The sequence below is a fragment of the Ovis aries genome, chromosome 14, assembly GCF_016772045.2.
Source record: "Ovis aries strain OAR_USU_Benz2616 breed Rambouillet chromosome 14, ARS-UI_Ramb_v3.0, whole genome shotgun sequence".
NCBI classification, from domain to species: Eukaryota; Metazoa; Chordata; class Mammalia; order Artiodactyla; family Bovidae; genus Ovis; species Ovis aries.
In genome coordinates, this window is record NC_056067.1 from 49,593,934 (window position 1) to 49,730,006 (window position 136,073).

Below are 136,073 nucleotides of genomic sequence, written 5' to 3' on the forward strand. Positions count from 1 at the left end.
CTAGCATATAGGAAAAATAAGTATTAACCTTTAAGATTAATCATGTTAAACCTTAGGCTAAGTAATTCCTTTCCTAGTTGTAACTCACTACACCCTCACCCTATAGGCATGCAACTTTATTTGGAGGGTGGTGCCTGATTTAAGAAAAAATCACCCCTGGAAAAATAAGTTTTCTGGTTAAATGACCGGTATCAGAAAGGGCCGTAAAATGTCAGCAGGTCTCATGGCCAGAAGATGATGTCAAACCCATAAGACCTTTGTATAATTTTATATGAAGCACCTGATTGGGACTGTTAGGTTATCGGAAGACTTAGTGAGGTGTGTAACTACATCAGGGACCTGGGACAGTAGCTCCTGCGCTAAACATTCCATAACCAAATAAGGAGGTCAGTAGCTCCTGCGCTAAACATTCCATACCAAATAAGAAAAATCTATAGGGAAGCAGCATCAGGGGAATGTATGAGCTCAGCTTTGCATGTAACCAATCAGGTAGTGCCAACTATGCCTGTTGCTGGACTAAGGGACAAACTGTATATAAACCGCCATACCTCTTTGTTCAGGGTCCAGCCGCATTCTGCTGTGTCAGAGAGGCTAGGACCCTGGCGCGCCAGAAATAAACTCCCTTTATGCCTTTTGCATTACTTTGGTGGACTTGTTCATTCGGTCGGGTAGGGGACACGGACACGGAGCATAACATTTGGGGGCTCGTCCGGGATCTCCGCCCCACCGGAGGAATAATTCCCCTGGTAAGAGGGAGAAGCCCCGCTGAGAGGCAAAGAGCTCTGAACTCCGAAGCACCGGTGCTAATAGTACAGGCCTAGATTAAGTCCAGGGCCCAGTATCGTACTGGGGAGGCATCTAGGTGTGAGAGACAAGGCAAGCCCAGCGTAAGGCCGAGTCCCCGGTAGCGTACCGGGAAGGCGGCTGGCACTGAGGACGTCCTGACGGTAAGACATTTGCAAATAGAAAAGGGGTCTCTAGTGCTAAAAGAGACTGAATTGGAATCTGTTTGTTGTGTCATTTTTGTGACTCTGTGTGCCGGCACTGTCTGTGTGAGTGTCTTGTCGTCATTGTCTGTGTTCTCTGTACCCATGGGGCAATCTACTTCTACTCCGCTGTCCCTGATGACTGACCATTTTTCTGATTTTAAGTCTAGAGCTCGGAATCTTTCGTTACTAGTAAAGAAGAGCAAACTGGTGACGTTCTGTTCCGCCGAATGGCCCACCTTTGATGTCGGATGGCCACAAGAGGGAACCTTCAATCCCCAGATCATCCAGGCAGTTAAAGAGAGGGTGCTTACTCCTGGTCCTGCTGGGCACCCAGACCAGACTCCCTACATTCTGGTCTGGCAGGATCTAGTGAAGAACCCACCGGAATGGCTTAAACCCTTCGTTCTTGCTTCTCCTAAACCTCCCCGTCCCTCTTCCCCGGCTCCAACCTTACTAAACCCACAGGTGCTAGTCATGAAAGCGTCTGAGAAAACGAAAGAAAACCAGGACGAAAAACGACCCAAGCCGGTGTTCCAGGAATCTTCCTCTCTGTACCCTAATTTGATTGACTTGGAAACCGAACTGTCCCCACCCCCGTACGCGGATCCAAATCCACCTTTGCTTCCACAGGCTCCTCAAGTCTCGTCGGGAGAAGCCCAGAGGAGGGCCGAGCCCTCAGCTCCCCCTAGGGGAGGAGGCCCCGCCCAGGGAACTCGGGGAAGGGCAAGGGAGATGGCTAGCGCAGTGGAGGAGGAAGGCCCGGAATTGCCCTCCTCCACTGTTCATGCGTTTCCGGTCCGGGCGGGGCCAGCCAGAGAGGGTGGGGAACGCACATATCAGTACTGGCCTTTTGCTACTAGTGATTTGTACAATTGGAAAACCCAAACCCCCTCTTTCTCTGAGAAACCTCAAGGTCTTATTGATCTTTTAGAATCTATCCTCTTTACTCACAACCCCACTTGGGATGATTGCCAACAACTGCTACAAGTATTTTTCACTACAGAAGAGCGTGAATGGATCCTGTCAGAAGCCCGGAAAAATGTGCCGGGGGTAGATGGGAGGCCCACAGTACAGCCTCACCTCATTGAGGAGGGGTTCCCCTTGGTGCGACCCAACTGGGACTTCGAACGCGTTGAAGGTAGGGAGCGTCTCCGAGTATACCGTCAGATCCTCATGGCTGGCCTTAGAGCGGCCGCCAGAAAACCAACTAATTTGGCCAAGGTAAATTCGGTGAGGCAAGAGCCAAATGAGAGCCCGGCAGCCTTCCTTGAAAGGATAATGGAAGCTTTTAGACAGTATACCCCCATGGACCCCCAGGCAGATGAGTCTAGGGCAGCAGTCATGCTAGCATTTGTAAATCAGGCAGCCCCCGATATTAGGAGAAAGTTAGGTGAACAGTCCCTACAAGATTTAGTGAGGGCAGCAGAGAGGGTTTTCAATCATAGAGAGACCCCGGAAGAAAGAGAGGACCACATTAGAAGGGAAGACAGAGAATTTAGGGCTGAAGAAAACCGTAAAAATCAAAAGGAGCTGGCTCAGATATTTTTCGCTGGGATTGAAAACAAAAATAGATCCCAAAAAGGGAAAAAGCCAGATTCAAAAACTGAGGAGAAACCTGCAAGGCGCAAGCTTGAAAAGAACCAATGTGCATTTTGTAAAGAGTTTGGACATTGGAAAGATAAATGCCCCAAGAAAAACCTAAAAGAGGGGCCAAAAAATTCCAAGAACGAGACCCCCCTCCTGACAGTCATATCCTCTACGCAGGAGAGGATAGTGACTAGGGGGGTCAAGGCTCGACGCCCCTCCCCGAGTCCTGGATAACTATAAATGTGGAGGGGAAACCGGTTGGCTTTATGGTAGACACGGGAGCTCAATACTCAGTCTTAAACCAAAGAGATGGGCCTATGTCTAAGAAAAGTAGCTGGGTACAGGGAGCAACCGGGACTAAGCGATATGGATGGACTACAAAACGGCATGTGAATTTGGGGACCCACCAAGTAACTCATTCCTTTCTGGTGATACCCGAATGCCCAGTGCCCTTGCTGGGAAGAGATTTACTGTCTAAAGTGAATGCCCAAATTCATTTTGGCCATGGACAAGTGTCAGTTTTAGATGGAACCGGGCACCCTCTACAGGTTCTGTCTCTGGCATTGAAGGATGAATACAGACTGTACTTGCCAGAGGCCCCAGTGACAGTAAGTCCTGAAGTACAGCCATGGGTTCAAAGATACCCTCAGGCCTGGGCTGAAACAGCAGGAATGGGATTGGCCAGACAGAGACCCCCTATTGTTGTGGAGTTAAAAGCGGGTGCCACACCAGTGAGGGTACGGCAATATCCCATGAGTCAAGAAGCCTGGCGAGGAATCACTCCTCACATACAACGCCTCACAGACGCTGGGGTCTTAAAGAGATGCCGGTCCCCATGGAACACCCCCCTGCTTCCCATAAAGAAGCCTGGGGGAACTGATTTTAGACCAGTTCAAGACCTGCGAGAGGTCAACAAGCGGGTGAGTGACATCCATCCTACGGTTCCTAACCCTTATACATTGCTAAGCAGTTTGCCACCAAGCTACGTATGGTATACTGTTTTAGATTTAAAAGATGCCTTTTTCAGTCTGCCTCTCGCCCTGGCGTGCCAAGAAATCTTCGCCTTCGAATGGCTAGAAGACGGTGGACAGACTCCTGTGCAGCTGACGTGGACTCGCCTACCACAGGGGTTTAAGAACTCACCCACGTTGTTTAACGAGGCCTTAGATGAAGACCTCCGTGAGTACCGGGTTGAACACCCTACCATTGTTTTATTACAATATGTTGATGACCTTATGCTGGCGGCGACTACAGAAAAAGAGTGCCAGGAGGCAACAGGTGACCTTCTCCAAACCCTTGGGACTTTAGGTTACAGGGCTAGCGCCAAAAAGGCCCAGATCATCAAGCAAGAGGTTACATACCTTGGTTACAAGATAAAACAGGGCCAGAGGTGGCTAACACAGGCTATGAAAGACACCATCCTTCAGATCCCTGAACCTACCACTCCTAGGCAAGTGAGAGAGTTTCTGGGAACTGTAGGATATTGCCGATTGTGGATCTTGGGGTTTGCAGAAAAAGCCAGGCCCTTATATGAAGGGACCAAAGAAAACAAAGACTGGAAATGGACTGAATCAATGAAAACGGCTTTTCAGGAGCTCAGGCGTGCCTTGCTGGAAGCTCCTGCCCTGGCCCTTCCTGACCCATCTAAGCCGTTCCAATTATTTGTGGATGAAAAGCGAGGGATAGGAAAAGGGTACTAACACAGAAATGGGGACCTTGGAAGCGTCCCATAGCCTACCTTTCAAAGAAATTAGACCCAGTGGCAGCCGGGTGGCCACCTTGCCTCCGAATTATTGCAGCCACCGCGCTTCTAGTCCATGATGCTGATAAGCTGACTTATGGCCAGAAACTCTTGGTTTACACTCCTCATGCTATAGAGAGAGTCCTGAAACAACCTCCGGGCAAATGGATTTCCAATGCCCGCTTAACACACTACCAGGCCTTGCTGCTCGACACCTCCCGGATTCATTTTCAAACACCCTGCACTCTAAACCCAGCTACTCTTTTGCCCAATCCAGAAATAGATAGCCCCCTCCACGATTGTGACGAGATACTAGCCGGAGTAACAGCAGTACGAAAGGACTTAACAGACACGCCACTGGATAACAGTGACCTAATATGGTTCACAGATGGAAGCAGTTATGTTAGAGATGGACAGAGACGGGCGGGAGCCGCAATAGTAGATGACTCTGGACAGACGATATGGGCAGAGACTCTTTCCCCAGACACCTCAGCCCAAAGAGCAGAGTTAATTGCCCTGATTCAGGCATTAGAGAGAGCTAAAGGTAAAAGAATAACTATTTTCACTGACAGTCGCTATGCTTTTGGCACGGTGCACATTCAGGGCCCGATTTATCGGGAACGCGGGTTTTTAACAGCTGAAGGAAAAGAGATCAAAAACTTACCAGAAATCCGTCGACTTCTGGAAGCTGTGCAGTTGCCTCGAGCTGTATCAATAGTACATGTACCTGGACATCAAAAGGGGGACAGCCTCACAGCCCGAGGAAATCGTGCCGCTGATTTGGCGGCTCGGAAGGCGGCTGACAAAGAGTACACCGCTCCAGTGCTGGCAATCGGACTTCCGCCCCCAGGTATGGGAACTTTGCCCCCAACCCCTGAGTATTCGTCCACAGACCTGGCCTGGATCCAGGAATATCCCAACCTCCAACAAGGAGAGGATAAATGGTACCGGGACTCCGATGGCTACTTGATACTTCCTGCTCAGTTGGGACGACAACTGTGTGAACATCTGCACTCATCTACTCATCTGGGAGAGAAAAAGACTCTGCTGCTTTTTCAAACCGCGTGCCTACGATTTCCCCGGCACCAAACAACCGAAAAAAACATAGTACAAGCTTGTAAGGCATGCCAACAGATGAAGCCAGGAAAGAGGCAACACGCAGGACTGAGGTATCGAGGGGAAGGCCCAGGACAGCACTGGGAGATAGATTTTACTGAGGTAAGGCCAGGCAAGTATGGTTACCGCTACTTGCTAGTGTTGGTAGATACCTTCTCAGGGTGGGTAGAGGCTTTTCCTACTAAGGGAGAAACTGCAATGGTAGTGGCTAAAAAGATTTTAGAAGAGATAGTACCCAGATTTGGCCTGCCGGTGACCGTTGGCTCTGATAATGGCCCTGCTTTTGTGAGCCAAATAATACAGAACCTTGCCCGGGCTCTAGGAACTAAGTGGAAATTACATTGTGAATACAGCCCACAGAGCTCGGGGCAAGTTGAAAGAATGAATCGGACCCTAAAAGAAACTTTAACTAAATTGGTTATGGAGACTGGCGGGGACTGGGTGACTCTCCTTCCCTTCGCCCTTTTCGCGTGCGTAATACTCCTTATCAGCTCAATTTGACCCCATTTGAAATTCTGTATGGGCGCCACCCTCCCGTATGTCCAAAATTTGAAGGGAAAAGTTTCCACTTCCCACCTTGGGACAATTCCAGGAGGCTTTGATGGCTTTGGGCAAAGTACATTCTGCGTCTGGAAACTACTCCGAGAGGTACATGAGGGTCAAGGTGAGGGAATTAGCCCTCACATAACATTGGCCCCGGGGACTGGGTGTGGGTCAAAGGCACCACGCCAGGGCACTAGAACCCAGATGGAAAGGTCCTTATGTTGTTCTTCTTACCACCCCAACTGCCTTGAAGGTCGACGGTATCGGGCCCTGGGTGCATTGCAATCACGTACGCCCAGCTACTTCAGCCGAACAAGAAGACGCGAAAAGACAATGGGAAGCGTCTCTACACCCGTCCAACCCTTTAAAATTGAAGATCCAGCGCCGGCCGCAGGACCGACGAGACTCATCTGGACCGTCATCTGGATGACTGTGTTGCTTTGTCCTGTGACTGCCAGTGTGAACCCCCACCAACCTGTTAAGATCACCTGGACGCTCTGGAACGGACTGACTCGAGAGGTACTCAATTTGACCACCGGAATTCACCCCCCTAATACGTGGTGGCCGGATCTGTATTTCAACCTCAAAGACCTTATAAAGACTACTTGGACAGCGGCCCAGACCAGAAACTTTGGATTCTGGGCATGTCCCGGACACCTGAAGAGACATAATTGGGAGACTTGTGGGGGGCTGCAACATTATTTCTGTTGGTCCTGGAGCTGTGTGACCTCCAATGATGGGAGATGGAAATGGGAGGTCGGGAACCGGGACTTAGTCAATTTCTCGTTTGTCCAGCCCTATCACGGGCCCTGGAACCAAGATTACCAAAACCTGTTCAGAGATTATGTCGGGCGGCAATGGGAACAGCACTGGAGCCCAATTGCTCAGGTGAAAGTAATGTTCAACCAGGAAGCGGCTAAACTGGAGAGGTCTTGGGTCTCCGGGCTATCATGGGGCCTCCAACTCTACGCTGAGTGGTTTGAAGCAAAGCCTGGGGGAATTCTGGTTATTAGTCAGACAATAGAACCGATATTAGTACACAGTATCGGACCTAATAAGGTAGAGAAATTAGGTGCTGTGACCCTATCAACCACACCCCACCCAACTTCGTTGACTTTAACTAAACCTAACAAGGATGAAGCTCTTGCTGAGACAGACCCGTTGTGGAAATTAGTCAAGGCTGCATACACCACCTTAAACCAGACTCATCCTGAGGCAGCTAGATCCTGTTGGTTATGTTACAACGTAGCTCCCCCATACTATGAAGCCATAGGCCTCAATGCTTCTTACAGCTTGGTCAACGCCTCAGATCCCTCCCAGTGTCAATGGGGAGACCGCAAGGTAGGACTCACGATGAGGCAGGTATGGGGAAAGGGGCTATGTATAGGCACAGTGCCGTCAGATAAAACCTCCCTATGTGTCAATGTCACAAGATCTGTAAACGGGCCTCTGGCTAGCTGGATGATTCCCCAGATGGGAGGATGGTGGGTATGTTCCAGAACCGGGTTGACCCCTTGTGTACATGAGTCAATTTTTGATCCCAAAGAAGAATTTTGTGTCATGGTAGCAGTAGTACCTAAAATAATATACAGGTCGGAAGAAACTGTGTACGACTATTGGGCCCATAGGTCAACCCTCAATCAGCAAGAAAGAGCATATAGAATTAAAAGAGAACCCCTTACTGCAATTACTATAGCCACTATGTTTGGCTTAGGGATAGCCGGAGCTGGAACTGGAATTACAGCTTTGTCTATGCAAAGTCAAGGATTTAACTCTTTAAGGGCAGCGATAGATGAAGATATCACCCGACTAGAACAGTCTATAAGTCATTTAGAGTCTTCTTTAACTTCCTTGTCTGAAGTAGTTTTGCAAAATAGAAGAGGGCTAGATTTGCTATTTCTACAACAGGGGGGACTTTGTGCCGCCCTGGGAGAGGAATGTTGTTTTTATGCAGACCATACGGGTATAGTTAGAGAATCTATGGCCAAAGTGAGAGAGGGGCTAGCCCAGCGTAAACGAGAGCGGGAGGCCCAACAAGGATGGTTTGAGTCTTGGTTTCAACAATCCCCTTGGCTGACTACTTTAATCTCAACCTTACTAGGACCCTTGATAATCCTTCTAATAATGCTCACGTTCGGTCCCTGCATCATCAACAGACTTGTAGCCTTTGTAAAAGAACGTATTAACACAGTGCAGTTGTTTGTGCTACGGCAACAATATCAAACTATATCACCGGGAACAGAGGAAGATTCCTCTGTATGATCAAAGAACAGGGGGGAATGTTAGGTTATCGGAAGACTTAGTGAGGTGTGTAACTACATCAGGGACCTGGGACAGTAGCTCCTGCGCTAAACATTCCATAACCAAATAAGGAGGTCAGTAGCTCCTGCGCTAAACATTCCATACCAAATAAGAAAAATCTATAGGGAAGCAGCATCAGGGGAATGTATGAGCTCAGCTTTGCATGTAACCAATCAGGTAGTGCCAACTATGCCTGTTGCTGGACTAAGGGACAAACTGTATATAAACCGCCATACCTCTTTGTTCAGGGTCCAGCCGCATTCTGCTGTGTCAGAGAGGCTAGGACCCTGGCGCGCCAGAAATAAACTCCCTTTATGCCTTTTGCATTACTTTGGTGGACTTGTTCATTCGGTCGGGTAGGGGACACGGACACGGAGCATAACAGGACAAGGGTCAGGTCTGCTGACCGCCGCGTGACTCTGTATTCATCCCTATGTATAACAAAAAGGTATATAAACAAACCTGAAAAATAAAGAAATTGGATCAGTTTCTAGAAAGACTGATTCCCCCATGTCGTTTCTTTCTTGCTCCCCATTTTTCTGGCTGAATTCCCATCTGGAGCATGGATGCTATTCCATGTAAACCAAGTTATTCAGCCTCTTATTCTCCGCTAATTTTCCTACTACACTATCCGTTTCTAATCTCTCTCTATATCTGTAATTAAGATTTTTCCAAGGATGCCGATTCCGTCCCCACCTTCGAATCACCCTGGATCCACCGGGGCTGGACCCCAGCATCGTGGTCACGTCCCATTGTAGTGTCAGTGACCTTCCATGTCACTTGTGTAACATAGTCACACACCGTGCTGTTAACATCTTCTGAGCAGTTGCTGCTAAGTCACTTCAGTCGTGTCCGACTCTGTGTGACCCCATAGACGGCAGCCCACCAGCCTCCCCTGTCCCTGGGATTCTCCAGGCAAGAACACTGGAGTGGGTTGCCACCTCCTTCTCCAATGCATGAAAGTGAAAAGTGAAAGGGAAGTCACTTGGTCGTGTCCAACTGTTAGCGACCCCATGGACTGCAGCCTACGAGGTTCCTCCATCCATGGGATTTGCCAGGCAAGAGTACTGGAGTGGGGTGCCATTGCCTTCTCCAGGCACATGGCTAATTCAAATCTGGCTTTTTAGAACGTTCTCGAAGTCTTTTGGAGGGGGGAGTGTATTTTCTGTGGTTGGTTGAATTACTAAGTGTGGTAACCTCAGATATAGGTGGATGACTGTAGAGTAAAACAAATCCAGTGAACTCCCTATCCAATTTAACCACAGCTTTACCAATATTGTCGCATCTATCGCCACACCCCTCCCCTAGCTTGTCCCCCACCTTGTACCCTAGAAGTTACCATGAATATGTATTTGGTGCTTAATATTTTCTTGACATTTTTTGTTTTATCACTATTACATATATTCCTACCAATAGATAACCACATACCATGGGGTCCCCAATCAACAATTATGTGATTAGCCACAAACATTAATTTTCCTGACTTGGCTTGACATTTGTCCCAACGGACAGGAGTATACGTAAACTTCTTATAAGTGAATGCTTTGCATAACGATCTCTGTTCTTTCCCTAACTCTTTCCCTAAAGTCTTAGTAGTATAAACATGGTTCACAGACAAAGAAAGGGCAGTAAATAGGGTGAAAGCCCAAATCTGTTGGCTAACGTTTATGCATAATTTCCCCGGGCCCAGGCACAATGGAAGGACTTTAAAGCTAAAGTGAAGAGAAGAAGTGAAGTGAAGTCGCTTAGTCGTGTCTGACTCTTTGCAACCTCGTGCACTATAGCCTGCCAGGCTCCTCTGTCCATGGGATTTTCCAGGCAAGAATACTGGAGTGGGTTGCCATTTCCTTCTCCAGTGCATCTTCCCAACCCAGGGACCAAACCCAGGTCTCCCACACTGTAAACAGATGCTTTTACCATCTGAGCCACCAGGGAAGTCTACTTCTTTATAGCCTAAAGAAATGTTCATTAGTTTCCCCTCCTCCCCAGGGTGTGATGGCTCCTTCACATTCCAGGGAGGGGGCATATGGGTGGAGTCATTGGTTGACAGGATCAGCCCTTTCTCCATGCATTTTATGACCTGCAATAAAGGGGGGTTGGGTAAGTAAGCCCCGTCAAGTTTGATTAGTTGATCCGGCTCAAGCGGGGGAGGTACAGGTCAGGAGACTGAGCATTGCCAGGAGAATGTATTCAGGACTCCAAGGCATTCCCTGTTGAGAGACCAAATTTTCAGCTCGATTAGTAAGGGTTTTTATTTGTCCCCAAGTGGGGAGATCATAAGGTTGATGCCACCGAGGGCTGTGCTTCCTGGAGATCTTTAGAGCCGACATGGCCCATATTGGAATTTCTTCCTCCTGGGGTCCTTGTTGTCCCGTCTCCATTTTGAAGGCTGGGGGCCCCCTTGGGTCAAATCTTCCGAGGAAGCCATATGAGTTTGTTGGATCCACCTGGGGAAATACAAGCATACCCCTTTCCCTGTAAGATTAGTTTCCCCAATTTCCAATGTTTTGTTAACCCATCTTGGTACCAAATGGGCAGAGGAAGAGCAGTGTTGTGGTAAGTTTAAAAAATTTAAAACAAATAAAGCTGTATTAACAATAGTTATAGGTTTAGAAATGACCTTATGTTGGAATCTAGTAAAGTCTACTTTAGATAAGGAAGACAGTAGTGTCCCTGTGTATCCCCCCTTTATTATTATCATTAGCAACTTTAGTGTGTGATGTGTTCGTTCGACTATGCCTTGTGCCTGTGGATTATAAGGAATACCAGTAATATGTTTAATAGAAAAAGATAGTAAAAATCGTTTAAAGTGTCTAGAAATATAAAGTAAAGTAAAGTCACTCAGTCGTGTCCGACTCTTTGTGACCCCGTGGACTGCAGCCCACCAGGCTCCTCAGTCCATGGGATTCTCCAGGCAAGAATACTGGAGTGGGTTGCCATTTCCTTCTCCAGGGGATCTTCCCGACCCAGGGATCGAACCCAGGTCTCCCGCATTGGAGGCAGACGCTTTAACCTCTGAGCCACCAGGGAAGTCTAGAAATATAGGCAGGGCCATTGTCTGTTTTTATAGAACTAAGAGTTCCCATTACAGCAAAACAAGCTAATGAGTTATAACGTGTTGTGTAGCCTCACCATGAAAAGGTGTGGCCCAAATAAAGAAAGAATTAGTGTCGATACAGACATGCAAGAAAGAAGATGGAGAAAGTTCAGGGCAATGAGTTACATCCATTTGCCATAGATCATTAGGTTGCAAACCTCGAGGATTAATACGAGATTAATTCGAGATTGGTCGAAGATGTAGGGGTCTACAAGTAAAGCAATCGCTAATAATTTCTTTAGCCTGGCGGTATGGGATTTTCCATAGCTGGTGTAGGGAGCCAGCATTGTTATGCAACAGAGCATGCTGTTCCTCTGGAGTCGCAAAGGAAACCAGTTTATCAGCTTGCTCATTACCTTAAGTCATGGGGCCAGGAAGACATACATGGGAGAATTGCAGTTTCTAACAACAGATTGTAGTTCGAAAAAGTTGTTGAATAATGGTGGAGGTTTCTGTATATTTTTAACACAAAAGTGGTTAAGGCTCTGACCTTCCACTGCACAGGTTTGATCCCTCCAGGTTTGATCCCTCCTCTGCCTACCCCAGGGCATGGCCTAAGTAAATATAGAGTCAGGGACAATATTAATGGGGTAAGGATGTAGGCAAATGACTTGAATAAGAGCATATAATTCATTTTGTTGAGCAGAATGAAATTTAGTATAAATGACTTTATAGTCCTTAAGAGACCAGAATGAAGCTTTGGCTTTTTTAGTCCCATCTATATAAAAACCTCAGCCTGTGGAATAGGCTGGGAGCTGATAATGTGAGAAATAATAAATTCAGTATTTTTAAAGAAATTCTATAGCTTAGCAGAAGGATAATGAAATGAAATGTCTCCAAAATATTTCAGAAAAGCTATTTGGAAATTGATAGAAGTTTGTAATGTGTTCTCAAATTGAGATTTATTGATAGGTATTACAATTTTATGAGGATCAGAGGCAATTAGAGTTTTAGTCCTATTTCTTCCGATGATAATGATTAGAGCAATTAAGGTAAGATATAAGTGACTTTATTTCTTTAAAACGGGTATAGATCCATTATACTGGGTGTTCTTGTTGGGCAAGAAGTCCTGTGGGAGAATGAAGAGAGGGGAGTGTAAATAATTCTAGAGGTAAATCCAGTTTGATGCGAGTAAGAAATTGTTTTTGTAGTTTATTTTGCACCAAATGAGTTCTTCTCGTGCCTCTTGAGAAAGTGAACGAGGGCTATTAAAATCAGAATCGCCTTTTAAAGTATTAAATAGGTCATTCAGTTGATAATTGGCAATGTCTAAAGGTCTAATCCAATTTATATTACCTAAGAGCTTTAAAAAATCATTTAAGGTTGATAATTTGTCAGTACAGATCTGAGTTAGTTGAGGAGTAATATGTTGTCTATTAATAACAAACCCCAAGTAATGGTAAGGTGTACAGGTTTGAAATTTTTAGGGGCAATGATCAATCCAGATTTTTTAAAGCATAGTTGAGCTATATCAACATGTGTTGAGTTTCTAAGATAGATGGAGCCAAAAACAATATATCATCCATAAAGTGAATAACAAGAAAGTTAGGAAACTGCTTTCTCACAGGCTCACGGGCTTTGGCTACGTAGTACTGACACATGGTGGGAGAATTCATCATCCCCTGTGGCAGTACAGTCCATTGGTACCGTTTATGAGGTCCGATATGATTAGGGTAAGGGAGAGAGAAAGTGAATCTCTCTTGGTCTAAAGGGTGTAAAGGTATATTTAAAAAGCTATCTTGTCAATCAATAATAATAATATGCCAACTTTGAGGAATAGTGGTAGGTGATGGGATCCCTGGTTGTAATGCACCCATAGGTTTCATAGATGCATTAGCTTTTCTAAGGTCTGTTGCTGCTGCCGCTGCTGCTAAGTGGCTTCAGTTGTGTCCGACTCTGTGCAACCCCATAGACGGCAGCCCACTAGGCTCCTCTGTCCCCGGAATTCTCCAGGCAAGAACACTGGAGTGGGTTGCCATTTCCTTCTCCAGTGCATGAAAGTGAAAAGCGAAAGTGAAGTCCCTCAGTCATGCCTGACTCTTAGTGACCCCATGGACTGCAGCCTACCAGGCTCCTCTGTCCATGGGATTTTCCAGGCAAGAGTACTGGAGTGGGGTTGCCATTGCCTTTTCCAAGGTATGTTAGGAGACGTCATTTGTTAGATTTTTTTTAATAACAAAAATAGGAGAGTTCCAAGGGGAACAAGATTCCTCAATATGCTTTAATTCTAGCTGTGTATCTATAAGTTCCTTAGCTGCCTATTATTTCTCTTTCGTGAGGGGCCACTGCTCTGTCCAAATAGGCTCGTCATTCTTCCAAGTTATTTTAATCATTGTATTGTTTGTTAAATGAGCAGTGGCCCCTGGGAAAAATGTGGAATGTATATCTGAGTTTGCCATTGCATAAGTAAATCCCTTCTTATTAGATTAAGGGGTGCATCTATCACATAAGGTTTTAATTTTACAGGTTGGCCTTCTGGTCCCTCACGTGGATAAATTTGAGTACTCTGATAAACCTCTTGTACTTTGGTTTGAGAAATCCCTGCAATTCGGCAAGAAACTTTTTGTACAGGCCAGGATTTGGGCCATAAATGTTTGGAAATAATAGTAATATCAGATCCAGTGTCGAGGAGACCAGAAAATCTTTTACCATTAATTTTGATATTTATAGTTGGTCGGGCAAATTTGGATACTAATGATGTCCAAAAGGACTGTTTTTGATCTGTACTGCTGAATCCGCCCATCCGTACATCATTAGAGGAGTTAACAGAAATGTAAGGTAAAAGAAGTAATTGAGCAATTTTATCCCCCCCTTTTGATTTGTCATAAAATCTGAGATGACATCATAATTTAATTTCTCCTTTATAATCTGAATCAATTACTCCAGGGTGAACAGTAATTCCTTTGGAAGTCCAACTAGATCGGCCAAGTAAAAGACCGAAGGTTTGTGGGGGCAGGGATCCAAAAAGTTCAGTAAGTATTCTAGAGGGGACTGCCTGGGGGTAAAGGAGAAAGGCATTTAGGGCTGGTATATCGACTGCAGTGCGGCCAGCTGTTGAGGGTTTGAGGTAAAAGATGGAATTTGCCCCTGGATTTTGTTGAAGGGGACCTGGGGGGGTCCCCTGCTTGGAGTTTCCCGGAATAGGTTTCCCTTCAATGTCAAATGTAGATTTACAATCTTTGGCCCAATGCATTCCTCTATGGCAGTGAGGGCAGATTTTTGGAGGTTTTTTATTAGCTTTCAAAGCATCCTTCATTTCCCTTTCTTAAGGCAGCAACCATTGTTTCAGCTAGCATTTGCATCTTTTGAGTTTCTGATCCTAGATTGCGACAAGCCTTCAAATAATCAATGATAGTCCCTGTGTCACGAAATGAGCTATAGCCTTTTGACATTCCTGATTTGCATTTTCATAAGCAAGTAATTTCTCTAGTTGCCTTTTGGCTTCTTCTCCAATTACAGTATGGGAAATAGCAGTTTCTAATCTAGCTAAAAAATCAGCATATGTTTCATTAGGTCCCTGAACTTTAAATAAGTGATGAAGTAAAGTAGAAAAGTGACGGGGCTTTCCAGCCGTGTGACCCGTGTCTTAGTACTTACCGGCCTCAATAGGCCCTGGGGTCACTCTGCCCGAATCTGCCACGTGTACCAAGCCCCTGTTCTGGGTGCCACTTGTTGAGATCCTTTAATGGACCGGAACCTGGTGGTCTGGAGTCGACAATAAGAAAGTAAAAGAGAGAGAGAGAGAGAGAGAGGGAGAGAGAGAGAGGCTGATATTCCTTGGTTTACGCAGAAACCCAAAAAAGTCCTTGATACAGGGCTTGTGTCGCTCACAAAGGCACCTGGCGCCCTCTCGAGTGGGTGAAGGCACAGGGCGCCTTCTTGAGAGGGTCTTAGAAGCCCGGGAAGGACAGTGAGCACGAAGGGTTTCTGCGCTCCAGAGAATTAGCCTGAGAGACAGAGAGACAGAGAGAAAGAGAGAGAGAGAGAGAGAGAGACAAGGAAAGAAAGACACGAGGACCCGAGCTCTGATGGAGCAAAGGTGTTTTATTTAACATCGTGTGAGTATGTATACTGTCTAACAAGGTAGCTATTTTCAGCAAAGGTAAAAATCAAAAGTCCAGACTTACAAATTATCAAGGAAAACATAAGGCGATCCATATCAAAGAGAGGGTTGTAAATAATCACTTTTACCATATGGTTCATAAAAAGGAAGAGTGTCATAAATAGTTACTTATCACCATATGGGAAAACTAACCAAGGAAATGCATGCATTCCTCAGCCCCTGGGAGTAGTTTGCTACTCCATTAGTTTGCTAATGGACAGCCTTGATGTACTCCTTTTCCTATTTGGAGCCAGTCTGTTGTTCCATGTCCAGTTCTAACTGTTGCTTCCTGACCTGCATATAGGTTTCTCAAGAGGCAGGTCAGGTGGTCTGTATTCCCATCTCTTTCAGAATTTTCCACAGTTTATTGTGATCCACACAGTCAAAGGCTTTGGCATAGTCAATAAAGCAGAAATAGATGTTTCTCTGGAACTCTCTTGCTTTTTCCATGATCCAGTGGATGTTGGCAATTTGATCTCTGGTTCCTCTGCCTTTTCTAGAACCAGCTTGAACATCTGGAAGTTCACAGTTCACGTATTGCTGAAGCCTGGCTTGGAGAATTTTGAGCATTACTTTACTAGCATGTGAGATGAGTGCAATTGTGCGGTAGTTTGAACATTCTTTGGCATTGCCTTTCTTTGGGATTGGAATGAAAACTGACCTTTTCCAGTCCTGTGGCCACTGCTGAGTTTTCCAAATTTGCTGGCATATTCAGTGCATCATCTTTCACAGCATCATCTTCCAGGATTTGAAATAGCTCCACTGGAATGCCATCACCTCCACTAGCTTTGTTCATAGTGATGCTTCCTAAGGCCCACTTGATTTCACATTCCAGGATGTCTGGCTCTAGGTGAGTGATCATACCATCGTGATTATCTTGGTCGTGAAGATCTTTTTTGTACAGTTCTTCTGTGTATTCTTGCCACCTCTTCTTAATATCTTCTGCTTTTGTTAGGTCCAGACCATTTCTGTCCTTTATCGAGCCCATCTTTGCATGAAATGTTCCCTTGGTATCTCTAACTTTCTTCAAGAGATCTCTAGTCTTTCCCATTCTATTGTTTTCCTGTATTTAACTTATATGCAGAGTACATCATGAGAAACACTGGGCTGGAAGAAGCACAAGCTGGAATCAAGATTGCCGGGAGAAATATCAATAACCTCAGATATGCAGATGACACCACCCTTATGGCAGAAAGTGAAGAGGAACTAAAAAGTCTGTTGATGAAAGTGAAAGAGGAGAGTGAAAAAGTTGGCTTAAAGTTCAACATTCAGAAAACGAAGATCATGGTATCTGGTCCCATCACTTCATGGGAAATAGATGGGAAACAGTGGAAACAGTGTCAGACTTTATTTTTTGGGGCTCCAAAATCACTGCAGATGGTGACTGCAGCCATGAAATTAAAAGACGCCTATTCCTTGAAAGGAAAGTTATGACTAACCTAGATAGCATATTAAAAAGCAGAGACATTGCCAACAAAGGTCTGTCTAGTCAAGGCTATGGTTTTTCCAGTGGTCATGTATGGATGTGAGAGTTGGACTGTGAATAAAGCTGAGTGCCGAAGAATTGATGCTTTTGAACTGTGGTGTTGGAGAAGACTCTTGAGAGTCCCTTGGACTGCAAGGAGACCCAACCAGTCCATTCTAAAAGAGATCAGTCCTGGGTGTTCTTTGGAAGGAATGATGCTAAAGCTGAAACTCCAGTACTTTGGCCACCTCATGCGAAGTGTTGACTCATTGGAAAAGACTCTGATGCTGGGAGAGATTGGGGGCAGGAGGAGAAGGGGATGACAGAGGATGAGATGGCTGGATGGCATCCCCGACTTGATGGACATGAGTTTGAGTAAACTCCGGGAGTTGCTGATGGACAGGGAGGCCTGGCATGCTGCGATTCATGGGGTCACAGAGAGTCAGACACAACTGAACAACTGAACTGAACTGATGCTGTTTGAGGACTCTTGAGAGTCCCTTGGACAGCAAAGAGATGAAACCAGTCAATCCTAGGAAATTCTGGTAGACCACTTTAAGTTAATGATAGCCTCAAGAAAGCTTCCCAAGTGGCACAGGGTAAAGAATCTGCCTGCTAGTGCAGACACAAAAATGCAGACCCAAAAGATGCAGTTTCAATCCTTGGGTTGGGAAGATCCCCTGGAGTAGGAAATGGCAACCTGCTCCAGTATTCTTGCCAGGAAAATTCCATGGACAGAGGAGCTTGGAGGGATACAGTCCATGGGGTTGCAAAGAGTTGGACACGACTAAGCGACAAAGCACACACACACACACTAGAAAGCTATCAGAATGTCGTGGCACGAAGCAGGCTTGCTTAACTATAAAGCCATAAATAAAAGCATGAGCTATGTCCCAGGCCATTAGGTGAAAGAAAAATATCACCAGCCTTCTACTGATTTGAATAAGTGCTATGTTAATCCTAGTTTGACCTTGGAGGGTCAGATACTCTCCTGCCAAACATGAAGAAGGAGCTAGTGGTGTAAGCCTGATGTCAATTCAAAGAAGGCAGTCCTTTCCCCTCCCCACTTTCCTTTGACTTTAAATTGTAGCCGACTTAATCTTTGGGGTAGAGCCCCCTCACCTGCCTGCTTGCATCTCTTACAGGTGTCCTGTATTAATAAATCTACTTCTTGCCCATCACCTTGCTTCTAGCTGAATTCCTTCTGTGCTGAGGTACAAAGAACCTGAGTTTCATTAAGTCCTGAAATCAAATGCATGGAAGACCAGGTTTTGGCCAGGTTTGAGTCCCTGCCGTGGGGGTTCAAGTCCCAAACTGGATTTTGCCCGAGTTCAAGTCCCAGTCTGAGGTGACTGGTTTCACTTCTTTGGATGAGGTAAGTCTCAGAAAACCTCAGTGACAAGGAGCAGCCTTCTAAGAAGCCCTTAGAAAAGCTAGTGAGTTGGAACGTTTGTAGTAAAGAGTCATTCTGGTTCTTCCCTAGTGGTCCACTTGTTAAGACTCCACACTTCCACTTGATTCCTAGCTAGGGAACTAAGATCCTGCATGCCAGGTGGCACAGCCAAAAAAAAAGTTGACTCATTTCTATGCCACAGGCTAATTAAATGGACCAAAAGTCAATTCCCAGATACCCACTACTTAGTGAGCACATTAAGTGTCATGGAAATAAAAGTCTTACATGGACATTCCTTGGATGTTTAATTCTAGCTCATTTTGGTAAGGAACCTGAGTCCAAAGCTCCAAATTGGTCTTCTTTAAGACATTAGATGTCCACCTTATGTCTTAGTTCTCAGTCTTCTAATGTCTGAAATGGGCTGGATAACATCTCCCCGAGTCAAGACTAGTTTATGATACCTGTTCACCTCCCAAAGTTATTTTAAGAGCCAAGCATGATGACTGTGTCAGCAGAAAGGTTATATGTGGCCAGTTGCTTGGGAAAGGAGTTTTTCAGCTCTCGGTTACTGAAAAGCTTTGCTCCAAATGAGCTTCCCCCACCTATTTACTTCCTGTCCTAGCCATTTGGGCTTCTTGTCATAGCTCTCATCACTGGCTGCCAGGATCTTGTTTATTTCTTTTCTCCTCAAGTTGGTGTCAGTTCCAATGGGGCAGGGACATCTCCCTGGTTGCTTGCCTAATCCCAGCCTCAGCATCATGCCTGTTTAAGTGTTTTGGAAATTTTTGCTGTCATCAGGTTGTGTGTGTGAGTCGCTCAGTCATATCCATCTCTTTGCGATGGCACAGACTGTAGCTTGCCAGGCTTCTTTTATCTATGGGATTCTCCAGGCAAGAATACTGGAGTGGATTGCCATTCCCTTCTCCAGAGGATCTTCCTGACCCAGGTCTCCTGCATTGTAGGCAGATTCTTTACCATTTGAGCAAAAGGGAAGTCCTATTTATCATCAAGTTACTGTTCTGTTTTCACGTGTCTGTCAGTAGAAATGTGACTGAAAATGGGGTCTGGCTGCATGCTGCTCAAAAGCCAATAAAGAAGTAAATTTGGTTGGAAGGAAAGTTAGCTTTATTTTGCATGCTGGCAACTGGGAGTAGGGGGAGGCTAAACTTCTGTCCCCCTCCCCCTCAACAATCTGCAGGCAAGAGCTTATATAGATTGAGAGAGGGGGCTGCATGCAGACAAACACAGTCAGCTCTGACCATCTTTTTTTTTTTTTAGGTTTTTTTTTTTTTAACACTACATTTATTTATTTATTTTTGGTTGTGTGGGTTTCCGTTGCTTTGCACGGGCTTTCTCTAGTTGCGGCGAGTGGGTGCTACTCTTCCTTGTGGTGGGCAGGCCCCTCACTAGTGGCTTCTCTTAATCTGGAACATAGGATCTAGGTGCACAGGCTCAGTAGTTGTGGCGCACAGGCTTGCTTGCTCCACAGCATGTGGAATCTTCAGCACTGGCAGGTGGATTCTTACCTACTGTGCCACCAGAGAAGTCTTCTGATAGTCATCTTGAAATTGGTCATCAGTGATCGGACCAGCATCATCTCGACTCTTTCAAGTACAATTAATCTTCAGTTCCAGCGTCAGTTTGTTCTCATTTTCTTGAGGTCTGTACTTGGAGTCATGGCAGCTGAAGTCACGGCCAAAGTCTGGTCATCAGGTAGTTAACTTCGTCCACGAGGTGGGGGGTTTAGTATCTGTAAGACAGTTCACAGAATATGGCTTAGAATGTTATCTATAGCTCTTGAGTAGGAACTAAAAGTCCTTGACTTTGCTTAATGACTAAACTATTATTGTTTTGTCCTGTTTGACTGCTTTTATTCGCTTCTACATTTTCTCACTTTCTGATTAAATTTATTCTTTGGTGAAGGTTTTTCCCAGAGACAAAAGGCAGTCGGAGGACATAGTGGGGAATGACCATAGAGTCCCACTCCGTTTCAGAAATGAAGCCCTTTGTGAATGGCAACTTCTTTGTGAGCAATACAAAAGAATTATTGACATATGTACTTTGTAAAATGAAAAATCACTTTGCAGTAATGTACTCTACCTTACTCAGTAGAGTACCTTACTCAGTAAGGTATTTTGTAGACAGAAATATTGTTATCTGTTATGAAATACTTTATAAACCACCCAGTGTTTATCTATGCTATATCCTATGTACACAGTAGAATCTTTGTAAATGTTAAAGTGCTTTGTAAGTTTAGAAGTACTTTAAAAAGTACAAAATGTTCTGTAAACAGCAAGAAGTTCTGTGTACTGCAGTATTCTCTGTAAACATTACAGAGGTTTTCTAAAGGCAATTTTTTTTTAATGTGAAGTGATCCATACACGTTGAATTGTTTTGTAATCATCAAGTGCTCTTAAAACTGTAAAATGCTTTATAATTGGAAAGATGTAAATTGCTATATGCTTTTGAATAATCAAATTATTTACAAGAGGCAAAGTCTCTTGCATATTGTAAAGCACTGAGCTCACTAAATAACAAAGTAATGTGTAGACAGCAGTGTGTTTGTCAGTGATAACTGGTTTATTAATATAGGATTTGTTCTTTATAAAATAATTTGTGACTTCCCTGGCAGTCCAGTTGATAAAACTCTACGCTTCCACTGCAAGGGGGCATGGGTTCAATTCTTGGTCAGGGAACAAATATCCCACTTGCCTCGCAGGGTGGCTAAAACTTTTAAAAATTAAACAAATACTTTAAAAAATGAAATAATTCAAAATGGGATAGCTTTTGAAGGACATGACCACCACAGAAATGGTCTTAACTATTTTGAAGAATTTGACCCCAGGTGTCTAAAACATGCTTGGCACACACCAGAGGCTCAATAAGTGTTTCTGGGATGAGTGAATATTTTGTAAACTTTTAAGTATTTTACAAACACTAGAATGATTTTAAATATTACACCATAAATTACATAGATTATATAGTATGATGTTTTGATAATCAGCAAACTGATTGTAGATTGTAAAGCATTTGGTCATTTTTTAATGCAGTTGGATATCTACAAGGCAGTGCTTGTTGTTCGTTGTTCATTTTTCAGTTGGTCAGTCGGGTCTGACTCTCTGTGACCCATGGACTGTAGCAGGCCAGGCTTCCCTGTCCTTCACCATCTCCCAGAGTTTGCTCAAACTCATGTCCATCGAGTTAGTGATGCCATCCAACTATCTCATCCTCTGTCATCCCCATCTCCTTCTGCCTTCAATTTTTCCCAGCATCAGGGTCTTTTCCAATGAGTTGGCTGCTTTTTGCATCAGGTGGCCCAAGTATTGGAGCTTCAGCTTCAGCATCAGTCCTTCCAATGAATATTCAGGACTGATTTCCTTTAAGATTGACTGGTTGGATCTCCTTGCTGTCCAAGGGACTCTCAAGAGTCTTCAACACCACAGTTCAAAAGCACCAGTTCTCAAGTGTTCAGCCTTCTTTATGGTCCAACTCTCACATCCATACATGACAACTGGAAAAACCATAGCTTTGACTGGATGGACCTTTGCAATAATGCTTGACATTTTAAGATACATGATATGCTGACATGTATTTGGAAAAGATAAACTTATTTTAATAATGCCTTCAAAATGATGAAGTATTTTGTACATGAAAAACTGTGATTTGAACTGCAAATTACTGCATCCCTTATAAGGTGTTTTTTATAACTTAATTAATTATTTGGGGCTTCGATGGGTCTTTGTTGCTGCACGTGAGCTTTCTCTAGTTGCGGAGAGCTGGAGCTACTCTCTAGTTGTAGTTTCCGGGCTTCTCACTGTGGTGGCTTCTCTTGTTGTGGACAGGCTTTGGGCGCTTGAGCTTCAGCAGTTGTAGCACACAGGCTCAGTAGCTGTGATGCACGGGCTTAGTTGCACCGAGGCATGTAGAAGTTTCCCAGACCAGGCATCAAACCCGTGTCCCCTCTGTCGGCAGGCAGATTCTCATCCACTGTGCCATCAGAGAAGTCCTCTTACAAAGTATTTTATAACTGAATGTTTTGTACTACACCTGCAGTAGGATTCCATTTATATGAAACTTCCAGAATAGACAAAGAAAGATACCAGTGGCTAGAGGGAAGGAAGAGTGATGAGTTACTTGATAAGGGGATGAAGTTTCCTTTTGGGGTGATTAAAATGTTTTAAAAGAAAAAGATGATGGTGCAGAACATAGTGATTGTACTCAAGGCCATGAAACTGTTTAATGTGGTTAAACATTAATTTTACAATACATGAATTTTACCTAAGAGAGAGAGAGCAAGGGAGCACAGATAGCCATTGGCCAGAAAGAACAGAACTTTATTTTGGTCTCGCTGGTTTTGGAGGATAAAATCAGAGAGAGGAGGAAGATACACAGCATAGAAGTTGAGGGCTGAACTAGCCATGTCAATTCAAGGTAGGAGGAGGAGGGCAGGGGTGTGCAGAGCAGATGGAGACAAGGGTGGGAGGCAGGAGATCTGGTACTGATGCTGCTGTTCTGGGTGAGCTTGGCTCTAAATCTTGTTGTCCTCCTTTTGGGACTGTTGGCCTCAGTTTTCCTAACTGCTGGGGGGTTTGGTGGTGACACTAAGATATTGCAGATATTTCTTGACCCTGAAATATCCTCAGTTAACAGTGCAGGCCATCTGGGGATGAGGTGACTACAGCAAGTTGGAGATGATGGGGAGCCCACAGAAGGGACTTTCCACAGGAGAGAGTGAGCAGGGAGGAGTCAGGAGCCTGCACACGTTAATTCTGGACAGAGGGAGGGGCTGGAGGCAAAGACTCCAAGGGGATCTGGACCTCTTCTTGCCTTCCCCCTCCCCTGCAGAGCAGGAAGCTGAGCTGGAACACAGAGGGTGGTCGCACTGCCCCTATCTCCCTCGGCATGAGGTCGATGTCTTCCAGGCCTTGGGAGACCCCAAGGAGAAGTTCTGCAGCAGAGAGGTCAAGAAGAGGAAGAGCTCTGAGCAGACCAAGCTCTCACCCAGACAGAGGCATTTTCCTGCAGGTGTAAGGGAGAGGGTGTCAATGGAAGGGGATCCCTGGAAAACGTGTGGCTGCCCCACCTCCACAGTCCTGAAATATGTGCATGCTCATTTACATAGATTTGCAGGCAAAGTACTTGTGATCCTATCCTTGTCCTCAGTACCAACACCAGTGTGTGTTGGGCCGGGGGGAGTGGGGCTGTGTATGTCAGTGCCTGCAGGGGTGTGTGTCTGTAAGATCCACTTCAGTTCTGCCTCTTCTCAGCCTATCCCATACAGATGCCCTCCTATGTCCCTCCTGGTCCCTAGTCTCCTCCTATCTAGGAAGTTGTGTGCCTCTATATGTTAATTATAATCTCAACTAAGCCAGTTTATGAGAAAATGGGGAAACACTGGAGAAATCTCTGGCAGCGTGCCCTGGCTGTGAGGTACAGGGGAACTGAAACCTCTGGCTTGTCCTGAAGGGGGTGGGCACTTGGCTGTACAAATGGTGACCTACTTCTAATCAGTGGATAAACTGCCTTTGCTCTAAGCTTCTGAGTGTCCACACTCTTGTTCACTTTGACCCTCCTCCCAGCCCCCTGGTCCTGCCCCTCATCAGCAGGCAACAGAGTCAGCCTCCCAGACCCAATCCCCATACCCCAACCTGTGGCGCTTCTGACTGCTCATGCCCACATCATGATTGATAAGTACCCTTGAATAGTGCCCTGCTCACCCTGGAGCCTCATTTTCTATCATAACACCCACTCATGTGGTGTTCATCACAAAAGTGTCCATGTAGGTGGAGCCCTGAATATCCACAACTGACTTCAGCACAGACTGTGCCCACTGGAATAACCAAGAGAGGGACCAGTGTGTGCTTGGGCTGGGCCACAATTTCACTTGCATCCTGTTGACCCACAGTCTCAGTGGGAAGGAAAGGAGCCCAGAGAGCTGCCTTGTATGTGTGGTAAAGTTCATTACAGCTCATAAGTAGTCACAGCACATCTCTGGGTGCATAAACATCTCTGGCACATTGAACTTGGATGGGACTTGTTTGTCCAATGACCTGAGGGCTAAACAGGTGCCTGTTATTCTGTTTTCCTTGTTTCTATGTGTGTCTGGATGGAGCTCCCACTAGCTCCATTTCTACACAATTGTCATGACCTGTGGCAGGGGGCATATTGCCTGAGCAGAAAAATAAACTTTTGACTTTTAGTTCTTGAGATATGAAGCATATTTATCATAGCTTAGCTGTGCCCTGACCTACATAGACCATGACTTCCTACTGGGTCTTCAGCAAGCCCTCTGCCCTCCTGGGCCTCTCTGTTCCAATTCTACAAGAGAGAAAGTTTCAATACTCAGACATTGACTGTTTCTTTAAGAGGTCAAAGGAGAAAACCACTTTGATCACTTGACAGGAGCTGAAAAAATTATTGAGAATACTCAATGTGAGTATTAAAATTTTAAGAAGAACTTGTTGTAAAATAGGGAGAAGAGAGATATTTCCTTTGGTAAGAGTAGTCATAAAATATCTGGAATAGGCAATAGCCAGCATTCAGCTTCATAGAGAAAATAAAAATACTCTCATAGTTAGGACTTGGACAAGATTGCTCACTATCAGTGCTATTACATTACATGATTTCAGAAGCGCTAGCCCCTGATATTAGGGAAAACATGACATGACATATGACTTTAGCATAAGAAATCATTAAGTCATGATATTATCATTTACAGATGCTAACACTCGTTATTAGGAAAACCTAAGAGAATAAAGGAAACACTGTTCATTATGAAAGTAATACAGAGAGTTTGTTCAGTTATGACAGACATATACACCCCAAAAGCTCAGTGGATTTCTGATATACTTATTAAAACAATTAAAATGTTCTTCGAAGAGTGTTTCTGGACTGAAGTGTGTCCTCCCAAAATTTATTTGTTACAGTCCTAACACCCACGGTGATATTTTCTGAAGGGACCTTGGAAGATAATTAAGTTTAAGTGAGCTCGTTAGGGTGGGGCCTTCTTGAGGGGAGCTGCTGCTGCTTCTAAGTCACTTCAGTCGTGTCCGACTCTGTGCGACCCCAGAGATGGCAGCCCACCAGGCTCCCCCGTCCCTGGGATTCTCCAGGCAAGAACACTGGAGTGGGTTGCCATTTCCTTCTCCAATGCATGAAAGTGAAAAGTGAAAGCGAAGTCGCTCAGTCGTGTCCGACTCCTAGCGACCTCATGAACTGCAGCCTACCAGGCTCCTCTGTCCATGGGATTTTCCAGGCAAGAGTACTGGAGTGGGGTGCCATTGCCTTCTCCAGCCCTTGAGGGGAGAGGATTCTTATAAGAAGAGAAAGTGATACCAGAGCCCTCACTCTGCCATGTGAGGCCACAGCAAGATGGCGGCTGTGTGCAACCCAGGAAGACCAGAACCTGACCATGCTGGCACTCTGATCGCAGACTTGTGGCTTCCAGAACCAGGAGAAAATAATATCTTTGTTAAACCATCCAGTCTATGGCATTTTGTTATAGCAGCCCATAGCCCAACCTGACAAAGAGGCTCCACAAACAATAGCCACAATCTCCTCCCACGTTTCTTAGCAATAAATTTAGTAAGAAATATACGAAACCTAGCTAAAAAGTTCAAGATGCCTCCAATGATATGAGAAGGACTAAATGGACACCCTATCTTTTTTCTAGGATGTATTCGACATGTAGACTTGTCAAAGCTATGTGAATCAAATTATAAATTTAGGTTAACCCTCATAACATCCCAGTGGAATTTTTTTTGAGACTTTGACAAAATGATTCTAAAGTATGCTTGGAAGAAAAATAAAACATGTTACATGAACAAAGAAGAGCAATGGCACCTGTAAAATATTAAAACACATTGTACAGATATAATAATTCAAATAATATTGTATAGCTGGAAAAGACAGATTAGACAGTCAATGTGAATATGCATCATTATAAAAAACAAACAGAAATAGACCTAAGGAGATTAAACATTTTAAATATAAATTTCAAATAGTGGCTAAAAATTGAATCATTTGGTAGGTGATGGATTATGGGTAACTGCAAAATTCTGGGAGTAAATATTCCTTAATTTCTTCTGGATCTCATTCTAAACTGGCTTGTATTTTAAATATGAAACTAGCTAGCAAGAAGTAAATCAATGAGTTTTTCTTCTTTCTTTTCCTTTCTGTCCCTTTCTTTCTTTTTACTGTTCTTTCAGCTACTTAGCCATTATCTATCTATCGATCTATATTACATACCTTGAGAGTGAAAGTGAAAGTCACTCAGTGGTGTCCCACTCTTTGCAAACTCATGGACTATACAGCCCATGTAATTCTCCAGGCCAGAATACTGGAGTGGGTCGCTGTTCCCTTCTCCAGGGGATCTTCCCAATCCAGGGATCGAACCCAGATCACCTACCTTGCATATGTGTAAATATTAAAAATATTTTAAAGGACATCCTCTGTAGTATTAACAGGTCTAATTTAGTAGTGACTTAAAGGTTATTTTTAATGCCAACTTTTTACTTTACGTCCTTATTTGTGTAAGTTAGAAGAAAAATGGCTATTTTAATTTTGAAAGAAAAACTGTAAACACTTTTTTTTCTTCATTGTTGGGACATAGCAGGTGCTTGATAATGGATCATTTATTTGTCTGTTCTCTGTGTTCAAGTGTGTGTCTGTGTCTCTCAATTTATCTCTATCACTGAGTCTTCATCTTTCTTCCTCATCATACCTCATCCCTTCCTTCCCCCACCCCATCACCGCCCCCCACTATCCTTGTCTCTGTAGATGTCTTGCTTTCTCTGTCCTTCAAAATCTCATCTTTTGCTGAAATGTGTTTGGGCCTGAACTGAGTCAGAAAGTCACACACAGAGCGGGAGTGAGCAGGCATTCCCTTGGGGAAGAAAGAGCATGGCTTACCCATGGAGAATGGAATGAAGACTTCTGACTTCCTGAAGTTTCCCTGCGCATCAAGGAAGTGGCCAGGGTAGAAGGCATCTGGCTTCTCAAAGTGGTGTGGGTCATGGAGGGCAGAACTCAGGATGGGATACATGGTAATGCTGTAAGAGGATGTTAAAGACAAGTAGACCCAAATGACCACCAACAAAGACTGACTGAATCTACTATGGTGTCTTGACAGCTGATAATGAGCTTCACCCACTGTGTGGCTCTATAGTTGCTGGCAAGAATGTTGAAATGACTTTCCCCCATTTGGTTGCTAGTGTCCCATCCCTCTAGGTATCTTCACCAACAACCCTGATCCCTCATCCCCAAGACCCTTTGGTCTTCTTTATGATCCATCAACTAAAAGGCTCACATCTGACTCAAAGGAGCCCTATAAGAAGCTGACTCCAGGACTAGGGCCAGAATATAATCTGATGGGTGCTGGTATCAATCAACCATTGGGTAATCGACATCGTAAATATCACCCCTAGGTGCACCTATACTCAGCAACATAAGCTACCATGAAAAAAAATGTTAGAACCATAGGCATCGACCTGAATAATATATCTATACATTATGCTGCTATCTGTGCTCAGTCATGACTGACTCTTTGTGACCCCATGAACTGTAGTCTGGCAGGCTCCTCTGTCCATAGGGATTCTTCAGGCAAGAATACTGGAGTGGGTTGCCATTTCTTTCTCCAGGGGATCTTCCTGACCCAGGGATTGAACCTGCAGCCCCGGCACCTCCTGCACTGGCAGGTGGATTCTTTACTACTGGGCCACCTGGCAAGTCACCAGGGAAGCCCCTATCTATACAGTGTACTGTTATATTAAAAAGGAAAGCCATACTCATACACACACAGCAGAAACACACCAACAAGTTGCAAATTGTACTGATATGGACTTAAAGGCCAGGGGGGAAGGTGACATGCACACTGGACACAAGTTGCAAAGTGACAGACACGGTATCAGTCAGTTGTTGTGTATGTGGAAAATCGCTGCAGACAGTAACTTCAGCCATGAAACTAAAAGATGCTCCTGGAAGGAAAGCTACGACAAACCTAGACAGGTAGGTTTTAAAAAGCAGAGACACCACTTTGCCGACAAAGGTCCATATATTCAAAGCGATGTTTTCTTCTAGTCAGTCAGTCAGTTCAGTCACTCAGTTGTGTCTGACTCTTTGCAACCCCATGAATTGCAGCATGCCAGGCCTCCCTCTCCATCACCAACTCCTGGAGTTTACTCAAACTCATGTCCATCGAGTTGGTGATACCATCTAGCCATCTCATCCTCTGTCATCCCCTTCTCCTCCTGCCCCCAATCCCTTCCAGCATTGGGGTCTTTTCCAATGAGTCAACTGTTCGCATGAGGTGGCCAAAGTATTGGAGTTTCACCTTCAGCATCAGTCCTTCCAAAGAACACCCAGGGCTGATCTCCTTTAGAATGCCCTGGTTGGATCTCCTTGCAGTCCAAGGGACTCTCAAAGAGTCTTCTCCAACACCACAGTTCAAAAGCATCAGTTCTTCAGCGCTCAGCCTTCTTCATAGTCCAACTCTCACATCCATACATGACCACTGGAAAAACCATAGCCTTGACTAGACAGACCTTTGTTGGCAAAGTAATGTCTCTGCTTTTTAATATGCTGTCTAGGTTGGTCATAACTTTCCTTCCAAGGAGTAAACTTCTTTTAGTTTCATGGCTGCAATCACCATCCACAGTGATTTTGGAGCCCCCCAAAATAAAGTCTGACACTGTTTCCACTGTTTCCCTATCTATTTTCCATGAAGTGATGGGGCCAGACTCCATAATCTTAGTTTTCTGAATGTTGAGCTTTAAGCCAACTTTTTCACTCTCCTCTTTCACTTTCATCAAGAGGCTTTTAGCTCCTCTTCACTTTCTGCCATAAGGGTGGTGTCATCTGCATATCTGAGGTTATTGATATTTCTCCCGGCAATCTTGATTCCAGCTTGTGCTTCTTCCAGCCCAGCATTTCTCATGATGTACTCTGCGTATAAGATAAATAAGCAGGGTAACAATATACAGTCTTGACGTACTCCTTTTCCTATTTGGAACCAGTCTATTGTTCCATGTCCAGTTCTAACTGTTGCTTCCTGACCTGCATATAGGTTTCTCAAGAGGCAGGTCAGGTGGTCTGGAATTCCCATCTGTTTCAGAATTTTCCACAGTTTATTGTGATCCACACAGTCAAAGGCTTTGGCATAGTCAATAAAGCAGAAATAGATGTTTTCTGGAACTCTCTTGCTTTTCCATGATCCAGCAGATGTTGGCAATTTGATCTCTGGTTCGTCTGCCTTTTCTAAAACCAGCTTGAACATCTGAAAGTTAGTAGTCACGTACAGATGTGAGTGTTGGACCAAGAAGAAGGCTGAGTGTGAAAGAATTGATGCTTTCAAGTTGTAGGGCTGGAGAAGACTCTTCAGAGTCCCTTGGACTGCAAGGAACTCAAACCAGTCAATCCTAAAGGAAATCAACCCTGAATATTTATTGGAAGGACTGATGCTGAAGCTCCAAAACATTGGCTACCTGATGCGAAGAGCTGACTCATTGGAAAAGACCCTGATGCTGGGAAAGATTGAAGGCAAAGGAGAAGGGTGCAGCAGAGGGTGAGATGGTTAGATAGCATCACTGACTCAGTGGATATGAATTTGAGCAAACTCTGGGAGATAGTGGAGGACAGAGGAGCCTGGCATGCTGCAGTCCATGGGGTCCTGAAGAGTCAGACTTAGTGACTGAACAATAATAGTAACAAATGGGTATATATAAGCCTGAGTTCATATAAACATAAAGATGAGATGATAAAATAGCTTTAAAAAAACTAACTCTATTGTATAACAGATTTCAATACAGATATGTTACTTTTCAGCAAATCTAACATCTTATAAAGGTAAAAAGATAAGATAGAATAAACAGGAGAGGACTTTTATCTTTTTCTAAAATCTCCCTTTCTCCCATAAAAATCTAGAAATAAAAATTCTTCTTATAGTCCTACATCAGACAACAACCATAGGACTGGATGCAGACAGCACCTTCCAACTGATTCTGTAGCCCTGCTGGTCTCACCTTAGGGAGGTAATGTCCCCAGAAGTGAGTGTCTTTGATGACTGAGTGGGGCACACCAAAGGGGAGGAGATCACTGAATCTCTGAATCCTGTGGATGATGGCCTCTGTATAAGGCATTTTTGCCTGATCTTCCAGGGCTGGGAGATGGTGTGCACCAATCACTCTGTCGATTTCTGCCTGGACTTTCTCTGAGAATAATAAGGATGGGAGGAAGGTACACAATAAATGCTCATAACAGTGGACCTAAAATGACCTGCAGACTGCTGAGAGGGTTTTATAAATTCTTAAGTAAGATATTGGGTTATCATTCCTTCTCAATGAAAGCATCAAAAAAGAGAGTCAGAAGCTTCTTTGTAGGGAAGTCTTGTGTGATGTTTCCACTCACGTTATAACAGAGGGTAACTTGGGTAAGGCTGTGTGGGTAGAAATTCATTCAACATTTAAGGATGCCTTTTCCCCCCCACTCTTCTAAAAATGAGTTGTAGCTAAAAATGATGTCATATACTTTTGTGCCACTGACAGCTAAGTGATATTAGATAAATTACTCCCTTCTCTAGCCTTAAATTCATTCCTGTGAAATAATGGAGTTTGATCAGTTTCTCCAAGAAATTTTGAGAGCTTCTCCAAGTCTGATGTGCAGACCATCAACAAGAAAACCACAGCAGGGGCTTTATAATTAGTTGTAAATCAGCAATATGCTTTATTTTTCTTTTTTTTTTTTTTTAGCAATATACTTTAAAAAGTCAAGTTCTTAGTCAACATCAAACAGTAGTTGGCAAAAATGATGTACTTTGGTAGACGATGAAATGCATTGCAAATGGTAACGCTTTGTATTGAGCCTGGCTTATAAACTAGAAAGTTTATAGAGTCACCCAAGAATTTTTCAAATTACAAAAAACTTCATAAATACAAACACCTTCTACACCAGAAGGTGCTTTGCTGATGGAAAAATATTTTGTAAACCCTAAAGTGCTTTGTCAAATCCAAAGAGATTTGCCTGCAGCAAATCTTTATGACAAGTTACAAATCCTGATAAGGGTGATTTTTTATTTTTCAGACTGCTCAGGACAGAACTTGTCTGTCTTACCCCATGAGCCAACCACCTTCCTTAGAAATGGAAGGCATGGCCTTAGAGACCCTCAATTGTCCCCTATCCCCACCTCCCATAAGCCCAGCTCACCTAAGACATCAGAGTTCTTGACAAGAAGTAGAAACTCATAGCAAATAATGGAGCTAGAGGTCTCTGTGCCAGCGAAGAACAGTGAGAGCACCGTGTGAATGAGACTCTTCTGGTGAAACCCATTCTCAGGATCTGAGCGCTCCTAGAGATGGGGATGGTTGATTTTTAATGTCTCCTCTTGCAAAGATTCCCAATGTCTGGGTCTTCCTATCTCCCTGTCAACATGTTACTCTATGCCAGTTATTCTTTTTCCTGATCCTTTTTTCTTTAAGCAAGGCCAACAAGGTACCAAAGGGGTGAGATCTGGAGCTAAAGTGCTTGGATTTCAAACTCAACCCTACCATTTACTAGCTGTGTGTCTTTGGACAAAGAATATAACCTCTCTGTCCCTTAGCTCATCATGTGGGGTTGTTTTGAAATAATATATGACACACACCATACCCTTGGGGTTAATTTCTTGTTAATATTGTTGATGTTGTTGTGTCCTTGGGTGTCATTGCACTCCGGATTGGCCCTTGTGGCTAACGTTCCATGGATGATACCAAAAATATTTAAAAATCAGTAGGCACTCGCCTACTAACAGTGAACTAAAATGGACTGGAATGGGTGAATTTCAGTAGATGACCGTTATATCTACTACTGTGGGCAAGAATCCCTTAGAAGAAATGGAGTAGCCATCATAGTCAACAAGAGTCCTAAATGCAGTACTTGGATGCAATCTCAAAAACGACAGAATGGTCTCTGTTCGTTTCCAAGGCAAACCATTCAATATCATGGTAATACAAGTCTATGCCCTGACTAGTAATGCTGAAGAAGCTGAAGTTGAATGGTTCTATGAAGACCTACAAGAATTTATAGAACTAACACCCCAAAAAGATGTCCTTTTCATTATAGGGGACTGGAATGTAAAAGTAGGAAATCAAGAAACATTTGGAGTAATAGGAAAATTTGGCCTTGGAGTACAGAATGAAGCAGGGTAAAGGCTAACAGAGCTCTGCCAAGAGAATGCACTGGTCATAGCAAACACCCTCTTCTAACAACACAAGAGAAGATTCTACACATGGACATCACCAGATGGTCAACACCAAAATCAGATTGATTATATTCTTTGAAGCCAAAGATGGAGAAGCTCTAACAGTCAGCAAAAAAAAAAAAAAAAAAAAAAGACCAGGAGCCGACTGTGGCTCAGATCATGAACTCCTTATTGCCAAATTCAGACTGAAATTGAAGAAAGTAGGGAAAACCACTAGACCATTCAGGTATGACCTAAATCAAATCCCTTATGATTATACAGTGGAAGTGAGAAATAGACTTAAGGGACTAGATCTTATAGACAGAGTGCTGATGAACTACGGAATGAGGTTCGTGACATTGTATAGGAGACAGGGATCAAGACCATCCTGATGGAAAAGAAATGCAAAAAAGCAAAATGGCTGTCTGGGGAGGCCTTACAAATAGCTGTGAAAAGAAGAGAAGCAAAAAGCAAAGGAGAAAAAGAAAGATATTCCTATTTGAATGCAGAGTTCCAAACAATAGCAAGGACAGAAAAGAAAGCCTTCCTCAGTGATCAATGCAAAGAAATAGAGGAAAACAACAGAATGGGAAAGACTAGAGATCTCTTCAAGAAAATCAGAGGTACCAAGGGAACATTTCATGCAAAGATGGGCTCGATAAAGGACAGAAATGGTCCGGACCTAACAAAAGCAGAAGATATTAAGAAGAGGTGGCAAGAATACACAGAAGACCCGTACAAAAAAGAGCTTCACGACCCAGATAATCATGATGGTGTGATCACTCACCTAGAGCCAGACATCCTGGAATGTGAAATCAAGTGGGCCTTAGAAAGCATCACTACGAACAAAGCTAGTGGAAGTGATGGAATTCCAGTTGAGCTCTTTCAAATCCTGAAAGATGATGCTGTGAAAGTGCTGCACTGAATATGCCAGCAAGTTTGGAAAACTCAGCAGTGGCCACAGGACTGGAAAAGGTCAGTTTTCATTCTAATCCCAAAGAAAGGCAATGCCAAAGAATGCTCAAACTACTGCACAATTACACTCATCTCACACACTAGTAAAGTAATGCTCAAAATTCTCCAAGCCAAGCTTCAGCAATACGTGAACTGTGAACTTCCAGATGTCCAAGCTGGTTTTAGAAAAGGTAGAGGAACCAGAGATCAAATTGCCAACATCTGCTGGATCATGGAAAAAGCAAGAGAGTTCCAGAAAAACATCTATTTCTGCTTTATTGACTATGCCAAAGCCTTATTGTGGATAAGCCTTATTGTGTGGATCACAATAAACTGTGGAAAATTCTGAAACAGATGGGAATACCAGACCACCTGACCTGCCTCTTGAGAAACCTATATGCAGGTCAGGAAGCAACAGTTAGAACTGGACATGGAACAACAGACTGGTTCCAAATAGGAAAAGGAGTATGTCAAGGCTGTATATTGTCATGCTGCTTATTTAACTTATATGCAGAGTAAGGTAAGGTAAGGTAAGGTAAGGTAAGTTAAAGTCACTCAGTCGTGTCCGACTCTTTGCAACCCCATGGGCTGTAGCCTTCCAGGCTCTTCTATCCATGGGATTTTCCAGGCAATAGTACTGGAGTGGATTGACATTTCCTTCTCCAGGGGATCTTCCTGACCCAGGGATCGAACCCAGATCTCCCACATTGTAGACAGGTGCTTAACCATCTGAGCCACCAGGGAAGTGCTGAGTACATCATGAGAAACACTGGGCTGGAAGAAGCACAAGCTGGAATCAAGATTGCCGGGAGAAATCTCAATAACCTCAGATATGCAGATGACACCACCCTTATGGCAGAAAGTGAAGAGGAACTAAAAAGCCTCTTGATGAAAGTGAAAGAGGAGAGTGAAAAAGTTGACTTAAAGCTCAACATTCAGAAAAATAAGATCATGGCATCTGGTCCCATCACTTCATGGGAAATAGATGGAGAAAAGGTGTCAAACTTTATCTTTTGGGGCTCCAAAATCACTGTGGATGGTGATTGCAGCCATGAAATTAAAAGATGTTTACTCCTTGGAAGGAAAGTTATGACCAACCTAGATAGCATATTAAAAAGCAGAGACATTACTTTGCCAACAAAGGTCTGTCTAGTCAAGGCTATGGTTTTTCCAGTGGTCATGTATGGATGTGAGAGTTGGACTGTGAAGAAAGCTGAGCTTTGAAGAATTGATGCTTTTGAACTGTGTTGTTGAAGAAGACTCTTTGAGAGTCCCTTGGACTGCAAGGAGATCCAACCAGTCCATCCTAAAGGAGATCAGTCCTGGGTGTTCATTGGAAGGACTAATGCTAAAGCTGAAACTCCAATACTTTGGCCGCCTTGGCGAAGAGTTGACTCATTTGAAAAGACCCTGATGCTAGGAGGGATTGAGGGCAGGAGGAGAAGGGGACGACAGAGGATGAGATGGCTGGATGGTATCACTGACTCTATGGGCATGAGTTTGAGTAGACTCCGGGAGTTGGTGATGGACAGGGAGGCCTGGTGTGCTGCGATTCATGGGGTGGCAAAGAGTCGGACACGACTGAGTGACTGACTGACTGACTGACTGACTGAACAAACAATCCCAGAATCTCAATTGCCTACAAGAGCTAAGCATATTTCTTGGTCGCATTTATTTTTATGGGAAGTCAACAAGAGATTCTACTGCACGTCTTCTTCATTTGGGGACTCAGCGGAAGAGACAGGCTCTATTGGGGATTTTGCTTGTCTAGCAACAGAGTTAAAAGAGGGATGATGGCAGACTATGCAATGGCTCTTACAGCTTTCACTGTGATAACACTCAACACTTCTGCTTGTATTCCATTGGCCAAAGTAAGTCATATGTCCAAGCTGGACATCTGTAGCATGGGAAATATATTCTATCTGTAGGGGAAGTAAGGGCACCCCAGCCCTGGGGTCCAACACAGGGAAGACAAGTCCCCTTAGCTGGTTTGAAAACCGGCAGGGCTCACCAGAGGGCTATAAGACTTTGCTCTTAAAGAGCATGCATGGTTGGGTTGCTTACTCCCAATCACAGCACTAGGTTATATGGAAGAATGCAGAAGCTATCTGGAAGATAGAATAATGGAAAGCATCCAATCAGGACAGCAATAAGAAAAACAAAATTTTTAAAAAGAGGATAGTTTAAGATAGCTCTGGGACATCAAGCATACTAACATTCACATAATAGAGGTCCCATAAGGAGAAGAGAGAGAGAAAGGGGTAGAATGTCTTTGATAGCATTGTAGTGGAAAACTTCCAGAAGCTGAGGAAGGAAACAGATTTCCAAGTACAGGAAGCATGGAGAGTCCCAAAGAAGATGAACCCAAAGAAATCCACACCAAGATGTATCATAGTTAAAATGGCAAAATTAAAGAATTTTCAAGGCAGAAAGAGAAGAACAAAAAGTCACAAGAGACTTTAAGACTATCAGTTGATTTTTCTGCAGATTTTTTGCAGGCCAGAAGGAAATGATGTGCTATGGTCAAAGTGCTGAAGGGAAAACACTGCAGCCTAGGATACTCTGCCCAGTAAGGTATCACTCAGAGTTGAAGGAGAGATAAAGAGTGTTGCAGACAAGCAAAAAAGGAAGAGTTCATCAATACTAAACTGAACTTACAAGAAGCATTAAAGGGTCTTAAGTGAAAAAGAAAAGGTTACAACAGAGTAACTTTTTATAGGAAGTAAGAATTTAAAAGGAAGGAAAAAAATCTGACTAGTAAAAGCTGTGGATCAACCACTTAAGTAAGCTAGTATTATAAAAAGGTTAGAAGACAAAACCTGTAAAACTAACTCTAACTACAATAAAGAGTTAAGAGATAGATATCAAGATGTAAAAATATGGCATGAAAAATGTAAAATGTGAAGAAAGGGAGTAAAAAAGGTAGACTTTTTAGACTGCAAAAGGACGTAAATGACTTAAATATAAACATTTAAGTCATTTTTTAAATGTAAATATAAATAAACTTAATTATCAGTTTGAAATAAGTATATATAGATATGTCAACATATAGGAACTCCATGATAACAATAAATTAAAAGTCTATATTAGATACAAAAAAAAAAAAACCTAGAAAGAAAGGAATATAAGCACAACCCAAAAGAAAATCATCAAACCAAAAGGGAAGAGATTGAAAGGTGAAGAACACCTTCCTTCCATTACCCTGATAGAGAGTAAAACAAAAATAGGGCATCCCTGTTCTCGAATGTTCCTAGCAGCTCCATTTACAACACCCAAAAGGTGGACGCAACCCACATGTCAATAAACTGATGAATGAATACAGAAAATACACATTGTATGGTGTTTCCACACAATGGAATACTATTTGGCCATAAAATGAATGATGTACTGATACCTGCTACAATATGGTTCAATCCTGATAACATTAAGCTAAATGAAAGACCCAGAGACAATCACTTACTGTATGATGCTATTTATTTGAAATTTCCAGAATAGGTAAATTCATGTGAAAAAAAAGCACACTAACGGTTGTTGGGGGTCAGTGGGAGGAGCGAACTGGAGACTGACGTATTTTAGCAGGATGGAGTTTTGTTATGGGATGATGAAAATGTTTTGAAATAGATGGAATTGATCCTTACACAACATTATGATTGGACTAAGTGCCATTGAAATGTACACCTTAAAATAGCTGTGGTTAATGTTACAATATGCAAATTTTACCTAAAAAGAGAGAGAGAGAGAGGCAGCACAGATAGCCTTTGTCCAGAAAGAACAGAACTTTATTTTGGTTTCACTGATTTTGGAGGATAAGATCAGAGAGGTAAAAGAGCTATTTTGGAGTTATGCAGTGCAGAAGTTGAGGGCGGAATTAGTCATTTTAATTCAACGGAGGAGGAGGGCAGGGGTATGCAGAGTAGATGGAGACAAGGGAAGGGAGGCAGGAGATCTGGTGCTGATGCTGCTGTTCTGGGTAAGCTTGGCTCTAAATCTTGCCCTTCTCTGGGGCCTTAGTTACCCTAACTGTTCTAGGGATGGTGGTAACACTAAGTTATTGAAGGTAATTCTTTTTTAGAAAATTTTATATTTGTTTGTTTTTGGCTGCACTTGGATCTTTGTTGCAGCATGTGGGCTTTCTCTTTAGTTGTGGCAATTGGAGACTACTCTCTAATTGCATTGCTCGAGTTTCTCATTGAGGTGGCCTCTCTTGTTGCGGAGCACAGGCTCTAGAGCAAGGGCTTCAGCACTTGTGACACACAGGCCCAGTTGCCTCGTGGCATGTGGAATCTTTCCAAATCAGGAACTGAATCTATGTCCTCTGCACTGGTAGGTGGATTTTTTACCACTGGACCACCAGGGAAGTCCAGCCCATATTTCTTGACCCTGAAATATCCTCAGTCAACAGTGCAGGCCATCTAGCGATAAGTGGCGACTACAGCAGGATGGATAGAGAGACCACAAAAGGGACTTTCCACAGGAGAAAGTGAGCAGGGTGGAGCCTGCACATGTTAATTCTGGACAGAGGCAGGGGCTGGATGCAAGGACTCAGAGGACATCTGTGCTTCTTCTTGCCCTCCCCCTCCTCTGCGGGGTAGGAAGCGGACCTGGAACAAAGGGGGTGGTCTCCCCAGCCCGTTCTCCCTGGGCATGAGGTCGATGTCTTCAGGGGCCTTGGGAGACCCCAAAGAGAAGTTCTGCAGCAGAGTGGTCAAGAAGAGGAAGAGCTCTGAGGGGGCCAAGCTCTCACCCAGACAGAGGCGTTTTCCTGAGGGTGTAAGGGAGGGAGTATCATTGGAGGATAAGATCAGAGAGGTTAAGGGAGCTATTTTGGAGTCACACAGCACAGAAGTTGAGGGCTGAATAAGCTATTTCAACTTAAAGAAGGAGGAGGGCAGGAGTGTGCAAAGTAGATGGTGATAAGCAAAAAGTAAAAGTTTATCAACATGAAGCTGAACTTGAGAACACTTGGTTGCCCCACTCCCCGAAACCCCAGGATATTTGCATGTTCATTTACATAGATTTACATGCGAGGTGTTCTGATCCTATTCTTGTCCTCAGTACCAACAACACCAACAACATTAGTAGGGGCTGAGAGTGGGGGCGGACATAGAGTGAGCTGTGTTCGCACATTTCTATCTCAGTTATATTTCAGTTCTGCCTCCTCTGGGATTATCCAGTACAGTGCCCTCCTCTGTCCCTCCTGGTGTGTCTCTGGTTAAGTATACTGTCAACTAAGCCAATTTATGAGAAAAAAAATGTGAAAACGCTGGAGAAATCTGTGGCAGTATGCTCTAGGGATGAGGACCATGAGAGAGGGATTCAGGGGAGCTGAAACTTCTGGCCTGTCCTGGAGCAGGCGGGCACCTGGCTGATCAAATATTGACCTACATCTGATCATTTGCTCTAAACCTCTCAGTGTCTGCGCTGTTCTGGCCACCTTGACCCTCCTCCCAGCCCCCTGGTCCTGCCCACGATCAGCAGCCAACAAAGCCAGCCTCCCAGACCCAATCCCCACGCCCCAACCTGTGGAGGTTCTGACTGGCCATGCCCACTTAATGCTTATAAAGACTTGAATAGCACTCTGTCCACCTTCGCCCCCATTTTTCTGACTCTTATAACACCTACTCATATCTTCCTGCACGATGAAGTTGACCACCACAAACTGTCCCATCGAGGTGGAGCCCTGAGTATCCACTGACTTCAGCACAGGCTGTGTCCACTGGAATAACCAAGGGTGAGGCCAGCGTGTCCCTGGGCTGGGCTAGAGTTTCCACTATATCCTATTGACCTGCAGTCTCATGGGAAGGAAAGGAGCCCAGAGAGCTGCCTTGTGTGTGTGGCTAAGTTCACTATGCTTCATAAGTATTCATAGATCATCTCTGGGTGTATAATATCTCAGAAACATTGAACTTGGATGGGGTTTTCTTAGTCCCGTGAAGTGAGGGCTAAACTTATGCGTGTCACGCTGTTTTCCCTGTGTCTTCATGTTTCAGGATAGAATCCCCGTTAACTCCCTTTTCTACATGACTGTGATGGTCTGGGATGGGCATGTTGCATGATCAGGAAAACAATCTTTTGGCTCTAAGTTGCTGAAATGTTCAGAGAGTTTATCACACCTTAGCCCTGCCCTGACCTCCGTAGATCATGACTCTATACAGGGGCTTGGGCAAGTCCCCTGAACCCTGAGCCTCTCTTTTTCCAATTCTACAAGACAGAGAATGAGTCAACACTCAGACATCAAAGGAGAAAAGCAATTTGATCATCTTGACAGGAGCTGAAAAGATTATTAATACTCAATATAACATCCTGATCAAATTTTTCAAAAAATAAAAGCTTGTTGTAAAATAGAGATTAAAAAGATCTTTCCTTAATTTCATTTAGAGTTGAGAAATATTGGGACCTTCTCTGGCAGTCCAGTCAAAAAATAAAAGCTTGTTGTAAAATAGAGATTAAAAAGATCTTTCCTTAATTTCATTTAGAGTTGAGAAATATTGGGACCTTCTCTGGCAGTCCAGTGGTTAGTACTCTGCATTTTCACTGCAGAGGACCCATGTTCAATTCCCAGTCAGAGATCTAAGAGCCCACAAAATGTGCGTTGTGGCCAAAAAAAGAGAATAGAATTGAGAAAATATATGGTAGGATCACTGACTCAATGGACATGAGTTTGAGCAAACTCTGGGAGATAGTGAAGGACAGGGAAGCCTGGCATGATGCAGTTCATGGGGTCACAAAAAGTCAGACATGACTTATTGACTGAATAACAAAATATGTTAGAATAGCCATAAAATATCTGGAATAGATCATAGCCATCATTAAGCTTAAGAGAGAAAATAAAAATATTCTCCTTAAAGTTAGAAGTCACTACTTTTGCTGTCACTACTATTACTTCACATGATTCCAGAGGTGCTAGCTCATGATATTCGGGAAAACATGTGACTTTAACACAAGAAACAAAAAGTCAAAATATCATCATTTGCAGATGCTAACACCAATTATTTGGAAAACCCAAGAGAATGAAAAATGGTTAGTTGTAAAAGTAATATAAGGAAATTGTCTGGTTTTGACAGAAATATACATTTCAAAATACCAGTGGATTTTTGATATACCTATTCTAATATACCTACTCTAAAAATTTAAAATACTACATCAAAAAATTGCTGTGAACTTAATCATGTCCTTTCAGAATTTACATGTTGCAGCCCCTAACTCCCAATGCAATGGTATTTAGAGAAAGGATCTTAGAAAGTAATTGGGTTGATCTTTCCTTTTTGGCCACCCCTCACGGCACGTGACATCTTAGCTCCCGGACCAGGGATGGAATCCATGCCCGCTGCAGTGGTAGTCCGGGGTCTTAACCACTTGACCACCAGTAAAGTCTGGTTATTAGCTTTGCATACATGTTTGCTAAGTCACTTCTGTTGTGTTGGACTGTTTGCGACCTATGGGCTGTAGCCTGCCAGGCTCCTCTGTCCATGGGATTCTCCAGGCAAGAATACTGGAGTGGGTTGCCATGCCCTCCTCCTAGGGATCTTCCCAACCCAAGGATCGAATCTATTTGTGTCTTTTACCTCTCCTGCATTGGCAGGCAAGTTCTTTACCACTAGCACCACCTGAGAAGCCCATAAGGTTTAGATAAGTTCATTAGAAAAGCTCCTTAGGCCTCCATGAGGGAATAGTGTTCTTTTTTGTTTGTTTAAAAATTATACCGTTTTGTATTCTCTAAACTTTCAACAATACATTAGCTTTATAATCAGAAGAAAAAGGTACTAAAGAGGAAGAAAGGAAGGAAGGAATGGAGGGAGGCAAGGAGAAAGAATGCTCTCATGTGGTAAAAACAATTCCAAGGGATTGAGTTCTTATAAGAAGAGGAAGTGATACCAGAGCCCTCACTCTACCGCGTGAGGTCACAGCAAGACGGTGGCTGTGTGTGAGCCGGAAGACAGACCCCACGAGAACTTGACCATGCTGGCTCTCTGAGAGCAGACCTCCAGCCTCCAGAAATATGAGGAGATGAGTTTCTGTTGTGTAAGCCACCCAGTCTACAGCCTTTTATTATGGCAGCCTGAGCTGACAAAGAGGTTCTATCAGCAATAGCAACAATCTCTTCTTGTGTTTCTTAGGAATAAATCTAGCTAGAAGTATTCAAAACCTAGTTTAAAAAAAAATTCAACTGATATAGAGGTGATTCAAAGAAATGCTGTCTTCTTGACTGTGTGTGTGCTCAGTCCTGTCCAACTTTTTGTGAGTCCACGGACTGTAGCTTGCCAGGCTCTTCTGTCCATGGAGTTTCCCAGGCAAGAATACTGGAGTGGGTTACCATCTCTTCCTCCAGGGGATCTTCCCAACCAAGGAATTGAACCCATGTCTCCTGCATTGGCAGGCATATTATTTACCACTGAGCCACCTGGGAAGCCCTTCTTCTTGACTGGGCTGTCAAAGTTTTTTGAATTTGTAAAGCTGTCAAAGTTATTCAATGTAAACTACAAATTCAGGTTAATCTTAATAAAATTCCAGGGGGAGTTTTTGAGACTTTGACATAATAATTCCAAAGCATACTTGGAAGAAAAACAAAATATATTAAAAAATAACCATAAAACTATCTATAGAAGAAGAGTAATACAGAGAGACTAGCAATTGTAAAATATTAAAACATATTTCTTGGGTAGAAATGGTCAAGCAGTATTATATAGCTAGAAAGACAGATCAGTAAATGAATCAGATTTATATCTACTCAGATTGAAATTTTTTAGGTATGATAAACTTCAAGTCAGTAACTAAAAGTTGAATTATTTTATAGATGGTTGAATTAGGTTGTTGTATTGTTGCTCAGTCGTGTCTGACTCTTTGTGACCCCATAGCCTGTAGCCCACCAGGCTCCTCTGTCCTTGGGATTTCCCAGGCAAGAATACTGGAGTGAGTTGCCCTTTCCTTCTCCAGGGGATATTCCTGACCCAGGGATTGAACCTGTGTCTCCTCCATTGGCAGGTGGATTTCTTATCACCGAACCACATGGGAAATCTGATTGGATCAGGACACACATGCAAATCCAAGAACGAATATTCCTTAAATCTCTGTTCTTTAAGTGCTTTCTGAACCTCACGCTAGTCCATGGCTTGGATTAACAACTGACAAACAAGGAATAAATCACTGAATCTTCCTTCTTTTATCTTCCTTTCTTTTTGCTATTCTTTCATTTTCTTACCTATTGTCTATGTATCTATCTGTGTATCCATGTATGTACCTATTTATCTACCTATCTATCCATCTAAACCTTTGTGTTTGTATACATGCTACAAAAAGGACATCCTCTGTTATTAATAAGTGTGGTTGAGTGGTAAGTTACAGGTGATTTTCAAATTGAATTTTATTCTTTCTTGCTTTGTATAAAGTAGAAAAATGATGGTTATTTTCATTTTCAGAGAACATGTGAAAAATGCCCTTCCCTGATTTCAGCACATAACAGGTGCTTGGTAATGGATCACTTATTTGTCTGTTATTTTGAGTGTGCAAGTGCGTGTCTGTGCTGTCACTTTATCTCTATCACTGAGTCTCCATCTTCCTCTTCCATCGTACCTCATCTCTTCTTTTCCCCTTCACACTATCTTTGTTTCTGTAGATGTCTTTCTCTATCCTTCAGAATTGTCATTTTTTCCCAGAAACGTTCACCTGGTGTTTGGAGTTGGATCAAGAAAGAGAGTCACACACAGAGCGTGAGTGAGCAGGCATTTTCATGGGGAAGAAAGAGCATGATTTACCCATGGAGAATGGGATGAAGACTTCTGGCTTCTTGAAGTTGCCCTGTGCATCCAGGAAGTGGCCAGGATAGAAGGCATTTGGCTTCTCAAAGTGGCGTGGGTCATGGAGGGCAGAGCTCAGGTTGGGGTACACGGTAAAGCCCTAAGAGGATGTTAAAAACAAGTGGAATCGTCAGTTCATCAGTTCAATCGCTCAGTGGTGTCTGACTCTCTGTGACCCCATGGACATTAGGGCCTCCTTGTCCATAACCAACCCCCAGAGTTTAATCAAACTCACCTCTATTGAGTTGGTGATGCTTTTCAACCATCTCATCTTCTGTCGTCCCCTTCTCCTTCCGCCCTCAATCTTTGCCAGCATCAGGGTCTTTTCCAACGAGTCACCTCTTAGCATCAGATGGCCAAAGTATTAGAGTTTCAGCTTCAACATCAGTCTTCCAATGAACACTCAGGACTGATTTCCCTTAGGATGGACTGGTTGAATCGCCTTTGCAGTCCAAGGGACTCTCAAGACTCTTCTTCAACACCACGGTTCAAAAGCATCAATTCTTTGGTGCTCAGCTTTCTTTATAGTCCTACTCTCACATGCATACATAACTACTGGAAAAACTGTAGCTTTGACCAGATGGACCTTTGTTGACAAAGTAATGTCTCTGCTTTTTAATATGCTGCCTAGGTTGGTCATGACCTAAATCAAATCCCTTATGATTATGCAGTGGAAGTGAGAAATAGATTTAAGGGCCTATATCTGATAAATGGAGTGCCTGATGAACTATGGCATGAGGTTTATGACACTGTACAGGAGACAGGGATCAAGACCATCTCCATGGAAAAGAAATGCAAAAAAGCAAAATGGCTGTCTGTGGAAGCCTTACAAATAGCTGTGAAAAGAAGAGAAGCGAAAAGGCAAGGAGAAAAGGAAAGATGTAAGCATCTGAATGCAGAGTTCCAAAGAATAGCAAGGAGAGATAAGAAAGCCTTCTTCAGCAATCAATGCAAAGAAATAGCGGAAAACAATAGAATGGGAAAGACTAGAGATCTCTTCAAGAAAATTAGAGATACCAAGGGAACATTTCATGCAAAGATGGGCTCAATAAAGGACAGAAATGGTATCGACCTAACAGAAGCAGAAGATATTAAGAAGATGTGGCAAGAATACACGGAAGAACTGTACAAAAAGGATCTTCACGATCTGGATAATCACGATGGTGTGATCACTCATCTAGAAACAGACATCTTGGAATGTGAAGTCAAGTGGGCCTTAGAAAGCATCACTATGAACAAAGCTAGTGGAGGTGATGGAATTCCAGTGGAGCTATTTCAAATCCTGAAAGATGATGCTGTGAAATTGTTGCACTCAATATGCCAGCAAATTTGGAAAACTCAGCAGTGGCCTCAGGACTGGAAAAGGTCAGTTTTCATTCCAATCCCAAAGAAAGGCAATGCCAAAGAATGCTCAAACTACCGCACAATTGCACTCATCTCACACACTAGCAAAGTAATGCTCAAAATTCTCCCAGCCAGGCTTTAGCAATACGTGAACTGTAAACTTCCAGATGCTCAAGCTGGTTTTAGAAAAGGCAGAGGAACCAGAGATCAAATTGCCAACATCCGCTGGATCATGGAAAAAGCAAGAGAGTTCCAGAAAAACATCTATTTCTGCTTTATTGATTATGCCAAAGCCTTTGACTGTGTGGATCACAATAAACTGTGGAAAATTCTTCAAGAGATGGGAATTCCAGACCACCTGACCTGCCTCTTGAGAAATCTGTATGCAGGCCAGGAAGCAACAGTTAGAACTGGACATGGAACAACAGACTGGTTCCAAATAGGAAAAAGAGTATGTCAAGGCTGTATATTGTTACCCTGCTTATTTAACTTCTATGCAGAGTACATCATGAGAAACGCTGGACTGGAAGAAACACAAGCTGGAGTCAAGATTGCTGGGAGAAATATCAATAACCTCAGATATGCAGATGACACCACCCTTATGGCAGAAAGTGAAGAGGAGCTAAAAAGCCTCTTGATGAAAGTGAAAGAGGAGAGTGAAAAAGTTGGCTTAAAGCTCAACATTCAGAAAACGAAGATCATGGCACCTGGTCTCATCACTCCATGGGAAATAGATGGGGAAACAGTGGAAACAGTGTCAGACTTTATTTTGGGGGGCCCCAAAATCACTGCGGATGGTGATTGCAGCCATGAAATTAAAAGACGCTTACTCCTTGGAAGAAAAGTTATGACCAACCTAGATAGCATATTCAAAAGCAGAGACATTACTTTGCTGACTAAGGTCCATCTAGTCAAGGCTATGGTTTTTCCAGTAGTCATGTATGGATGTGAGAGTTGGACTGTGAAGAATGCTGAGCACTGAAGAATTGATGCTTTTGAACTGTGGTGTTGGAGAAGACTCTTGAGAGTCCCTTGGACTGCAAGGAGATCCAACGAGTCCATTCTGAAGGAGATCAACCCTGGGATTTCTTTGGAAGGAATGATGCTAAAGCTGAAACTCCAGTACTTTGGTCACCTCATGTGAAGAGTTGACTCATTGGAAAAGACTTTGATGCTGGGAGGGATTGGAGTCAGGAGAAGAAGGGGACGACCAAGTATAGGATGGCTGGATGGCATCACTGACTCGATGGACACGAGTCTGAGTGAACTCCAGGACTTGGTGATGGACAGGGAGGCCTGGCATGCTGCGATTCATGGGGTTGCAAAGAGTCGGACACGACTGAGCGACTGAACTGAACTGAACTGAAGGTTGGTCATAGCTTTTCTTCCAAGGACCAAGCGTCTTTTAATTTCATCTCTGCAGTCAACGTCCACAGTGATTTTGGAGCCCAGAAAAATAAAGTCAGCCACTGTTTCCACTGTTTCCCCATCTATTCGCCATGAAGTGATGGGACCTGATGCTATGATCTTCGTTTTCTGAATGTTGAGGTTTAAGCCAATTTTTCACTCTCCTCTTTCACTTTCATCAAGAGGCTTTTAGTTCTTCTTCACTTTCTGCCATAAGGGTGGTGTCATATGCATAACTGAAGTTATTGATATTTCTCCCAGCAATCTTGACTCCAGCTTGTGCTTCCTCCACCCCAGCGTTTCTCATGATGTATTCTGCATAGAAGTTAAATAAGCAGGGTGACAATATACAGCCTTGATGTACTCCATTTCCTATTTGGAACTAGTCTGTTGTTCCATGTCCAGTTCTAACTGTTGCTTCCTAATCTGCATACAGATTACTCAAGAGGCAGGTCAGGTGGTCTGGAATTCCCATCTCTTGAAGAATTTTCAACAGTTTATTGTGATCCACATAGTCAAAGGCTTTGGCATAGTCAATAAAGCAGAAATAGATGTTTTTCTGGAACTCTCTTGCTTTTTCCATGATCCAGAGGATGTTGGCAATTTGATCTCTGGTTCCTCTGCCTTTTCTAAAAACAGCTTGAACATCTGGAAGTTCACGGTTCACATATTGTTGAAGTCTGGCTTGGAGAATGTTGAGAATTGCTTTACTAGCCTGTGAGATGAGTGCAATTGTGCAGTAGTGTGAGCATTCCTTGGCATTGCCTTTCTTTGGGATTAGAATGAAAACTGACCTTTTCCAGTCCTATGGCCACTGCTGAATTTTCCAAATTTGCTGGCATATTGAGTGCAGCACTTTCACAGCATCATCTTTTACGATTTGAAATAGCTCAACTGGAATTCCATCACCTCCTCTAGCTTTGTTCATAGTGATGCTTTCTAAGGCCCACTTGACTTCACATTCCAGGCTATCTGGCTTTAGGGAGTGATCACACCATCATGATTATCTGGGTTGTGAAGCTCTTTTTTGTAGGGTTCCTCTGTGTATTCTTGCCACCTCTTTTTAATATCTTCTGCTTCCGTTAGGTCCATACCATTTCCGTCCTTTATATAGCCCATCTTTGCATGAAATGTTCCCTTGATATCTCTAATTTTCTTGAAGAGATCTCTAGTCTTTCCCATTCTATTGTTTTCCTCTATTTCTTTGCACTGATCACTGAGGGAGGCTTTCTTATCTCTCCTTGTTACTCTTTCGAACTCTGCATTCAAATAGGTATGTCTTTCCTTTTCTCCTTTGCTTTTGGCTTCTCTCCTTTTCACAACTCTTTGTAAGGCCTCTTCAATACCCATTTTGCCTTTTTGCGTTTCTTTTTCTTGGGGATGATCTGATTCCTGTCTCCCATACAATGTCACAAACCTCCGTCCATAGTTCATCAGGGACTTTGTCAACCAGATCCAGTCACTTAAATCTATTTCTCATTTCCACTGTGTAATCATTAGGGATTTGATTTAGGTAATACCTGAATGGCTTAGTGGTTTTCCCTACTTTCTTCAATTTAAGTCTGAATTTGGCAATAAGGAGTTCATGATCTGAACAACAGTCAGCTCCCGGTCTTCTTTTTGCTGACTGTATAAAGCTTCTCCATCTTTGACGGCAAAGAATATAATCAATCTGATTTCAGTGTTGACCATCTAGCGATGTCCATGTGTAGAGTCTTCTCTTGTGTTGTTGGAAGAGAGTGTTTGCTATGACCAGTGCATTCTCTTGGCAAAACTCTATGAGCCGTTGCCCTGTATCATTCTGCACTCGAGAGACAAATTTGCCTGTTACTCCAGGTATTTCTTGATTTCCTGCTTTTGCATTCCAGTTCTCCATAATAAAAAGACATCTTTTTTGGGTGTTAGTTTTAGAAGGTCTTGTAGGTCTTTATAAAACTGTTCAACTTCAGCTTCTTCAGCATTGCTGTTTGGGGCATAGGCTTGGATTACTGTGATGTTGAATAGTTTGCACTGGAAACGAACAGAGATCATTGTGTCGTTTTTGAGACTGCATCCAAGTACTGCAGTTTGGGCCCTTTTGTTGACCGTGATGGCTGCTCCATTTCTTCTAAGGGATTCTTGCCCACAGTAGTAGATATATTGGTCATCTGAATAAAATTCACCCATTCCAGTATATTTTAGTTTGCTGATTCCTAAAATGTTGACATTCACTTTTGCCATCTCCTGTTTGATCACTTCCAATTTGCCTTGATTCATGGACCTAACATTTCAGGTTCCTAGTGGAGGTGATGGAATTCCAGTAGAGCTATTTCAAATCCCGAAAGATGATGCTGTGAAATTGTTGCACTCAATATGCCAGCAAATTTGAAAAACTCAGCAGTGGCCACAGGACTGGAAAAGGTCAGTTTTCATCCTAATCCCAAAAAAAGGCAATGCTAAAGAATGCTCAAACTACTGCACATTTGCACTCTACTCACACACTAGTAAAGTAATGCTCAAAATTCTCCAAGCCAGGCTTCGGCTATACGTGAACCGTGAACTTCCAGATGTTCAAACTGGTTTTAGAAAAGGCAGAGGAACCAGAGATCAAATTGCCAACATCCGCTGGATCATGGAAAAAGCAAGAGAGTTCCAGAAAAACATCTATTTCTGCTTTATTGACTATGCCAAAGCCTTTGACTGTGTGGATCACAATAAACTGGAAAATTCTGGAACAGATGGGAACACCAGACCACGTGACCTGCCTCTTGAGAAACCTATATGCAGGTCAGGAGGCAGCAGTTAGAACTGGACATGGAACAACAGACTGCTTCCAAATAAGAAAAGCAGTATGTCAGGCTGTATATTGTCACACTGCTTATTTAACGTATATGCAGAGTATATCACGAGAAATGCTGGGCTGGAGGAAGCACTAGCTGGAATCAAGATTGCTGGGAGAAATATCAATAACCTCAGATATGCAGATGACAACACCCTTATGGCAGAAAGTTAAGAAGAACTAAAAAGCCTCTTGATGAAAGTGAAAGAGGAGAGTGAAAATGTTTCAGAAAACTAAGATCACGGCATCGGGTCTCATCACTTCATGGTGAATATATGGGGAAACAGTGGAAACAGTGTCAGACTTTATTTTTCTGAGGTCCAAAATCACTGCAGATGGTGATTGCAGCCATGAAATTAAAAGACGCTTACTCCTTGGAAGGAACGTTATGACCAACCTAGGCAGCATATTCAAAAGCAGAGACATCACTTTGCCAACAAAGATCCATCTAGTCAAGGCTATGGTTTTTCCAGTGGTCATGTATGGATGTAAGAGTTGGACTGTGAAGAAGGCTGAGCACTGAAGAATTGATGCTTTTGAACTGTGGTGTTGGAGAAGACTCTTGGGAGTCCCTTTTACTCTGAGATCCAACCAGTCCATCCTAAAGGAGATCAGTCCTGGGAGTTCACTGGAAGGACTGACATTGAAGCTGAAACTCCAATACTTTGGCCATCTGATGCAAAGAGCTGACTCATTGTAAAAGACCCTGATGCTGGCAAAGATTGAGAGCAGGAGGAGAACGGGATGACAGAGGATGAGATGGTTGGATAGCATCACTGACTCAATGGACATGGGTTTGGTTGGACTCTTGGAGTTGGTGATGGACAGGGAGGCCTGGTGTGTTGTGGTTCATGGGGTCGCAAGAGTCAGACATGACTGAGCCACTGAACTGAACTGAACTGATGCAATATTGCTCTTTACAACATCGGACCTTGCTTCCATCACCAGTCACATCCATAACTAGTTGTTGTTTCTGCTTTGGCTTTGTCTCTTCCTTCTTTTAGCAGTTATTTCTCTACTGATCTTTAGTAGCATATTGGGCACCTAAACATGGAACAACAGGCTGGTTCCAAATAGGAAAAGGAGGGCGTCAAGGCTGTATATTGCCACCCTGCTTATTTAACTTATATGCAGAGTACATCATGAGAAACGCTGGGCTGGAAGAAGCACAAGCTGGAATCAAGATTGCTGGGAGAAATATCAATAACCTCAGATATGCAGATGACACCACCCTTATGGCAGAAAGTGAAGAGAAACTAAAAAGCCTCTTGATGAAAGTGAAAGGACAGGACAGGACTGAGTCGCTCAGGCATGTCCAGCTCTTTGCGACCCCATGGACTGTAGCCTATCAGGCTCCTCTGTCCATGGAATTTTCCAGGCAAGAGTGCTGGAGTGGATTGCCATTTTCCTTCTCCAGGGGGAAAGTGAAAGAGGAGAGTGAAAAAGTTGGCTTAAAGCTCAAATTCAGAAAACTAAGATCATGGCATCTGGTCCCATCACTTCATGGCAAATAGATGGGGAAATAACGGAAACAGTGTCAGACTTTATTTTTGGGGCTCCAAAATCACTGCAGATGGTGATTGCAGCCATGAAATTAAAAGACACTTACTCCTTGGAAGGAAAGTTATGAACAACCTAGATAGCATATTGAAAAGCAGAGACATTACTTTGCAAACAAGATTCGTCTAGTCAAGTGTCGGGAGCTGTGTTAGGCATTACTGACAAATTGGAGGCATGGCCCCAACTCCCTCTCTTTGTCCCACAGGCACGGACCCAGGATGAAGGAGTTAGACTTTGTGATTCTGACTTGTTTTTTCCTTTCCTCACCTGAGTTGACTGAAAAGAATATTAAGGTGCTTATTGTTCTTGAGAGGAGCATGAGAAGGCACAAAGCCTTCTGCAGCTGTGCTCAGAGAATAATTCATAAAGTTAATCATTGACATTTGTTCAAGGACTTTTACAAAAGAGTGTTCCAGGGTGAGCATGTAGGCTGCAGCTTATGGCCATGGGAGGGATTGCTATCTGAAGCCTATTTGTGAGGAAAGTGTTTATGGCAAAGGAGTTTGCTGAATTTAGGGTTTAGGAATAATTAAAATAGTTAGAAGCTAAAGATTTAAGGAATGTTGTAATGTTAGCATATTCTACTATAGCTTATAAAGATTAGGAACTTTAGAGATATTAATAGCTAGAAGCCCTTTTTAAGAAATAGTAAGCTTAGGATACTAGGGGCAAACAGGACTTAGATAAGAAATAAGCTGAGGTTTGTGTTATGCACAAGTTACAATGTAATCATGAGTTAAAGTAAACACTATTCTGAGAGAACTGCTGGAGCAGAAACTCTGTTTGAAGGGCAACAGTGATTTATGGAAACAATAAATCTGGGTGAGGGGAAATTGAAACTGTCAAACCTCTGACCTAACGCTTTTGTTAAAGTATAAAAAGAATCTTAAGCTTGAAGTAAAGTTATGCAGTCCAAGAAAATTGAGAGGCTGGGTCATTTCTTGCCGACACCACCCATCTCTTCAGGTTGATTCCCTGGCTGCTGGAGCTGGACTCCGACAGTCAAGGCTATGTTTTTTCCTGTGGTCATGTATGGATGTGAGAGTTGGACTGCGAAGAAAGCTGAGCGCTGAAGACTTTTGATGCTTTTGAACTGTGGTGTTGGAGAAGACTCTTGAGAGTCCCTTGGACTGCAAGGAGATCCAACCAGTCCATTCTAAAGGAGATCAGTCATGGGTGTTCTTTGGAAGGAATGATGCTAAAGCTGAATCTCCAGTATTTTGGCCACCTCATGTGAAGAGTTGACTCATTGGAAAAGACTCTGATGCTGGGAGGGATTGGGGGGAGGAGAAGAAGGGGACAACAGAGGATGAGATGGCTTGATGGCATCACCGACTCGATGGATGTGAGTTTGAGTGAACTCTGGGAGTTGGTGATGGACAGGGAGGCCTGGCATGCTGCGATTCATGGGGTCGCAAAGAGTCGGGCACGACTGAGTGACTGAACTGAACTGAACCGACCTGGGGAATTCATCTTACAGTGGTTTATCTTTTTGCCTTTTCTTACTGTTTATTGGGCTCTCAAGGCAAGAATAAGTGGTTTACCATTCCCTTCTCCAGTGGTCCTCATTTTGTCAGAACTTTCCACCATGACCATCCATCTTGGGTTGCCTTTGATTGCATGGCTCATAGTTTCATTGAGTTAGACAAGGCTGTGGTCCATGTGATTAGATTGGTTACTTTTCTGTGATTGTGGTTTCAGTCTGTCTGCCCTCTAATGTCCTCTCCCAGCACGTACCATCTTACTGGGGTTTCTCTGACCTTGGACCCAAATGACCATTAACAAAGAGTGGCTGAATCTACTAATGTGCCTCCACAGCTGATAATGAGCTTCATCCACTGTGTGGCTCTATAATTGGTGGCAGGAATGTTGAAATGATTCTCCCACATTTGATTGCTAGTGTCCCATCCCTCCAGGTTTCCTTACCAACCACCCTGATCCCTCATCCCCAAGACCCCTTGGTCTACTTTATGTTCCATCAACTAAAAGGTTCACATCTGACTCAGCAGAGCCCTATAAAGAGCTGACTCCAAGACTGGGGCCAGAATATAACCTGATGGGTGCTGTTCATTGGGTGATTCAAAACTGTGGATATCACCTCTAGGTACACCTATACTTAGCAACATAAGCTACTGCAAAAAATGAGTTATAACCATAGGCATTGTCCTGAACAATATATCCACAGCAAACTGTTATATTTAAAAAATAAAGGCACACTCACATACATACACACACACAAATTGCAAATTGTGTTAGATGCATAAAAAGACAAGGTCACTCAGTTGCAAACTGACTCTCACAGTATGAGCCAATTGTTGTGTGTATGGATATATATAAACACATGGATTCATATAAACATTAAGAAGAAATGATTTTAAAAGATTTTTAAAAACCAACTCGTTACTGTATAACGAGCTTCAAAAATATATTCTATTTTCTCCAGCAAACCTAATATCTTGTAAAGGTAATAAATATGACTGAACAAAAGAAAGAAGACTTCAGTATATTTGTAAAATCTCTTCTCTTCCATAGAAATCTGGAAATGAAAATTCTTATCATAGTCCAACAACCAGATATGAACCATAGGATTGGAGGCAGACAGCACCTACAATCAAGATTTGTGACCCTGCTGGTCTCACCTTAGGGAGGTAATATCCTTGGAAGTGAGTGTCCTTGATGACAGAGTGGGGGACACCAACAGGGACTAGGTCACTGAATCTCTGAATCTCGTGGATGACAGCATCTGTATAAGGCATTTTTGCCCGATCTTCCAGAGCTGGGAGACGGTGTGCACCAATCACTCTGTCGATTTCTGCCTGGACTTTCTCTGAGAACAGTTCAAGTGGGAGGAGGGTATGTCAACAAATGCCCATAACAGTGGACTCAACCAAGTGACCTGAAAATGACCTGCAGACTGATGAAAGGGTCTTATAAATTCTTTTCTAAGATGTTGGGTTATCGTTCCTCTCAATGAGAGCATCAAAAAAGAAAGTTAGAAACTTGTTTGTGAAGAAGTCTTATCTGTTATTTTTACTCTAGTTATGAGTTATGACAGGGGGTAAGTTGGGTAAGGACAGGTGGGTGGAAATTCATTCAACACTTAATGGTGCTTTTTGCTTTTCCAACTAAAAATGAATTGTAGCTGAAACTGGTGTCATCTCCTTTTGTCTCACTCACTTGCTATGTGATTTTAGATAAGTCATTCCCTCAGGCTGGCCTTAAATTCATTCTTATGAAACAATGGAGTTTGATGAGGTGAGAGTTTCTCCAAGTCTGATCTGCAGACATCAACATGAGAACCAGTGAAGGTGCTTTTTAATTAGTTGTAATTTGGCAATATATACTAAAAAGTCAAGTTCTTAGTCCACCTCAAAGAGTAGTTGGCAAGAATCCTGTACTTTAGTAGACAGCAAAATGCACTGCAAAAGGTAATGCTTTACGTCAGGAGCATTCTTTGAAAACCAGAAGACACCTTATCATCACTCAGGGCAGATTGCAAAACACTTCATAAGTACAAACACCTTCTACACCAGAGGGTGCTTGCCTGCATGAAAAATTCTTTGTAAAATAAATCCTAAAGTACTTTGTCAACTTCAAAGAGCTTTGTCCCTAGCAAACTTTTATTACAAGTTACAAATGCCTGTGTGCTGTGCTTAGTTGCTCAGTCACATATGATTCCTTGCAGTCCCATGGACTATAGCCCACCTGACTCCTCTGTCCATGGGGATTCTCCAGGCAAGAATATTGAAGTGGGTTGCGATGCCCTCCTCCAGGGGAATCTTCCCAATGCAGGGATCCAACCCAGGTCTCCCCCATTGCAGGAGGATTCTTTACCAGCTGAGCTACCAGGGAAGCCCTCTAGGGGTGATTTTTTTTGTTTTCCCCCAGATCGCTCAGGACAGAAGTTATCTGTCTCAGCCTATCAGCCTCCCAGCATGGCCTTAGAGACCCTCATTCCTCCCCCGCCCTCACCTCCTACAAGCCCAGCTCACCTAAGACACCAGGGTTCTTAAGAAGGAGTAGAAACCGAAAGCAGAGTGTGGAGCTGGAGGTCTCTGTACCAGCAAAGAACAGTGAGAGCACCGTGTTAACGAGATGCTCCTGGTGAAACTCACTCTCAGAATCAGAGCGCTCCTAGAGATGGAGATGGGCGATTCTTAACATTTCCCCCTGCAGAAATTCCCCCATTTCTGAGTCTTCTTATCTCCCTACCAACACCATGTTCCTCTTCTTTTTCTTGAACCTTTTTTTCTCTAATCAAGGCCAGTTCCGTTCAGTTCAGTTCAGTCACTCAGTCGTGTCCGGCTCGTTGTGACCCCATGAATCTCAGCACACCAGGCCTCCCTGTCCATCACCAACTCCTGGAGTTCACTCAGACTCACATCCATCGAGTCAGTGATGCCATCCAGCCATCTCATCCTCTGTCGTCCCCTTCTCCTCCTGCCTCCAATCCCTCCCAGCATCAGAGTCTTTCCCAATGAGTCAACTCTTTGCATGAGGTGGCCAAAGTACTGGAGTTCAGCTTAAGCATCATTCCTTCCAAAGAAATCCCAGGGCCGGTCTCCTTCAGAATGGACTGGTTGGATCTCCTTGCAGTCCAAGGGACTCTCAAGAGTATTCTCCAACAACAAGGTACCAAAAGGGTGAGCTCCAGAGTGAAAGTGTCTGGACTTCAAATTCTGGCCCTAACATTTACCAGCTGTGTGTATTTGGGCAAGGAATATAACCTCTTTGTGCCTTAGCGCATCCTCATGGAGTTATTTTGATAATGTATGATAAGCTCAATGAAAATTAGAGGTTAATTTCTTGATGTCATTGCTGTTGTTGATTTTCTCTGTCCTGGGGTGTCATTGCACTCCTGATTGGCCTTTGCAGTTTACATTCCAGGGATATTGCTGAATATATTTAACAACTAGTAGGCACATTACTTTGCTGACTAAGGTCCGTTTAGTCAAGGCTATGGTTTTTCCTGTGGTCATGTATGGATGTGAGAGTTGGACTGTGAAGAAGGCTGAGCGGTGAAGAGTTGATGCTTTTGAACTGTGGTGTTGGAGAAGACTCTTGAGAGTCCCTTGGACTGCAAGGAGATCCAACCAGTCCATTCTGAAGGAGATCAACCCTGGGATTTCTTTGGAAGGAATGATACTAAAGCTGAAACTCCAGTACTTTGGCCACTTCATGCAAAGAGTTGACTCACTGGAAAAGACTTTGATGTGGGAGGGATTGGGGGCAGGAGGAGAAGGGGACGACAGAGGATGGGATGGCTGGATGGCATCACTGACTCAATGGACATGAGTCTGAGTGAACTCCGGGAGTTGGTGATGGACAGGGAGGCCTGGTGTGCTGCGATTCATGGGGTCACAAAGAGTCGGACGTGACTGAGCGACTGAAATGAACTGAACTGAACTGAACTGAGGCACTTGCCAGAACAGACATTGGTCTCAATCAGTTAGAACAGATGTGGGCTTCTGACTAATCAGAACAGACTCAGTTCTGTGCCTCTCAGAATTGGAGGAAGGAGTGAGATCCATCTCAGAGTAAGCTTACTGGGTCACATGTTAACTCCTTGGTCTTAATCTCTTTAAAAGCATTCCAGAAGGAAGGCTTGGAGAGGATTAGGAAGGAATAGAGGGGAGGTATTGGACCATGGACTGCTTTCTAATCCTTAGGGAAGTATTTCAACATTTAAAGAACACGTACATCCCACACAAAGAGGCTAGCTCAATGACAGTAGTGTGTCCATCAGTCTCTTTCTGGCTCCCCCAGGGCAGCCCTTGCCTTGTCCATATTTAACAACTGGTATGGCTCTTGCCAGACCAATCAGAACAGACATTGGCCTGCACCAATCAGAACAGACATTGGTCTTTATCAATATGAATATACATGGAGCTTGACCAATCAGAACAGTCTTGACTGTCACAACTGGGGGAAGGAGTGAGCTGTGTCTCAGAGAAAGCTTACTGGACACATGTTAACTGCTTAGTTACCAGCTCTTTAAAGGCTGTTTGGAGGAAGGCTTGGAGAGGCATAGGGAAAAATGGTGGGGGATTATGGATCTTGGCTTTCTTGCTAATCCTTAAGGAACTACTTCAACGTTTAAAGAACACATACATCGCACCGAAAGATATTAGTTCAATGTCAGTACAGTTTCCATCACTCTGATTCCCATCCCCAATGCATATCCGGGGCAGGTCTTGCCTTGTCCATGCGAAGCAGGAAGGAATCAATGAAGTCCTTAGGGCCACTGGGATCCAGCATCTTCTGGTGCCTCTCCACGTTCTCAGTGATAAAAGCTTTCACGTCTTCAATCATGCTGTACAAGGGGATGTGTTTGCCAGGAAAGTGTTTCAAGATGCCCGGGAAGATTTCAAACACCTACAGGGCAGCCAACAAGGCACAGAACCCATTGTATTCACTGGGCTGGTTCTGTGAGTGTTGATGCTTTGAGCTGCACACGTAGCAACATCTAAAGGGCATCGTTCACCCCGTGGACTTGGAGGGTGTGCCTCCCAACTGAGTGTGCATGCACACACTCATACATACACACATACTCACACAAACACACACACAAACAGTGGTGCCTGGACCTCTGCACCCAGCCCCAGTCACTCTCACATCTACTGAGGTTCCTTCTCTCGAAGCCCGTCCTGTCCAAGGCCTGATTTAGACTCCCAAACTGACAGACGGCCTCACCTGGGAGGGCCACTAAATCTTCTGTGTTTAGTGTTCAGGACAGAAAAAGTATCTGATCTCTTTCTGGGGTCCACCACCCTAATTGCTGGCCCACTATGCAGTTGATGACTCACCTGGGTATAGAAGGAGGAGAGAATGATTAAGATTTCATTAAGTAAATGTAGCAGCTGTAATAGTCTAGGGTCCTGATAATTAAAGCACTCACCAAAGACAGTGGAGCAGATTATGTTGGCACTGATGGAGTTAAAAAGGAAATGAGGATCCAGGTAGGCCCCTGAGGAGAGAGATCTGTCATGGGGGGAGGGGTCCCCTGCACAGTCCTTCTGGTTGGCTCTGACCTGACTGGTGCCATCTCATCCTGGCTGGTGCCATCTCATCCTAGCTCCTTTGATTAGTTTCTTTGTCTTTCCCTTGGCTGACTGGGCTTTCATTGGGTATCTAAGATTTTCTTTCTGAAAGTCTTCACCTCTGAGTCTTTTGTTGCTTTTCTTGGTCTATGTCTTGGGCTGACTTTCTCTGGACTTTCTCTGGTCTTTTCATTAACTCTACTCACTCTTTCTTTCAGACTCACTCCTTCTTCTCTGTTCTCTTGCCACATCTTTGTAGCCCCTCTCCTTAACCTCATTGACATTCTGTGTTCCCCTGACTTTAATTCCCTACTCCCTTTACTTTTTGCTTTCACTTTTCCTTGCAGTTTCTGTTCCTAGATTTATTGTGTCACCTTCTCCATATCTCTCCATCCTGCTTTTGCTGTCTTTCTCTCTGTCTATGCTCTCTGTGCTTCTGTCTACTTTCTCTGCCTCTCCCTCTCTCTTTGCTAGTCTCTATTTCTCTGTTTTTCCTCATTCTCTTTCTCTTTTTCTGTCTCTATCTCCTTCTCCTCTGTTTATCTGAACCTATTTCTGCCTCTCTCTGTCTTTGTCTCTGGATCTCTCTTTATCAGTCACATGCCCTCTCCCTCTCTCTCACCCCATCTCATCCCCACCTCCACCCAGTCTGCACTCACCCTGGGATTTCCGAAGCTCCTCCACCAGAGACTGAGCCTCCTCCTTGATTCGTTCCTCAATACTCCACTTCCTCATCCCAAAGTCCTTCATGGTGGTCACAGAGAATCGCCGTAGAACCTTCCATGACTTCCCACTGACAAGACCCAGACCTGATGGTGGGGAGTGGAGAGAAGGTTTTGAAGGCACATGGGATAGTCCCTCCTCTCCCTAATCCTCACCCCTATCCCCTCACTCACCTGGTTCCTGGAAGAGAGAGTCAATGATGGTGATGCACCCTCGGCCAGAGAACGCTTCAGCCTGATCCACCAGAGCCTTCTTCGTTGCTTTGTACCCCCACAGGATGACAGCTGGCCGAGACCCCAGAAAGACGGTAAAGACATCCCCATATTTCTCCCGCAGCTGTGGGGGCAGAGTCCAGGTCTCACTCTCTGACTCAAGAAAAGGATCTCCACCTCACCCCTGGATCACACCTCCCAGCTAGCCTACCCTGCAGGCTACAGCCCCATCAGGGAAGAGCAAAGACTGGAACTCTATGGTTTCCTCCGAACCTCACATATATCACCTGACCCAAAGCATCCGCCTCTGTTGACTTTACCCTGAGCCCTCCCAGCTTTGCTTTTAAGAATTACAGAGGGCATGGTCCTAAGATGGTGGAGGAATAGGAGAGGGAGACCACTTTCTCCCTGACAAATTCATCGAAAGAACATTTGAACACTGAGAAAATTTCACAAAACAACTTCTGAATGCTGGCAGAAGACATCAGGCACCAAGAAAGGTGTCCATTGTCTTCAATAGGAGGTAGGACAAAATATAAAAGATAGAAAGAGAGACAAAAGAGTTAGGGATGGAGACCCATCCCAGGAAGGGAGTCTTAAAAGAGGTTTCCAAGCACCAGGAAACCCTCTCACTGGCGGGTCTGTGGGGAGTTTTGGAATCTCAGAAGGCGACATAACCAGGAGGAAAAATAAATAAATAAATAAAACCCACAGATTACATGCCTAATGGCAACTCCCCACAGAGAAGTAACCCAGATGCTCGCCACCAGCAAGCAGAGGCTGAACACGGACGCACGGGCTGCATTGCTTAGGGTAAGGACCAGGTCTGAATGCCCTGAGGGCAATCTGAGGGAGCCAATGTGAGGTAGCAACCCAAACTGCAGGATAGCCAGAGAGAGAGTGAGGGGAAAAAAGAGAGAGAGAGAGAAAGAGAACTATCCCGCAAAAAGTCCTAACCTAAGGCACTGCAGGGCCCCCTCACAGAACAAAGGACTAAGCTAATACCAGAGGAGAGCTAGCCAGCTGTGGACTGGCCCATCCCCTGCCGGAGGCAGGGAGGCAGGCAGGTGGCAGCCAGAGCTGGAAAGGGGCAATCTCAGCCCCAGAAATGGCATCCTCTACCAAACTGCAAGCAGGCTCCCAGGTGCTAACCAAGACTTCCTGGGATTCTGGACAGCTGACATCCACCGGGAGGGTCGCAGCCAGAGATCAGCTCCCCAGAAGAGACACACGGTATACCTGAGACGGCGCGCCTGCTGTGTACCCAGGAAACCAAGTGGCTGGGACAGGGGAGGCAATAAGACACATCCACTACCTGAGGAGAGTGCACTCTCCAAGCACATGGTCCTTGAGCTGCTAGGACCTAGGAAAGGCACAAAACGCAAGCCCAATCGAGTCTGTGCCTTTGTGGAATACCTGAGAACCTGAACCTGAGTGGCTTAGACCTGGGAAGTGCACACAACCCAGGGCCCACTTTAGACAGTTCCCCTGCAGAGCAACCTGGAGCCTGAGCAGTGTAGACTGGGAAAGCACACATGCCATGTGTGGGGGCAAACCCAGTGTGGCTGAGATACTGCGAGCACTCCCCACACATGCCAGTGATATTTGTTTGCAGTGTTCCTCCCTCCCCAAAGCACGATTGAATAAGTGAGCCTAAATAAGTGACCACCTTCACCCCCTTGTGTCAGGGTGGAAATTAGACACTGAAGAGACCTGCAAACAGAAGAAGCCAAAATAAACAGAGGGAACTGCTTTGGAAGTGACAGGTGCAACAGATTAAAGCCCTGTAGTTAGCACCGACTACATTGGAAGGGGCCTATAGATCTTGAGAAGAATAAGCTGAAGCAAGAAACTATCTGAAACTGAACTGACCCCACACTGCCCACAACAACTCCAGAGAAATTCCTAGATATATTACTATTATCATTAAAATTTTTTTTTAAAAAAATTTAAAATTAAAAAAAATTTTTTTAAGTCCTCTATTACTCTCTCCCCCTTTTGACTCTCTTTTTCTCCCCCAGGTCACCTCTCTCTCCTCCCTCCCCCTTCTCTTCTCTACCCAAATCTGTGAATCTCTTTGTGTGTTCCGGGATGTGGAGAACACTTAGGGAACTGATTACTGCTTAGATCTGTCTCTCTCCTTTTGATTCCCCCTCTTCTCCTCCTGGTTACCTCTATCTCCTTCCTCCCTCTTTTCTCTATGTAACTCTGTGAACCTCTCTGAGGGTTCCAGATTGTGGAGAGCACATAGGAAATTGATTACTAGCTAGATTGCTCTCTCCCCTTTTCATTCCCCTCTTCTCCTCCTGGTCACCTCTATCTCCCTCCTCCCTCTTCTCTTCTTGATGTAAGTCTGTGAACCTCTCTAGGTGTCCCTTACTGTGGAGAATCTTTTCACCATTAACCTAGATGTTTTATCATCAGTGCTATATGGATGGAGAAGTCTTGAAGCTACTGTAAGAATAAGACTGAAAAGCCAGAGGCAGGAGGCTTAAGCCTAAAACCTGAGAACACCAGAGAACTCCTGACTCAGGGAACATTAATCGCTAAGAGCTCATCCAAAAGCCTCCATACCTACACTGAACCAAACACCACCTGACAGCCAACAAGTCCCAGAGCAAGACATACCATGCAAATTCTCCAGCAATGCAGGAACATAGCCCTGAGCTTCAATATACAGGCTGCCCAAAGTCACACCAAACCCATAAACATCTCAAAACTCACTACTAGACACTTGATTGCACTCCAGAGAGAAGAAATCCAGTTCCACCCACCAGAACACCAACACAAGCTTCCCTAACCAGGAAACCTTGACAAGCCACTCGTCCAACCCCATCAGAGGGAGGAATCTCCACAACAAAGAGGAACGACAAACTGCCAGAATACAGAAAGGCCACCCCAAACACAGCAGTCTAAACAAGATGAAAAGGCAGAGAAATATTCACCAGGTAAAGGAACATGATAAATGCCCACCAAACAAAACAAAAGAGGAGAAGAAAGGGAGTCTACCTGAAAAAGAATTCAGAATAATGATAGTAAAAATGATCCAAAATCTTGAAAACAAAATGGAGTTACAGATAAATAGCCTAGAGACAAGGATTAAGAAGATGCTAGAAATGTTTAACAAGGACCTAGAAGAAATAAAAGAGAGTCAATCAACAATGAATAATGCAATAAATGAGATCAAAAACACTCTGGAGGGAACCAACAGTAGAATAATGGAGGCAGAAGATAGGATAAGTGAGGCAGAAGATAGAATGGTAGAAATAAATGAAGCAGAGAGGAAAAAAGAAAAAAAAATTAAAAGAAATGAGGACAACCTCAGAGACCTCTGAGACAATGCTAAATGCCCCAATATTTGAATCATAGGTGTCCCAGAAGAAGAAGACAAAAAGAAAGGCCATGAGAAAATACTTGAGGAGATAATAGTTGAAAACTTCCCTAAAATGGAGAAGGAAACAGTCACCCAAGCCCAAGAAACCCAGAGAATCCCAAACAGGATAAACACATATTAATCAAATTAACAAAGATCAAACACAAAGAACAAATATTAAAAGCAGTGATGGAAAAACAACAAATAACACACATGTGGATTCCCATAAGGATAACAGCTGATCTTTCAATAGAAACTCTTCAGGCCAGAAGGGAATGGCAGGACATACTTACAGTGATGAAAGAGAAAAACATACAACCCAGGTTACTGTACCCAGTAAGGATCTCATTCAAATATGAAGGAGAAATCAAAAGCTTTACAGACAAGCAAAAGCTCAGAGAATTCAGCACCACCAAACTAGCTTTTCAACAAATGCTAAAGGTTATTCTCTAGACAGGAAACACAGAAAGGATGTATAAACTTGAACCCAAGCAATAAAGTAAATGGCAATGGGATCATACTTATCAATAATTACCTTATATGTAAGTGGGTTGAATGCCTCAACCAAAAGACAAAGACTGGCTGAATGGATACAAAACAAGACCCCTATATATGTTGTCTACAAGAGACCCACCTCAAAACAAGGAACACATACAGGCTGAAAGTGAAGGGCTGGAAAAAGATATTTCATGCAAATGGAGACCAAAAGAAGTAGCAATACTCATATCAGATAAAATAGACTTTAAAATAAAGGCTGTGAAAAGAGACAAAGAAAGACACTACATAATGATCAAAGTATCAATCCAAGAAGAAGATATAACAGTTATAATTATATATGCACCCAACATAAGAGCACCGCAATATGTAAGGCAAATGCTAAGAAGTATGAAAGGGGAAATTGACAATAACACAATAATAGTGGGAGACTTTGATACCCCACTCACATTTATGGATAGATCAACTAAACAGAAAATTAACAAGAAAACACAAACTTTAAATGATACAATGGACCAGTTAGATCTAATTGATATCTATAGGACATTTCACCCCAAAACAATGAATTTCACCTTTTTCTCAAGTGCACACAGAACCTTCTCCAAGATAGATCACATCCTGGGCCATAAATCTAGCCTTGGTAAATTTTTAAAAAATGAAATCATTCCAAGAATCTTTTCTGAACACAATGCAGTAAGATTAGATGTCAATTACAGGAAAAAAACTATTAAAAATTCCAACATATGGAGGCTGAACAACATGCTTCTGAATAACCAACAAATCACAGAAGAAATCAAAAAGAAATCAAAATATGCATAGAAATGAATGAAAATGAAAACACAACAACCCAAAATCTATGGGACACTGTAAAAGCAGTGCTCAGGAGAAGGTTCATAGCAATACAGGCTTACCTCAAGAAACAAGAAGAAAGTCAAATAAATAACCTAACTCTACACCTAAAGCAACTAGAAAAGGAAGAAATGAAGAACCCCAGTGTTAGTAGAAGGAAAGAAATCTTAAAAATTAGGGCAGAAATAAATGCAAAAGAAACAATAGAGACCATAGCAAAAATCAACAAAGCTAAAAACTGTTCTTTGAGAAGATAAATAAAATTGACAAACCATTAGCCAGACTCATCAAGAAACAAACGGAGAAGAATCAAATCAACAAAACTAGAAATGAAAATGGAGAGATCACAACAGACAACATAGAAATACAAAGAATCATAAGAGACGACTATCAGCAACTATATGCCAATAAAATGGACAACTTGGAAGAAATTGAAAAATTCTAAGAAAAGTATTAACTTTCCAAAACTGAACCAGGAAGAAATAGAAAATCTTAACAAATCCATCACAAGTACAGAAATTGAAACTGTAATCAGAAATCTTCCAGCAAAAAAAAAGCCCAGGACCAGACAGCTTCACAACTGAATTCTACCAAAAATTTAGAGAAGAGCTAACACCTATCCTACTTAAACCCTTCCAGAAAATTGCAGAGGAAGGTAAACTTCCAAACTCATTCTATGAGGCCACCATCACCCTAATACCAAAACCAGATAAAGATGCCACAAAAAAAGAAAACTACAGGCAATATCACTGATGAACATAGATGCAAAAATCCTTAACAAAATTCTAGCAAACAGAATCCAACAACATATTAAAAAGATCATACATCATGACCAAGTGGGCTTTATCCCAGGGATGCAAGGATTCTTTAATATCTGCAAATCAATCAATGTAATATACCACATTGACAAATTGAAAGATAAAAACCATATGACTGTCTCAATAGATGTAGAGAATGCCTTTGACAAAACTCAACATCCATTTATGATTTAAAAAAAAAAAAACAACTCCAGAAAGCAGGAATAGAAGGAACATACCTCAACATAATAAAAGCTATGTATGACAAACCCACAGCAAACATTATCCTCAATGGTGAAAAATTGAAAGCATTTCCCCTAAAGTCAGGAACAAGAAGAGGGTGCCCACTCTCACCACTACTATTCAACATAGTTTTGGAAGTTTTGGCCGCAGCAATCAGAGAAGAAAAAGAAGTGAAAGGAATCCAGATTGGAAAAGAAGAAGTAAAACTCTCACTGTTTGCAGACGACATGATCCTTTACATAGAAAACCCCGAAGACTCCACCAGAAAATTACTAGAGCTAATCAATGAATATAGTAAAATTGCAGGATATAAAATTAACACCAGAAACCCCTGCATTCCTATATGCTAACAATGAGAAAACAGAAAGAGAAATTAAGGAAACAATTTCATTCACCATTGCAATGAAAAGAATAAAATACTTAGGAATATATCTACCTAAAGAAACAAAAGACCTATATATAGAAAACTATGAAACATTGATGAAAGAAATCAAAGAGGACACAAATAGATGGAGAAATACACCATGTCCATGGATTGGAAGAATCAATATAGTGAAAATGAGTATACTACCCAAAGCAATCTATAGATTCAATGCAATCCCTATCAAGCTACCAATGGTATTTTTCACAGAACTAGAACAAATAATTTCACAATTTGTATGGAAATACAAAAAACCTTGAATAGCCAAAGCAATCCTGAGAAAGAAGAATGGAACTGGAAGAATCAACCTATACTACAAAGCTACAATCATCAAGACAGTATGGTACTGGCACAAAGACACAAATATAGATCAATGGAACAAAATAGAAAGCCCAGAGATAAATCCATGCACCTATGGACACCTTATTTTTGACAAAGGAGGCAAGAATATACAATGGAGAAAAGACAATCTCTTTAACAAGTGGTGCTGGGAAAACTGGTCAACCACTTGTAAAAGAATGAAACTAGAACACTTTCTAACACCATACACAAAAATAAACTCATAATGGATTAAAGATCTAAACGTAAGACCAAAAACTATAAAACTCCTAGAGGAAAACACAGGCAAAACACTCCCTGACATAAATCACAGCAGGGTCCTCTATGACCCACCTCCCAGAGTAACGGAAATAAAAGCAAAAATAAACAAATGGGACCTAATTAAACTTAAAAGCTTTTGCACTACGAAGGAAACTATAAGCAAGATGAAAAGACAGCCTTCAGAATGGGAGAAAATAATAGCGAACGAAGCAATTGACAAAGAATTAATCTCAAAAATATACAAGCAGCCCATGCAGCTCAATTCCATAAAAATAAACAACCCGATCAAAAAATGGGCCAAAGAACTAAACAGACATTTCTCCAAAGAAGACATACAAATGGCTAACAAGCACATGGAAAGATGCTCAACATCACTCATTATCAGAGAAATGAAAATCCAAACCACAATGAGGTACCATCTCACACCACTCAGAATGGCTGCTATCCAAAAATCTACAAACAATAAATGCTAGAGAGGGTGTGGAGATAAGGGAACCCTCTTACACTGTTGGTGGGAATGGAAACTAGTACAGCAACTATGGAGAAAAGCGTGGAGGTTCCTTAAAAAACTGGAAATAGAACTGCCATATGACCCAGCAATGCCACTGCTGGGCATACACAGCGAGGAAACCAGACTTGAAAGAGACACATGTACCCTGATGTTCATCACAGCACTGTTTATAATAGCCAAGACATAGAAGCAACCTAGATGTCCATCGGCAGATGAATGGATAAGAAAGCTGTGGTACATATACACCACAGAATATTACTCAGCTATTAAAAGGAATGCATTTGAATCAGTTCGAATGAGGTAGATGAAACTGGAGCCTATTATACAGAGTGAAGTAAGTCAGAAAGAAAAACACCAATATAGTATATTAACACATATATATGGAATTTAGGAAGATGGTAACAATAACCCTATATGTGAGACAGCAAAAGAGACACAGATGTATACAACAGTCTTTTGGACTCTGTGGGAGAAGGCGGGGCTTGGATGATCTGAGAGAATAGCACTGAAACGTGTATATTATCATATGCAAAACAGACAGGGTGCTCACTGGGATGACCCAGAGGGATGGGATGGGAGGGAGATGGGAGGGGGTTCATGATAGGGAACACATGTACACCCATGGCTGATTCATGTCAATGTATGGCAAAAACCATTACAACATTGTAAAGTAATTACCCTCCAATTAAAATAAATAAATTTTTTAAAATGAAAAAAAGAAAAAGAATTACAGAGACTCCCTACATCCAAGCTATAGAATCTCTCCCTCTCAACCCACACGGTGTCACAGCTCAAAGTCTCACGTCTATTCGAATGTCTCTCTCCAAAGGGAACACTCCTACACTGTTGGTAAGAATGTAAATTGGTTGAGCCAGTATGGGGAACAGTATGAATGTTCTTCCGAAAACTAAAAATATAGTTGCCTTATGACCCAGGAATCCCACTCTTGGGCATATATCCAAAGAAAACCATAAGTCAAAAAGATATATGCTCCCCAGTCTTTACTGCAGCACTGTCTTCAATAGCCAGGACATGGAAGCAACCTAAATGCCCATAGATAGAGGAGTGGGTAAAAAAGATGTGGTACATACATACAGTGGTAAATTACTCAGCCATAAAAAACAATGAAGTAATGTCATTTTCAGCAACAGAGATGGACCTCGAAATTGTCATCCTGAGTAAAGTAAGTCAGACACAGAAAAACTAATATATGGTGTCACATATACATTGAGTCTTTAAAATAATGGTACAAACAGACCTGTTTACAAAACAGAAATTGAATTACAGATATAAAAAACAAACTTACAGTTACCTAGTGGGGAAAGGGAATGTGATAAATTGGGGGATTTGGATTAACATATATACACTACTATATATAAAACGAAAGTGTTAGTCACTGTTGTGTCCAACTCTTTGTGATCTCAGGGAGTAGCCAGCCAGGCTCCTCTGTCCATGGAAATCTCCAGACAAGAATACTGGAGTGGGTAGCCAATCCCTTCTTTAATTATTCCACCCCCTTTGCCCTTTCCATCTCACCACCTGGAAAGACTTGAGGAGGCCCTTCTGGTCCATTTGCAAGACATTCCCCAGGAAGGGCAGAGGCCAGGGTCCAGGAGGGAGGTGGCCTCGGGGAAGCAGGGCGGCCCCAGAGGAGCAGGAGGCCAATGAAGAGAATGAAGAACAGGATGGCGGAGAGAGCCATGGTCTGGGCCTGCCTTTGATCAAGCTGTCCCTCTTAAAGGTAGCTTACTTTGTTGTTTGTTATTTTGCCCTATGGGTGGAATAGGTGTGTCAAGATCCTTGCTTGGCAGAGCTCCTGCTAACTCTCCAGAGACAAGGGGGAGCCCAAAGGACCAGGTACTGCAGAGGCCACGATGTTTATCATCTCAGTGGATCCTAAGCAGCTTCTGATAAGCCCTTGTGGGTTGGAATTGTCTTGGTGGGCAGTTCCCTTGAACAGAGAGCATGTCTCCCAAGGAAGAAGAGTGGTGTCAGCTCCAGGAACTTGTGGAGGCTGTGTTTAGAGTGTTGGCACCACAAGGGCAGCTCTCAGACAGTTTTGTCAATGAGTGGCATTGCATCATGAGGGACTGAGGTTAGCTGGCCAGCAGAAATGGGCTTCCTGTGCCCGCTGGGGCTTGGGGTTTGTTTGCACATCTGCGGAGAGTGTGGTGTGGAGGAGGAGGTGGGGTCTGATGGGAGACCTAACTCCATGTGGTCTGAGATGATTCATTCATTCATTTCACAGCAAGTGTTTTATTTTATTTTATCTTATCATTTTATTTTGCCCCATTGTGTGACATGTGGAATCTTTCCCAACTAGGGTAGAAACCCGTGCCCCTGCAGTGGAAGCTTGGAGTTAATCACTGGACCAACAAGGAAGTCCCTTCGGCAAATATTTTAGACATCTGTCACCTACCACATACTGCTCCAGGTACTGAGAGTAGAGTGTTGAACAAGACAGTATGTTTTCCCTCAAGCAACAGGCACTGAGGGGAAGGAGAATTCAGTTTAGTAGCTCAGTTGTGTCCAGCTCTTTATGACTCCATGGACTGCAGCACGTTAGGCCTCCCTGTCCATCACCAACTCCTGGAGCATATTCAAACTCACATCCATTGAGTCAGTGATGCCATCCAACCATCTCATTCTCTGTTGTCCCCTTCTCCTGCTGCCTTCAATCTTTCCCAGCATTAGGGTCTTTTCCAATGAGTTGGCTCTTGGTATCAGGTGGCCAAAGTATTGGAGCTTCAGCTTCAGCATTTGTCCTTCCAATGAATATTCAGGACTGATTTCCTTTAGGATGGACTGGTTGGATCTCATTGCTGTCCAAGGGACTCTCAAGAGTCTTCTCCAACACCACAGTTCAAAAGCATCAATTCTTCGGTGCTCAGCTTTCTTTATAGTCCAACTCTCACATCCATACATGACTACTGGAAAAACCATAGCTTTGAGTAGATGGACATTTGTTGGCAAAGTAGTGTTTCTGCTTCTTAATATGCTGTCTAGGTTAGTCATAGTTTTTCTTCCAAGGAGCAAGCATCTTTTAATTTCATGGCTACAGTCACCATCTGCAGTGATTTTGGAGCCCAAGAAAATAAAGTCTGTCACTGTTTCCATTGTTTCCCCATCTATTTGCCATAAAGTAATGGAACCAGATGCCATGATGTTAGTTTTGTGAATGTTGAATTTTAAGCCAGTTTTTTCACTCTTCTCTTTCACTTTCATCAAGAGGCTCTTTAGTTCCTGTTCGCTTTCTGCCAAAAGGGTGGTGTTATCTGCATATCTGAGGTTATTGATATCTCTCCTGGAAATCTTGATTCCAGCTTGTGCTTCATCCAGCCCGGCATTTTGCATGATGTACTTTGCATTATATAAGTTAAAGAAGCAGGGTGATAATTTACAGCCTTGACATACTCCTTTTCCAGTTTAGAACCAGTCAGTTGTTCCATGTTCAGTTCTAATGTTGCTTCTTGACCTTCATACTGATTTCTCAGGAAGAAGGTAAGGTGGTCCAGTATTTCCATCTCTTGAAGAGTTTTCCACAGTTTGTTGTGATCTACACAGTCAAAGGCTTGCCATAGTCAGTAAAGTAGAAGTAGATGTTTTTCTGGTATTCTCTTGCTTTTTTGATGATCCAACAGATGTTGGTAATTTGATTTCTGGTATCTCTGCCTTTTCTAAATCCAGCTTGAACATCTGAAAGTTCACAGTTCATGTACTGTTGAAGCCTGGCTTGGAGCATTACTTTGCTAGGGTGTGAGATGAGTGAAAGGGCAAAGCAGAAAGCTCTGAAAGAAAGACAAAAGAGAAGCTAAAGGCAAAAGAGAAAAGGAAAAGTATACCTATTTGAATGCAGAGTTCCAAAGTAAAGCAAGGAGAGATAAGAAAGCCTTCCTAAGTGAACAACGTAAAGAAATATAGAAAAACAATAGAATGGTGGAAGACTAGAGATCTCTTCAAGAAAATTACAGATACCAAGGGAACATTTCATGCAAAAATGGAAGGAGAATTCTCACCTCTCAAAAGATCCCTAGTGATTAGACAATAAATGAGTTATATGTAACCTGCTAGGATCACCTGCCCCAGGAATGTCAGATATAGGATGTTTATTTGTGGCTCAGGGTACTGGAAGGGGAATATCAGGGAATCCAAGACCCCATTATAGAACCACACAGCTCATGGGCCATGGGCTGATGAGACCCTTCTTGAAGGGAAGGAGGAGGGAGAGGCAAGAAGCTGAAGATGAGGGAGGACCACTCTGTACAACTATGATCTCCAACATGGATGTAACTGGACAACACCACACTAAGTTAAAAAAGCCAGACATGAAAGACCAAGATTGTATAATTCATTTATATGAAATGTGCTGAACTGGTAAACCCATGGAGACAGCAAACATTTGGTGTTATCAGGGGCTGAGGGGAAGGGCAAATGGGGAATGACTACTAAAGGGTACCAGGTTTTCCTCTGGGTGATGAAAATGTTTGGAACTAGAGAGAGTAGTGGTGATGGTCAGGTTTGTGAATGAACTAAATGCCACCAAATTATGCGCTTTAAACTAGTTAGTTACATGATGTGAACTTCAGCCTCATTTTAAACTATCTTGTGGACAGAAAGGAGCTGAATGAAAAGTTTGAGCTCAAAATCCAGGGACCCAGAGTGTGAATCTTGTTTCTCCACTCACTAACCAGATGACCTTGGAGCACTCTGGCCATTGCCTAGCTCCTGTTTACTCATCTGTAACGTGTGCAAAATCAATTGAACCCACTTCAAGGAGCTACTGGAAGGAGGATTCAAGGGAGCCCATGGATGCACAGATTAAGGAGTACAAGGTGATGAGAAAAGGAAGCTGTGGTTGTGTTGAAGAGAGGAGAAGTCACTTGGGGTGAGCTGTGGAGTCAGAGGCAGAAGTGGAGAGAGATACTGAGCCACATTTTCCCATTTAGTCCTATTTTCTACACATAGAACACTGCTGAAATTCTATACATGGGGAAAGAAAAAAACACCTTCTTGAGTTTAGAAGAGCTGGGGAAGGATGGAAGGAGGTGAGACTGCAGATGGGACTTTCCCATGGAGGTGGTATCCATGGAGGGGAGAGATGCTGGCTCACAACACAGCCTGATCAGAGGCAGGAAGACAGGGAGAGAGTCCAGGGGCAGTTCTCTGGAGAGGTGGAGACACACGTGACCCTGGCATCCTTGATCACCTTCCCTCAGCCTCTTTGATGGGGCAGGAAGTGGATCTGGAACATCAAGGGAACTTTGCCCACCCCACTGTCCTGGGGAGTGAGGTCAATGTCTTCAGAGGTCTAGGGGCTGGCCATGGAGAAGTTCTGGAGGATGGTGGTGAAGAAGAGGAGTAATTTTGTGTAGGAGATGCCTTTGCTGAGACAAATAGGCTTTCCTGTGAGCTCAGAGGTTCACAATGTGGACAACAGGTGCTTGCACATTCTTTGCCCTGTCACCTCCCAAAGCCCAGACACCTGTGTCCATTGCAGTATATTTGTGTGAAATTGACTTTTAACCTGCCATTCAAGGTTGACTCCTAGCCAAGTCCCAGATCCTGTAAAAGTAGGTGTGTTTTGTTGGGTGGATGTAACTTTCTCATCTTTCCATGTCACTGTTTGTAGCATTTGTTTGATTTCCAAAGAGTTCAGTGGCTCCACAGAATGTAAGGAGCTACTTCTCCTTGGATGTGTGTGTGAGTGTGTGTGCTTCCACATGGAGGTATGGGCATATTTCTGACTTGACATTTTTACTGTCTTTCATGTCTAATATGGGAAGAACAGTACCTATCTTGTAGGGCTATTATGAAGTAAAAGAAGTTAATGTTTGTTAAAATTCTTAGAATAACACTTGACCCACATCTAGGCCCATTTAGAAGTTAGGACATATGAACTTAGCAACACTCAGGGAAGAGCTCCCATGTGATTATTCTGTAACTGGTTCTGCAACCAGGCTCTTCCAAAAGAGCCTGATTTCTGCTTCCTCCCACCCAGTCTTCCCCATCCCTTGGGCTCTGCAACCAGCCACCCTTGGGCTCTCTCTGCCCGTGGTCATCTGCCTCAATCCTTTTTCCTGTCTATACCTCCTGTCAGGCACTGTTTCTTTCTATACTCTTTTCCTCTTCCTTGTTCTGTCTTCCTCAATCTTATTTAACTCACCTTCTCCGTCTATGCCAGTCTGATTCTGTCTGCAATGCTTTCTCATTTTTCAGTCTCCCTATTGAGTTCCCTTTTCTCTGCTTCAGTGTTTCTTCTTTGCTATTTATGTCAATCTCTCCTTTTCTCTCTCTGTCTTACCCTGTTTCTCTCCTTCTTCTTCCTCCTCTTCCTCTTCATCCTTCTCCTCCATCTACTTGCGTTACCCCACATCTCTCTCAATCTTTCTGCCAGTATTTCTCCTGTCTTTCTCTGACTCTGTCTTGTCTCTGTCTTTCTCTCATTATATCCTTATCTGTCTGTCTCTCTCTTTACTTGCCACATCTGTGCCTCTCTCTAAGCTTAGAAGAGGACTGCTGAATGGATAAACTGACTCTCATGCATCAACCCACATGTGCCCCCAGCTGAAGATCAATTGAAGGAGGAGGCCATTGTACTGGGCAGAGCTAGGGTTCCTGGGTCAGTGAAGTCATTGGTAAAATTCAAGACTAGGGACTTGATGATAATGAAAACCACAATCACAGAAAACTAAACAAAATGAAAAGGCAGAGGATTATGCCTCAGATGAATGAACAAGATAAAACCCCAGAAATACATGGTGTATATATACAATAGAATATTACTTAGCTTTAAAAAAAATGAAATAATGCCATTTGCAGCAACATGGGTGGATCTAGAGATTGTCATACTGATTGGAGTTAGTCAGAGAAGGAGAAATATCAGATGACACCCCTCATATGTGGAATCTAAAAAGAAATGATACAAATGAACTTACAAAACAAAAAGAGACTCACAGACTTCTGCTTGGATGAACAGAGAATGAATTCATGGTTGAGGAGGAGGATGCAGGGAAGGGATACTTAGGGAGTTTGGGACCTACATGTACACACTGCTATACTTAAAATGGATAACCAACAAAGACCTGCTGTATAGCACAAGGAACCCTGCTCAAAGTTATGTGGCAGCCTGGATGGCACAGAAATTTGGAGAATGGATACATGTACACGTATGGCTGAGTCACTTCACTGTTCACCTGAAACAATCACAATCTTGTTTGTTAATTGGCTATGTGAAATTGAAAGTGTTAGTCACTCAGTCATGTCCGACTCTTTGCGACTCTGTGGACTGTAGCCCTCCAGGCTCCTCTGCCTGTGGAATTCTCCAAGCAAGGATACTGGAGTGAGTGGCCATTTCCTTCTCCAGGGGATCTTCCCAACTCAAGGACTGAACCTGGGTCTCCCACACTGCAGGCAGATTCTTCATCTTGTGAGTCACCAGGGATATCCCAATACAAAGTAAAAAGTTAAAAAAAAAAAAAGAATAAAGGTGGAAAGTGTTTCAGCAAGGAAATGAAACAGATGTGGAACCTGGGACCCTTCACTGCAGTGTTACAACGCTTGCGTGTGGACATACCTCTCCACAGCAGACAAAAGGTGGAACAATCAACATGTCAATTAACTGATGAAAGAAGACACAAAATGTATTTCCACACAATGGAATATTAGTCAGCCATTAAACAAATGACATACTAATATCTGCTACAATGTCGATGAACCTTGAAAACATTATGGTAAATGAAAGAGCCAGAGATAGTCACTTATTCCCCTCTGTCCATGGGATTCTCCAGGCAAGAGTACTGGAGTGGGTTGCCATTTCCTTCTCCAGTAAGCTTAGATCTAAATCTTGCCCTCCTTTGGTGCCTCAGTTACCCTAACTGTGCTAGGGGCGATAGTGCTTGCATGCTGAGTTGCTTCAGCATGTCTAGCTCTTTGCAACCCTAAGTACTGTAGCCCCCCAGCCTCCTCTGTCCATGGGATTCTCCAGGCAAGAATACTGCAACGGGTTGCCATGACTTCCTTCAGGGGATTTTCCCAAGCCAGGGATCAAACTCAGTCTCTTATGTCTCCTGCATTGGCAGGTGGGTTCTTTACCACTTGTGCCACCTGGGAAGCCCAGGGGTAGTGGTAACACTAAGTTTTGAAGACATTTCTTGACCCTGAAATATTGTCAGTCAACAGAGTGGGCCATCTGGGGAGGAGTGGTGACTATAGCAGGAGATGAAGGAGAGACCAGAGAAGAGACTTCCACAAACACAGGGAGCAGAGAGGAGTCAGGAACCTGCACGTGTTAATTTTGGACAGAGGCAGGGGCTGGATGGAAGGACTCGTTCTGCTTCTCACCGTCCCCTTCCCCTGCGGGGCAGGAAGCAGACCTGAAACACAGAGGGTGGCCTCCCTGCCACATTTGCCCAGTATGAGATCATTGTCTTCTGGAGTCTTGGGAGAATCCAAGGAGAAGTTCCGCAGAGGGAGGTCAAGCAGAGGAAGAGCTCTGAGGGGGCCAACCTCTCACCCAGACAGAAGCGTTTTCCTGAGGGTGTAAGGGAGGGAGAGTCAGTGGGCGGAGTCCTGCAGAGCACTTGGTTGCTCCACCCCCACAATTCTGAGGTATTTGCTTACTCCTACACGTGAGGTTGGAGAAGGCAATGGCAACCCATTCCAGTACTCTTGCCTGGAAAATCCCATGGATGGAGGAGCCTGGTGGGCTGCAGTCCGTGGGGTCGTTAAGAGTCGGACATGACTGAGTGACTTCACTTTGACTTTTCACTTTCATGCATTGGAGAAGGAAATGGCAACCCACTCCAGTGTTCTTGCCTGGAGAATCCCAGGGATGGAGGAGCCTGGTGGACTGCCATCTATGGGGTCACACCGAGTCGGACACGACTGAAGTGACTTAGCAGCACATGTGAGGTACTTCTGATCCTATTGTCCTCAATACTAACACACCTCTGTGCGTGTGTGTGTGTGTGTGTGTGTGTGTGTGTGTGTGTTTGCCTCCGCGCTGGAGGGGTATCTATATGTTCTAAGTCCTTCCTCTTCTCAGCCTATCTCATATGGCGCCCTCCTCTGTTCCTCCTGGAACCTAGTTTTTTCCCTTCTGGAGTTCTCTGTCTCTGTGTGTGTGCCTTTATGTGTTAACTATAATCTCAACTAAGCCAATTTATGAGAAAATGGGAAAACAATGGAGAAATCTGTGGCAGCGTGCCCTGGGTATGAGGACCATGGGAGAGAGGTAGAGGGAGATGAAACCTTTGGTCTGTCCTGGAGTAGGTGGGCACTTGGCTGTTCAAATGGTGACCTACTTCTGATCAGTGGATGCACAGACTTGCTCTAAGTTTCTGAGTGTCCGCACTCTTCTGGTCACCTTGACCCTCTTCCCAGCCCCCTGGTCCTGCCCACAATCAGCAATCAACCAAATAAGCCTCCCAGATCCATGCCCAGACCCATGGCCTCCCAACCTGTGGAGATTTTGACTGCTTATGCCCACCTCATGCTTTAAAAACTTAGACCAGGACCACATCCACTCTTGCCCCCATCTTTCTTTTCTTTCTTTCTTTCTTTTTTTTTAAATAAATTGACTTATTTTAATTGAAGGCTAATTACTTTACAATATTGTAGTGGTTTTGCCATACATTGACATGAGAGTCAGAGCCACGGTTCTGACTGTCAAAACCACCCCTCAGATCTCCCTATAAGATGGGTTCAACTTCCACAAAAGCATCCATGCTGGTGGAGCCCTTAGTATCTCAGTTGACTTCAGTACAGCCTATGTCCCCCAGAATAACCAAGGGTGAGAGCAATGTGTCCTTGGGCTGGGCTAAAGTTTCGCCTGCATCCTGTGGACCCACAGTCTCATGGGAGGAAAGGAGCCCAAAGAGTTGCCTTGTGTGTGTGTGTGGCAAAGTTAATTACTGTTCATTAGTATTCATAGCTCATCTCTGAGTGCATAAACATCTCTGCCACATTGAACTTGGATGGTATTTGCTTTGTCCAGTGAAGCAAGGGCTCAGTTTTGCTTGTCATGCTGTTTTCTCTGTGTCTACTATGTAGGATAGAACCTTCATTAGCTCCCATTCTATAAGACTCTCAAGGCCTGGGATGAGCATGTTGCATGCACAGGAAAATAACCTTTTGATTTTAAGTCACTGAGATGTTCAGAGTGTTTATCATACCTTAGCCCTACCCTGACCTCCATAGACCATGGTTTCCTATGGGGCCTTGAGCCAGTCCCCTGTCCCCTGAAGTCTCTCTTGTTCTCAGCTCCTATCAAATGATCAAATTATTTTTTCCTTTGACCACTTAAATAATTTGATCATTTGATAGGAGCTGAGAAAACTATTGGTAATACTCAATATAACACCCTGGTAAAAAATTTTAAAAAGAAGAACTTGTAAAATAGAAACAAGATATTTCCTTAATTTGATTTACAATTGATAAAAACACATGGTAGAATAGCCATAAAATATTTAGAATACATGATAGCCAGCATTAAGCTTAATGGAGAAAATAAAAACATTCTCCTTAAAGTTAGGAATTAGAGGAGATTGCTCACTATCAGTATTATTTCTTCTCATGATCCAGAAGTGTTAGGAAAACATGGTATGTGACTTTAGTCTAAGAAACATTTAAATATCATCATTTACAGACGTTAACACTATTTATTAGGAAAAGACAAGAGATAAATGAAAAACTGTTAATTATAAAAATAATATAAGGAATTTGTTCAGTTAAGACAGAAATATGCACCCCAAAACTTCAGTGGATTTCTGATATGCATATTAAAACAATTTAAAATACGTTAGAAGAATGCTCTATACTGAAATGTGTCCTCCCCAAATTTATACATTGCAGCCCTAACCCCCAAAGTGATATTTTGAGAAGGGATCTTGAAAGGTAGTTAGGTTTAAATGCCTTCATTAGGGTGGAGCCTCCAAGAAGGAAGAGGGTTCTTATAAGAAGAAGAAGGAATACCAGAACCCTCACTCTGCCATGAGAGGCCACACAAGATGATGGCCGTGTGCAAGTCAGAAAGAGAGACCTCACCAGAACCTGACCATGCTGGATCCCTGATCACAGACTTGTGGTGATTTGTGGCAATAATTATTTCCATAACTGTGAGAAAATAATTTATTTTGCCTAAGCCATCAGTCTACGGTATTTTTAAAATAGCAGCCCACAGCCTGAGCTGAAAAAGAGGCCCTACAAACAATAGCCACAATCTCCTCCCATGTTCCTTAGGAATAAATTTGGAAAGAAATAGGCAAAGCCTAGTTTAAAGAAAGTTCAAGATGCCACCAATAATACAAGAACTAAATGGACACACTATCTTGTGTCTAGGATATAGTAAATATTTAGATTCGTCAAAGCTATCTGAATCAAACTACCAATTTGGTGAATTCTAATAAAATCCAAATCGAATTTTTTTGAGACTTTGACAAAATAATTCTAAAGTATACTCTGAAGAACAATAAAATGTGTTACAATAACAAAGAAGAGTATGATATCCATAAAATACTACAACATACGTATAGGTATAATAAGTCAAATAATATTATATATCTAGAAAAGATAGATTAGACAATGACTGTAGAGGTGAGTCAATATAAAAAACAAACAGAGGTAGACCTAAGGAGATTAAATTTTTTCAGTTGAAGGAATTTCAAGTCAGTAGCTAAAAGTTGAATTACTTGATAGGTGATTAAATCAAGGTAACTGCACAACCCTGGGAGTGAATATTCCTTAAATTTATGTGCCCTGAGTACCAACGGATCTCACTCTAACCTGGCTCATATTTTAAATATGAAACTCTTTTTTGTCTTCACTTATATTATAAAAATTCCCCCTTGTTTCCAATATAAAAATTAGAATAGCTATTTGAGTTTTCAAAGAAAAACTGTAAACATCTTTCAACATTCCTGGCACATAGCAGGTGCTCAAAAACGGATCATTTCTTCGTCTGTTCTGTGTGTGCAAGAAACGTGTGTCTGCGTCTGTCTCTTTACCTATATCACTGATTTTGTCTCCATTATCTCCTCTATCATACCATATCCCTTCCCTTTGCCTCACACTCTCTCTCTCTCTGTAGATGTTTTGCTTTCTTTTTCCTCCAGAATCCTCACATTTTCCCAAAATGTTCACCAAGTGTTTGGGGCTGAACTGAATCAGAAAGTCATACACAGAGCGTGAGTGAGCAGGCATTCCCTCTTGGGAGAAAGAGCATGACTTACCCATGGAGAATGGAATGAAGACTCTGACTTTCTGAAGTTGCCCTGCACATCCAGGAAGAAGCCAGGGTAGAAGGCAACTGGCTCTAAAAGTGGTGTGGGTCTTGGAGGGCAGAGCTCAGGATGGTGTACACAGTAATGTCCTAAGAGGACATCAAAGACAAGTGGATTCAAATGGCCATCAACAAAGAGTGGCTGAATCCATTATGGTGCCTCCGCAGCTGATAATGAGCTTCACCCACTGTGTGGCTCTATAGTTAGTGGCAGAAATGTTGAAATGACTCCCCCATTTGTTTACTAGTGTCTGATCCCTCTAGGCATCCCCACCAATCACCCTGATCCTTCATCCCCAAGACGCCTTGGTCTTCTTTATGATCCATCAACTAAAAGGCTCACATTTGACTCAACAGAGCCCTGTAAAGAGCTGACTCCAGGACTGGGGCCAGAATATAACCTGATGGGTACTGTTCATTCAGTTCAGTTCAGTTCAATCACTCAGTCGCGTCCAACTGTCTGCGATCCCATGAACTGCAGCATGCGAGGCCTCGCTGTCCACCACCAACTCCCAGAATCCACCCAAACACGTGCCCATTGAGTCAGTGATGCCATTCAACCATCTCATCCTCTGTCGTCCCCTTGTCCTCCTGCATTCAATCTTTCCCAGCATTAGGGTCTTATCCAATGAGTCAGCTCTTCACATCAGGTGGTCAAAGTATTGGAGTTTCAGCTTTAGCATCAGTCCTTCCAATGAACACCCAGGACTGATCTCCTTTAAGATGGATTGGTTGTATCTCCTTGCTGTCCAAGGGACTCTCAAGAGTCTTCTCCAACACCACAGTTCAAAAGCATCAGTTCTTTGGTGCTCAGATTTCTTCACAGTCCAACTCTCACATCCATACATGACCACTGGAAAACCATAGCCTTGACTAGATGGACCTTTGTTGGCAAAGTAATGTCTCTGCTTTTTAATATGCTGTCTAGGTTGGTCATAACTTTCCTTCCAAGAAGTAAGCGTCTTTTAATTTCATGGCTGCAATTACCATCTGCAGTGATTTTGGAGCCCAGAAAAATAAAGTCAGCCACTGTTTCCACTGTTTCCCCATCTATTTGCCAAGAATACACAGAAGAACAGTGCAAAAAGATCTTCACGACCCAGATAATCACGATGGTGTGATCATTCATCTAGAGCCAGACATCCTGGAATGTGAAGTCAAGTGGGCCTTAGAAAGCATCACTATGAACAAAGCTAGTGGAGGTGATGGAATTCCAATTGAGCTATTTCAAATCCTGAAAGATGATGCTGTAAAAGTGCTTCACTCAATATGCCAGCAAATCTGGAAAACTCAGCAGTGGTCAGTTTTCATTCCAATCCCAAAGAAAGGCAATGCCAAAGAATGCTCAAACTACTGCACAATTACACTCAACTCACATGCTAGTGAAGTAATGCTCAAAATTCTCCAAGCCAGGCTTCAGCAATACGTGAACCGTGAACTTCCTGATGTTCAAGCTGGTTTTAAAAATGGCAGAGAACCAGAGATCAAATTGCCAACATCCCCTGGATCATGGAAAAAGCAAGAGAGTTCCAGAAAAACATCTATTTCTGCTTTATTGACTATGCCAAAGCCTTTGACTGTATGGATCACAATAAACTGTGGAAAATTCTAAAAGAGATGGGAATACCAGACCACCTGACCTACCTCTTGAGAAACCTATATGCAGGTCAGAAGAAACAGTTAAAACTGGACGTGGAACAACAGACTGGTTCCAAATAGGAAAAGGAGTACGTTTAGGCTGTATATTGTCACCCTGCTTATTTAACTTCTATGCGGAGTACATCATGAGAAATGCTGGGCTGGAAGAAACACAAGCTGGAATCAAGATTTCTGGGAGAAATATCAATAACCTCAGATATGCAGATGACACCACCCTTATGGCAGAAAGTGAAGAACTAAAGAGCCTCTTGATGAAAGTGAAAGTGGAGAGTGAAAAAGTTGGCTTAAAGCTCAACATTCAGAAAACGAAGATCATGGCATCTGGTCCCATCACTTCATGGCAAATAGATGGGGAACCAGTGGAAACAGTGTCAGACTTTTTTTGGGGGGGGCTCCAAAATCACTGCAGATGGTGATTGCAGCCATGAAATTGAAAGACACTTACTCCTTGGAAGAAAAGTTATGACCAACCTAGATAGCATATTCAAAAGCAGAGACATTACTTTGCCGACTCAGGTCCATCTAGTCAAGGCTATGGTTTTTCCTGTGGTCATGTATGGATGTAAGAGTTGGACTGTGAAGAAGGCTGAGTGCCAAAGAACTGATGCTTTCGAACTGTGGTGTTGGAGAAGACTCTTGAGAGTTCCTTGGACTGCAGAGAGATCAGCCCTGGGATTTCTTTGGAAGGAATGATGCTAAAGCTGAAACTCCAGTACTTTGGTCACCTCATGTGAAGTGTTGACTCATTGGAAAAGACTCTGATGCTGGGAGGGATTGGGGGCAGGAGGAGAAGGGGACGACAAAGGATGAGATGGCTGGATGGCATCACTGACTCAATGGACACGAGTCTGAGTGAACTCCGGGAGTTGGTGATGGACAGGGAGGCCTGGCGTGTTGCAATTCATGGGGTCGCAAAGAATTGGACACGAATGAGAGACTGAACTGAACTGAATTGAACTAATGGGGACTGATGCCATGATCTTAGTGTTCTGAATGTTAAGCTTTAAGTTAACTTTTTCACTCTCCTCTTTCACTTTCATCAAGAGACTCTTTAGTTCTTCTTCACTTTCTGCCATAAGGGTGATGTCATCTGCATATCTGAGGTTATTGAGATTTCTCCCGGGAATCTTGATTCCAGCTTGTGCTTCCTCCAGCCCAGCGTTTCTCATGATGTACTCTGTATATACGTTAAATAAGCAGGGTGACAATATACAGCCTTGATGTACTCCTTTTCCTATTTGGAACCAGTTTGTTGTTCCATGTCCAGTTTGAACTGCTGCATTCTGACCTGCATACAGGTTTCTCAAGAGGCAGGTCAGATGATCTGGTATTCCCATCTCTTTCAGAATTTTCCGCAGTTTATTGTGATCCACACAGTCAAAGGCTTTGGCATAGTCAATAAAGCAGAAATAGATGTTTTTCTGGAACTCTCTTGCTTTTTCAATGATCCAGAGAATGTTGGCAATTTGATCTCTGGCTCCTCTGCCTTTTCTAAAACCAGCTTGAACATCTGGAAGTTCATGGTTCACATATTGCTGAAGCCTGGCTTGGAGAATTTTGAGAATTACTTTACTAGCGTGTGAGATGAGTGCAATTGTGCAGTAGTTTGAGCATTCTTTGGCATTGCCTTTCTTTAGGATTGGAGTGAAAACTGACCTTTTCCAGTCCTGTGGCCACTGCTGAGTGTTCCAAATTTGCGGCATATTGAGTGAAACACTTTCACAGCATCATCTTTTAGGGTTTGAAATAGCTCAACTGGAATGCCATCACCTCCACTAGCTTTGTTCGTAGTGATGCTTCCTAAGGCCCACTTGACTTCACATTCCAGGATGTCTGGCTCTAGGGGAGTGATCACACCATCATGATTATCTGGGTCGTGAAGCTCATTTTTGGAGAGTTCTTCTGTGTAGTCTTGCCACCTTTCTTAAAATCTTCTGCTTCTGTTAGGTGTCTATCATTCTGTCCTTTATTGAGCCCATCTTTGCATGAAATGTTCCCTTGATATCTCTAAATTTTTGGAGGAGATCTCTAGTCTTTCGCATTCTATTGTTTTCCTCTATTTATTTGCATGGATCGCTGAGGAAGTCCTTTAAATCTATTTCTCACTTCCACTGCTGTCCATTGGGTGATTCAAAACTGTGAATATCACCTCTAGGTACACCTATCTCAGCAATGTAAGCTACCACACACAAAAAAAATGAGTTATAACCATAGTCATTGGCCTGAACAATATGTTTACAACAAACTGTTATATTAAAAAAAGAAAAGGACACTCACATACACACACACACACACAAATTGCAAATTGTGCTGCTGCTGCTGCTGCTAAGTCACTTCAGTCGTGTCCAACTCTGTGCCACCCCATAGACGGCAGCCCACCAGGCTCCCCCATCCCTGGGATTCTCCAGGCAAGAACACTGGAGTGGGTTGCCATTTCTTTCTCCAATGCATGAAAGTGAAAAGTGAAAGTGAAGTCGCCCAGTCTTGTCTGACTTTTACCGACCCCATGGACTGCAGACTACCAGGCTCCTCCATCCATGGGATTTTCCAGGCAAGAGTACTGGAGTGGGGCGCCATTGCCTTCTCCCAAATTGTGCTAGATGCATGGAAAGACAAGGTCACTCAGTTGCAAACTGACTCTCACAGTATGAGCCAATCATTGTGTGTATGGGTATATATAAACACGTGGATTCATATAAACATTAAGATGAAATGATTTTAAAAGGTTTACAAAAACCAACTCTACTGTATAACGAGCTTCAAAAATATATTCTATTTTCTCCAGCAAACCTAATATCTTGTAAAGGTAATAAATATGGCTGAACAAAAGAAAGAAGACTTCAGTATATTTGTAAAATCTCTTCTCTTCCATAGAAATCTGGAAATGAAAATTCTTATCATAGTCCAACAACCAGATATGAACCATAGGATTGGAGGCAGACAGCACCTACAATCAAGATTTGTGACCCTGCTGGTCTCATCTTAGGGAGGTAATATCCTCGGAAGTGAGTGTCCTTGATGACAGAGTGGGGGACACCAAGAGGGACTAGGTCACTGAATCTCTGAATCTCGTGGATGACAGCATCTGTATAAGGCATTTTTGCCCGATGTTCCAGAGCTGGGAGACGGTGTGCACCAATCACTCTGTCGATTTCTGCCTGGACTTTCTCTGAGAACAGTTCAAGTGGGAGGAGGGTATGTCAACAAATGCCCATAACAGTGGACTCAACCAAGTGACCTGAAAATGACCTGCAGACTGATGAAAGGGTCTTATAAATTCTTTTCTAAGATGTTGGGTTATCGTTCCTCTCAATGAGAGCATCAAAAAAGAAAGTTAGAAACTTGTTTGTGAAGAAGTCTTATCTGTTATTTTTACTCTAGTTATGAGTTATGACAGGGGGTAAACTGGGTAAGGATGGGTGGGTAGAAATTCATTCAACACTTAATGGTGCTTTTTGCTTTTCCAACTAAAAATGAATTGTAGCTGAAACTGGTGTCGTCTCCTTTTGTCTCACTCACTTGCTATGTGATTTTAGATAAGTCATTCCCTCAGGCTGGCTTTAAATTCATTCCAGTGAAAGAATGGAGTCTGCTGAGGTGAGAGTATCTCCAAGTCTGATCTGCAGACATCAACTGAGAACCAATGGAGGGGCTTTTTAATTAGTTGTAAATTGGCCATTTCCTTCTCCATGTAAATTAGCAATATATGTTAAAAAGTCAAATTCTTAGTCCACTTGAAAGAGTAGTTGGCAAGAATCCTGTACTTTAGTAGACAGCAAAATGCACTGCAAAAGGTAATGCTTTACGTCAGGAGCATTCTTTGAAAACCAGAAGGCACCTTACCATCACTCAGGGCAGATTGCAAAACACTGCATGAGTACAAACACCTTCTACACCAGAGGGTGCTTGCCTGCGTGAAAAATTCTTTGTAAAGTAAATCCTAAAGTGCTCTGTTAACTTCAAAGAGTTTTGTCACTGATAGTGAAGTCGCTCAGTCGTGTCCGACTCATTGCAACCCCATGAACTGTAGCCTACCAGGCTCCTCCGTCCATGGAATTTTCCAGGCAAGAGTACTGGAGTGGGTTGCCATTTCCTTCTCCAGGGGATCTTCCCGACCCAGGGATTGAACCCGGGTCTCCTGCATTGCAGGCAGACGTTTTACCATCTGAGCCACCAGAGTTACAAATGCCTGTGTGCTGTGCTTAGTTGCTGTCACATACAATTCCTTGCAATCCCATGGACTATAGCCCACCAGACTCCTCTGTCCATGGGGATTCTCCACGCAAGAATATTGGAGTGGGTTGCCATGCCCTCCTCCAAGGGATCTTCCCAACACAAGGATCCAACCCAGGTCTCCCCCATTGCAGGAGGATTCTTTACCAGCTGAGCTACCAGGGAAGCCCTCTAGGGGTGATTTTTTTTTTTTTTTTCCAGATCGCTCAGGACAGAAGTTATCTGTTTTAGCATATCAGCCTCCCAGCATGGCCTTAGAGACCCTCATTCCTCCCCCGCCCCCACCTCCCATAAGCCCAGCTCACCTAAGACACCGGGGTTCTTAAGAAGGAGTAGAAACCGAAAGCAGAGTGTGGAGCTGGAGGTCTCTGTACCAGTAAAGAACAGTGAGAGCGCCATGTGAATGAGATTCTCCTGGTGAAACTCTCAGGATTTGAGCGCTCCTAGAGATGGGGATGGGTGATTCTTAACGTTTCTCCCTGCAGAAATTCCCCATTTCTGAGTCTTCTTATCTCCCTACCAACACCATGTTCCTCTGTGCCAGTTATTCTTTTTCTTGAACCTCTTTTTCTCTAATCAAGGCCAACAAGGTACCAAAAGTGTGAGCTCCGGAATCAAAGTGCCTGGACTTCAAATTCTCACCCTAACATTTACCAGCTGTGTGTATTTGGGTGAGGAATATAATCTCTCAGTGTCTTACTGCATCCTCATGGAGTTATTTTGATAATTTATGATAAGCTCAATGAAAGTTAGAGGTTAATTTGTTGATTTTGTTGATTTTCTGTTGTTGATTCTCTCTGTCCTTGGGTGTCATTGCACTCCTGATTGGCCCTTACAGCTGACATTCCAGGGATGATCCTGAAGATATTTAATAGCTTACTGCTTGGAAGAAAAGTTATGACCAACCTAGATAGCATATTCAAAAGCAGAAACATTACTTTGCCGACTAAGGTCTGTCTAGTTAAGGCTATGGTTTTTCCAGTAGTCATGTATGGATGTGAGAGTTGAACTGTGAAGAAGGCTGAGTGCCAAAGAATTGATGCTTTTGAACTGTGGTATTGGAGAAGACTCTTGAGAGTTCCTTGGACTGCAAGGAGATCCAACCAGTCCATTCTGGAGATCAGCCCTAGGATTTCTTTAGAAGGAATGATGCTAAAGCTGAAACTCCAGTACTTTGGCCACCTCATGCAAAGAGTTGACTCATTGGAAAAGACTTTGATGTGGGGAGGGATTGCGGGCAGGAGGAGAAGCGGACGACAGAGGATGAAATAGCTGGATGGCATCACTGACTCAATGGACGCGAGTCTGATTGAACTCCAGGAGTTGGTGATGGACAGGGAGCCTGGCGTGCTGCAATTCATGGGGTGGTAAAGAGTTGGACACGACTGAGCGACCGAACTGAAGCACTTGCCAGAACAGATGTTGGCCTCCATCAGTTAGAACAGACATAGGCCTCTGACTAATCAGAACAAACTCGGATCTGTGCCTGTCAGAATTGGGGGAAGGAGTGAGATCCATCCCAGAGTAAGCTTACTGGACCATGTGTTAACTTTGTCATAATCCCTTTAAAGGCATTCCAAAAGGAAGGCTTCGAGAGGATTAGGAAGGAATAGAGGGGAGGGATTGGACCACGGACTGCTTGCTAATCCTTAGGGAAGTATTTCAACATTTAAAGAACACATACATCCTTCATAAAGATACTAGCTCAATGTCAGTAGTGTGTCCATCAGTCTCTTTCCGGCTCCCACTCCCCCCGAGTCCAGGGCAGCCCTTGCCTTGTCCATATTTGACAGCTGGTATGGCACTTGTCAGATCAATCAGAACAGACATTCGCCTCTATCAATCTGAATATACATGGAGCTTGACCAATCAGAACAGACTTGACTCTGTCCCAACTGGGAGAAGGAGAGAGCTGTGTCTCAGAAAAAGTTTACTGGACACATGTTAACTGCTTACCATCTCTTTAGAGGCTGCTGGAAGGAAGTGTTGAGGGGGTATAGGAAGGAATGGTAGGGGGCTCTGCTGAGAGGTTGGATCTTTGGCTTTCTTGCTAATCCTCAGGGAAGTATTTCAACATTTAAAGAACATGTACATCACACTCAAAGATATTAGTTCAATGTCAGTACGATTTCCATCACTGTCTTTCCCATCCCCAATGCCCATTGGGGGCAGGCCTTGCCTTGTCCATGCAGAGTAGGAAGGAATCAGTGAAGTCCTTAGGGCCACTGAAGGCTAGCATCTTCTGGCGCCTCTCCCTGTTCTCAGTGATAAAATCTTTCACTTCTTCAGTCATGCTGTACAAGTGGGTGTGTATGCCAGGAAAGTGTTTCAAGATGCCCGGGAAGATTTCAAACACCTACAGGGCAACAGACAAGGCACAGAATCCATTGTGTTCACTGGGCTGGTGCTGTGAGTGTTGATGCTCTGAGCTGCACACGCGGCAACATCCAAAGGGCATAATTCACCCTGTGGACTTGGCGGGTGTACCTCCTACCTGAGTGCACACACACACACACACACACACTCACACCCACCCCAACACACACACACGCAAACAGTGCATAGATCCCTGCACCCAGTCACTCTCACATCTGCTGAGGTTTCTTCTCTTGAAGCCTGTCCTTGTCCAAGGCCTAATTATGACCTCTGAACTGATGGATGGCCTCACCTGGGAGGGGACAAGTGTTGTACCTTCTGTGTTTAGTGTTCAGGACAGAAAGTATTTGATCTGTTCCTGGGGTCCACCCACCCTGATTACTGGCCCACCATTCATTTGATTCCTCACCTGAGTATAAGAGGAGTAGAGAATGATGAAGATTTCATTTATTAAATGTAGCAGCCATAATAATCTAGGGCCCTGGTAATTAAAGTGCTCACCAAGGACAACGGAGCAGATGATGTTGGCACTGATGGAGTTAAAGAGGAGGTGGGGATCCAGGTAGGCCCCTGAGGAGAGAGGTCTGTCATGGGGGAGGGGTCCCCTGCACAGTCCTTCTGGTTGGCTCTGACCTGGCTGGTGCCATGTCATCCTAGCTCCTTTGATTAGTTTGTCTTTCTCTTGGTTGACTCAGCTTTTATTGGTTTCTAAGATTTCTTTCTGAAGGTCTCCACCTCGGGGTCTCTTGTTGATTTCCTTGGTCTGTGTCTTGGGCTGACTTTCTCTGGTCTTTTCATTCACTCTTTCAGACTCACTCCTTCTTCTCTGTTCTCTTGCCACATCTTTGTAGCCCCTCTCCTTAACCTCATTGACATTCCGTGTTCCCCTGACTTCAATAACTCCCTACTCCCTTTACTTTTTGCTTTCACTTTCCCCTGCAGTTTCTGTTCCTAGATTTATTGTGTCACCTTCTCCATATCTCTCTGTCTTGCTTTTGCTGTCTTTCTCTCTGTCTATGCTCTCTGTGCTTCTGTCTACTTTCTCTGCCTCTCCCTCTCTCTTTGCTAGTCTCTATTTCTCTGTTTTTCCTCATTCTCTTTCTCTTTTTCTGTCTCTATCTCCTTCTCCTCTCTTTATCTGAACCTGTTTCTGCCTCTGTCTTTGTCTCTGGATCTCTCATTATCAGTCACATGCCCTCTCCCTCTCTCTCACCCCATCTCATCCCCACCTCCACCCAGCCTGCACTCACCCTGGGATTTCTGAAGCTCCTCCACCAGAGACTGAGCCTCCTCCTTGATTCGTTCCTCAATACTCTGCTTCCCCATCCCAAAGTCCTTCATGATGGTCACAGAGAATCGCCGTAGAACCTTCCATGACTTCCCACTGACAAGACCCAGACCTGATGGTGGGGCGTGGAGGGAAGGTTTTGAAGGCACATGGGATAGTCCCTCTTCCTCTCCCTAATCCTCACCCTCGTTCCCCACTCACCTGTTCCCTGGAAGACAGGGTCAATGATGGCGATGTGCCCTCGGCCAGAGATCCAGAGCCTCCCTCATCACCTCGTATCCCCATAGGATGACAGTGGGCTGAGACCACTGTTGACGGTAAAGGTAGACGGTAAAGATATCCCCGTATTTCTCCTGAAGCTGTGGGGGCAGAGTCCAGGTCTCACTCCTGACTCAAGAGAAGGATCTCCACTTCAACCCTGCCTCATACCTCCCAGTTAACCTAACCTTCAGACTTCAGCCCCAACAGGGAACAGCTGAGACTGGAACCCTGTGGTCTCCTCCGAGCCTCACATACCACCGACCCCAAGCATCCCCCTCTCTTGGCTTTGCCCTGAGACCTCTCAGTTTTGCTTTTAAAAATTACAGAGACTCCCCACATCCAAGCTATAGAATCTCTCCCTCCTAACCTACACAGCATCACAGCTCAAAGTCTACGTCTATTCGAATGTCTCTCTCCAAAGGGAACCCTCCTACACTGTTGGAGAGAATGTAAATTGGTGTAACCAGTATGGGGAACAGTATGGATGTTCTTTAGAAAACAAAAAATATAGTTACCATATGACCCAACAATCCCATTCTTGGACAACTGTCCAGAAAAAACATAAGTCAAAAAGATTGAGAACTTCCAGATGTACAAGCTGGGTTTAGAAAAGACAGAGGAACAAGACATCAAATTGCCACTGGATCATAGAAAAAGCAAGGGAATTCCAGAAAAGCATCTACTTCTGCTGACTGTGTGGATCACAATAAACTGTGGAAAATTCGAAAAGAGATGGGAATACCAGACCACCTGACCTGCCTCTTGAGAAATCTGTATGCAGGTCAGGAAGCAACAGTTAGAACTGGACAAGGAACAACAGACTGGTTCCAAATAGGAACAGGAGGACGTCAAGGCTGTATATTGTCACCCTGCTTATTTAACTTCTATGCGGAGTACATCATGAGAAATGCTGGGCTGGAAGAAGCACAAGCTGGAATCAAGATTGCTGGGAGAAATATCAATAACCTCAGATATGCAGATGACACCACCTTTATGGCAGAAAGTGAAGAGGAACTAAAAAGCCTCTTGATGAAAGTGAAAGAGGAGAGTGAAAAAGTTGGCTTAAAGCTCCACATTCAGAAAACGAAGATCATGGCATCTGGTCCCATCATTTCATGGGAAATAGATGAGGAAACAGTGGAAACAGTGTCAGACTTTTATTTTTGGGGGCTCGAAAATCACTGCAGATGGTGACTGCAGCCATGAAATTAAAAGACGCTTACTCCTTGGAAGGAAAGTTATGACCAACCTAGATAGCATATTAAAAATAGCAGAGACATTACTTTGCCAACAAAGGTCCATCTAATCAAAGCTATGGTTTTTCCAGAAGTCATGGATGGATGTTAGAGTTGGACTGTGAAGAAAGCTGAGCACCGAAAAATTGATGCTTTTGGACTGTGGTGTTAGAGAAGACTCTTGAGAGTCCCTTGGACTGTAAGGAGATCCAACCAGTCCATTCTAAAGGAGATCAGTCCTAGGCGTTCATTGGAAGGACTGATGCTAAAGCTGAAACTCCAATACTTTGGGCCTCCAATACTTTGGCCATCCTTTCTGCCAAAAGAGTGGTATCATCTGCATATCTGAGGTTATTGATATTTCTCCCAGCAATCTTGATTCCAGCTTGTGCTTCTTCCAACCCAGCATTTCTCATGATGTACTCTGCACATAAGTTAAATAATCAGGGTGACAATATACAGCCTTGATGTACTCCTTTTCCTATTTGGAACCAGTTTGTTGTTCCATGTCCAGTTCATGGACACCAGGGTCTTGGAAAAGACCATGATGCTGGGAGGGATTGGAGGCAGGAGGAGAAGGGGACAACAGAGGATGAGATGGCTGGATGGCATCACCGACTCAATGGACATGAGTTTGAGCAAACTCCGGGAGTTGGTGATGGATAGGGAGGCCTGATGTTCTGCGATTCATGGGGTCACAAAGAGTCGGACACTACTGAGTGACTGAACTAACTGAACTGAGCTAAGTAGGTATATAAGTGAAGTGAAGTGAAAGTCACTCAGTCGTGTCTGACTCTTTGCAACCCCATAAACTACAGTCCATGGAATTCTCTAGGGCAGAACACTGGAGTGGGTAGCCTTTCCCTTCTCCAGGGGATCTTCCCCACCAATGGATCAAACCCAGGTCTCCTACATTGCAGGTGGAATCTTTACCAGCTGAGCCACAAGGGAAGCCCAGTAGGTGTATAACTTCCTGTTAAAGACTAGCATGGAGACACTTTTTCTGCTCCCTTCTGGTGTCTATGTCAGAAGTTTTCTCTATCTCTTTTATACCTTAATAAAACTTTATTACACAAAAGCTCTGAGTGATCAAGCCTTGTCCCTGGCCCCGATTGAATTCCTCTCCTCCAGAGGCCAAGAATCCCAGCATCTTTCACGGCTCAGCAACAACCTTTCAATATAAATAACCGTAGATATGTCGATGATACCACCCTAATGGCAGAAAGCAAAGAGGAACTAAAGAGCCTCTTGATGGAAGTGAAATAAGAGAGTAAAAAGCAGGCCTAAAACTCAATATTCAAAAATCTAAAATCATGGCATCTTGTCCCATCACTTCATCACAAATAGATGGGGAAAAAATGGAAGCAGTGACAGATTTTCTCTTCTTGGCCTCCAAAATTACTGTGGATGGCCTCTGCAGCCATGAAGTTTGAAGATGCTTTCTTCTTGGAAGAAAAGCTATGACAGACCTAGACAGCGTATTAGAAAACAAAGACATCACTTTGCCAAAAAAGGTCTGTATGGTCAAAGCTATGATTTTTCCAGTGGTCATGTATGGATATGAGAGTTGGACCATTAGAAAACTGAGCCCCAAAGAATTGATGCTTTTGAACTGTGGTGCTTGAGAAGACTCTTGAGTCCCTTGGAATGCAAGGAGATGAAACCAGTCAATCCTAAGGGAAATCAACCCTGAACATCCATTGGAAAGACTGATGCTAAAGCTAAAGTTCCAATACTTTGGCCACCTGACGCAAAGAGCCAATTCATTGGAAGAGACCCTGATGATGGGAAAGATCAATGGCAAAATGAGAAGAGGGTGGCAAAAGATGAGATGGTTGGATGCATCACTGATTCAATGGGCATGAACTTGGGCAAACTCCAGGAGATAATGAGGGACAGGGAGGCCTGGCATGCTGCAGTCCATGGGGTCGCAGAGTCAGACACTATTTGGCAACTGAACAACAACAGATACAAAATAGATAACTTATAAGAACACACTGTATAGCACAGGGAACTCTACTGAATACTTGGTAATGACCTATATGGCATTGCAGTTTAAAAGAGGGTGGACATATGTGTATATATGGCTGATTCAATTTGCTGTACAGCAGAAACTAATACAACATTGTACAAATCAACTGTACTTCAAAAAAACTAATTAAAATTGAAAAACAAAAATAGAGTCACAGATATAGAAAACAAACATATGTTTACCAAGGAATAATGGGTGGGAGGGATAAATTGAGACTAGGATTAACATATACACACTACTCTAGATAAATGCTTCTAATGAGCAGTCATGTTTAAAAACAACTGGACTCTATGATGATCTACTTTTATCTAATTTGTTTCACTTTTTCTATTTCATATCCAGTGCTCCCATTTCATTTCATTTATGTTCTTCAATTTCTGCATCTCCTTTTTAATCTTTTTTCTCAAAGCTTATCAAGTGTAGTAGAAAAGCTTTTGTATGTATATGTATATCTGTATAATATGTATAATATATATGTTTTTGAAAACTTGTGACTTTTTGCCTAAGCTAAAAAATTATGGCATTTTGATTCTACTTGTTTGACTTAGTATGAATAGAATGCTAGATTTCTAATTAAAAAATAGATTGCGGGGGACAATGCGGCGTCCTTGGCGTTCTCGCTGTCCTGGGCATTCTCACTGTCCTGGGCGGGCCTGAGCCTTTGGGTCTCCGGTGACGGGCAGAGGAGGCTACCGGCTCTGGACGGGCTCGTTTCGGTGGCAGACTGACCTTGGCCCAGAGTCGGAGCCGATGGCAACTTGGGCTGTTATCAGCTTGAGCAAGGTCGCTGCCCAGTGCTTGTGGCCTCGAGGCCCCGGGGTCCGGGTGGCTCTTCCGTGCGCCGCCCTGGCCTTCCAGCCTGAGCCCCCGTGCTGTAGCGCCGCTGGGGGTCGGACGCTGCACCTCACGGCCGAAGTCCCCGCGGGACACAACAAGTGGTCCAAAGTCCGGCACATCAAGGGTCCCAAAGACGCAGAAAGGAGTTGCATCTTCTCCAAGCTCAGCTTGAGCATTCGCTTAGCGGTTAAAGAAGGAGGCGCCAACCCTGAGCTCAACAGCAACCTGGCCAGCATCCTAGAAGTGTGTCGCAGCAAGCACATGCCCAAGTCAACAATTGAGGCAGCGCTGAAAATGGAGAAAACCAAGGACATGTATTTGTTGTATGAGGGCCGAGGCCCCGGTGGCTCTTCTCTTCTCATTGAGGCGTTATCTAACAGTAGTCCCAAGTGCCACTCGGACATCAAACATATCCTGAACAAGAATGGGTAGGGGAATGATGGCCGAAGGAGCTCGGCACTCCTTTGACAAAAAGGGGGGTGATTGTGGTTGGAGAGGAGGACAGAGAGAAGAAACCTGTGACCTTAGAGCATGCCCTGGAGCTGGCAATAGAAGCAGGAGCTGAGGATGTCAAGGAGATCGAAGACGAAGAGGAAAAGAACATTTTTAAAGTGAGTAGTAGCCATGGTGTCTGGTGGACTTCTGAGAGGGCCCTGATAGACGTGTTAAGTATTCTTCTCTCAGTCTCTTCTGTCTGGGGGACAGGTGAAATAAAGAGCTCACATATTGCACAGATAATTTATTAAGTGAATACTGGATAGGACTTACTCTCCTGAGGACGAGAAGGATTCAGAAGCCTGAACACTCTGTTTCTGCCAGTGAAGACTTAAACCCAGTGATACATTTCGGGAATTTCATGCAGGTGTTTACAGACTTCTGTCCAGCTTTGTCGTGTTATCTCCTGGCTCCTTACCTCCTGACTTTGCTTTGTCCCTAGTTTATTCGTGATGCCTCTTCACTGCATCAAGTGAGGAAGAAACTGGACTCCTTGGGCCTATGTTCTGTGTCCTGTACGCTAGAGTTCATCCCCAACACAAAGGTGCGGCTGGCTGACCCCGACCTGGAGCAGGCTGCCCATCTCATCCAGGCGCTCGGCAACCACGATGACGTGATCCATGTCTATGACAACACTGAGTAGCCAGACTGTACGAGCCCCCAGGCAGCCTATTCTGTAGCACAAGCTTCTGCAGGGTCCCCTGAGACTCAAGCAGATCGGGGGTGGGGGGCTGGTTTGCCTAGCAGGTTAGCAAGCATAGACCTGCAGTTTTGCGGTCAGCTGACTCGCTACATGTCCGTGAAGCCTCTCTGTCAGCTCTGCTGGTGTCTGAGCCCTCCTCGGTGAGTCCCCCACATCCTTCTCGATGTGGGGGGTGTGGCCAGTCAGCTAGTCAAGTTCTGATCTCAGGAATCCGGCCCTTGTGGAAACCGTAGGCGCCCTGAGGGCCCATGTACTAGAAACTACTCTTCAATAATAACAGTAATTATTGACCTGAGTAGCTGCCCTGCTGTTGTGTGACTTGAGTTTTCCTGGGTTTGTGTCCAGTTGGTGGGACCCTCTTGACTTTAAGTCTGTGGGCTTAGTTCCAGTACTCCAGTCCCAAGACTGTATTTTTTTGATTGACCATAGAAACGTGACTCCCTCCAGGTGCTTTGTGTTCTAGTGCTGGTCTAGAATCTCATTCTTTCACATACCTAATATCAATCAAACACCTACTGTGTACCAGGAACTGTACTTACAAGCTGTTCAACTGATGCCTTGTGCTGGATCTGCTCTAAGACATTGGACCTCAGGGAGAAGACACAGGATCTCTTTCTCCTGGAGCTGTCCGAGGGCAATGTGAACTGCTGTGCACGCATCCTTGTTCTCTTCCTGTGGCCTCTGTATCCTTCTTCTGCCAGAGAGCTTAAGGCTCTAGAACAAAGGGTGCCAGTGTAAGGGACTCCGAGGCCTTGCTTTGTCCAGGTCCCTCTGTGTCCTGAGTGCTTTCACTGCTGAGTGAACCTATCAGTGGGCTGCACTCAGGAAAAGAAACACCATGCTGGTTTTGAAAGCTGTCTGATGCCCAGAATGCCTGACTCTGACTCTGGCCCCTCTTGATCCCTGATGCCAGTTGGATGATGGGGCACTGGGAACTGGAAAGGAAATGAGAACAGAAAGAAGGGTGAAGAGCTGAGTCAGGAGCCTGGCCAGATGGGAAATAGGAGTCATGGTGCCTTTTGCTCCAAAGAGTCACTTCTAGGTTTAGACACACCAGGAGTGCCAACCACCTGTGCTGGAGCCCGTCAAGTATGTGGGGCCTGGAGTAGCTTTTTGGTCCCTGTTATTCACCTTCTTATAAGTTGGTTAAGGCAGTTCTGAGCTCAGTGTAATTTTCCTGAAGGAGCCTTAGGTAAATTAGGATGGGAAAGAACTAAAACCAAATTGGCTCTAAGTGATAGCTTCACTTTCTAGGAAAAACAGATTACTAATTCCATGATGACTTCAACAGCTGGAGAGTGAAGCCTGGGGGAAGAAAATCAATTAAATAATCCATTGTGGTGCCAAGGCATGTGCTCTTATACCTCATTTCATAATGGTGGTACTACCTGGGATTTTTAGTTTTTATAGGAGATAACTCATCTAAATATCTGAATAGCATATCATTAAAACAGGGTAACATAAAGTTTAAATGCCACGTCCTAATTTACAAGATACTTTCATATTTTATTTATTTGACTTTCAAAACAAACGTATAAAATAGTCAGCCCAAGTATTTTATGCACAGATGATCTCATACCAAGCAGGTGAAAAACTCTGTCTTGCGTTCATAGACCTTGGTTTATAAAATAGCTCTGTTTTGTGAATGTTGAATATAGATGAATTTGGAGAAATGTGATCATTTCTGACATGAGTAGTCTTGTACTAAGGAAGCCTGCTCGAGAAGGGAACTTGGTTACTCATGTGAACAGTCCTCTGATCTAGTAGATAGGATTTGTTACTGTGAATTCTGTAAACCAGTTTGTTTGCATCAAGACATGCTAGGCAGCTCTGCACTGACCCCTGGCGGTGCCCTGCAGTCTTCTTGCAGTTAATATGGAAAAGCCAGAAATGAAAGCTTACTCAGACCTGTTCTGACTCTAGATCTGATAAAGAGATCCTTAGCTACATAGGTTAAATAGCTGTTTAACTGAAAATTCAAGTAAAAATTGTATGAGCTGTTTTGCCACTAGAAATTATTTTTTAAAGAATATTTTATGTCAGAGAAAACATTTACAATATAATGTTAAATGAAAAACAAAGATTAAAAACTGTATGTATAGTGTGGTCCAAAAAAAAAAAAAATAGATTGCAAGAAGCAACAAAAGTTTACTGTATAGCATAGGGAACTATAGTCAATATTTTGTAATAACCAATGATGAAAAATAATTTCAAAAGCAGTATATGTGTATCTGTATAATTGAATCACTTTGCTGTGCACCTGAAACATTGTAAGTCAACTATACTCAATAAAATATAACATATACACACTAGTATAAAAAATAGATAACTAATAAGAAACTACTATAGAGTACAGGAAACTTTACTCAATACTCCATAATAACCTAATCTATTTGGAAAAAAATCTTAAAAAGAGTGGATATATGTGTATGCGTAAGTGATTCATTTTGCTGTACAGCAGAAACTAACACAACATTATAAATCAATTATACTTCAATAAAAATTAATTACAAAATACTGCACAAGAGGCAACCCACTCCAGTGTTCTTGCCTGGAGAATCCCAGGGACGGGGGAGCCTGGTGGGCTGCTGTCTATGGGGTCGTACAGAGTCGGACACGACTGGTGACTTAGCAGCAGCAGCAGCAGTGGCATTAAGGACGAGTTCTTCCACCAGACCATTCAAAGTATTGATAATTACTGTCATCTATCTTTATTATGACTACTTTTCAACACTTATTTGGCATGTATTATTAAACTGTACTGGGGACTATATTAAAAGTCTTTAAAAAAAAAAAAAAGAACAAGATACATGAGCCCCAATGTGATTGCAGCAATATTTGCAATAGCCAAGACAGGGAAGTAACCTAAATGTGTATTGATGGAGGATTGGTAAAGAAAATATATTACTTATATACAGTGGAATATTACCCAGCCATTAACAAAAAAGAAATAATGCCATTTGCAACAACATGGTTGAACCTAGAGATTATCATAGTAAGTGAAGTTAGACAAAGAAAGACAAATGTATAATAGCACTCATATAGAATCTAGTTTTTTTTTTAACAAATCATACAAATGAACTTATTTACAAACAGTAACAGAGTCACAGATGTAGAAAACAAATGTATGGTTACTGAAGAGGAAACATGGGTGGTGGGGTGGGATAAATTAGAAGCTTGGGATTAATATACACACACTAAAAAATACATCCATATACACTATTATATACAAAGTAGATCATCAACAAAGACCTCCTTGTGTAATACAGGGAACTCGACTCAGTATTCTGTAATAACCTATACGGATAAAGAATCGAAAAAGAATAAATATATGTGTGTGTGTGTATATATATATATATATAAAACTGGATCACTTTTCTGTACACCTGACTAATGGAACACTATAAATCAACTCTACTTCAATAAATTTTTAAAATAAAATCAATACAATATTGTAAACCAGTTATCCTCCAAACAAAAATAAATAATTAAAAGAAAATTTCTTTTTTAATTTCTCTCTCCACCCAACCTTGCCTTCACTCCTTCTCATAAGAATCCTGGTAGCTTCTCTATTGTGTATCTAGGGCCAGACCACGGCTGGAAGAAGACAGTCCCCAAGGGGGTCTGGGAAGTCACACCCGAACTTGGCCCTCAGCTCCCTTGCTGCCTCTGAGCTGTTTCCCATCCACCCACCTCATTTTCCTCCCGCCCCCCACCTGCCCTTTCCATCTCACTGCCTGCAATGACTTGAGGAAGCCCTTGTGGTCCATTTGCAAGACATTTCCCAGGAAGGGCAGAGGCCAGGGTCCCGGGGGAGGTGGGGAAGGTGGACCCGGGAGGCAGCGGGGCCCCAGAGGAGCAGGAGGCCAATGAAGAGAATGAGGAGCAGGATGGTGGAGAGAGCCACGGTCCGTGCCTACCTTCGATCCTGCTGTCTCTCTTAAAGGCAGTCTGCTTCACTGTTTGTTATTTTGCCCTATGAGTGGGGAAGGTGTACCAGGATCCTACCTTGGCAGAGCTCCTGCTAACTCTCCAGAGACAAGAGGGAGCCCAAAGTTTGCAGGGGCTGCAGAGGCCATGAAGTTTATCATCTCAGCGGATCCTAAGCCAGCTACCCAGGGGCCCCTGACGGGCTGGAGGTGTCTTGGTGGGTGATGCCCTTGAACGGGGAGCACATCCCCCAAGGTGGTGGGAGGGGGTGTCAGCTCCAGGAACGTGTGGAGGCTGGGTACAGGGTGGTGGCATCACAAGGACAGTTCTCAGACAGTTTTATGGGTTTGTGGCATTGCATCATGAGGGACGGAGGTTAGCTGGCCAGCAGAAGTGGGGTGTCCTGTGCCCGCTGAGGATGGGCATCTGTGAAGAGTGAGGTGTGGAGGAGGAGGTGGGATCTGATGGGAGACCTAACTCCGTGTGGTCTGGGTTGGGAGGGTTGTATTTTTTTGCATATATGATTTTATTTATTTATTTATTTTTGGCTGTGCTGGATCCGTTGCTGCACTTCTTTCCTCTAGTTGCAGCGAGCAGGGGCAAGGGTTGAGGAGCGGAGGTGGCAGTGCAGGGGTCTCACTGCAGTGTCCTCTCTTGTTGGGGAGCTTGGGTTCGAGGCATGCAGGCTTCAGTAGCAGCGATACGTGGGTTCAGTAGTCGAAGCTCCTGGGCTCTAGAACAGAGTCTCAATAGCGGCAATGCACAGGCTTATCACTCCACCAAGAAGATTGTGGGATCTCCTTGGACCAGGGATCGAACCCACGTCTCCTGCATTGGGAGGCAGATTCTTTTACCACTGAGGGACCAGGGAAGCCCCAATGGGTTTCTTGACTCATTCATTTTTTCCCCATGGAAAATTTTATTTTATTTTACCTTATGTTATTTTGCCACACATCATGGCATGTGGGATTTTCCCCAGCCAGGGGGGTAACCCAGTCCCCTAGAGTGGAAGCATAGAATCTTAGCCACTGGATCACCATGGAAGCCCACTCAGTAAATATTTTAGATGCTTGTCATCTGTTACACACTTCTCTAGGTCCTGAGAGTAGAGTGATGACCAAGACAACAGGCTTTCCCTCAAGGAACAGGCGTGGAGGTGTGAAAGAGAATTCTCACTTTTTCAAGGCTCTTTAGTGACCTGACAATAAATGGTTCACAGCTAAGCTGGCAGGGATCATCACCTACCCCAGAGATGTCAGGCTTCAGATTATTTGGGTGGCAGGGCATTAGGAGGGAAATATAGGCAAGGAGGTCAAACCAGTCAATCCTAAAGGAAATCAGTCCTGAATATTCATTGGAAGGACTGATGCTGAAGCTAAAGCTCCAATACTCTGGCCACCTGATGCAAAGAACTAACTCACTGGAAAAGACCCTGATGATAAGAAAGACTGAAGGCAGGAGGAGAAGGGGACAATACAGGATGAGATGGTTGGATGGCATCACTGACTCAATGGATATGAGTTTGAGTAAGCTCCGGGAGTTGATGATGGACAGGGAAGCTTGGCATGCTGCAGTCCATGAGGCCACAAAGAGTCAGACACGACTGAGCGACTGAACTGAACTGACAGGGACTCAAGATCTCTATATAGAGCTACACAGCTCAGGGGGCATGGGCTGATGGGGCCTTCGTGGATGGAAGGAGGTGGGAGAGGCAGGAAGATGAATAAGTGGGGGGTCCACTCTGTGTACCCCTATGGTCTACAGTGTCAATGTACCACAAAAACACCACACTAAGTGAAAGAAGCCAGACATGAAAGACCACATGATCTACTTATATGAAATGTGCAAAATAGCAAATCCATGGAGATAGTAAGCATTTGGTGCTGTCAAGGGCTGAGCGCAAGGGCAAATGGGAATTGACTACTAATGGGTACTGGGTCTTCTTCTGGGTGATGAAAATGTTTGGAACTAGATAGGGCTGGTGATGGCCAGGATTGTGAATGAACTAAATGCCGCCTCATTATACACTTTAAACTGGTTTGTTACCAGATGTGAACTTCATCTTCATTTTAAACTCTATCTTGGGGACAGAAAGGAGTTGTGTAAAGAGTTTGAGTTCAAGAGCCAGGGACCCAGAGTGTGAATCTCACTTCTCCAATCACTAGCCAGGTGACCTTGGACCAAGCTGGCCATTGCATGGCCTCTGTTTACTCATCTGTATGATGGGCATGATCACTTTATCCACTGCATGCGGCTACTGAAAGGACTCAAGTGAACTCATGGATGCACAGATCATGGAGCCCAAGGAGCTGAGAAAGGGAGGCTGTGGCTATTCTCAAGAGGGGAGAAGTCACTCAGGGTGAGCTGTAGCCTTGGAGACAGAAGTGCAGAGAGATCCTGAGCCAAGTTGCAGAAAGACAGAAGGAGGGGAGATGTAGATGGGATTTCACCATGGAGGTGTCATCCATGGAGAGGAGGGATGTTGAATCACAGCACAGGCTCCTCAGAGGCAGGAAGACAGGGAGAGAGTCCAGCAGCCACTCTCTGCAGAAGTGGGAACACACATGACCCTGGTATCCTTGATCACCTTCCTTCCTTTGATGGTGCAGGAACTGGATCTTGTAGACTGGGGACATTCTGCCCACTCCACTCTCTTGGGGAGTTTGGTCAATGTCCTCAGAGGTCATGGGACTGGCCACGGAGAAGTTCTGGAGGGTGATGGTGAAGAAGAGGAATAAGTCTGTGCAAGCAATGCCTTCACTAGCACAGAACAGAAGTTCACAATGTGGGCACAGGATGCATGCATGTTCTTTGCCCTGTCACACCCCAAAGCCCAGACATCTCTGTCCATTGCCATAGATTTGTATGGGATTAGCCTTTAACTTCCAGTTACAGTAGACTGGTAGAGGACTCCCAAATCCTTTGAAAGCAGTTGCAAGTCATTGGGTGATGTACCTTGCTCATTTTTCCAGGACAGAGTTTGTAGCTTCTGTTCAATTTCCAAAGAGTTCTGCGGCCCCACAGAATATAACAAGATATTGCTGCTTGTGTGTGTGTGTGTGTGTGTGTGTGTGTGTGTGTGTGTGCCTGTGCATGCACACACATCTGCCTGCACATAGGTGTGTGTGCTTATTCTCTGTCATGTCCAACTCTTCACAACTCCATGGACTGTAGCCCACTAAGCTCCTCTCTCCATGGGATTTTCCAGGCATGAATACCATTTCATTTCCAGGCATGAATATCATTAGAAAGTGGCAGGTTGCTGCCTGACTTCAGACTATACTATAAAGCTACAGTCATCAAGACAGTATGGTACTGGCACAAAGACACAAATATAGATCAATGGGACAAAATAGAAAGCCCAGAGATAAATCCACCCACCTATGGACACCTTATCTTTGACAAACGAGGCAAGAATATACAATGGAGAAAAGACAATCTATTTAACAAGTGGTGCTGGGAAAACTGGTCAACCACTTGTAAAAGAATGAAACTAGAACACTTTCTAACACCATATACAAAAATAAATGTCTGGGAATGTTTAACAGGAGGATTCCTCGTGCTGTTTCTCACAAGTTCTTTGTTTCTTTTTAAGTGGAACAGCATGCTGCTCCCAGGAACGGGGGTCATTGTGTGAGACAGGCTTGAATCTCCTTTAGTAAACATTCTCTTTATGACAAAACTGCTTAGTTTTGATCCCTTTTCTTGAGATACGAATTGTCTCCTGACCTTGTGACCATCATCATCCCTTGTTCCCTTGGTAACGGTTACTGTACGTTTGATTTTCTGATCTTTATCATTGACGAAAGAAACTTCTTGTACCACAACCTTTATATACTCACAGAGAAATCATTAAAGCACCTTTGCTCCATCAGAGCTTGGGTCCCCATGTCTTTCTTTCTTTCTTTCTTTCTCTCTCTCTCTGACTCTCTTTGGCTGATTCCTTAGAACGCAGAGACCTGTCTTGCCTCACTCTCCTGCCCGGGCTTCTAAGACTCTCTCTAAAAGGCGCCCTGTGCCTTCACCATCCCACCCTTGAGAGGGTGCCCGGTGCCTTCGTGAGAGACGCAAGTCCTGTGTCAAGGACTTTATTGGTTTTCTGCATAAACCAGGGAGTCTCAGCCTCTTTCTCTCTTTCACTCTCTTATCGTCGCCTCTGGACCACCAGGTCCCGGTCCATTAAAAGGACCCCAGCAAATAAACTCATAATGGATTAAAGATCTAAACATAAGACCAGAAACTATAAAAGTCCTAGAGGAAAACATAGGCAAAACACTCTCTGACATAAATCACAGCAGGGTCCTCTATGACCCACCTCCCAGAGTAATGGAAATAAAAGCAAAAATAAACAAATGGGACCTAATTAAACTTAAAAGCTTTTGCACTACGAAGGAAACTATAAGCAAGGTGAAAAGACAGCCTTCAGAATGGGAGAAAATAATAGCAAACGAAGCAACTGACAAAGAATTAATCTCAAAATATACAAGCAGCTCGTGCAGCTCAATTCCACAAAAATAAACAACCCGATCAAAAAATGGGCCAAAGAACTAAACAGATATTTCTCCAAAGAAGACATATAGATGGCTAACAAGCACATGAAAAGATGCTCAACATTACCCATTATCAGAGAAATGCAAATTAAAATCGCAATGAGGTACTATCTCACACCGGTCAGAATGGCTGCTATCCAAAACTCTACAAACAATAAATTCTGGAGAGGGTGTGGAGAAAAGGGAACCCTCTCACACTGTTGGTGGGAATGGAAACTAGCACAGCAACTATGGAGAACAGCGTGGAGGTTCCTTAAAAAACTGGAAATAGAACTGCCATATGACCCAGCAATGCCACTGCTGGGCATACACACCAAGGAAATCAGAATTTAAAAAGATGTGTACCCCAGTGTTCATTGCAGCACTGTTTATAATAGCCAGGACATGGAAGCAACCTAGATGTCCATCAGCAGATGAATGGATAAGAAAGCTGTGGCACATATATACAATGGAATATTACTCAGCTATTAAAAAGAGTGCATTTAGGGTGGGATGATTTGGGAGAATGGCATTCCAACATGTATACTATCATGTAAGAATTGAATCACCAGTCTATGTCTGACGCAGGATACAGCATGCTTGGGGGCTGGTGCATGGGGATGACCCACAGAGATGTTATGGGGAGGGAGGTGAGAGGGGGGTTCATGTTTGGGAATGCATGTAAGAATTAAAGATTTTAAAATTAAAAAAAATAAAAAACTAAAAAAAATGTTAAAAAAAAACAGTGCATTTGAATCAGTTCTAATGAGGTAGATGAAACTGGAGCCTATTATACAGAGTGAGGTAAATCAGAAAGAAAAACACCAATACAGCGTATTAATGTGCATATATGGAATTTAGAAAGATGGTAACGATGACCTTATATGTGAGACAACAGAAGAGACGCAGATGTAAAAAACAGACTTTTGGACTCTGTGGGAGAAGGCGAGGGTGAGATGATTTGAGAGAATAACATTGAAACATGTATATTATCATATGTGAAACAGATCTCCAGTCCAGGTTCAATGCATGAGACAGGGTGCTCAGGGCTGGTGCACTGGGATGACCCTAAGGGATAGGATGGGGAGGGAGGTGGGAGGGGGGTTCAGGAAGGGGAACATAGATACACCCATGGCTGATTCATGTCAATGTATGGCAAAAACCACTACAATATTGTAAAGTAATTAGCCTCCATAAAATAAATTAATTTTAGAAAAAAAGAAAATGGCAGGTTGCATTTTCTACTCCAGGGGATCTTCCCAACCCAGGGATAAACCTGCATCCCTCGTATCTCCTGCATTTGCAGGCTGATTCTTTACCACTGTGCCACCTGGGAAGCCTCCACATATAGGCAGGTGTGTATTTCGGACTTGACATTTTTGATGCCTGTCATGCCTAACGTGCGAAGAACAGCACCTATCTTGCAGGGCTATTGTGAAGGTAAAGAAGTTAGTGCTTGTTAAAATTTTTCAAGTTACACTTAACCCACATCTTCTAGGCACATTTACAGGTTAGGATACAAAAGCTTATGAATATTCGGAATGGAGCTCCCAGCTGATTCATCTCCAGCAACTGGTTCTGCAACCAGGCTCTCCCAAAACAGCCTGACTTCTGCTTCCTCCCAGTCGGTCCTCCCTATCCCTGGGGCTTTGCAACTGGACACCCTTTGGCTCTTTCTCTCTGCCCATGGCGATCTCCGCAGTATTTTTATATGGCTATACTTCCTGCCAGGCACTGTTCCTCTGTCTGTCTTCTCTTTTTCTCTTCCTTGTTCCTCTTCCTTGTCCTTGCGAATCTTGTTTAACTCCCTTTGTCTGTCTGTGCAGGTCTGATCCTCTCTGCAGTGCTCTCTCATTTTTCAGTATTCCTGTGTAGTTCCCTCTTCTCTCGGTCAGTGTTTCTTCATTGCTCCTTATATCACTTTCTCTTTTCCTCTCTCTGTCTTACTCTGTTTCCCTACCTTTTATCCCTCCTCCACCTTCCATCTTGGGCTTCCTCTGTGGCTCAGCTGGTTAAGAATCTGCCTGCAATGCAGGAGACCTGGGTTCGATCCCTCGGTTGGAAAAATCCCCTGGAGAAGGGAAAGGCTACCCACTCCAGTATTCTGGCCTGGAGAATTCCATGGACTGGTCACAAAGAGTCAGACACGACTGAGTGACTTTCACTTTGCTTCACTTCACCCTCCACCTTCTTCTATTATCTCACATTCACTCTCTTTCTGCCATCATCTCTCCTGTCTTTCTCTGTGTTCCTCACCTCTTTGTCCTTATCTGTCTGTGTCTGTTTAGTTGCCACATCTGTCATTCTCTAAACTTCAGAAAGGACTCATGGATGGAGAAATTGGCCCTCAGCTCCCCCACCCCACGTGTTGCCTGACTCTCATGAAGATGAAATGAGGGAAGAGGCCATTGCATTGCAAGAAGCTAGGAGTCCCAGGTCACTGAAGTCACCTGTGCAATTCCAGATTAGGGACATGATGCTGGGGTCTACCTTTCTCCCCAAGAAGAAGGACTCTGGGCATTGGAATTTTCTCTGGATGGGGTCAAAGAGTGGAGAATGGGGAGAGAGAGAAGCCAGAGCAGGTCAAGATCCTCCCGACTCCCCCCCCAAATCGCCCCCCCCTCCAACCCCTCCCTGGCAGGCAGGACACATCCAGACTCCTCCCCGTGTCAAGGCCCCGCCAGCTGAGCTCTTCACTGCTATCTTCTGGAGAAGGAAATGACAACCCACTCCAGTATTCTTGCCTGGAAAATTTCATGGACGGCCGGAGAAGACTGGTAGCCTAGAGTCCATGGGGTCGCAGAGTCGGACACAACTTCTGTAACCGGGTCTTCCAGAGTTCTGCTTTCTAAGATGAGCCATGCCGTGTCCACCTACAGGCTCTGCCCTTGCTTCTCCTTCTGAAGGAACACGCCTTCCGGTGGCTGGCTGATACTCCCCCATGATGTCATAGCTTAGAAGCCCCTGCTTCAGGTAAGCTTTTCTTCACCGACCCACCAGGGGGAGTAAGTATTTCCTATTTTATGTTCCCAAAGCCAGCTTTAGAGCACTTTTCATAATTACGATTAATTATCTGAAAAAGAGTTGCCCTTGGGCTTTCCTAGTGGCTCACTGGTAAAGAATCTGCCTGCCAGCACAGGAGACATGGGTTCGATCCTTGATGTGGGACAATCCCGCGTGCCTCGGAGCAACAGTGCCCATGCACCACAACTGCTGAGCTGGTGCTCCAGGGCCCAGGAGCCACAGCTACTGAGCCCACTGTGCTGCAACTACTGAAGCCCATGCACTTTAGAGCCCATGGTCTGCAACAAGAGAAGCCACCACGATGAGAAACTCAAGTACTGCAGCTATCCCCTGCTCGCTGCAACTGGAGAAAAGCCTGGCCATCAACAGAAGACCCAGCGTGGCCAAAGAAAGAAAGAAAGAAAGAAAATTATTATTAAAAAAATGAAAAGTTAAAAAAAAAAGAGTTGCCCTCTGAGCACGTACTTTAGCCAAGCAGTTTTAAGCATATTGCAAGCAGTCATTTAATTATGTTATTTTGTGACCATGACTTATGCTCATCTTCCCTACTGGACTGTAAATTTCCTGGGGCAAAAACTGTGTTTCTGTGTGACTTATCTGCTGCACTACCCTTAAACCCCAATAAAATATTTGGGATCAGCATAGTGCTCAACAGATATTTGATACCAATGTGTGTGGAGCTTCCCAGGTGGCTCAGTGATAAAGAATGTGCCTGCCCAATGCAGAAGAGACGCAGGTTCGATCCTTGTGTCTGGAAGATACCCTGGAGGAGAAAATGGCAACCCACCAATCAAGAGGTTAAAAATAATTGCCCAAGGTCTATCTTCCCAAGATGTGCCTTTGGATGTGATCTCACTTCTCTAGCCCCCTCTAGGCTTGTAGTGAAGGTGAGATGGGTGAATACAGGTAAAGCAACTGGTGTAAGCTAACTGCCCCATGAACTAAGACCTCTGTTTGTCTCAAGGAGACCATGGCACCTGTACCCTGGAATGAAGGTCCAGCCTACTTTTATTGGCATCCTGAATGTGGTCAGGGGGACCATGTTGGCGGTTAAGACTCTATACTTCCAATGCAGGGGGGGGGGGCAGTTCAATCCCTAGTCAGGGAACCAAGATCCCTTATGCCCCACAGAGTGGCCCAAAAATTTAAGAAACAAACACAAGCAAACAGAAAGTGGTCAGGGTTAAAGGCATCTGGTTTTTCAAATTAACCCGGATCATGGAGAGCAGAGCTCAGGATGGAATAGACTGCTGTGCCCTGAGGGGAGTGTCACAAGATTAAAGATACTTCCATTTCCTCTCCAACCCACCCCCAGACATAATGAAACAAGAATGAGTGATCCACCAAAAGAGTTGTTGTAGGAGGCTCACACAAAGGAGATATGGGAGCCCAGTAAGGTGCTGTACCCTCGGGAGGATGTACCCTCGGAAAAGAGCGTCTTTAGTCACCATGTGGGACACGCAAATGGGGATGAGGTCCGCAAATCTCTGAATCTCATAGATGACTGCATCCGTGTGTGGCATTTGGGCTCTGTCATCCAGGGCTGGAGGGCGATATGAGCCCATCACCTGATCAATCTCCTTGTGGATTCTCTCTGCACAGAAGCGTGGGACCAATGAACCTTGTTTATAGAGACATTTCTCCAGGAACACTGCTTTCAATGTTGGAACACAGAACATTGGCCCATTCATTTCCAGGCCAATGAAACCAGAAAAACCTATAGGAGATTGTTAGATCATTGACACCCCTCTGAGTAACGAGCTTGTGGCAGGAGGCGAAGTGGGAAAACTGTAAGATTTCTCACCCGTTGGTATCTAATGAATGCTATGGATACACTCCCAACATGCACAGGCAAGCGTGCACACACATGTGCAGCCCAGTTTTGCTCAGAATTTCAGACTGAGAACTCAAGGTATGAACCTGTTGAAACTCCTCCTCTAAGAAGAACTAAGATTTATCATGCACGTATTATAGATGTGCCAATGTGCTAGGTCCTCAGGAATATAATAATAAAACAGATCAGTGAATTAACCCACAAACAATTGGAAAAATAAATGAATACATCAATCAGTCAAGCAGTGGGTCAATTTGTAAATGGAAAGACTGATGAATAGAAGAATGTTAATGAATGGATAATTTCCTTATCAAAGATCAATTAATTAGTCATTTATTAATTAATGATCCATAGACAAATAAATAAATGAACATGATTAACCAGTAAACCACATGAATGGTGGATGGTTAAATTTATGGAAGAATAAAGTGAATGAATTGTTTTAAAGGAATAAATAAGAGGAATAAGTGGGTGGTTAGATGGATTGAATAATAGATATATAAACAAAGGGTGAATAAAGGAGTCAATTGCTAAGTACATAAATCAAAAGAAAGATTGGACGAAGGATGAATTGAAAAACTGGATGACAGAAGGATTAAGGTATGTTACCTAGTTTTAGAAAACTATGTGGATGAATAAATGAATAAAGGGACCAATGTATCGATGACAATTCATTCAGTGAATAATTATTTTAAAAGGTCAACAGAGGAATCAATTTACCCAAATAAAGAATGGAAGTTCATGTCCTTAGATGAATCATAGATGAAAGAATCTGATGTTGAATTAGTTTAACTGATGAATGAAAGAATAGACAGATGGATAAATGGATGGGTCCATCCTTAAGTGATGGAGAAAAAGACATTGACAGCTTCTCTCTCTTTTTTTTGCCTTGCTGTTCTGCTTCCAGGATCTTAGTTCCTCTGCCAGGGATTGAACCTGGGGCCAAGACAATGAAAGCACTGAGTCCTAACCACTGGACCACCAAGGAACTCCCCACATTGGCAGATTCTTCATTCATTCATCCACCAATTAGGCTGGCTTAGTTTTGGAGTCATTCAGAACCTACAGTGCTCCAGGACTTCCCTGGTGGTCCAGTAGTTAAGCCTTTGAGCTTCCAACGCAGGGGGCATGGGTTCAATCCCTGGTGGGGAAAATATGATTCTCTTGCTATAGGGTACGGCCAAAGAGGGAAGGAAACCCTACAGTGCTCCTGGTATAAGAGGGGAACACTGCCTTTCTGGTTCACAGAAGACCACTAGACCCATTTCTGCAGCCCCCAGAGGGGTCAGAACGCCCCTCCCCCAAGTGGCTGTCCCCCGTCCGCCCACCTGCAATGTGGAGGTATATGACTATGAACAGGAATCCATAGCGGAGTGTGGTGCTGGTGGTCTCAGGGCCAGGGAAGAAGAGCGACAGAGCAGTGATGATGAGGTTGCGCTCTTGGCACTTGCTGTTGGGGTTGGACTTCTCCTGGGTCCAGGAGCGCAAGGTTCACATCAGGAGAGACTGGGGCCCTGCTGCACATACATGTCTCTGGGTTCCTCCACCTCTTTCTGGGTCTCACGTCGTCTGGCCCTTTTTCCTTTCCTCTGTGCTCAACCATCTCTCTCCCGCCTCAGCCTTGCTTGGTTTCAATCCGTCTCTCCATCTCTTCGGTGTATTTGTCCCCCTTCCTCTCTCAGCTTCTTTCTGCCTCTGTAACTCTTCACCAGCTGCTAATGTTTTTCCCCTTCAGAATCTCCCCTCACCCGATTCTTCTACTCCTTTCTCCTCCCTTCTCACCCGCGTCTTTTTCTCCTCCCCTCTCGCCCCCCATTGCCTCTCCTGAATCCCACTGTATCCAAGCAGAGCAGGTAGGAGTCGATGAAGTCTGGGAGGAGCAGGGTGGAAGTAGGGGGGCACACTGGGGTCCAGGGTTTCACGGATCTTCTCCACACTGTGGTCGATGAAGGCGTTGACTTCCTGCAGGTTTTTGTAGACTTGCCTGTGAGCGCCAGGAAGGAACTTCAAGAAGCCAGAGTAGAGCTTGAACCACTGCGAAAGAGAAGGGGCCATGAGGTCCTCCCGGGGCTGAGCTAGCAGGTCACAGGGAGGGCAGCCCTCCTGGCCCCCAGAACCTTCACAAGAGAGCTCTGTCTCCCTCTGTCTCCCTCTCCATCTCTGTCTCTGTCTCCGTCTCTCTATGTCTGTGTTTCCCTCTGTGTCTCGGTGTCTCTGAGTTCCTCACTCACTGCTTCTGTGTCTCCTTTGATCTCTTATTCTCACATTTTTCTCTTTCTGCATCTTTCCGCCTCTCCTCATGTCTTTTTGTTGGTCTCTGCCCTGCCTCTCTTCCTCTCCTTTCCACCTCTCCTCATCTCCCTGTGTCTCCTTCTCATCCACCCTCTGCCCTGCCCCTCTCTCTGTCTCTTTCCACCTCTAGCATCTTCTTTGCTGAGTCAGATGTTGATAACATAATGGTTACACAGGATAAATTTGCTGACTACTTAAGATGATTTATGTATTTAAGAGCATATCTCTGTATTTGGCTTACAGAGAAATATAATACCTAACTTGTCAACAATTGCACACACACACACAAAAAGCAAAATTGTATAAAGTCTGAGGTAAAACTCCTCCTTCACCTGTCCTAGAGATAACCATGGTTAACTGTTTGGCAGATCTCCTTCCAGACTTTTGATTCCCTGTGAGAGGAGAAAAATGAAACCCTGTGTTGGCCTTGTGCAAATACTCACCTGAACGTCCTTCCAGCTTTTCCAGATCTGACTGTCCGCTAGGAGGTCACGGGAATTTGTATTTGTGACATTCATTCATGTGACTCTGGCCCACACTCCCAGTTGAGAACAACAGCCAGTCAGACTTTTCGCAAGTTTACCTTTTGGCTTAATGTACCACAGAGGTATTTCCAGGTTAGTTGAGAAAGAGAAGCTTTATTACTCTGTTTTATTTTTATTATTTCTTTATTTATTTTTGGTGGTGCTGGGTCTTCCATGCTGTGCACCAACTTTTCTCTAGTTGCGGGAAGTTGGGGCTACTCTGGTTGCGGTGCTCAGGCTTCTCATTGTGGTGGCTTCTCTTGTTGTGCAGCACGGGTTCCAGGAACTTGGCTTCAGTGGTCGCTTGTGGCACACCGCCTTCGTTGCCCCAAGGCATAAGAATCTTCCCAGAACAGGGATTGAATGCATGTCTCCTGCATTGGCAGGTGGATTCTAAACCAATGGACCACCAAGGAAGTCCCTATTATTTTGCCTTAAAAGAGGAGCATGTTGCTTTATAATCTGGGAGAAAATTTTGTATGGGATGTTAGTTCCTTGACCATGGATTGAACCGGCACCCTGCAGTGGAAGCACAGAGTCTTAACCACTGGACCACCAGGGAAGTCCTCAGGAGAATTTTTTTTTTAAAGACATCAGTTCAGTTCAGTTCAGTTGCTCAGTCGTGTCCGACTCTTTGTGACCCCATGAATCGCAGCACGCCAGGACTCCCTGTCCATCACCAACTCCCGGAGTTCACCCAAACTCATGTCCATTACTATCTGAAAAGAAAGAGGACTTTTATATGCAAAAAATTCCCCTGTAAAATATGGACCTGTGATTTTACAGCTCATAGAAAGGGATCAAGAGCCAAAACTTCTAGTAGTTATTCCCTGCTGTGGGCACCAAAAGGAAAATTCACAAATTACCCAGGGGAACAAAAAACAGGGCAGATCGGGAGGCACAGAAAACAGCCACAGACCTGATGACCATTAAAGGTGTGTGTGTGTGTGTGTGTGTAGTTGCTGAGACGAGTCCAACTCTTTGAGACCCCATGGACTGCAGCCTTCCAGGCTCCTCTATCCATGGGATTTCCCAGGCAAGCATACTGGAATGGTTGCCATATCCTTTTCCAGAGGATCTTCCCGACCCAGATATCAGTGGAAACAAACATGGAGAAAATTTGACAACAAGCTGCTAGGCTTCAGCAGACAAACAACCACCAATCCTATTATTTAATATAGGATAGAAAATTAAAAACTGATTCTCTATTTTGTTCTCTAGTATCCTATGAGGTTTAACAAACTTGCTGGCAGGAGGTTTTCGTTTTCTTAAACCCTTTTTTTCCCCAGTCATACAGATTCATACTACGTATGTCTCACGCTCTGTTATCTACCCTACTGTGGTCAACCTATGACTAAGAATTTTTGGTCCAGTAAGGACATCTGGGACCAATAGGTCCAGAACTTCCATTATAAAAATAGAGAAACATATTAAACTTGAATCTCGAGATTAACAAAAATATATACCAAAGCAGAGTGGCTTCTTGAAAGGGGTGACATTGCCTCCCCATCTGGTCAACAGTTAAGGAAGCCCTTCCAATGTTAATGTGGTTCCTTTCCTTTCTAGACCCTTCAAGGGTATTGTTGTTCTTCTCCTTTTCAGCCCCTGTTTGTTTAAAGGTTTGGTTAAGTTTGTGTCTTCTAGGCTCCAATAGTTGGAACTAAACCTCATGATGACTCAAGGAAATCAACCCATTCCAGCAGAGTGGTCCAGGTCCCTACAGGTCCTAGAATACTCAGTAAGGGATTCTACACAGCTAGGGAAGGCTAGGGTCTCTCCAGAAGGAAGAAATTTCAGAAGAGGAGACAGTCAATCCCTGACCCATTAAGAACAACAGTTTAGAGTGTGTCAGGGGAGATGAGGACGACCTGGGATCTGGGATGCTTCACCTCAGGGCTTGCACCTGGGCACACCTCTCCTCCAGCAACAAAATGCAAACTATTTGTTGTTCAGTCACCAAGTCATGTCTGACTCTTTGCAACCCCATGAACTGCACCACACCAGGTTTCCCTGTCTTTCACTATCTGAGAGTTTGCTCAAACTCATGTCCATGGAGTTGATGATACTATCTAACCATCTCATCCTCTTACACCCCCTTCTCCTCTTGCCCTCAGTCTTTCCCAGCATCAGGGTCTTTTCCAATGAGTTGGCTCTTCACATCAAGTGGCCAAAGTATTGGAGCTTCAACATCAGTCCTTCCAATGAATATTCAGGGTTGATTTCCCTTAGGATTGGGCTTCCATGATAGCTCAGTTGGTAAATAATCCACCTGCAATGCAGGAGACCCCAGTTTGATTCCTGGGTCGGGGAGATCCACTAGAAAAGGGATAGGCTACCCATTCCAGTATTCTTGGGTTTCCCTTGTGGCTCAGCCAGTAACGAATCCCCTGCAATGCAGGAGACCTGGGTTCGATCCCTGGGTTGGGAAGATCCCCTGGAGAAGGGAAAGGCTACCCACTCCAGTCTTCTGGGCTGGAGAATTCCATGGAATGTATACCCATGGAATGCGACCCATGGGGTCACAAAAAGTTGGACACAACTGAGTGACTTTCACTTCACTCCCTTAGGATTGACTGGTTTGATTTCCCTGCTGTCCAAGGGACTCTCAAGAGTCTTCTCTAGTGCCAGAATTCAATAGAATCAATTCTTCAGCCCTCAGCCTTCTTTATGATCCGACTCTCACCAGAGGGGTTGGAAAACCACCTAAACCAACCCTACAACCTAACCCCTGGACACACCCCTACCCTTACCCCATATAAGGAACAAGCTCACCCCCTTAGTCAGCAGTTCAGCAAGGGAACCTGTTACTTGTTCCCAGTTCCCCATATGCAGGAGGAGTCCCAGTAAAGCCTTGCTGGAAAAAAAAAAAAATAGAAGAACACCTCCCTTCTATTACCCCAATAAAGAGTGAAACAAAAATGGGGCAGCGTGTACATGAATGTTCCTAGCAACTCTATTCACAATAACCAAAATGTGGAAACAAACATCAATCCACTGATGAAGGAATACATAAAAGTGGTATTTCCATATAACACAATACTATTCAGCCATGAAGGAAATGAAGTACTGATACCTGCTAAAATGTGAATGAACCTTGAAAACATTAAGCTAAATGAAAAAGCCGAAAAAATCACTTCATGTATGATACCATTTATATGAAATTTCCAGAATTGATCAATTCATCTGAAAAATAAAAGCCAAAAACATAGTTGTGGTTGTCAGGGGTCAATTGGAGGAGAGAATGGGAATTGACATCTTAATGGCATGGGGTTTTTTATGAAAATGTTTTGGAATAGATAGAATTGATGGTTACACAACATGATTGTACTAAATACCGTTGAAGTGTACACCTTAAAATTGTTATAGTTAATGTCAAGATATGTGAATTTACCCAAAAGAGAGCGAGAGAGCAAAGGAAGCACAGACAGCTATTGGCCAAAGAGAACAGAACTTTATTTTGGTCTCACCGGTTTTAAAGGATAAAATCAGAGAGGGGAGGGAGATATTTAGAAGTCACACAGGAAAACAGCACTGAGAGCTGAACCAGCCATTTCAGTTCAAGGAGATAGGAGGAGGGGAGGGGTGAGCAGAGTAAATGAGACAAGGAGGGGAGGCAGTGAACCTCGTGCTGCTGCTGCTGCTGCTCTGGGTAAGCTTGGGTCTAAATCTTGTCCTCCTCTGTGGCTTCAGTTATCCAGACTGTGCTAGCAGGGTGGTAACACTAATATATTGCAGGTATTTCTTGATCCTGAAATATCTTCAGTCAACAATACAAGCCATCTGGGGATGAGTGGTGACTACAGCAGGCTGGATGATGGGGAGACCACAGAAGGGACTTTCCACAGGAGAGAGGGAACAGGGAGGAGTCAGGAGCCTGCACACATTAATTCTGGACAGAGAGAGGGGCTGCATGCAAGGACTCAGAGGGGATCTGAGCCTCTTCTTGCCTTCCCCCTTCCCTACAGGGCACGAAGCTGACCTGGAACACAGGGGGCAGTCTCCCTAGTGCCAGAAGCCAGCACGGGCCATCCCAGCCATGACAAAGTCATGCAGAAGAGACCTGATAAGCAAGGCTTCAGGACTTGAGGGGCTCCCTAGACCAGCTTGAGCATCTACCCCAAAACCAGAATCTGTCTGTCTTACTATTTTGTGGCTTTCACCAACTCTCCTGACATTAACAGGGGGCTATCCCTGACCACCTTTCTCTGGAGAAAATCAACTTAGGGCTCTAGCTAAAAAGTCTCCTGGACATGAGAGGAATATTTCAAATCAAATCCCCTCTGTTAGCATTCTAGCTTGCTTGGCAGGTTTATCCAGACTCTTGCAGCTACACATATGATTGTTCACAGCCTCCCAGCTGTGAGAGGCATGGGAAGCCTAAAACATAGAGCCTCTCAAAGAGTTTAAAGTTATTAGAGTAGTGCTGGGGTAAGATTTCATTATTGGGCCAATGCTTGTTGCTAAGTTCCCATATCTCTTATCCACTGTGCACCTGGGAGTGCATTAGTTAACACAGTTGGAATGTAAGAAAAACAAGTGTAGCCTTGAAATGAACCACATCAGATCTTTGAGCTAATTGGTTCTTGTAACTCACTGCACCTTTGCTCCATGAGAAATGTAACTCTGTTTAGCATTTTCTGAGGCTGACATAGATTAGAAATATAAAGAAAAAACACTTTGAGGGAAAATCAGTTTTCTGGTTGAGCAGCCTGTATCAAAAGAGGGTCATAAAATGTCCACAGGCCTCCAAGGCCAGAAGATAATCCACACAACATCATTTGTGGGAAAGGTATGCAGAAAAAATACTGGCTTCAATAAGGGCAAAACTGCTGGAGTGTTTGGGCTGACTCTGCATGACCTTGCATCTTTCATTTCCCTCTATGTACAAGTGAAGGTATAAAAGTCCCTTTTGAAAATAAAGTAACGGAGATGGCGGAGGAATAGGACAGGAAGACCACTCTCTCCCTCACAAATTCCTCAAAAGAACATTTCAACACTGAGCAAACTCCACAAAACAACTTCTGTAGGCTGGCAGAGGACATCAGGCAACCAGAAAAGCAGACCATTGTCTTCAAAAACAGGTAGGAAAAAATATAAAAGATGAAAAAGGAGACAAAGGAGGTGGGGAGGGAGCTCCGTCCCGGGAAGGGAAGCCCGTCCCGGGAAGGGAATTTTAAGAAGAGAGGTTTCCAAACACCAGGAAACACTCTCCCTGCCGAGTCTGTGGTGAGCCTTAGAAACACAGAGGGCAACATAACAGGAGGGGAAAAATAAATAAATAATTAAAACCAAGAGATTACAAGCCCAACAGTAACTCCCCCAGCGGAAAAGCAGCACAGACGCCTGCATCCGCCATTGGGAAGTGGGGGCAGGGCAGGGACGCGCGGGAGGCGCGGGCTGCAGTGCTTTGTAAGAATCGGGCAGGAACGCCCCACGCGCAACCAGAACGATCTAACTGGGGCTAGCAAGCCAGACTGTGGGACAGCTACCACGCGAAAAGCTTGAACATAAGACACTGCCAGGACCGAGCACAGAACAAAGGACGGAACGGAAAAAGCCGGCTGCAGACCATCCCCCGCCGGGGACAGGCAGCCAGAGCCGTAAGGTCTGGAAAGGGGCAATTGCAGACCCAGAGAGACTTTACTTACCTAACTGCAAGCAGGCTCCTTTGCTAAGACTTCTGGGGGTGCTGGACAGTCACCATCTGCCTCACGGGGTGCACCAGCGGTCCACCCAGAGAGCTGAGCAGCAGCGGCAGAAAAGGTGACAAGCCGCGGCGATCGCGCTCGCCAAACTCCTGAGCTACTCGGACCTGGGAAGGGCACAAAGCGCAGTCCCAGCCAAATCTGTGCCTCTGAGGGCTGCCTGAGCGCCGAACCTGAGCGGCTTGGACCGGGGAAGTGCACGCAGCCTAGGGCCGGCCCCAGACGGTTCCCGGCTGAGCATCGTAGAGCCGGAGCGGTTTGTGCGCCTCGAGAAGGGACAGGTCAAGCGGGGCTGAGACACTGTGTGCACACGACAGTGCTATTGGTTTGCAGCATCCCCCCTCCCCACAGCGCGACTGAACTAGCGAGCCTAAAAAACCAGCATAAAGAAGAAGTTAAACAGAGGGAACCACCTTGGAAGTAATCCCACACGGCCCATAACATCAGAGAAGGGCCAGAAATATTTTACTATTTTTAAAATCATTCCTTTTTGTTTTGTTTTTGTTTTTTTTTGTATTTTTGTTTTTTTTCTAACTTTTTTTTAATTGTTAAGTCTTCTATTTCTCATCTAACTTTTATTTCTATAACCTACTATTACTATTTAAAAAAAAGACTTTTTTTTTGTTTTTTAAGGCAAACACCATATATAGTCTTTGGATGGTTGTTGGTGGTTTTTTGTTTGTTTGTTTTTTTGTTTGTTTTTTGTTTTTTGTTTGTTTGTTTTTAATAATTCTTGTTTTTTTCTTTCTTCCTTTTTCCTTCTGCTTCTTTTCTTTAATATTGTATTTTTGAAAATCCAACCTCTACTCTAGATTTTTAATCTTTGCTCTTAGGTTTTTGTTGTCAATTTTGTACATTTAAAAACCCAAACTTCACTACCCAAGTTTACCTGAGAGCAAGATTACTGGCTTGACCACTATCTCCTCCTTTGGACTCTCCTTTTTCTCCACCAGGTGGCCTCTGTCTCTTTTCTCCCCCATCTCTTCTCTATCCAACTCTGTGAATCTCTGTGTGTTCCAGATGGTGGAGAATACCTAAGGAACTGGTTACTGGCAGGATTTGTCTCTCCCTTCTCATTCCTCTCTCTTATCCTCCTGGTCACCTCTGTCTACTTCCTCCCTCTCCTCTTCCCCATATAACTCCGTAAATACCTCTGAGCGGTCCAGACTATAGAGTGCACATAAGGAAGTGACTACTGGCTAGCTTGCTCTCTCCTCTTTTGATCTCACCGCATCTCATTCCAGTTACCTCTAACTACCCCCTCCATCTTCTCTTCTCCTTGTAACTCAGTGAACCTCTCTGAGTGTCCCTCAATGTGGAGAAACTTTTCATCTTTAACCTAGATGTTTTATCATTGGTGCTGTATAGATGGAGAAGTCTAGAGGCTACTATAAAAATAAAACTGGAAACCAGAAGCAGGAGGCTTAAATCCAAAGCCTGAAAACATTAGAGAACTCTTGAATTCAGGGAACATTAAGCAATAGGAGCTCATCAAATGCCTTCATACCTACACCGAAACCAAGCTCCACCCAAGGGCCAACAAGTTCTGAAACAAGACATACCACTCAAATTCTCCAGCAACACAGGAACACTCCCCTGAGCTTCAATATACAGGCAGCTCAAAATTATTCCAAAACCTTTGATGTCTCATAACCCATTACTGGTCACTCCACTGCACTCCAGAGAGAAGAAACCCAGCTCCACCCACCAGAACTCCAACACAAGCCTCCCTAACCAGGAAACCTAGACAAGCCACTGATACAACCCCACCCACAGTGAGGAAGCTCCATAATAAAGAGAACTCCACAAATTCCCAGAACATAAAAAGGCCACCCCAAACGCAGCAATATAACCAAGATGAAGAGACAGAGGAATACTCAGCAGGTAAAGGAACAGGAGTGTTGCCCACCAAACCAAACAAAAGAGGAAGAGGTAGGGAATCTACCTGAGAAAGAATTCTGAATATTGATAGTGAAAATGATCCAAAATCTTGAAATCAAAATGGAATCACAGATAAATAGCCTAGAGACAAGGATTGAAAAGATGCAAGAAAGGTTTAACAAGGACCTAGAAGAAATAAAAAAGAGTCAAAATATAATGAATAACGCAATAAATGAGATCAGAAACACTCTGGAGGCAACAAATAGTAGAATAACGGAGGCAGAAGATAGGATTAGTGAAATAGAAGATAGAATGGTAGAAATAAATGAATCAGAGAGGAAACAAGAAAAACGAATTAAAAGAAATGAGGACAATCTCAGAGACCTCCAGGACAACATGAAACGCTCCAACATTCGAATTATAGGAGTCCCAGAAGAAGAAGACAGAAAGAAAGATCATGAGAAAATCCTTGAGGAGATAATAGTTGAAAACTTCCCTAAAATGGGGAAGGAAATAATCACCCAAGTCCAAGAAACACAGAGAGTTCCAAATAGGATAAACCCAAGGCGAAACACCCCAAGACACATATTAATCAAATTAACAAAGATCAAACACAGAGAACAAATATTAAAAGCAGCAAGGGAAACACAACAAATAACACACAAGGGGATTCCCATAAGGATAACAGCTGATCTTTCAATAGAAACTCTTCAGGCCAGGAGGGAATGGCAAGACATACTCAAAGTGATGAAAGACAATAACCTACAGCCCAGATTACTGTACCCAGCAAGGATCTCATTCAAATATGAAGAAGAAATCAAAAGCTTTACAGACAAGCAAAAGCTGAGAGAATTCAGCACCACCAAACCAGCTCTCCAACAAATGCTAAAGGATATTCTCTAGACAGGAAACACAAAAGGGTGTATAAACCCGAACCCAAAACAATAAAGTAAATGGTAACAGGATCATACTTATCAATAATTACCTTAAACGTAAATGGGTTGAACGCCCCAACCAAAAGGCAAAGACTGGCTGAATGGATACAAAAACAAGACCCCTCTATATGCTGCATACAAGAGACCCACCTCAAAACAAGGGACACATACAGACTGAAAGTGAAGGGCTGGAAAAGATATACCACGCAAATAGAGACCAAAAGAAAGCAGGAGTGGCAATACTCATATCCGATAAAATAGACTTTAAAACAAAGGGTGTGAAAAAAGACAAAGAAGGCCACTACATAATGATCAAAGGAAAATAAAGTAACGGGCCTTGCTCACCGAAGCTTGGTCACCCCGTGTCTTTCTTTTTTCTTTCTTGCGTTCTCTCTGTTACTCTCTTTTTCAGGCTGATCTCTTGGAGCATAGAGGCTCTCTGTGTTCACTTATCTGCCTGGGTTTCTAAGACCTGAACGGGAAGGTGTTCTGCGTCTTCACTCCCTCAGGAGACCAGGAGGGCACCTGTGGCCTCTGTGAACAGAGCAAGCTCCTTGTCTCAGGGCTTTACTGGCTTTCTGTGTAAACAAAGGAATATCAGCCTCTTTCTCTCCTCTATTTTCTTATCTTCAACATTCTTTCTTTCAATTCAGTTCAGTTCAGTTCCGTCGCTCAGTTGTGTCCAACTCTTTGCGACCCCATGAATCGCAGCACACCAGGCCTCTCTGTTCATCACCAACTCCTGGAGTTCACTCGGATTCATGTCCATCAAGTCAGTGATGCCATCCAGCCACCTCATCCTCTGTCGTCCCCTTCTTCTCCTGCCCCCAATCCCTCCCAGCATCAGAGTCTTTTCCAATGAGTCAACACTTCGCATGAGGTGGCCAAAGTACTGGAGTTTCAGCTTCAGCATCATTTCTTCCAAAGAAATCCCAGGGTTGATCTCCTTCAGAATGGACTGGTTGGATCTCCTTGCAGTCCAAGGGACTCTCAAGAGTCTTCTCCAACACCACAGTTCAAAAGCATCAATTCTTCGGCGCTCAGCCTTCTTCACAGTCCAACTCTCACATCCATGCATGACTACTGGAAAAACCATAGCCTTGACTAGACAGACCTTAGTTGGCAAAGTAATGTCTCTGCTTTTCAATATGCTATCTAGGTTGGTCATAACTTTTCTTCCACAGAGTAAGCGTCTTTTAGTTTCATGGCTGCAGTCACCATCTGCAGTGGTTTTGGAGCCCAAAAAAATAAAGTCTGACACTGTTTCCACTGTTTCCAATCTATTTCCCATGAAGTGATGGGACTGGATGCAATGATCTTTGCTTTCTCAATGTCTCTCTCTAAATCATTCGCCGATGCCATTTCTCCTGAGGGTTCCCCCGGATCCTGCAGGGGCTAGACCCTGGCACCCCAGCCCATTCACCCTTGGTGCAAGGTCAATGTCCCCAGGGGCCTTGTGAGACCCCAAGGAGAAGTTCTGCAGCAAGGAGGTAAAGATGAGGAAGGGCTGGGAGCGGGCCAAACTCTCACCCAGACAGAGGCATTTTCCTGTGGGTGTAAGGGAGAGTGTCAAGGAGGGGAGCCCTGCAGAGCACTTGGTTGCCCCACCACGAAAATCTAAGGATATTTGCATGTTCATTTACATAGATTTACATGTAAGTACTTCTGATTCTATGTTGGTGATGGTTAGTTGCTAAGTTGTGTCCAACTCTTCACAACCCCACCGTCCTCGGTCCATGGGATTTTCCAGGGAAGAGTACTGGAGTGGGTTGCCATTTCCTCCTCCAGAGGACCTTCCCAGAGAGGGGCAGAAGGGAGCTGAAACCTCTGGCCTACCCTGGGGTAGGCAGGGACTTGGCTGATCAAATACTGACCTACTCTGCTCAGTGGATACACAGTCCTTGCTCTAAGCTTCTGAGTGTCTGCACTCTTCTGGTCATTTTGACCCTCCTGCCAGCCCCCTGGTCCTGCCCACCATCAGCAGTCAACAGAGTCAGCCTCCCAGACGCAATCCCTACACCCCAACCCATGGAGGTACTGTCTAGTCATGCTCACATCATGATTGACAGAGACTTTAAATAACACCCTGCCCACATTTACACCCATTTTTCTGACTCTCATGACCACTCCTCACATCGTCCTGCCACACGGGGTCAACTATCACCAATGGGTCCACCATGTAGGTGGAGCCCTGAATATCCTCAACCGACTTCAACACAGGCTGTGTCCACTGGAGTAACCAACAGAAGGACCAGCATGTTCCTGGGTTGAGCAAGAGTTTCATCTGCATCTTGTTGACCCACAGTCTCGTGGGAAGGAAAGGAGCCCAGAGAGCTGCCTTGTGTGTGTGGCAAAGTTCACTACTGTTCGTTCATTAAGTATTCCCAGTACATTTCTTGGTGCATAAACTTCTCTGCCACATCGAACTTGGATGGGATTTCCTTCATCTGGTGAAATGAGGTCTAAACTTGTGCATGTCATGCATTTTCCCCTGTTTCTTCATATATCAGGAAAGAGTCCCCATTAGCCCCCATTTCATGACTGTTATGGTCAGGGATGGGCATGTTGCATGAGCAGGAAAATAATAACCTTTTAAGTTCTTGAGATGTTCAGATTTTTTATTACAACCTAGCCCCACCCTGACCTCTACAGAACATGACTTCCTACCCGGCCTTGAGCAAGTAAACTGCCCACCCAGCCACCCTCTCCTGTTCCACTTTGACAACAGAGAATCATTCAACACTGAGACAGCGACTATTTTTTAAGCGATCAAAGGAGGAAGACAATTTGATCCTCTTGACAAGAGCTGAAAAGATTATTGAGAATACTCAGTGTAATATCTTGGTTAAAAATTTAAAAAGAATTTAGTGTAAAATAGGGAGAAAAAAACATTTCCTTAGTTAGACTTACAGTTGAGAAAAATATATGGTAGAGTAGCCGTAAAATATCTGGAATAGGCAATAGCCAGCATTCAGCTTCATAGAGAAAATAAAAATATTCTCCTTAAAGGTAGGACTGGGACAAGATTGCTTACTATCAATGCTGTTCCTTCACATGATTCCAGAAGTGCTAGTCCTCAATATTAGGGAAAACATGACATGTGACCTTAACATAAGAAACAATTAAGTCAAAATATCATCATTTACAGCTGCTAACATCAGTTATTAGGAAAATCCAAGAGAATAAAATGAAACATTGTTAGGTATAAAAGTAATGTAGGGAATTTGTTCAATTATGACAGAAATACACACCCGAAAAGATGAGTGGATTTCTGATATACTTAGTAAAACAATTTGAAATGCCTTTAGAAGAGTGCTCTGGACTGAAGCCTGTGCTCCCAAAATTTATATGTTGCAGTCCTGATGCCCACCGTGGTATTTTGAGAAGGAATCTGGGAGGTAATTAGGTAATTGAAATTAGTTCATTAGGGTGGGGTCCCTGAGAGGAGAGCGTTCTTAGAAGTGAGTCCATGGTCCCCAGGCTGCATGCGAGTCCACAGCAAGGTAGCGGCCATGTGCAAACCAGGAAGAGACCGCACCAGAACCTGACCATGCTGGCTCCCTGATCGCAGACTTGTGGCTTCCAGAACTGTGAGAAAATAAATTTCTTTTGTTTAAGCCACCCCGTCTATGGCATTTTGTTACAGCAGCCCACAGCTGAGCTGACAAAGAGGTCCTACAAACAGTAGCCAAAATCTTCTCCCGTATTTCTTAGGAATAAATTTAGCAAAAAATATGCAAAACCTAGTTTTAGAAAAGTTCAAGATGCCACCAGTGGTACAAGGACGAAATGAACACACTGCCTTTTATGCTGCTGCTGCTGCTTAGGACATATCAAAAATGGGCTTCAGGTGGTGCTCATGGTAAAGAATCCGTCTGCCAATGCAGGAAACATAAGAGACACCTGTTAGATCCCTGGGTTCTGGGTCGGGAAGATCTGGAGAATGACATGACAATCCACTCTGGTCTTCTTGCCGGGAGAATCCCATGGACAGAGGAGCCTTGCAGGCTACAGTCCATAGGGTCGCAAGAGTCAGATATGACTTAGCGACTAAACCATTACTATCAAAAATGGAGATTTGGCAAAGCATCAGAATCAAAATACAAATTTAGATTAATCCTAGTAGAATCCCAGTGGGATATTTTGGGACTTTGACAAAATAATTCTAAAATACACTCAAGAAAAATAAAATGTGTTACAAACAAAAAAAGGAAGAGTAATGTCCCCTAGAAAACACTAAAATATATGTACAGGTATAATATTAATAATTCAAAGAATATGATATAGCTGAAAAAGACAGATTGGAAAATCAGTGTGAATATGGATTATTACCAAAGGAAAAAAAAAAGAACTCCAAAACAGAAATAGACCTGAGGAGAATAACCACTTCAAATATGATGAATTTCAAGTCAGTGGCTAAAACTGAATTATTTCATAAGTGATGAATACAGAATAACCCTAGGAATGCATATTGAATCAGGGTTAACCTAGGACTGAATATTCCTCACATTTCTGTGCCTTAAGTGTCTCATATATCTCACTCTAGTCTTGCTTGTATTTTTAAATACGAAATCAGCTAACAAGAAACAGATTAAGGAGTTTTCTTTCTTTTTCTTCCTTTCTGATCCCTTCCTTTCCTGTTATTTTTAATTAAGTTACCTACCTATTATCTATTTACCTACCCACCACCTACCTTTGTGTGTGAGCAAATATTAATAGAACCAGTAAAGGCCATCCTCTGTAGTACTAATAGGTCAGGTTTAGTGGTGAATTACGGATGATTTTCACCTTTACTTCATACTTCACTTTTTGTATGAAAATGAGAGAAATGTCGTTATTTAATCTTGAAAGGAAAGTTGTAAACGCCTTTCCCCATTCTCGCCGCCTGGCAGGTGCTCAGCACTGGACCCTTGGTGTGCCTGTTCTCTGTGTGCAAGCATGTCTCTCTGCCTCTCACTTTATCTCCATCGCTGACTGAGTCTCCGTCTTCCTTCTCCATCATACCTCATCCCTATCCTTCCCCCTCACACTATTCTTATCTCTGAAGATGTCTTGCTTTCTCTTCCCTTTAGACTCCTCATCGTTTCCCAAACTGTTCACACAGGGCTTGGAGCTGGATCAAGAGAGGGAGTCACATACAGAGTGGGAGTGAGCAGACATGCCCACGGGGGAGAGAGAGCATGACTGACTTATGGAGAATGGAATGAAGACTTGTGGCTTCTTGAACTTGCCCTGCGCATCCAGGAAGCGGCCAGGGTAGAGGGCATCTGGCTTCTCAAAGTGGCGTGGGTCATGGAGGGCAGAACTCAGGATGGAGTACACAGGAATGCCCTAAGAGGATGTCAAAGACAAACGGGCCCAAATGGCCATCAACAAAGAGCGGCTGAATCCTCAGCAGATAAGGAGCTTCACCTGCTATGTGGCTCTACAGTTGGTGGCAGGAATGTTGAAACCATTCTGCCCTATTTGGTCAATAGTGTCCCATCCCTCCAGGTATCCTCACCAACCACCCTGATTCCTCCTCCCCAAGACCCCGGGTCTTCTTTATGATCCGTCGACGGAAAGGTTCACATCTGACTCAACAGAGCCCTGTAGGAAGCTGACTCCAGGACTGGGGCCTGAATATAATCGGGTCAGTGCTGTTCACTGGGCAATTTGATACTGTTCATATCTACAGAGTATGGTTATATTTCAAAATGAAAGCCACACACACAAATTGCAAATTGTATTGGTATGGACATAAAGACCAGAGGGGAAGGTGACATGAACGCTGGGCACATAAATTGCACAGTAACAGATGCAGTAGGGCCCAATCATTGTGTATATAGGTATATATAAACATATGGGTTCATATAAAGGAGAGATTAGAACACAGATTATAAAACCAGTCAGCTGTATAACAAGTTTCAATAAGTACATGGTACTTTTTTCAGCAAATGTAACATTTTGTAAAGGTTAAGGAAAAAAAAAAAGAACAAAAGGGAGAGGACTTTTCTCTTTTTAAAATCTCCCTCCCTCCCACAAAAATCTGGAAATAAGAATTCTTCTTATAGTCACGAACCAGACATGAACCATAAGACTGGGGGTGGCCAGCACCTTCCAACCAATATTCTCTGGCCCTTCTGGTCTCACATTTGGGAGATAATATCCCCGGAAGCGAGTGTCCCTGATGGCAGAGTCGGGTAGGCCAAGTGGGACAGAGTCACTGGATCTCAGAATCTCACGGATGACGGCATCTGTATAAGGCATATTTACCCGCTCTTCCAGTGCTGGGAGACGGAGTGCACCATTACTCTGTCGATTTCTGCCTGGACTTCCTCTGAGAATGGTTAGGGTGGGAGGAGGGTATGTCGATAAATATTCATACCAGTGGACTCAACCAAGTGACCTAAAAATGACCTGCAGCCTGATGGGAGGATCTTGTAAATTCTTTACTAAAGATGTTAGGCTACCATTCCTTCTTAATGAAAGCATCAAAAAGGAAGTTAGAAGCTTCTTTGAGGGAAGTCTTGTGTGGTGTTTCCACTCTAGTTACAACATGAGGATAACTTGGATAAAGATGGGTGGGTGGAAATTCATTCAACACTTCAGGATGTGTTTTTTTTCTTTTCAGCTAAAAATGAGTTGCAGGTAAAACGGGTGTCATCTCTTTTTGTCCCACTCACATGCTATGTAATTTTATATATGTCACTCCCCACTCTGGCCTTAAATTCATTCTTGGGAAATAACATGTCTGACCAGGTGAGAGCATCTCCAAGTCAGATCTGCAGACCATTAACTTGAACAGAGAGGCTCTTTAATTAGTTGTAAATGGGCAATTTACAGACTAGGAAAAGGGCAATTTACAGACTGAAACAGACTGGCTCCAGATAGGAAAAGGAGTACATCAAGGCTGTATATTGTCACCCTGCTTATTTAACTTCTATGCAGAGTACATCATGAGAAACGCTGGACTGGAAGAAACACAAGCTGAAATCAAGATTGCCGGGAGAAATATCAATAACCTCAGATATGCAGATGACACCACCCTTATGGCAGGAAGTGAAAAGGAACTAAAAAGCCTTTTGATGAAAGTGAAAGTGGAGAGTGAAAAAGTTGGCTAAAAGCTCAACATTCAGAAAATGAATATCATGGCATCTGGTCCCATCACTTCATGGCAAATAGATGGGGAAACAGTGGAAATAGTATCAGACTTTATTTTGGGGGGCTCAAAATCGCTGCAGATGATGACTGCAGCCATGAAATTAAAAGATGCTACTCCTTGGAAGAAATGTTATGACCAACCTAGACAGCATATTGAAAAGCAGAGACATTACTTTTCCAACAAAGGTCCATCTAGTCAAGGCTACGGTTTTTCCAATGGTCATGTATGGATGTGAGAGTTGGACTGTGAAGAAGGCTGAGCTTTGAAGAATTGATGGTTTTGAACTGTGGTGTTGGAGAAGACTCTTGAGAGTCCCTTGGACTGCAAGGAGATCCAACCAATCCATTCTGAAGGTGATCAGCCTTGGGATTTCTTTGGAAGGAATGATGCTAAAGCTGAAACTCCAGTACTCTGGCCACCTCATGCGAAGAGTTGACTCATTGGAAAAGACTCTGATGCTGGGAGGGATTGGGGGCAGGAGGAGAAGGGGATGACAGAGGATGAGATGGCTGGATGGCATCACTGACTCAATGGACGCGACTCTGAGTGAACTCCAGGAGTTGGTGATGAACAGAGAGGCCTGGCGTGCTGCAATTCATGGGGTCGCAAAGAGTCGGACATGACTGGGCGACTGAACTGAATTGAACTGAAATGGGCAATATACTTCAAAAAGTCAAGTTTTTTTTGTCAAACTCAAAACCCATGTACTTTCATAGACTGGCAAAATCCACTTCAAATGTTTTGTGCTTTTATTATAAGTCCCAATAGAAGTGATTTTTTATTTTTCAGACTACCCAGGACAAAAGTTATCTGTCTTAGCCCATCAGACAACCATCTTCCCGTACGGCCTCAGGGACACTCACCCCTCCATCGTCGCCACCTCCCATAAGCCCAGCTCACCTGAAGACATCGGGATTTTTAAGAAGGAGTAGAAACCCATAGCTGAGAGTGGCGCTGGAGGTCTCTGTGCCAGCAATGAGCAGTGAGAGCACCGCGTTAAGGAGATTTTTCTGGTGAAACTCACTCTCAGGATCTGAGCGCTCTGAGAGACAGCGATGGGCACTTCCTAAGGTCTCGCCTTGCAAAGATTTCACTTTTTAGGATCTTCCTCCCTCTGTACCAGCACCATGTTCCTCTGTGCCCGTCCTTCTTTTTCCTGATCTGTTTTTCTCTGGCCAAGGCCTATACGATACTAAGAGGGTGAGCTCTGGAGCCAAAGCTCTGGATTTCAAACTCAGGTCCTACCATGTACTAACTGTGTATCTTTGTGCAAGAAATAAAAATTCTATGTGCTTAGTTCATCACGTGGGTTGTCGTGATATAATGTATAATAAGCTCAATGGGCTTCCCTAGTAACTCAGATGGTAAAAAATCTGCCTGCAATGCAGGAGACCCGGGTTTGACCCCTGGGTCAGGAAGATCCTCTGGAGAAGGAAATGGCAACACACTCCAATATTCTTGCATGGAGAATTCCAATCTGAGGAGCCTGGCAGGCTACAGTCCATGGGATCACAAAGAGTTGGACACAACCGAACGACTAACACTTTTACTTTCCAGCCCAATGAATGTAGAGTTTAAATTGCTAACATTGTTGTTCTTGTGTTGTTGCTTTCCTGTCTTTGGGTGTCGTTGCACTCCTGTTTGGCCCTTGCAGCTGACATTCCAGGGATGCGAATGAAGACATTTAACAACTGGTATGGCACTTGCAAGCTTCCCTGGTAGCTCAGCTGGTAAAGAATCTGCCTGCAATGCAGGAGAGCCCACTTGGGTTCCTGGGTAGGGAAGATCCCCTGAAGAAGGGATAGGCTCCCCACTCCAGTATTCCTGGGCTTCCCTGGTGGCTCAGCTGGTAGAGAATCTGCCTGCGATGCTGGAGGCCTGGGTTGGGAAGATTCCCGCTGGAGGAGGGCATGGCAACCCACTCCAGTATTCTTGCCTGGAGAAGCCCCATGGACAGAGAGCCTGGTGGGCTGCAGTCCATGGAGTCACAAAGGGTTGGACACGACAAGCCACTAAACACAGCACAGCACATGGCACATGCCCGACCAATCAGAACAGACTTTGGTCTCTATCAGTCTGAATATATGAGTAGCCTGACCAATCAGAACAGACTTGACTGTCAGAACTGGGGAAGAAGGGAGCTGTGTCTCAGAGAAAGCTTACTGGACACATGTTAACTGCTTAATTACCAGCTCTTTAAAGGCTGCTGGGAGGAAGGCTTGGGGAGGCATAGGAAAAAAGGTGGGGGACTGTGGATCGTGGCTTTCTTTTAATCCTTAGGGAAATATTTCAACATTTAAAAAACATGTAATCACACCCAAAGATATTAGTTCAATGTCAGTACGGTTTCCATCACTCCATTTCCCATCCCCAGCGCCCATCTGGGCCAGGTCTTGCCTTGTCCATGTGAAGCAGAAAGGAATCCTTGAAGTCCTTAGGGCAACTGGGATCCAACGTCTTCTGGCGCCTCTCCATGTTCTCAGTGATAAATCTTTCACCTCTTGGATCATGCTGTACAAGCACGTGTGTGTGCCAGGAAAGTGTTTTCAAGATGCCTGGGGAGATTTCAAACTCCTACAGGGTGGCCGACAAGGCCCCAGAACCCATTATACTCGCTGGACTGGTTCTGTGAGTGTTGATGTTCTGAGCTGCACATATAGCAACATCCAAAGGCTATTATTTACCCTGCAGACTTGGAGGGTGTGGCTCCCATCTGAGCACACTCACACACACACACACACACACACACACACACACACACACACACACACACACACTGTTGCATGGACCTCTGCATCCAGCCCCAGTCACTGTCTCATCTGCTGAGGTTTCTTCTCTCGAAGCCCATCCTTGTCCAAGGCCTGATTCTGACACCCAGACTGACGGATGGCTTCACCTGGGAGGGGTCAGGGCTTGGAGTGCGCACATGAAACTGATCTCTCGATGCCTTCTGCCTTTGGTGATCAGGACAGAAATCATCTGACCTCTTCCCAGGGTCTACCCACCCTGATTCCTGGCCCACCATGGAATCTTTAGCCTCACCTGGCTATAGAAGGAGCTGACAATGACAGAGCCCTCTTCATTAAATGTAGGAGCTGTAATAATTGAGGGTCCTGGTAATTAAAGTGCTCGTTGAAGACAATGGAGGAGATGGTGTTTGCAGTGATGGAGTTAAAGAGGAAGTGGGGATCCAGATGAGCCCCTGAGGAGGAGAGGTCTGTCATGGGGGTCCCCTGCAGTGTCCTTCTAGGAGACTGACCTGACTGGTGCCAGCCTAGCTTGTTTGATGGTTTTCCTCTTTTCTTCTTTGCTTTCATTGTCCCTCTCTGTCTCCCCAGAATGTCCACTCTGTGTCTCTTGTAGTTTTTCTTGCTCTCTGTCTTGGGCTGATTTTCTCTGGTCTTATCTTTGACTCTTTATTCCAGGCTCACCCCTTCTCCTCTGTTCTCTCTCCAACTCCCCATCTACCCTCATGGCCCCTCTCCTTGACCTCACTGGCATTCCATGTTCCTCTGACTCTGTATCTCTCTACCTTTATCTTTGTACGGCTTTTTCTTGCAGCTTCTGCTCCCGGACTCACTCATTCATTCAGTGGCCTCAGCATCTCTCTGTCTCTTGTTTTCTCTCTGCCTCTGGTCTCTTGTGCTTCTGGCTGCTTTCTCTGCCTGTTTCTCTCTCTGCCTCTGCTGGTCTCACTTTGTCTCTCTCTCTCTACCATCTTCTGTTTTTCTGTTTATTCCTGTCTATCCCTTCTCTCTATTCCTGAACCTGTCTCTGCATCTCTCTCTCCCGCTCTCTCTCACCCCATCTCATCCCCACCTCCACCCAGCCCGCACTCACCCAGCTCCTCCACCAGACGTTGAGCCCCTCCTTGATTCCTTCCTCAATACTCCGCTTCCCCATCCCAAGTCCTTCATTGTGGTCACAGAGAATTGCTGTAGAACCTTCCAAGATATTCCACTGGCAAACCCACACCCGATGGTGGGGCATGGAGGGAAGGTTTTGAAGGCACATGGGATAGTCCCTCCCTCTCTCCCTAATCCTCATCCTCGTCCCCCCACTCACCTGTTCCCTGGAAGACAGGGTCAGTGATGGCGACGTGCCCTCGGCCAGAGAACGCCACAGCCTGATCCACCAGGGCCTCCCTCATCGCCTCATACCCCCACAGGATGACAGCAGGCCTAGACCCCAGGTAGACGGTAAAGACATCCCCGTATTTCTCTCGCAGCTGTGGGGGCAGAGTCCAGGTCTCACGCTCTGACTCAAGAGAAGGCTCTCCACCTCACCCCTGCGTCACACCTCCCAGCTAGCCTACCCTGCAGGCTGCAGCCCCATCAGGGAAGAGCAGAGGCTGGAACTCTGTGGTCTTCTCCGAGCCTCACATATATCACCTGACCCCCAGCATCCTCCTCTCTTGGCTTTTCCAAGAGCCCCCCCACCCCAGCTTTGCTTTTAAGAATTACAGAGACTCCCCACATCCAAGCTATGGAATCTCTCCTTTTCAACCCACACAGGACCACAGCTCAAAGTCTCAAGTCTATCAGAATCTCTCTCTCCAAAGGAAACCCTGCTACACTGTTGGTGTAGCCACCATGATGCAGCCACCATAGAGAATAGAATGGATGTCCCTCAAAAATACTAAAAATAGTTTCTGTGTGACCCAGCCATCCCACTCCTAGGCATATGTCTGGAGAAAACCATAATTCAAAAAGATACATGCACCCCAGTGCTCATCGCAGCACTATTTACAAAAGCCAGGACGTGGAAGCAACCTAAATGTCCATCGATAGAGGAGTGGATAAAAAGGTGTGGCCCATATATCCAATGGACAATCACCCAGCATGAAAGAGAATAAAGTGACGCCGTTTGCACTGACACAGATGGACGTGGGCCTGGCAAACCGAGTGAAGGAAGGCAGATGGAAAAGGCAAATATGTGGTGTCACATATACGTGGAGTCTAAAAAAATGGTACCAGAAAGCCTATCTAGAAACAGTAATTGAGTCACAGATGTAGAAAACAAACTTATTTACCTAGAGGGAAAGTGGGGAAGGGTAACTTGGGAGACTCGTTTGACATATACTCAGGCTAATATACAAAATAGGTAACTGATGAGAACTTACTGCATAACACAGAGAAGTCTGCTCAGTTCTCTGTAATGACCTATGTGGGGATGGAGCCTAAAAGAGAGTGGGTATATATGTGCGTGTGTGGCTGACTCACTTTGCTGCACCAGAAACCAACACGCCATCAGAAATCAACTATACTCCAATAAAAAAGTAATTAAAATTGTGAAACAGAAATGGTCACAAACACAAAAAACAAACTTACGGTAACCAAGGATAAAAGAAGGGAGAGATTACTTGGGAGACTGGGATTAACACATGTACATTAATATACATCAAATAGATAACTAATAAAAATTTACTGAACACCACAGGGAACTCTACTCAATACTCTACAGTGACTTATATGAGAAAAGAATCTTAGAGTGTGTGTGTGTTAGTCACTGAGTCATGTCCAGCTATTTGTGATCCCATGGACTGTAGCCCACCAGGCTCCTCTGTCTCTGGGATTTTCCAGGCAAGAATATTGGAGTGGATTGCCATTCCCTTCTCCAGGGGATCTCTCAACCCAGGGATTGAACCTGGGTCTCCCACATTGCAGACGGATTCTTCACTGTCTGAGCCATCAGGGAAGCCCATAAAAAGAGGGGATACATCTACATGTATAATTGATCCACTTTGCTAGCCAGCAGAAACTAACAAAGCATTCCAAATCAACTAGACTCCAACATACAGTGATTAGAGAAACAAGACAGGACTTCCCTGTGGTACAGTGGATAAGAATCCTCCTGCCACTGCAGGGGACACGGGTTTGACCCCTGGACCGAGAGGATCCCACAAGCTACAGAGCAGCCAAGTCCATGCACCACAACCACTGAAGTCCACGTGCCCAGAGCCTGTTCCCCTCAACAAGAGAAGCCCGCACAACGTGGAGCCCACACACCTGAGCCAGAGAGGAGCCCCTGCTCTCTGCAACTAGAGAGCCCACAAGCAGCCTCAAGACTCAGCTCGACCAAAAATTTAAAAATTTATTTAAAAAAAGAAGGCCTTAAGGAGCAACTCTTTCACTGCACCTTCCAAAGTACTAATGATCATTATCTATCCTTACTATGACTACGTTTTGAAAACCCATTTGGCACTTGTTATTAAACTGTACTGGGAACTGTGTTAAAAGTATTTTTTAAAAAAGAAAAGACTCTTGAACCCTAATATTGATTGCAGCACTATTCGAAATAAGGAAGAAGAAGAAGCAACGTACTTGTCCATTGACAGAGGCTTGGGTAAGAAGATATGGTGTATGTATAGAGTGAAATATTACTTAGTCATAAAAAGAACAAAATAATGCCATTTGCAGCAACATGGATGGACCTAGATTATCCATTATCTAGATTATTCACTTACAAAGTGAAGTAAGAAAGAGAACAAGTATCTTACGATGTTGTCAATATGTGGAATACAGTTTTTTTTAATGATACAAATGAACTTATTTCCAAAACAGAAACAGAGTCACAGATGTAGAAAACAAGTTTATTGTGGGGCCCTAAATGGGGAACCTTAAAAAAGATGGGTTAGCTTTGCAGTGGGAAACTAAGATGGCGCCTTGGGGAAGAGAGAGGGGCGTGGTCTATGTTAAAGTTTTTGATTGGCTCTCTTGATTTCTGTGCACGTGGACAGCGTGTGATCACCATAGACTCCTGTTATAATGAAGGCGCATGACGATTTGACCTTTAACATGATTGGTGCAACTATGGCATATTACGATTTGACCTTTAACGTGATTGGTGCAACTATGGTACCTGACGATTTGACTTTTAACATGGTGCAACTATGGAAAGTTCCTCACAAAACCCCCCTGCTTGCCTTATATAAACCAAGAGTTTCTGGCAATAAAGCAGAACTGCTCAGACAGAACACCTGTCGTGTCTGATTGTCTCTTGCTCGCCGAGGGGCTGGGTTGGCGGGCAGCAGGCTCACCTCTCCTCGGGACCCCTCGGCTTTGCTTAGGGAAGTTCCACTGCCTCTCTCTTTCTGCGGAGTGTCACCTGCAGTTTATGGTTACTGAGAAGAAAATATAAGGCAGGGAGGTGGGACAGGATAAATTAGGAGTTTGAGGTTAACATACATACCCATCTATATATTAATATAAAACAGATAATCAACAAGGACCTCTATACAGCAGGGAACTCTACTCAATATTCTGTAATAACCTATATGGGCAAAGAATTTGAAAAGAGTGAATATATATGTTTAGCTGAATCACTTCTCTGTACATCTGAGACTAACACAAGAGTGTAAATCAACTATGCTCCAATAAACTATTTTAATTTAAAAAAAAGTACTTCTCTCTTCACTCAACCCATCCTCCACTCCTCATAGGAATTCTGTTAACTTCTCTATCCCATATCTAGGGCCAGATCATGGCTGGAAGAAGACAGCTCCCAAGGGAGTCTGGGGAATCCCATCCAAAGTTGACCTGCCTTTCCCAGCTCTCTTGCTAACTGGGAGCTGTTTCCCATTCACCCCACCTCTTGCTTTCCACCTCCTGGTGCCCCTTCCATCTCACCGCCTGCAATAACTTGAGTAAATCCTTGGGGTTCATTTGCAAAACGTTTCCCGGGAAGGGCAGAGGCCAGGGTCCAGCCAGAAGGCGGGCCTGGGAGGCAGGGCACCCCAGAGGAGCAGGAGGCCAATGGAGAGAATGAGGCGGAGGATGGCAGAGAGAGCCATGGTCCATGCCTGCCTTCCGTCCGATGTTCCTCTAAAAATTTAGGTGTCTCTGTTCTTTGTTACTTTGTCCGATGGGTGTGGAGGTTGTACCAGGATCCTGCCTTGGCAGAACTCCTGCTAACTCTCCAGAGACAACAGAGAGCCCAAAGTTTGCAGGGGTTGCAGAGGCCACGAGGTTTTATCATCTCAGCAGATCCCAAGCCAGCTCCCCAAGGGCCTCTGATGGGCTGGAGTTGTCTTGGTGGGCGATGCCATTGAACAGAGAGTACGTCCCCCACGGAAGAGGGGTGGTGCCAGCTGAAGGAACTTGTGGAGGCTGCACTTAGGGTGGGGGCCCTACAAGGGTGGCTCTCAGACATTTTATCAGTGAGTGGCATTGCAACATAAGAGATTAAGCTTAGCTGGCCAGCAGAAGCGGGCGTCCTGTGCCCACTGGAGACAGGGCTGTGACTGTGCATCTGTGAAGCGTGAGGTGTAGAGGAGGAGGCGGGGTCTGATGGAAGACCTAACTCCGTGTGGTCTGGGTTTAGGGGTTCATTGCTTTTTTCATTCATCCATCAGCAAATATTGTAGATACCTGTCACCTACCACACACTGCCTCAGGTGCTGACGGTAGAGTGTTGCTGCTGCTGCTGCTGCTGCTGCTAAGTCGCTTCAGTTGTGTCCAACTCTGTGCGACCCCATAGACAGCAGCCCATCAGGCTCCCCCGTCCCTGGGATTCTCCAGGCAAGAACACTGGAGTGGGTTGCCATTTCCTTCTCCGATGCATGAAAGTGAAAAGTGAAAGTGAAGTTGCTCAGTCGTGTCCGACTCTTAGCGACCCCATGGAATGCAGCCTACCAGGCTCCCCCACCCATGGGATTTTCCAGGGAAGAGTACTGGAGTGGGGTGCCATTGCCTTCTCCGCAGTAGAGTGTTAAACAAGACACTAGGTTTTCCCTCAAGGAACAAGCATTGAGATGAAGCAGTTCTCACCTTCTGGAACGATCTCCAGTGATCTGACAATCAATGAGTTATCTGTAAGTTGGCAGGGATCACCACCGGACCCAGGGATGTCAGGCTTCTGACGTTTATTTGCAGCTCGGGGCATTGGAGGGGGGTTGTCAGGGAATCCAAGACCCTTGTATAGAGCCACACAGCTCAGCGGCCGTGGGCTGAGGTCCTTCATGGGAGGAGGGAGGCGGGAGAAGCAGGGAGATAAATAAGAAAGAGGACCGCTCTGTGTAACCCATGGTCTACAACATGGATGTACCTCAAAAACACCACACTAAGTGAAAGAATCCAGACACGAAGGAACACACATTGTATGATCCGTTTATATGAAATGTGCAGAATAGCAAGTTCATGGAGACAGCAAGCATTTCGTTTTGCCAGGGGTTGAGCACAAGGGAAAATGGGGAATGACTACTAAGGGGTACCAGGTTTTCCTCTGGGTGATGAAAATGTTTGAAACTAGATGACGGTGAATGAACCAAGTGCCACCTTGTTATACACTTGAGATTGGTTAGTTACAAGACATGAACTTCATCTTCATTTTAAACTCTGTCTCGGGGACAGAAAGGAGCTGTGTGAAGAGTTTAGGTTCAAGAGCCAGGGACCCAGAGTGTGAATCTCAATTCTCCACTCATTAGCCAGGTCACCTCAGACCATGCTGGCCATTGCATGCCCTCTGTTTACTCATCTGTACAATGGACATGATCATTGTACTCACTGCATAGGGCTACTGGAAGGACTCAAGTGAGCTCATGGATGCACAGATCATGGAGCCCAAGGTGTGGAGAAAGGGAGGCTGTGGTTATTCTCAAGAGGGGAATAGTCACTTGTGTAAGCTCTGGTGCAGAGGCAGAAATGCCGAGAGATACTGAGGCAAGTTTTCATTCTTTGCCTCATTTATTTAGCCAAATATATATATATATATATATATATATATATATATATATATATATATATATGTATGTATGTATACATCACTTGTGGAATTCTATTAATAGGTGAAAGGAAAACACCTCCTTGAGTTTAGAAGAGCTGCAAAGGGACGGAAGGAGGTGAGACACAGATTGGACTTTCCCATGGAGGTGGCATCGATGGAGGGGAGGGATGCTGGCTCACAGCACAGCCTTTCCAGAAGCAGGAAGACAGAGAGTTCAGGAGCCATTCTCTGCAGAGGTGGGGACACATATGACCCTGGCATCCTTGATCGCCTTCCCTCAGCCCCTTTGACGGGGCAGGAACTGGATCTGGTAGTTTGGGGGCACGTTGCCCACCCCAGTCTCCTGGGGAGTAAGGTCGATGTCCTCAGGGGCCATGGGGCTAGCCACAGAGAAGTTCTGGAGGATGGTGGTGAAGAAGAGGAATAATTCAGTGCGGGCGATGCCTTCGCCAAGACAGATACGCTTCCCTGTGAGGACAGAACAGAGGTTCGCAATATGGACACAAGGCACAGACTCTCGGGTCACAGTGTGCATCGGGGTAATGCATACACTTTGCCTTGTCACACCCCACAGCCCAGACACCTGTCTTCATTGCAACCAAGTTGTGTGGGATTACCCTTTAACCTGTAGTCACGGTAGACTCTTAGAGGATTTCAAAACTCTCTGAAAGCCAGTGCCAATTGTGGGCTGAATGTACCTTGCTCATTTTTCTGGGACAGAGTTTGTAAGCTTCTGTTCAATTTCCAGAGAATTCTGTGGCCCCAGAGAATGGAAGGATGCTTGACTCTGTGTGTGTGTGTGTGTGTGTGTGTGTGTTCATCTGTCTGCACATACAGACTGGTGCATATTTCTGACTTAATATTTTCATGTCTGTCATACCTAATATGGGAAGAATGGTACCTATCTAGTAGGGCCCTTTTGAAGATAAAGAAGTTAGTGTTTTCTAAAATTTTTGGAAGACCTGACCAATTCAGTTCAGTTCAGTCACTCAGTCATGTCCAACTCTTTGCAACCCCATGGACTGCAGCACGCCAGGCCTCCCTGTCCATCACCAACTCCCAGAGTTTACTCAAACTCATGTCTGTTGAGTCGGTGATGCAATCCAACCATCTCATCCTCTGTCGTCCCCTTCTCCTCCCACCTTCAATCTTTCCCAGCATCAGGGTCTTTTCATATGAGTCAGTTCTTCTCATCAGGTGGCCAAAGTATTAGAGCTTCAGCTTCAGCATCCGTCCTTCCAATGAATATTCAGGACTGGTCTCCTTTAGGATGGCCTGTTACTAAAGGCAAATGTAGTGCCTACCTGTGTTGGTTTCTGGGTGTGTGTAGTGGGGGTTTGTGTGCCAGGTGTGTGTCTGGTCCTGTGTGTATTTACATGTCTCTGTGTTTTCTTCTTATCTCAGCCTGGGAGCTATGGGCTCCAGGAGTTCTGAAAAACAAAACAAAAACGTACGTAACATTGTGTGCAGGA

At 44.1% G+C, this 136,073-nt stretch overlaps 2 protein-coding genes and 3 pseudogenes across 3 annotated transcripts in view; 2 read left to right on the forward strand and 3 right to left on the reverse strand.

The window, feature by feature from the left end:
* Positions 1–292: 292 nt before the first annotated feature.
* LOC121816520 (uncharacterized) lies at positions 293–8,606 on the forward strand. Its single transcript, XM_060398108.1, has one exon. It carries the CDS (start codon positions 1,092–1,094, stop codon positions 2,808–2,810), a length of 1,719 nt encoding a protein of 572 aa, XP_060254091.1. The 5' UTR covers positions 293–1,091; the 3' UTR covers positions 2,811–8,606.
* Positions 8,607–38,002: 29,396 nt separating this feature from the next.
* On the reverse strand, positions 38,003–67,386 carry LOC105608805 (cytochrome P450 2B4-like; annotated as a pseudogene).
* A 3,510-nt stretch (positions 67,387–70,896) lies between these two features.
* Positions 70,897–131,761, reverse strand: LOC101121796 (cytochrome P450 2B4-like; annotated as a pseudogene).
* On the forward strand, positions 91,686–93,372 carry LOC101122211 (translational activator of cytochrome c oxidase 1-like; annotated as a pseudogene).
* A 2,208-nt stretch (positions 131,762–133,969) lies between the features above and the next one.
* Positions 133,970–136,073, reverse strand: part of LOC114117814 (cytochrome P450 2B4-like) — a 17,125-nt gene continuing 15,021 nt past the window's right edge. The window contains exons 9-10 of one of the 2 annotated variants that reach the window (XR_006056185.1): positions 135,906–136,031; positions 134,969–135,069 (exon numbers count right to left, since the gene is read on the reverse strand). Coding sequence is in view for 1 of the 2 variants with exons in the window: in XM_042232086.1 (XP_042088020.1) it covers positions 134,879–135,069 (191 nt within the window). In the remaining variant the exon portion in view is untranslated. Of the gene's footprint in view, positions 135,070–135,905; positions 136,032–136,073 lie in introns of both variants that reach the window. The other variant, XM_042232086.1, reaches the window with a different exon arrangement.

Bases quoted from the DNA above. Each gene is read 5' to 3' on its own strand.
- LOC121816520 (XM_060398108.1), top strand. From the start codon at position 1,092: ATGGGGCAATCTACTTCTACTCCGCTGTCCCTGATGACTGACCATTTT.